At 41.7% G+C, this 144179-nt stretch overlaps 7 protein-coding genes, 1 long non-coding RNA gene and 1 pseudogene across 17 annotated transcripts; 5 read left to right on the top strand and 4 right to left on the bottom strand.

The window, feature by feature from the left end:
- Positions 1-27290: 27290 nt before the first annotated feature.
- LOC118493428 lies at positions 27291-30093 on the bottom strand. Its single transcript, XR_004895379.1, has 3 exons — positions 30034-30093; positions 27452-27522; positions 27291-27329 (listed from the first exon to the last, which is right to left on the bottom strand). It is a non-coding gene; the product is annotated as an uncharacterized LOC118493428 (long non-coding RNA).
- mfsd2ab (major facilitator superfamily domain containing 2ab) lies at positions 29287-45882 on the top strand. Its single transcript, XM_031287127.2, has 14 exons — positions 29287-29558; positions 32221-32346; positions 33536-33660; positions 38498-38621; positions 39218-39296; positions 39405-39580; positions 39726-39816; positions 40379-40497; positions 40691-40774; positions 42632-42715; positions 42833-42945; positions 43034-43177; positions 43579-43755; positions 43851-45882. Exons 1-14 carry the CDS (start codon positions 29469-29471, stop codon positions 43903-43905), a joined length of 1587 nt encoding a protein of 528 aa, XP_031142987.1. The 5' UTR covers positions 29287-29468; the 3' UTR covers positions 43906-45882.
- Positions 45883-46815: 933 nt separating this feature from the next.
- On the top strand, positions 46816-48340 carry LOC116041225 (SOSS complex subunit C-like). Its single transcript, XM_031287113.2, has one exon. It carries the CDS (start codon positions 47064-47066, stop codon positions 47373-47375), a length of 312 nt encoding a protein of 103 aa, XP_031142973.1. The 5' UTR covers positions 46816-47063; the 3' UTR covers positions 47376-48340.
- A 10-nt stretch (positions 48341-48350) lies between these two features.
- Positions 48351-56685, top strand: yars1 (tyrosyl-tRNA synthetase 1). Of its 3 annotated transcripts, none has more exons than XM_031287111.2 (14): positions 48351-48490; positions 49983-50052; positions 50145-50291; positions 50401-50576; positions 51205-51334; positions 53562-53642; positions 54561-54653; positions 54741-54876; positions 54985-55070; positions 55187-55322; positions 55477-55577; positions 55702-55895; positions 56002-56143; positions 56353-56685. In XM_031287111.2, the coding sequence occupies exons 2-14, from the start codon at positions 49996-49998 to the stop codon at positions 56461-56463; spliced, it is 1590 nt and encodes a 529-aa protein (XP_031142971.1). In that variant the 5' UTR covers positions 48351-48490; positions 49983-49995; the 3' UTR covers positions 56464-56685. The 3 variants fall into 3 exon arrangements, with proteins under 3 accessions (XP_031142971.1, XP_031142972.1, XP_035848783.1); XM_031287112.2 differs by having other exon boundaries at positions 48356-48490; positions 49986-50052; XM_035992890.1 differs by lacking the exon at positions 48351-48490 and having other exon boundaries at positions 49966-50052.
- An 877-nt stretch (positions 56686-57562) lies between these two features.
- Positions 57563-98785, bottom strand: kiaa1522 (KIAA1522 ortholog). 5 transcript variants are annotated; one of them, XM_035992888.1, is made up of 11 exons: positions 98021-98785; positions 97227-97328; positions 96926-97192; positions 65055-65213; positions 64456-64499; positions 64193-64331; positions 63424-63531; positions 63184-63344; positions 62907-63095; positions 59284-62791; positions 57563-58807 (listed from the first exon to the last, which is right to left on the bottom strand). In XM_035992888.1, the coding sequence occupies exons 3-11, from the start codon at positions 97155-97157 to the stop codon at positions 58767-58769; spliced, it is 4581 nt and encodes a 1526-aa protein (XP_035848781.1). In that variant the 5' UTR covers positions 97158-97192; positions 97227-97328; positions 98021-98785; the 3' UTR covers positions 57563-58766. The 5 variants fall into 5 exon arrangements, with proteins under 5 accessions (XP_035848781.1, XP_031142967.1, XP_035848782.1 ...); XM_031287107.2 differs by having other exon boundaries at positions 96926-97328; XM_035992889.1 differs by lacking the exon at positions 98021-98785 and adding an exon at positions 97603-97619 and having other exon boundaries at positions 96926-97328.
- A 6115-nt stretch (positions 98786-104900) lies between these two features.
- Positions 104901-125279, bottom strand: rbbp4 (retinoblastoma binding protein 4). 4 transcript variants are annotated; one of them, XM_031287160.2, is made up of 12 exons: positions 125011-125279; positions 124236-124386; positions 124001-124146; positions 123532-123705; positions 123222-123337; positions 122195-122355; positions 121947-122073; positions 121200-121277; positions 120848-120924; positions 120566-120623; positions 120079-120189; positions 104901-105488 (listed from the first exon to the last, which is right to left on the bottom strand). In XM_031287160.2, the coding sequence occupies exons 1-12, from the start codon at positions 125024-125026 to the stop codon at positions 105351-105353; spliced, it is 1353 nt and encodes a 450-aa protein (XP_031143020.1). In that variant the 5' UTR covers positions 125027-125279; the 3' UTR covers positions 104901-105350. The 4 variants fall into 4 exon arrangements, with proteins under 4 accessions (XP_031143020.1, XP_031143021.1, XP_031143022.1 ...); XM_031287161.2 differs by having other exon boundaries at positions 124236-124383; positions 125011-125264; XM_031287162.2 differs by lacking the exon at positions 104901-105488 and adding an exon at positions 118602-119424.
- On the top strand, positions 114043-118292 carry sync (syncoilin, intermediate filament protein). The gene is made up of 6 exons (XM_031287159.2): positions 114043-114212; positions 115349-116965; positions 117056-117270; positions 117453-117660; positions 117809-117933; positions 118014-118292. The coding sequence occupies exons 2-6, from the start codon at positions 115412-115414 to the stop codon at positions 118060-118062; spliced, it is 2151 nt and encodes a 716-aa protein (XP_031143019.1). The 5' UTR covers positions 114043-114212; positions 115349-115411; the 3' UTR covers positions 118063-118292.
- Positions 125280-127670: 2391 nt separating the features above from the next.
- Positions 127671-137535, top strand: tert (telomerase reverse transcriptase). Its single transcript, XM_031287194.2, has 17 exons — positions 127671-127985; positions 128637-129948; positions 130033-130222; positions 130311-130464; positions 130573-130740; positions 130958-131119; positions 131221-131322; positions 131410-131495; positions 131653-131769; positions 131912-131983; positions 133767-133955; positions 134350-134476; positions 134681-134742; positions 135175-135299; positions 135393-135530; positions 136859-137016; positions 137167-137535. The coding sequence occupies exons 1-16, from the start codon at positions 127770-127772 to the stop codon at positions 136960-136962; spliced, it is 3324 nt and encodes a 1107-aa protein (XP_031143054.1). The 5' UTR covers positions 127671-127769; the 3' UTR covers positions 136963-137016; positions 137167-137535.
- A 143-nt stretch (positions 137536-137678) lies between these two features.
- LOC116041298 overlaps positions 137679-144179 on the bottom strand; it is a 9601-nt pseudogene continuing 3100 nt past the window's right edge.

The following is a 144179-nucleotide window of genomic DNA, read 5'->3' as shown; positions in this document are numbered from 1 at the left end:
CACAATAAACTTTGGCACACTCCTTCCTGAAGATGGTGATTGAGAAACATCCTTCCCTATAACTGCTCCTCTCAAGCTCTGCGGCGAAGCAGACAGCGTGAAATCCTTGTCTGTCCACCTCATCTTCCCATCAAACTCAGACATCCACCCTCCTCCTCTTTCCCTCAAACCCCATCTTCTGTCACTCATCCTCTATTCTTCTATCCTCTTGCCTACTTTCCCCCCCTCCACTCTCCCAGCCCCCCTCTTGCGCTTTTATCCTCAGTCACCCTTGATCAAAAAGAGCTTGACCCTACATGAAACGTGGAGACTTTGGAGGGTTATATCCTCAGTTTCCCAGGAGAGAGCCTACAAAGACACTGAACTAACAGACTGGAGAAACAGAAGCGGCAAGCTTTCAATTTGCCCAATCTGTATCACTTTCTCTCTCATAGCTCGTCCTGCTCCTGAGCCCTCTTTCTATCTGCACTTTTATCTCCTTCCTCTCTGTCATCTGCCTTGTTACATACTTTGAAATGCTTAATCTGCCTCCCCGCTTTGAATTAATCATCAAAAGTAAATGGGTGCCAGGACCAAGCTTTTTCTAATGAAAAGAAAAGAAATGTCTTTTTAGATCAAATACTGAGTATTGAGTGAGTTCAGCTCTCATGAGTAGTCCCCACTCTTTACATCTTTTATATGTACAAAAAGGTGCGCTTTCCTCTTAAAAGTCAACAATTCATTGATATGTTAATGTGAATATGATTCTGGAAAATGTTTTTTCCAGGCAGATTCTGACATGGATGTGTTGTATTGGGACTCAGGTGGGAAATAGCTCATTTACGGTAATTCCCCTATGGATTAGTGAGCCTTGTTTGCATGAGAATAGGAGGGGTAACTTGTGATGTGAGCTCAACCTCTTCTCTAAAAAAAACACCCATGCATACATACAGTACAGACATGCCAGAGACAGTCTCATAGGATTAGCGAAACGTTATCAGTCATGAACACACCCAAACGGAATCTGTGGATATTTTTTTACAGTGTTCAGCAGTGATCCAGAATGAAAATCTGTAGAATTGAGTGTTTTTCTGCTTGGGGTGGATGTGTTAACATTTTGAGTTAAAAAAAATAATGATAATAATTTGTTCTAAAATTCCATTTAGTGTCTGTGTGGCCCTGCTTATGAGGTACCAATTAAGTGGTATCTGCTCCCAGAATAGAGGAGCGGATTGTGTTGATCTGCACTATGCATATTATTATACTGTAGTCTATAATATTATGGTGCAACATATAAGGTAAAAGTGTGCTGAGGCTAACACAAATCTCAATAACCTCGACATGATTCAACATTTTGAGAAATATGCATAGTTGCTTTCTTGCTGAGAGTTGAATGAGAAGATTTATAGCTATCACTCTCATGTCTGTCGGGTAAATATGAAGCTACAGCAGCCTGTTAGCTTAGCTTAGCACAAAGACAAACAGTGGCTCCGTCCAAAGAAATCTGGCTTCCATATCTTTCAAGCTAAAGTTAAATTAACAAGTTATATCTGGTTTGTTTAATCCGCAATAAAAACTGAAGAGTAAAAATGACAAGTTGAGGTTTTCCAGGACTTGTGGTGGTGTGCGGGACAGGTGTTTATCGGTGTTTTAAGCCCCCAACGTCTCCTTCCAGTCAGCGCTGCCTGGAAGACACTAGGATTAGGCAATGGTTATGGTTATGGTTAGGGTTAGGTTTGGGTTAAAACGCAACGCCCAGGATGGGCGCTGCGAGGGGCACGGGCACAAGGGGACCACTGGTGTGAATAAAACACTTAAAAACCTCCTTAAAAAGCCGGGTTCGGTTATATAAAAGCTGTTTAAAAGAAGGCCAGATATTAAAAGCAGGTTAAAAGAACCACTGGACAGGACGGACAGCGGGAGATTAAAACTTTAAATAAAAGGTCACCTCCACACCTGCCCTGGTCTCTCTTCTGGAGACAGGTTAAGGTTAGGGTTAGGTGCCTTGAAGTCAACGGTTGCAGCGCTGCCTGGAAGGAGACGTTGGGGGCTTAAAACACCATCGAGCGGGACAGGTGTAGTGACTAGAAATTGGTGGTAGTTTCCAGGCAACTAGCAGTACCTCCACAATGTCATTGCTCCCGGCCAAAACATAGTCCTGGACATAACCAGAGCATTTCCCCGTTTCCAGTCTTTATGCTAGCCAAGATAACCAGCTGCTAGCTGTAGCTTCATGTTTACCGTACACACATGGTAAGGAGAAAGGTATCAATCTTCTCATCTTACCATTATCAAGACTGCTTTGCTAAAAAAAAACCGCGTAGGCTTACAACTCCAAAACGTTACTTTTTAACATGAAGGCTGTAGTTCTCCTGTTCACCTCACAAATGTTGCAACAACAAATACTTTCCAGAGATGATTTTCGCCTGATAATTCACGGCTCTCTCACTCTAACTGGACTTCCTGGATTATATTTCATGTACTACCGGTTCTTGAAGCAACACACCTCCACCAGTTTTCAGTCTGAAAACTACTCTCGCAGAGAAAACACATACGTGTATTTCTTTAACAGACAGCAACTGTGATAAAGACTTCACATCATCGTCACGCATATTCATTCCCAGATATTCTTCAGGGAATTAGTAAGGGTTCAGCAGCTCAGTTTGTCAGTGAAAAGTTAGAGTCTGAAGATTTCTTCCCAAATCAAAGATTAAAACACTCACATACAGTACAACAGTTGCTGTTTTCCTTCCACACTTCCCCTGCAGCCTTTTTCACAACACACGGTGCATAAAAGGATGTTTCATTGTAATGCAACGTGGTGGCTCCCAATCATTAGATTAGATTACATTAAATGAAGCTGTAATGATCCCCATGGGGCTATCGCAGCAGCAGCAAAGTGCAGTTTATGATAAATTACTTTATGGTTCAGAATACTGCAGATGATAACAAAAATATAGTTTCTATGCAAAGAGAAAAGTAGTGCAAAAATATAAAGTTTGAATATTGAGTGGGTTGAATAAAGCTGTATGTGTGTGTGTGTGTGTGTGTGTGTGTGTGTGTGTGTGTGTGTGTGTGTACTGATCAGATTTACACACGGATCTTCAGAAATATTTGAGCATATTCAGATTACAAGTAGAGCATTGTGTAAATGCTTGCTTTGTTCACTGTCACCTTACTAAATATACAAATTGAAACATCTCCAGCTTCTTCAGATGACAGGTAACGTACTCACTGTGTGGAAAGAGATGATTTATTGCACTCAAGAAGGAAAGGAGGGAAGGAAGGAGCAAAAAGTGGCCCGGGAAGGTAGGTTCGAGAGAAGAGACGACAAAGGCCGACCCCCACCTCTTCCTGGGTCACCCTTCATGTCACTCTTGTCCCCCGCTCCACCCGACCCTGACCTTCAAAGAATCAATGAACACCTAGTCTGGGACCCACCCATCGGTGCGTCTAGGGTGTCTGGGCCGCCACTGGTTCACTTCATGTAATCTGGGAGAATGGAGAGGAAAAGAGACAGCTGCTACCCACTGGATGGTGCTGACCTCCTACTGACACACACACACACACACACACACACACACACACACACCAACACACGGTAAGGGAGAGGATTGCCTTTCAGTCCAGATGCTCATTACATCGAGCTGTTGCACACTGAGCTGCACACACACACACATGCAGTGCACACAATGTATGTTTCTCTGTCTAACCCTCCACCTCATTCCATGCTTATTTTTTGTTTTTTAAAGATTCACCCAAGATGCAAAAAAAAAAATCTTCTCACTTCCCTCTTGTGGTATAGCGATGGAGATAGTTTCGGTTTTATTTGTCCAAATTTTGAGATTGTCTCTCAGATTTCTGCTTCCACTCCAATGAAGGTGAATGAAAATGTGTTTGTGGTACTCTAAGCATTTAACAAAAAGAGTAACATTTTATAATAAGGATACAAATCATATACTTTAAGTAATACTTAAAATATGAAGCAATTATTCTATTCTAGTTCCTTCTCTTCTACTTTGTCAATTTGCACCTGCTAGACACATTTGCTTGTACTGCATCGTTCGCCGCTACAACAGTTATAAGAATCATGAAAAAAATTGAATAATAACATTTTAAAGTGTACAATAGGAATGTAAGACTGGAGTTTAATGGCAGTTTGCAGTTCATTCCATTTAAGAGGTATCCTGAAAAGCCAGACCCACATCAAGATGTTGGGTCTGGGAACTCACCATTGGCAGGGCTCAATCCGAGGGGCGGGATAAACGGTTGTCTTTCAAATTCCCTCTGCACGCAATAGGATAGAGCTACAACCAACCAGAGCAACGCTAGTTGATAGATTAAACTTTTGCCGTATCTGGTCGGCAAAACTCCAAACAAATCTTCCTTTTTTTAAGAATGACTTCAGTGCCGTTCTTTGTTCTTTTCTCAAAGAAAAACTTAACTCCAAGTCTCCCAGAGTCGCGGCCAATGCTGATTCGAAAGACCGCTGTTCGCCAGCAGCAGCAGCCACCAACTCTATACACGATGTGATTGGCCCGGCCAGAGTTTGGTTTTTCCAGCTCGCAAGCCAACGCAGAGTTGCTAGACCCCCTGGCTGCAAATTACATTTGCTGCCGCTAGGGTGCGTCTAGATTTCTAGGCTATTTAAAAGGTGCATAGTATCTGAAACCAGTTCTGCCAACATTAGTGTGTATACATGAGGGATGTCTAAGGTTAGGTAGGTACTGGAGAGTGTACTGTAGTTACTAGATTTAAATGGCAGTAGATTTTCAACAGTAGAGCTTTACAAATGAATAACATGAAATGGCTAGTTCTTCTTGACGGTAAGGAAGTCCAATGGTCCATCCAACCGTGTGACACAGAGAACAATGATTAATAAGAAATGTGTCATTTGTGATTAAGCAATACAGAATAGATCTATAGTCAAGTACAGACTTGAAGATGGACAGACACAGAAGGAGACAGACATCCTTTCATTCAGTACAAGAAGCCCAATTTGATAAAGTTAAAGTAAAATGTTACATATGAATTTTGAATGATATCTGCTGTCTCAGCTGGCTTCAGGTAAATATAATAATAAAACAATAACAACAAGAACTCATGTTCCACCCCCTAGGTTGTAAATGTGGCATGAATACAACAATATAACAAGGACGCTTGTTATGTTGTGTTGCCGTTCAAATGTTCAAATGTCTTGTGTAACAACCACAAATGAAATTCCATTTCATTCTGTTTTATTTGAGGTGAAGGCAGAAATTGCAGAAATGGATACCTCAAAACCTGGACAAATACTACAACCAAAACTATTTGGATTTGTTTGTAATTTGATTGGTTGAATTGAGGCCCTGAAAACCTGCTTTTTCAATCTCCTTCTTATGTGATGTGGTCCTACATGCACACACAAATGTCAGCCAAAGTTAGTTTTGAATATTTCACAGCTGGAAAAAGGGTAATGCCACACACTTCTCTGCACCAACGGAAGTTCAGAAACTTCTGAATCAAAATCTGATGACGATAAAGGGGTTCATGTTTATGTTCCCTGACCTGTCAATCAACTCTGATCAAACCACACCCACACAGTCCTGATGGAGTATTTGGCTTCCACAGAAGTTAGAGCAACTAGAGGGGGTAAAGGTAATAAGTGATGCACCGTAAAGGTAAAATGAAAAGCACCGTTATCTTGAATACAATGACAGACTTCTTTGAGTTTGAACACTGTTGGACACATTTAGGCTAACGTAAGAACACAACTCAACAAAATATATAAGACAGGTCTAGTCATTTTTAGACGATTTAATGGAGAAATGTTACATATTATGGTTTTATACTCTTACAACTGAATCATATCTAACAATGTCTTTTTACAACCTTTGGTGGTTGCTTATTTAATTATGAATCTTTAATATTAATAGGAAATATTTAGGATTTTTAGCCAAGCTATAAAACACTGTATATATGGCCTTCCACTAATGCATGGGAGAATATTCTCTATTTAACAAGAAAACCAAAGCAGGAAAAACAGCACACCATCCATGTTTACTCCCTCTGACTAATATGCTGTACATTTTTGGCTCTATAATCTGTGCAAATCATCCTGTGTCATGTTTCTGTACATAACCACATCTGTGCAAAAGCAACAGCTGTGTGTAATCAAACCAAAAATCGATTTGAATCAAACGGCAACAGAGCTAATGATTAGCTGTTATAAAAAAAGCATCAAAGTGGCAGGAAATCCATTCAGCCTGATGGGGATATGACTGAACACTGAATACCAAGAGTGAGCTCCCTCAATGGCTTTCACGTAATGAACACACCGTCTCTGTCATGTGTAGACGGGTTAACGTCAACTGTCTTTACCTTGCATGTGTGTGTGTGTGTGTGTGTGTGTGTGTGTGTGCGTCCGTGCGTGCGTGCATGCGTGAGTGCATCTGCACAGAACAGCCCAACCCAAATTACACACATACACACCCATCAGCAGCACTGATTGACAAGCTTTTTGTTACTCAGTTGCTCCTCTTCTTTCTTCTGTGACTTTTATTGCATTCTTGGTAGTTCCTCAATTCTGGAGAAGCAGGCTGTCAGCATAGACTGTACCCTGGAGAGACAAAGAGAGGGGAGAGAGAGAGAGAGAGAGAGAGAGAGAGAGAGAGAGAGGTAAAGAGAGAGGGTGTGAGTGTGAAAAAGAGAGGGGTATATGTGTGTGTCAGAAAGCAAGGGAATAGCAAGTGTCTGCAGGAGAAGGAGAGAAGGAGGAGGGGGAAATTGAGGATAAAGATGCTGTGCAAAATAATGAATTAGAGTGGGGTGTGAAGAATGTAGAGACGACTGGGGAAGGGAGGGAAAAGGTATTGTATATCAAGGGACTGAGAGGGAAAGAGGGAGAGAATGGTGGGGAGAAACAGCATGATGAAGATTTGGGGAGGTGAAGAGATAGCAGTTCACAGGAACAGACTTGAAGAAAATTATGCAATTACATAACTGATATTTGGCAGGGCAGGGTTATTGAGCATTCTTGAAGCATTGCACACTCTGACACACAGTGACATATATACACACAAACTCTCTCATACACACACACACGCACACACACACACACACACACACACACACACACACACACATTTTAACCATTTATTTATGTCCACGTGAAGAAAATGGTATAGGGACACAAATATTACGGATGCAGTATATGCAAACTCATAGACCAGTGGCATGCAGCAGGTCTTCACAATATCACTTAATAAGTACAATACTCAGTTCTTACGGGTATAAATAGCAACGTCTCCACCATATGTGGTGGCTACCAATAATAGCAGATATGGCACAGTATACTTTGCAAGCTGTTTAGCCCTGTTTGGCCATCCCAAGTTGTTGCAGCCCTCTTACTACCAACCTGTGTGTGTCCTAGGCTACCAAAAACAGAGTCCAGATAATCCCACATGTATGCATACAAACCATAGTAAATATACTGTATTCAAGCAAATAGTAGTCAGCTAACATTTCCTCTGATAAACTGCCTGCTGTTTTGCATTTACGTTACATAACGTAAATGCAAAATGTCTGGGAAACTATCAGTCTGTGTGTGTGTGTGTGTGTGTGTGTGTGCGTGTGCGTGTGCGTGTGCGTGTGCGTGTGCGTGTGCGTGTGCGTGTGCGTGTGTGTGTGTCATAACCGACTGAGCTGATTGTTTTGAACGGTAGGATGAATATCTGTCAATTCTCCAGGTACATACGAAGTCTTTATCTAATAAATGCCTCATTTTCTAAAATGTTACGTTAAACTGGGAGAAAAGTGTTTCCTTTTGGTCATCAGGACTTCAGGTATCCTGTAACCACGTAAAATGTGTGTTAAGCACATGTGGCCTCCCAAAACGTGAGGGTCAAAATCCTAAAAAATCAAGAAAACTGTTACTGAACTGTTACTGAACGTTACTAAATGCTTGTGTGTACACACAAGCATTCAGTAACGTTTTTTGTGACGGAACTGTTTCTGCCATGTTTGCTTGTACCAGTAGCCAAATGATGTGTTAAAGAAAAAATACTATAACATTTGCTCTTTAAAACATTTAAAGCTGCATTAAATCTTGTTATTGCCAAATGGAAGCAGCAAAAACAAGCTGACAACATTTACATAGTATCCTCTAAAAAAGTTGTTATGGTGGATTTGTGAATTGCACATTTACACATCCAGCAGACACAGTATAATTTTCAATTCATAAATCAAATGGTGGGTAAAGTGTTTTCATATTTACCCACCACTACATCCTTAAAACCAAATACAGCGTCTCCTGTGTCCCTGCTTAGCTTGTACGTACATTGCATGCAATTCTGCACACACTGTGTCCTCTCTGCAGCAGATCAGAACATTCTGTTCAGTGGTGAGACATCTAGTGGTGAGACCTCACTGATCCCTGACTGCATGACAAACCAGAAAGCAAACTCAACTGGCACACTTGCCTTGAAGCTAAAAATGCCCAGAGACAGCAGTTCTATTTTGCCTGCACTTTCTTCTTTTTTATTCATTCAATCAAATTCTATTGCTCTCTGTTTTGTACATAATATACAAAGTGTAGATGTAACACAAACCACACAAGTGCAAATAGTTGCCAGGGCAGCAACATATAACGTAATAATTCTCTATGCATTGGAGCGAGAGCGCTGTGCTAATTTAATCAAGAAATTACAGACAAAGACGTACAAAACATATCCTTGAATCTGCTCACTGCCTACTGACAGGAACAAAGACCTCACTTGGCTTTTGAACACAGTGAAGATGTAACCTTGACGAGCTGATACAGAAAGGTCTATACATGTGCAGATAACAACATCTTGACAAACACTTTGATGCAAAGCAATGCATGTCAAAACAAGAGCTTGCACCAAAAGAAACCCTCTAAAATAAAATGAACACCATAAAATGCCACAATTAAACCCCGTGTCTCCATAGACCTGCATGCCTTTTGGACTGCTAAAGAAAATACACTCAAAGCCCTAATGAAGTGACAGTGCTGAGCCACAGTTGTGCAGGTGACATCTTTAAAGCTGTATTAATCAATATTCTCATGTATAAAATGGGTCAAATGTCAACGTGTCATGTGAAAGGGGTTGCTCGTCGAGACAAAACTCAAAGAATGATCATCTGACTGTGCAGTTCATCTGCTCTATGTAGCATTTTAGCATCTTTAAGCACACTGTTTGGGTTTTAGAACGTTGCTGCTTTTGCGTGTCTCACCACTTTAGGTGTTGCTTTCAGCTGCAGCATGCATCTTTTTTTTTAACATACCTGGCCAGTGAGACAAAGTTGGCACTAGCTGGTGAACATAGTGGAACATTTAGCAACTAAAGTACCAGATATAATCCTCAGGAGTTGGTGGAGACCAACAGCATATTATTGGCGTATTGGACTTACATTTGAACACAGTGTTAAGTCAAAAAGTTGTATTCAATAGCTACATTTATTAGTTGAAGCTAATATGACTTGTTAAAGCTGGTGCATTGTACAGATGGTAAACAGGCTTGGTTAGACAAGATACAGGATGTCCCACTCGTTTACATAATTGACAACAAAAAATAATAGTGTCTAAGTCAATTTGGGCACATCTCAATCTTAGGATAATACCTTCTTCCTTTGTCACAGCTCAGCTCTACTTTCTGATTCAGGTTAATAAGACTGGTGTGGGTTTTTTATTCTTATAAAAAGCTCACCCCTTGCTGCTTTAAAGGAGGTGCGGGGGTGCTAAATGGGTGCAGTGGCTGCTGAATACTGGTCCTGAGCTGGTCTTGTAGCCTGGAGGCAAGAGAGGGATGTGTGGTAACCTACAGATGGGCGCTCAGACAAAGATGGGCGCATACATACACACACACACACACACACACACACACACACACACACACACACACACATACATGTGCACGCGCACACACACACATACATGTGCACGCGCGCACACACACACACACACACACATACATGTGCACGCACGCGCACACACACACACACACGTACACACACACGCAAACACATACATACACATACATGTGCACGCGCACGCACACACACACACACACACACACACACACACACACACACACTCAAAAGAGGGAGTGTGGCTTTGGCTTGTCAGCAGAGAAGACTGATAGACGGAGGCATCTGTGCTGGTTGAAAAGTCAAGGAAGTTGAGAGAGAAAGAGGAGATCTGTGCATTATCTTCCACATTAACATCACATTCACTTAATGCAAAATAATATCTGGATTTCCTAGAAAGTTGGGAAGGACTGATTCATTTAGCAGAGCTACAATGCATAACAGAATAAACTATCAGGACATCTGTTGTTTCCTATGTAAAGATTAAGTAAAACTGCTGGTTAACTTTCTCAGTGTGTTTTCAGTTCATGAATGATAATTCCAACGTTTTGGTCGCCTTAAAGTGTCTTGTTCAAGGTTCGGTTGTACTAAAAGACAATCTCAATCTCCACAAACACTGGATCCTTCATTTCCTTTAATGCCACTCAGTAGATTAATTGGTAATCTCCACACCCCATTTTGTAACTAAGGTAGTCTGGTATAAGCTATATGAGCTCAAGCCCAAGCTGAGATAACTCTGATGACATCAGTATGACATCATCAGGGTTACTTTTCACTTACAGTGGTTTTCATTATGTCCTCTTCACTGGTGGCACAAACATTCTACACAGTTTAAAGTTGAATCTGAATATGACACAATCCAGAGAGAAGTAAAAATGGAGAACACACTCATACATTAAGGATGATTATGCTCCGTGTAAATGATAACTCTGTTGTCAATGAGACTCAAGTATGCAAGTGAAGTATTATTAGGTGAAGACGGAAGACGGTAGACGACCTCCAATCACTGATCCAATCTCTTGTGCGGTGTGAGGGGAAATCCAATTTTCTGTTCTACATAATTGCACATGATCATTGAGAGAACTCTTAGCTCCCCAGTCTCCCAGAAAAAATAACTGCTGTGAGTATGATAATGCTCCCACAGTCATGTGCAGAAGGAGAGAACATTGTGATTTGCCTAAAATGTGGCTGAACTGGCAGGGATGGCCTAGAAAAATTGTGGGTGTTCCTCATCATTGTCCAGCATTTGACGTGAAATGTCTTCCAAGTGACACATTGTGAGTGTTCAGAGCCCACACACAATCTGCTGCTGAGGACCATATATTCATTGGGTCCTCACCTCGCTACAAAGACTTGCTTCTCTCCCGTCACTCCTCACAAACTCCTTACCTCCCCCCTCCACAACCTCAGAAACACCCAGCAATTGTCTCTCACCATCCCTGCTGAGGAAGACACAATAGTTAACTTTTAACAATACCTCCTCCAGCTCCTCCTCAAATGTAGCCAAACTGAGGCAGCTGTGTGCGTGTGAATGTGTGTGTATCTTCTCCTTATTGTCTGTGGAGCATATGGCCTTCTGACATCACAGGCAGAAGGTCACAGTCTAAAGGAATTCAAATCATTCTGGGAATCTTTCTGCCTCCTTTCCTCTTTAACTCAGTTACAAGGCAATCATGCTTGAAAGTGCACATTGACACACACACACACGCACGCACACGCACACGCACACGCACACACACACACACACACACACACACACACACACACACACACACACACACACACACAGCTTTGTGGCACTATCTTTGTGGGGACCCGTCGTTGATATAATGCATTCCCTAGCCCCTTACCCTAACCTTAACCATCACCACTAAATGCCTAACCTTAACCCTTACCCTCACCCTAACCATAACCTAATTCTAACCCTAATCATAAAACCAAGTCTTAACCCTCAAACAGCCCTTTAAAGTTGTGGGGTCCAGCATTTTGGCCCCACAAAGCTTTCCGGACCCCACAAGTATACTGGACTCCCGGTTTTTGGACCCCACGAATATAGTTATAGTTTTTTACAATCACTTTGCTACTAATTTCAGAACCTTGACGTCATTTTTAAAAACTCTAGACACAAAACTCACAACCAATGATCAAAATACAAAATTTTCAAAACTCTAACACTTTTTTCAATTGCTTGGATACAATACACATAAACCTAAGATCATTTGTTCATTTAACAAAGATCACCTGTTCAATATGACACAACTTAGCATCAAAGTACTACTATTTCAAAAAGCAATTCACACATTACATTTCAGATGATTGTCTATTCATTTCATTACAATGATCTAACTATAAATCAATACAACTACTCAAAATGATAAGTAACTGTTGCATTACTCTTAATGCATAGTTGTATGGAGACAAACAATATTCCATGTTTAGATCATGAAAGTTTCAATATAACGAGATTCATTATCACCAATTAGTGTGGAGCATGAACCAATTAGAACATGAACTACATTATCTTTGGATGTAATATTTCATCATCCTTCTTTACTGTAATGCATTACTGTTTACCAGACACTGTTTCTATGGTCCCATGTACCACCTTTGAGACTATTTACAGTATTGACAGTACTGCACTGTATGCATGCAGGCCCTTGGAATTGCTTGTCCAATTCTGCCAACTCGTTACTGATGATTGAGATATATACTTTATATATATATACTGTATATATACATATACATATATACTCGTACCACATTGTTCACCCTGCCCGAAGGTTTTTTCCAAAATGTTTGGCTAATTGCAATGTAGATGAGAACCTGCGGCCAAATCCACAAGACAGAGTTGATGAATATGTAGAAGTACAGTAATCACTTCTTTGTTTTGTTTTTTACAGAACAAGCAAGTTGAGGAACACTGCACTTGATGTTTTACAGTACTGTCTTTTCTTTTCTATTTTGTAGCTAATTATTTTACTGATTCAAATGAACCTATGTTGTGATCGTACAGTATTGTTTTTCATCAATACATTTCAGGTTTTGTTCAATGATTCCACTGTGTCTGTAGTATTCTCTCTACTACTGCAGTACTTTTACAGGGATGTATTTACATCTAGTACCATAATGAAACATGTATCACCTGTTTTGTACTACAATATTTAACGATTGTACGAACGATGACCCAGTGAAACTATGGGTAGCTTGTGTGTGGGTGATCTAAAGTAACGTTTCAATGGTATTTCACAATAAATTGTTTTTTTGAACCAATGATTGTGCAAGTGCAAGATTTATTTAAAGATATGAATGCACAATGCAATGTTTTGAACATTGGACAGCCTGTGTTACAAGTGATGATCGTTTTGTGTCTAGAGTTTTAAAAAATGATATCAAGGTTCTGAAATTAGTAGCAAAGTGATTGTAAAAAACTGTAAACATGCCCAGCCACACACACACACACACACACACACACACACACACACACACACACACACACACACACACACACACAGACAGACAGACAGACAGGCATCCACACACCTGCCCACACACCCACTGTATGAAACAAAACATTGATACAGGCCATTCAATTTGATACATGACCTGTTTCGGCTTGATACACCCCTGTGAACCTAATAATTGTAGCCTTCTAAACCTAATTACAGTCTATATACTGCCACTATATACTCATACCATTCATATGCAGCAGTGTAAAGTAACTAAATACTTCTACTCAAATACTGTACTTAAACCTGCATGCTGATTTTTTTGGGTCACTTTTAGGCAGTGCAGCAAGCTGTAAACACAACATTGAAAGAAAATTATGAAATACAATGCATTTTTATGTAATAAATTATGGAGCAGCTTTAACATTAAAATCTTTCTTACATGTTAATCCATCAGGGTTTTTAATCTAATGTATATTTTGCAATAATGTGACACTTGTACTTTTTACTTTTCCATTTAATAAATGTTGCTACTAATAGTTCTGTACTTAATTTAAGTTTGAATACAGAGGAGTTTTTTTTACTGATATTTTTACTTTTGTGTATGGTATCTAAATCCCTCGTCTAGCCTTAATATTGTGGCAAAAGCACTTAAAAAGCAACAGCTTGAGGACAATCCCATATCATTTAGATTTCCCATCAGGAACATTATGGTTTCCTTTTGCAATAAAGTTGAAGCGATACTGACATATTGCCTTTTGTCCTCTTCCCTTTTTATTGACCAAATGCAAATGTTTGCGCAGGATTTTAAAAACATATGGAAAGAAATATTGTCTTTTGTCTTCAGCACAGTACAAAAGGACATACAAAACTATGATTGCATGTCATTATACTCCTAACACGCACTCACGCTCGCACACACACACACACACACACACACACACACACACAATTTGCCAGATCTAATCAGGAGCAGATATCAATGAGGAGCATCTTGTTACATCTTAACAGTAGGGAGGGTGAGACACTCTGAATGATACACACTACCCCTGTTGTAATGCTACTACCTTGGGGGAAGGGGTTAGGGGTGAAAGGTGGGGGTGGGGTGAAGATAGAGAAATGCAAATGATTCTGTAATCTTGGCCTATTGTATGTCTAAGAAAACAAAAAGTAGGGGGTGAAGATATGACAAAGAGATAAAGAAAAATTCGGGCTAGAGCAGACATTGAGACCAAAAAAAGGGGGTTAAATATGGTGGTGAATCCATGGATGTATTATAAGATCTGGGATAGGACCTGGGTTTGGGTAAAGAGATGGTGTGGGTGAGGGTGTGGGGGAAGTGATCAGACCCCAGGGAGAAGCTCTGATGGTAAGCTGTGGTCTCTCAGGTGGCAGCCTCTGGCCTCGGGGGCTCTCCATGTGTCGGCTCTGGCTAGTGACAGATGTCTCTCTCTCTGAAACAGCAATAATTCACCCCTAATTAGCAGATGATACTGTAACAGGGGAGGAGGGGGGGGGTTACAAAGAGAAGTAAGAGAAGAAAGAGAGGATGGGCGAGGGAGTGGAGTTTGTGAATATTCATTTACTTTCCTTGAAAATATGTGATGCAGGACTTTTTCTGTGTACGGCCTTCTGAGTATCTGTGCACGTCTGCACTTGGCGCCATTAAATATAACATGGCACTCTGTATCTTAGTCCCTGAATCTGTTCTCTCTCTCTCTCCTCCACTCCCCTTCTCGCAAGATACAGTGACCATGATGAGAATGTGAATTGGATACGATTACAGGCTGTTGGGTGTGTGTGTGTGTGTGTGTGTGTGCGTGTGTGTGTGTGTGTATGTATGTATGTGAGTGCACGTGTGTGTATATATGTGTGCATGTGTGCGTGTGTGTGCGCGTGTGCATCTGTGTCCCAATCATGGCAGTAAATCCATCTATACTCAGGCTGTTATTATGCAACCTTTATCTGGGTGTATTTCTCCCATGCTGACACATGCTTCAAGTGTGGATGGGGGAGAAAAGCAGCATGTGTGACTTTTTGTGTGTGTGTGTGTGTGTGTGTGTGTGCCTGTGTCTGTGTCTGAAAGTGGGGATGTAGTATCCTCCAGGGATGTTGATCCTCAGATCAGGCCTGTAGATCATTGTGATTGATCAGTCTTCTGCTCCTCCCTCCCTCATTCCAATCCGATCCCCCTCGCCCTCTCCTCCCACTCCAAGCACCCTGGTGATTAATCACTCAGTCAGTCGGACAGGTAGCTGTGACATCATCCAATATCTCCCCCCCCCCACACACACACACACACACACACACACACACACATAAAGAGACATACTGAGAATTGGTGGTCAGCTATATAAGTGATCACCCACTGCGTCCCCAGCAATCCCTGAAGTAATCATATTCATTTATTCACATTCACTTGTGATACAGAGCAGTGAATGAAAAGGAGTTAATTTGTCTAGCATTACCAGTATTTAGGGAAAACACAATGGGCCACGCAAAACAATCACAGTTTCTTTAAAATCAATGTTGGCAGCAAATCCTCTATGTGTAGTTTAATAAAGGTAACTTTATTTGTATAGCACAATTCATACACTGGGGCAATTCAAAGGGCTTTACAGGGTCATAATACAGTAAAGATGAGGACAAAACCTCACCATCAGGTAAAATGAAGGCTAGTAGGCCAGCCCCAGATGTCCTAAGGGTCCTAGAAGATTTATATGGCACATCATGTAAGACATGTATCTGGGCCCAAAACCATGGACTGATTTGTAGACAAGATTTTGAAATCACTTCTAGTAACTGGTAGCCAGGAAGGATTTTAGAACTGGTGTAATGTGGTCAAACATCCTTTTCTGACTCCAGCCTAGAAGTTACCAAAGAGATTGTCCTCTGGCCAGGAGGTGGCGTTCTATCATTTAGTCCCATCATACTTACCATACCATCAAACATTGTCATGCTGTTCAACATTACATAATAACATACACTGAACACTGTGTGCATGTCCCAAGGTCCTCTGAAAAGAGAAGTTTGCTAATATAGTCACTGTACACAGAGACATTATTATTACTGACGTCTACCGATACTCAATGCCCACTGCTCTTGATTGTGTTATAATTGCTTTGTGCGTAAGTATATAAGTTATGTTTCTTCAGTAAAAGTCAGGGTCCCAGGGGCTCTGTCACCTTTCACCTGCTGCTTTCCATTAATACCTATTGGATCTGCTGACGTATGAGAGAAAATACCCTATATACAAAACACAGCTTGTGTAACCTGAAGAAGACACATTTCCTGGTAGGACTGCATTGCACATCAATGATCCCAACCCTGGTTACCATGGCATGAAAATGGACTTTTACTGCACCCTGCTGGGCATGTTGTTTTACTGCAAGCAAGATCAATTATCTCCACCCCCTTGCTAACATCTTGATCATTCAGTAAGGATTTTTGTTCCAAATCACAACATGAATTTCTTTGATATCACTTTAAAAAAAAAAAAAAACACTCACCCACTTCTCTTTACCAACAAGCAGCTCAGCACAACAGGTAATCATAAACATACATTTAATCCAAAATACATTTATACAACACAAACACTTCATGCACATCTCACGATAAACTCTTGTGTTAAAGGCTGACCACAAGAAAACCTATTTCAGACTTATTATATTATCTTTATTACTGTAATATAGAAGGGCACCTCTTTATAGTATGGGTTGTGTAACGTGAGGGTTCGGTATGTGGTGGTGGATCACTCTTTATGAGAATAAACAGCAGGATGGAGATAGATGACTTTCTCAAGCGGTACTTTATTGAACACCACTAATATCTTCACTCAAGCCACAATCTTCTGAACATAGCCATACTGAGTAAATACAGAGAGAGTTGTGTGGAGCTGATAGTCTTAATTAGCTTTGTAGCAACTCATTTGGCAATGGCTTGAATGTAACGGACGTCCATTAATGTCAAAAAGTTACGCACTAAAGCTTGAAGGGACGATAAAGATCTGAACTGAACTTTATATTTAGCTGATGTTAAACAGTAGCTAATGGCTTTTGGGAAGGTTAGGAGCCTTTACATTCAGATGAGTCCTATTTGAATGAATGAAACTGAAGATAATCTCATGAAATCGCCCTTGCTGCCACCATATTGTCCTTGGAGTCACTCCACGTGTATGGAGCTGCCCCAGCCTGCCAGGAAATACAAAAATAAAAGTTAAAAGCTTGCAGACCTTTTTTTAACCATCGCACAACTGACATCCCACACTTTAAAGATGCTCTCTTCAGAGGCACTATTTGAGAGCAGATAAGGTCAAAGAGAGCAGGAAACATTAACTGGAATATCTCTGAAGAGGTAATAAAGATAATGGCTAATGCTTTTAGATAATGGTTCACTCTTGGAGATAAGTAACTAAAGAGTGTGTTCATTGTTTTATTGTAGAATGTCAGAATGTGTGATTTAAACGTCAATTTGCCTTCTATTTCTACAAATAGACATACACTGCCTGTACTGTTTTATGTTACTGTAAACGTAACGAGACGTTGATGTCTATATAATCGAGAGGAATGCACATATCGGCATAAATAGTAGAAACACAGCAGGAGCAGCAGAGATGACGCAGATCGCAGAGTTTACGAGTCAACAGGCTGGCAGTGAACTTGCGAACTCCCAATTTCCTTTGACTGTCCTCGTCTATTTTCTCCCATGGGACAGAGGCAGACATTCCAGTGGGGTGGGTACACCACCCGCTCACAGTTTCCATTCTAAACATAAATAAACCCTCCCGGGAGCATAACCATACACAGTCAGCTGTATGGACACTGTCATGACACCCCAGCTGCTCTTGTCTACATGTACGGTGTCACATGAAGAGTGAGTGTGTTTGATATCAACACAACATCTGATGGATCACCAGAAACAATCCAAGCAACTCATTCCAGATATTGAGAGATATAACGTTGGCATCCATATGTTCTTTTGACCTGACCCGTAATGAGAGTCAAAATGACCTGTGGCAATCTGAGGCGACCTCTGGCTAAATCATTACACAGTCACACCACAGTGACCTCCAACGCGACACTGAGCGCATGACTCATCATGAAGACAGGGCAACCAAATCACACAGAGAGAGAGAGAGCTCACTCTGAAATATAATTTAGATGCTGTGGCATATGTTTATCAAATCTGTGTTTACGGTTGTTGACAAGGTTTCATTTTATTGCCGGTGATGACTGTAATAAAAGGTGAAGTGATAATGGACTTGGTTCATACATTGGATTGCAGGAGGAAACTACACCTTACTACTGGACTTTGGCTTATGCTTTTATGATGATATGAACTGAGTTTGTATTGGTTTCTCCTGCTGGTTTCAAAACGTGAATATGATGATGTAAGTATGTGTGTGTATGTGTATCATAGCTGCCCTTTACTCTACTTTGTATGTTTCCACATACCTGCTGCTGTCTACGTGGTTCACACACACTGTTCCACATGTACAGTCAGAACATACAGTACATTATTGATCTGGCCCATTTATCTTTTTTTAACTCTGCAAACAGTCTGCAGAAAATTGCTTTCAGTAAGAGGGCCGATCTCAACTATAGGTGCCAATGTCCAAAGACAAAGGCTAGCAGTTTCCCAAAAGTCTTTATGCTCAGTGCAAAGAGATTAACACATTTGTTCTGAGCTGAAACTGATGAATTGTTGGCTGATCTGCTCATATGGTAGGTTACGTTATACTGGCTTCTGGCTACAAACTTAAATTTGCAAAACACATTATTTTTCTCATACTGTCCGTCTGAATACACCTGTATCTGAAATGCTCAGTTTTTAGCCCCCCTCCCAAAAAAGCCCAGTCTGCTCTGATTGGTCAGTGTTTCCAGGTGTTCGTCATCTGCACTCTCTGCACCGTCATCACAGCCGGGGCATGACTGTAACAGCACTGTAGCGGTACTTTCTAACTATAGTATAATTGTGACAAGGCCTGACATCGCCAGGTCGGTTGTCGGTCGATTGGTTGGTCCATATGCTCATGTACGACCAAATTCTCTTTGGTTGGACAATCACTGGTGTTACTTTCATAAGGCAGCCTGTCCACCAAAGCATTTTTTTCTCAGCAAAAAAATGCAGGGCTCTCTTCAGAAAACACCTAGCTGAGTGTTTTTTTTTCAGCTGAGACACCTTTGTTGAGTGTGGTTGCTATGATACAGAATATCCACGGAAGTAAAAATGTTGGCGGTCAGTACCATACTGTATGGGTTGGGACAAGGTAGAGTACTTGCTTTGGCCTTGGCTCTGGCTGAAGGGAAGGCTGAAGCACGTAGGGAGAGGACAGATAAATACGGTCCAGCAGTATTCATTTCTCCTCAGTTGCTGTTCAGCACTTGTACATGTAGGATTTGTGATATTTTTACCCGCTCCTCCTCCAATGTGAATGGACAGCTGGGTAAAAAGTGACAGTGACAAGCACAGCTTTTTACCCAAACTTGAACATTCTTCAACTCTTAGTGACCAGAAAAAAAAAACCAAACATGCAGCGCTCAGCGCAGAATAGACGCTGCTGGTATTTGGAGCTTTGTGTGAATATGTGGCATTTCCATTTGCAAAGCATTAAAAACATATAGGGCCCTATCTTGCATCTGACGCAGCGCAGCGCAAAGCCAAGCCCGACGCAAGTGTCTTTGCTGGTTTAAGATCGACGCAGTTGTCAATTTCCCATCCACCCGTTTAAATAGCAAATGCACCTGCGCCCATCTTGGCGCTCATGGGCGTGTTGGTCTTACAGGGAGGTGTGTTGAATTCTGGGCGTATTGCTATCTTGAGGCAGCGGGAAGTGATCGCGCCATTGACCAATAAAAAACCTGGTCTATAACGCAGCATTTCATTGTTATTTTAACAGCGCATTAGTAAAATGTGCGCGTACACTATGCTTGTTACAAACACAGGGACGCGCAGCAGCACACAAACATGCAAAAGATTAAAAATAAAAAATATTACAATGTGAAATAGTATTATGGAGTTATGGTGGCATAGTTCTCGTGCCATATATGATGTGCTCGCGTGCTTTCACTTCACGCACAAGCAGATCAGTTTCTTCTCCTGAAAATCTCTCCTTCCTGCTTAGCAAATCCACCATCATAATAGCAGTGCACCAAGGTACAAACGTGCCTGGCTTTTAAAGGGAATGGGAGATGACACTCTGATTGGTTTATTGCATGTTATGCCCAAAACACACCTATGAATTAATGAAGACACTAAGTACAACCCTTTTGAACCATGCGCCTGGCGCACGGACCATTTTTGCCGCCGTTAAACTAGCAAAAGTGGATTCGTACACGCCCTTAACGCACCTGCGCCAGGCGCTTCACGCCATGCGCTTAGATCGTTAAAATAGGGCCCCTAGTTTCCTCAGGAAAAGACGCTATGATTGACACACGACAGTGCGACGAGTGCACTAAGTGTACTGTGGACGATTTAGTTAATATAGAGATAACGTGCAGATGTTTTTCCCCCATTGACCAATTGATCAGTTGAAGAGTAGGTAGAATTTCAGTCGACCAAGATTTTCTTTGGTTGGTTACAGCCCTAGTTGTGACATCACAACAACCGTACGGAAGTACTGACGGCTCTTTTAAAGTCACCGCTTCTGAATACGCGCTGTGTGCATTGCTCTGTGAATTGAGCGTTTTGATACTTTCACAGTACTTATATAGTACCTAGACCTGCTTTATAATCAATAAAGACATGGAAGTCTTACTTTTTACAATATGGGACCTTTAATATTTTTAACTTACTAGCTGTTATGTAAATGTGGGTTGTAAGGGGGCGCCCCACCCTCCCAAATTTCCCTTCCATCATCCCCAAATTGATTCATAGACCTTTTCATAATAAACTGATCAAACCTGTATGAGCCAGCTAGTTACCGACTGTAATTCTGATTGTGCCCTCCACTAGACAAACTTGAAATTCTATATGAGTTCAAGTAAAGTCATGTAAGAAGGGTGCAGTAACCAGGAATTTGCAGTTATATTTAATTGTCAAACCAGATTGAGCCGTGCATATCAACAGTTCTTGGGTACACTGTGCACATTTGTGTTGCCAATGTTTTCCACCTGCAGCACTTTTTTGTTTGTTTGCTGTGTCGAGTTTGTTATGTCTGTGCATTGCAACACTGTCTCCTTTTCTTTCTCACATTTCTCCTGTTCCCAGTATTTCCCTTCTGAGGGGCCTGGAAATCCCTGGAGCTTCTCTGATATCTGCATCATTTCATCCAAATATCGCCTGCAGACCCGCAGCACTGTTGACATTAAAACACACACTTTGTGCTCTAGGTATCGCTCAGTGTGAGGTTTTTATTATTACTCTATAGGCTTTTATAACATCTTCTTTTCCACGTTATGCACCGTGCTGTGCTGAGAACACAATAGAAAAGATATGAACTCTTCCCATCACCGCCCCCTGCTGTGAGATGAGACCCAAACCACCTTTCTTGACACTTTGACTCTACTCTGAAGTTTTCTCTGAATCTTTATGAGGCCCGGACAGTTAGCATTTAAAGCTGCAACATTTTATGTATTGGGCCGAAACAGTGAAACATGTCTCTTTCCCAGCTCTTAAGATCCTTTGTATTCCTCTTATTCACCACTTGAAGCTGCTCCAAGAGACAAATTCAGTTTATCAGCATGACATCATATGATTTCTAGGAACTGTGAAGCAGTTTGAGCCAACCACAGTACGACCTGGAGAATTCAAAGCAGACCGACCGACAACATAAACACGGGGACGTCACCAGTCTGGGTGAAATGTGTCCACTCCAGTGAGGTAAGTCCATCCTGATAACAGTCAGGTTCAATGTTCCGTCACTCTTAACAACACGGCTAAGAAATATGAACTTTGAAATAATCACCCCAGTTTCCTCAACATGGCGTAAACTTGCATTTTCACACCTTCCTCTCTGTGGGTTTCATTAGCAGGAGAGTAATATGGCCACAGTGATAGATCAAGTTTTCCAGTCAAGAAAAAGTGTAATTTACTAAAAACTAAATGTTGTGGCTGCAGAGCTTATTACAGTTTTTCTTGACTGCTTTGACACAGCAGTCAACTCAAACTCCACATTTTTCAAAACAGTTAACACACAGGCCGAAACAGTGGCACTCATGGTCAAAATGACATATTTTGTTTGCAAAAGGCTCTAACTGTGCCAAAACATTTAAAATATGAAGCAAAAGAAAATTTTGCATTCAAACAACACAACTTGCAAACAGGTGTATGAGCTCTTCCAATCAACCATTACACAGTGGACAACAAAATACAAAATACAGCACTCTTGTTTGTCATTGTAGCCTATTACTCTACGTAGCTTTCATGCCAGTGACATTTGTTGACAAATTTGACTTCTTGCAAAGAATTGGATCCAGAATCAGAAATGCTTTGATGCAAATTTTCTTGATTCCACTGATCCTTATTTTGAAACTGTGGCTGAAAATTGAAATACTGGAAATATTACACAAAATACATGTAAACCAAAATAAAATCTATTAGAGTATAAGAAATTAAGAAAATAAAAATAAAATCTATTACAGTAAAGTATAAACATCTATTACTGTAGAGTATAAGAAACAGCCACTATTGATACTCAGTCTCTTCTGTCTTAGACCTCTTCCATCCATGTTGGCAAAGAACAACACAGACGCTGCACCTTTAAGGCCTGCAGACTGACTGCTAATTGAAGATTTGTGTGAAGGAGTGTCAAACAGGTGCTTCAGTGATTTCATACTGATGGAGGTAGTTTCTAATAGTTAGGAACAGATGCTTTCTGTTTGGTTACCATAGCTAAAACAATGGAGTTTGGACTGCTTGAATGACATCCGTGTTAACTGTTCTTCAAAAGGGTGGGGAAAATGTCTCAATCCAATGAGAAAGGGTTAACACATTTGCAAGAGGTGTCTTCTGCTCTGCTGAGACAGTGATGATGAAAACCGAGTGGATCCCAGTTTCTTTAAACAGGTCAAAGCAATCAAGAAAAACTGTAAGACTCTTTCAAAGCCCCAACTCTGTGGACTACAAAATTTGTATCACACATGCATGCCGTTTAAACGAGTGCCTAGGCTATTGGCAGGACAGACAACAGTCTAATGTAGATTTAGGATGAGGCTTTTATGTTGAAACATACCCTGCAGATGAGTGCGCTGACATGCTAGAAGCATCCACAAAGTCTCAGTAAAATATGCAGTGACTGCTGCTGGTCTTACGTTTGTCCGTTAAATGACAAATGACAGTGAGCTTTAAATGAACACAGAAATGCTTTGCGAAAGAGTAAAGTTGCTTACTCAGTATGAAATGACTTGGCTTTCTGCATGTAATATGGGAAATGAACTCCACCCTCCATCATTAAACTTGTAAACATGTACACAAGTGAGTACTTTTAGTGTACATGAAGGAAGGACTCTGTATGCCTTGTCTGTGTTCACAAACAACAATGTCCTAATCCCTGAATTGTCAAATAGAATTTAACTGCAATATGTGTGCTAATGAAAGGGTGCAGCTTTTGTTGCAAGTCAGAACACTTGTGTTGAGTACACTTTAAACAAACTTTTGTGTCCTCAAGGCTGGGACCAGAGCCACATGCTGCCATGCCATGCTGGCTCATGTACATGGAAACCATGTACAGTAGGTCACATTTAAATTTAAACCTATGGGTTTGAATGTAGCTTTTTATTTTACAATTTTATCACACAGACATAACAAATATCGTCAGCTGGTTCAAACTTTTTTTGACACACAGTGACCCAGACAGGGAAGACCTGCTTCCCTGCTGATTGAGTGTCTTCTCTGAAACGCACTTTTTGGGAAAATACCTGCACTCAAGGACACAAGGCACATGACAACTCCCCCTTCATCTACAACTCCCCTCTCACCATTTCATGTGTTTGTGCCTTCATGCGTGTGCGTTAGTGTGCATCGCCCTCCCTCCTGACTTTCCATCCCACCTATACCCTGCCGCTTGGTTGACATGACGCACACATAGCTCGACCTATTGGACGGCCTCTGCATTCACCGCATTGCTCTCTCAGACTTTCACACGCTGTGTTTGGCAACAAATACACACAGTCATGAGACTCTGCTCACACACATATATACAATCACACATACACAATAAATATATCCCCTTGTACACACAACAGCTGTCAGAAGTGTGACTTTAACAGCACAAAGTACCCCCACACACACTGTGACCGCTCGCGCTCATTTAGTCACAGCGCCACAGGCCAAATACAAAACATTATTTCATCAATTTAAATATCTCTTCCAAGTTTCACCTGGGCTCACAGCTAGCTCCTTTGGGAATACACACCCAACTATTTCACATGCTTTTTTCAGTAGCGAAACTAAAAGAAATGGGACAGGTAAGGTGATCCATGAGAAAGTACCTTGTTGGATTCGGGTTAGGTCTCTCAGGGTGCAGAGTGCAGTGCATAGTCTTTGTCTTGTTGCAATAAAATGCAACAGAGTTTGGTTTCTAATCAGTTAGGACAAGTCCCCCTTGATTTACATGAACTTTGGGAGGAACAGCATATTCATTAGCCGTTAGCACACTGGGTGTATCTACTTACAAGCAATAAGATGCAGCTTGTTTCTGGCTGAGATGCTCAAAGAAATGCTTAAATGGTAAGCTGTGTGAAAATGGGGTGACAATTACAGGGCAAGGGTAAATGCCCCAATATAACAGTTGCACAAGTAAAGAAGTCACAAAGTCAGTCAACTGACTCAGTAAAGTTTGCTTTACAGCAATACTCATCTGAAGTTTGTCCAAAAGAGTTACCATTAGCTACTGGTCATACCGACCAAGATGGGCTGTAGCTGGTGTGTTGAACCAAGTGTGTTTCATTGCTGAATTTGACTTTTCATTTGTATAAGAAATATTTCTTTTTTTTAAACGTACGGTATTTGGGTGACCTTCACTGATATTAGGCAGTTTCTCTTTATTTATTATTACAAATTATGTTGTGATTTATGCATCAGTGTATCAGTGATGTTTCCCTCCTGTGACTTTATTTTTCAGCCTGGTCTCACAGAATTCTGTGAAATGATCACAAACTGTTGAGAGCGCATTACGTGGTGGTGGGACGGAATGTGTGAAAATTCCGTGTTGCCACCACGGAAAACAATGCCAAAGTAAAGGCAATGAGAAGATGACGTGGCATAAAGAGCGACTACGGTAGCGAGTAGTATGAAAGGCCGAAAATCCGCGTAAGGAGGTTGGTTGGGGTGGAGGATGGGTCAAACAACACAGGACTTTCACCCAGGAGACCGGGGATCGTGTCCCGCGTGTCAGGATTCTGAAACCCAACCGTCCCGTTGTTCTTTTCCTAAACTCAACCCGTCCGCTGTATACGGCCGTCCCGTTCCTCTTTTCCTAAACGCAAACCGTTGTTGTCCCGCCCACCCACAACCTTTTCCTTAACTTAAGGGGCTGTGTTAATTTCACGGAATTCTTCCATGGGCCCATCACGGAATTTTCAGCGATTCTGTGACACTGCCACAGATTTTGAGCTAAGTTCATTTCACGGAATTCTGTGAGATCAGGTTGTTATTTTTATTACACTATGCTGCCTTATTTCTTTATTCCTCCTGAAACTGGACATCAACCTCTGTCTGTCAGTCTTGCAACAGTCCTTCCTCCCGTACGAAATGAGCCTTATAGACAGACAATATTGCCATTGGCAGATAGTCATATTTCAACATGCACGCATACACTTTCCAACAGACCAGTAACTCTTTGCTCCGGAGACATTACAACACATCCTTTAAGTGTACTGAAATGAACTCAAAGTTGAGCAAAAAACAGTCAGAGTGTGGAGACAGAGATGAGTGAGTCTGAAGTAGTTGGACAGCATTTTGAAACATTTGTGTAACCGTTGCAGAGTAAAGCGGAAGAGACCTCCCCCCAAAAAGCTAAACATTGCATGCAAAGGTTATCTGCTTGGATGTAGTTTAAATTGTATAACTGTTTAATACACACGTTGGGCTATTTGTTTTCCACAGTGATACTGTCACCTAAATTTACCAACACAACTTCAGCTGGGCCATAACGTCTTATCTAATCTGCAGCATGTTGACACACATTGATTTGTCCGTACCATTACGGACACACACCACCTGTGCGTCTGGTCTGAACTTGAATGTACGGTTGGCAAGGTCAGGGTTCAACTATCACAAGTTCAATAATGCAGCTGGGAGAGATCCTTTAGATGTGTGTGTGTGTGTGTGTGTGTGTGTAAACAAATAGGTGCATACGCATTCAGCAGAGATAAAGCTGCATTGTTAATGTATGTTTAATCTAGGGGAGGCGGCAGGCGTGTGGGCTCCTACCTGTGTGAGGCCTGCTGAAGTGGGTGTGAGGGTGGAAAGACTGTGTGCATGCATAGCCATAGGTAAACATCGCAAATATCTATACATCTTCTGCAATCCAGAGGTTCCTTTCCTACCACCGGACACAAAGGTGAGTATTCAAACTAGTGGTGGTGTGTGTATACTGCATATGTATGCTGTTGGTATGTGTGCTCAGCTAAAATGGGAACATATATATGTACAGCCACTCGCCAGAGCAGTCGACAGTTTGCAAATAAAGACTGGAGAGTGTTAAACTTTTAGACAGCGAGCAGGCAACCTTTATCTAGCCGCATGAGATCAGTTGTTGTTTGTTCTGCCACACCTGAGGGCTCTTGCGCATCTGTTTATTTATCAGCCAAGCTATATTAAAAGATGTTAAAACGGTCTCTTTTGAACCGTCTTCATTGATGGTCAGTACAGAGGAAGGTGGCTACAGTATGAACTAGAGCATGACTGACCAGAGATAGCAGATGCACGCACGCACGCACGCACGCACGCACGCACACACACACACACACACACACACACACACACACACACACACACACACACACACACACACACAGAGGAGCCACTTATTTTCCAAAATACACAATTCATGCAAAAAAATTGTTTCTCCAGGTACAGTGAATCAGCATCTGGATGCTGGAAGTTGGAAAATAAAGACACCCAGGTGAACTCAGAGAAAGAGGGCCGTACAGATGGATCATTTCAACACATCGTCTGAAGAAATGCTACACTGATCAGGCATCGTCCTCACGTCCTACCTTCTCCACACTGATGATCTTGCCCACCCTGATGTCCACTCTGGAGGGGTCCAGCTCGTCATCCTCTCCTCCTGAACACACACACACACACACACACACACACACACACACACACAGAGGAGCCACTTATTTTCCAAAATACGCAATTCATGCAAAAAAAAGTGTTTGTAACATTTGTGCCCTGAATTGAATTGTAGGAAATTTAGGTCATAAATGTTGGTTACAATCTGAACATCTGCGAGTACAATCTGAACATCTGCAAGTATTTTCTAAATATCATTTTGCAACTCAGGAAAATATATTTTGGGCTATGTTTGTATAATTTAAACTTATCTCTGAAGCATAGTTTAGACTTTGTACTGTCTAGTTCAGTGGTTCCCAACCTGGGGTCCGGGCATCCCTCAGGGGGCGGCAAAGATCACAGGGGGGGCGCAAGTCTTTATCTGGTTTGAGGTTGAGGTAAAAAAAAAAAATATTTGCAAATTATGATAATACACTAGAATATATAATTTATACAAAAGTCTGTATAAAAACTATGTATTTTTGTTCTTGCTTAAACTTGTAGGCTGGCTACTTAGTAGGCCAAACCTCCGGGACCGCTTAACCTGTGGCCCTTGCTGTCATCAGGTCAGCTGCTAGCTGCTATCACCCTCGTTTTTCCTACCACCACGGCATCACTATTTTATGAATGATACATGGCGGAGAAAGGTAAAAGTGCTGATAACTCCTCTGTATCAAAAAAGAAAGTAAGGCTCTATCTTGAGAGTTACCTCCACTTCGGTTTCGGGAGGGGAGAGAGGAGCTCAGCTTTTCTTAGACATGAGTAGGGGGGGCGCCAAGGAAAAAAGGTTGGGAACCACTGGTCTAGTTTGTATTCCTAACAAGGACATTTAGTGCCAGCTGTGGTGAATATTGATTTTTGCAATATATTTACCATACAGCAGCAGGTGATCATTTTCCTAGGGACATTTCATTTTTTATTTCTTACCTTAAAATTATTTTTAGAATTACTTGAAATGTTTTTTGGTGAAAAATGCTTATAAATATACAGGGGAATATAGGAAAGATACAGAAGAATATATATTCACACTGATAAATACAGTATGATCTTTGTGTAACATGTTCACTTTTTGGATTTATTAATCAAAATGATAAATATGGATATCTAGGGATCCACTTTCAGGCCTCAATTGACCCTGTACACCAAAGATACAGGTTGAAGTTTGAAGATGTTTGTTGGAAACTGGGATGTTTCCAACAAACAAACGACACACTATAAACTATATCCTATTTTACACAGCCTATGTATAAAATAATAGCATGAAAGATGAGAGCAAGATAGGGGGAATTATATGGGAAATATATATATATATACATTAGGATATAAAAAATACGGTATCAACAAATGTGCCCAGGACCATATCCAAAATTGTAGAAATACAAAATAGCCTACTGATGCTATGCATTTTAAATATACTGAGCCTACAAAATAAAATCAGTCTACAAAACACCCACCATATATATGCATTCATGTAAAAGTAAGAGTTAGTGTAGCCTACGTTATAGGGATATTGGAACTGTATGTTTGTGTATAGATATGCAACATGTGACATTTTCACAGGAGATAAAGGCTACTTCTCATTTTGACCCTCAGGAACGTAAACAGTTGATATTAGTAAATTAATTACGAATTTCAGATGAAACAAATGTCTTCTGTGAGTTGATATCAGTGACTGTAAGAAGATCGCCTGACTATAGAGCGGACCCGCCTTCAGAGGGGCGGGGTGAAAGATGGGGTGAATGGCACGTTGAAAGAGGCGGGGAGCTCTAAAAATTACTACATCCACCCTTTCTGCCTTCACATCTTCTCAGTTTTCAAACAGATTGTAACGTTGGACCACGGCGATACCATTGGACGAGTTTCCTCAAAAATTATCGGAAGACCTGTTTGATATTTCTACATTTTTTTTCTGTCAAGTTCAACCAAGAAAACCAGCTATTCTGTTAAATTAACGTTATGGCAAAAGGAGAGGGAGGTGAACAATCCTCAAACGCCAGTTTATTGGAGAAACCGGTCAGCTCGGATGGTATCACGCTCGCCAAGAAGGTAAGTTTATTAGCTAGCTACTTAAATCAAAATTATGGTTTAACGACGGTTTCTTTTCTAAATCGCCTCACCAGACAGCACAAGACGAGAAAGTAGCTGTTCTTTACGGGAGTGTATCTTGAACATTTGATTGAATGGAGCACACCCCTGTAAAGTGACATTTCGAGGGACTGAGTCATGTAGCTAGGAGCGCATTATGACTCGTTGAATTATAAAGTGAATGAAATTATTATTAAACACATACATATTAAAAACATATAATATATTTTCAGTCAATAAATCAACACTACTTAATCTTCCAAACGTCAGGAAGCCCTTTAACCCTTCTCTGAGTAGCTATAACGTTATCAGGACACACAAAATTGCCTAAACCAAAGCTTTGGACGGTTAAATATAATAGTATGTTTAACACTAAGTCGTTATTTTGTTTGTAAGACTCTAATGAGAGATGTTTTCAGTGCACTCATTAACTTACCCCAGCCAGAGCTAAATTTAAATCCCAAAAACGTTAACGTTAGTCTTCTTTGGTAACGGCTGCCTTTCAGGTGTTCATGTTCATGGCATTTTATAGGCTATAAGCGTACGTTAGCTAGCTAGCTAAGTTAGCTCGTTAAATCAACCATATTTTGGAATTTCTCATTTGCATATGGTCTCATTGATAAACTGAAATTATTTACATGAACATTTGCAGCAACACTCTAAACTTCTCCAAAAACCACGGTATGGGTGTCGACAAATAACAATATGAGGTAACGTTCAAGGATGCATAGTTTATGTGTATTTAGTCAGTCGTCAAGGTTTATTGTGGTGCTGCGTTCAGGGGCTCATTGAATTAAAAAAAATCCCCGCTTAATTAGGTATTTCGAGTGCATTTTGGAGGATAATTTCCATATGTCCCACAGCGTTGAATGCAGCAGGAACACCTACCAAGGCGACGTGTCAGAGTCGGAGCAGGCAGAGGATCTAGTTCTATCATCTAGTTTTTTTCCCAGTTTTCGACATTTCCGTCATTGCTAGGACAATCTGTTTAGAGGTGTCAACATCTGTAATTTTAACGTTAATCAAAAACGGTTATGCTACCTTTCGAGTTTTTAATTTTTTTTTTTTTAAATATAATTAGGATGGGTAATGCAAAGAGTAGTGCTTTTAAAGTGGTTGGAAGCCGCTAGTGACATTAATACGCTGTCAATCGAACACATTTCTATGATAGTCTCATAATAACCCAATCACTAGTTTTAAAATGACACCGGCAAACGGCATTCACTGCAATGTCATTTTAAAACTAGTATGGGCACAGGGCAGAAGTAACAGATGCACACTGATAGAACAGGTGTAGGAGAAATTGTCCACAGTGAAAAAGAGTTGCACTCCTACACACTGTCAGGAAAATATGTCTTGATCATAGACCTTTTATCAGGCATAGACACATCTTTAGTTACCACACTACAGCGGTATAGTTTGAGGGGTAATGGTCATCACATGGTGGGGTCTATTTTGAACATTTACCTCCACGATCACTGTCACGGAGGCATAAATCACCAGGTGGTCCAACTGATGTTAATGCCAGCCATTGTGTTCAGTCACTAAAGTTTGAATAATTGCTTCTGTGTTTTGAGGACACAATGCTGGTTTCTCATTTCAGCCAGAGGCTAGGTTGGGTGTATCAACAACACAGAGGCAGGTTCATTCAGCAGCCACGGTAATGTTTTGTGTTGAGGTCTGATTTAAGATAAGGTCTGTCTCATGCATATCAGTGCCATGTACTAAGGAATGCTAACCCTGCAGTCCTTTTCACAAGCTGGTGATGCTCTCTTGAAACGTCTTTTCTCCTTTCTCTAGGCTATAACTTTCCCTCTTCCTCATTCAAAAACAGTGATGAAAATTTCCTTGACCAGCTGAACAGAGCACCAAACACAACCTTTTTATTGGTCAGGGAGGAGGGTGTGTTTTCCTCCCTCTGTGGGCAGGAGTGGTCAGAGCACTGGTCAAACTGGCAGGCACACATTGGCTATTAAGCCAGTTCAGGGCTGCTGCCAAAGTGCTGTCACTCTGTGTTTTGGTGAGTGTGACACCATGGTGTTGTCATCTGCACAGATCTGTGTTGCTATTAGAGGAGTTGTTTAGAGTCTGTCTGTTGAGGAAATTATAACGTCTACAGTGGAGCAAATGGAGAAGAATGAGCACTTGTTAGAAATCCAAGGGTTTCTTGTTTCCCAGTGGCTGTCTCTGACTTCTGCCAAATACGAGACATGATGGTTAGCTTCTTGCCAACTAAACTCTCACCTTCTAAGACTCTGGCGATTAAGAATTAAGGCCACATTCCTTATGAGGCACTATTGTTGTCTTAATCGGACTGGTGAGAAATCAGCGACACTGAAGATTAAATTGACCCCTCCTATAACTACAAGGGTAAGGCCATGTCAAAGCCTGAAAAGGTATGCGTGCAGCTGCAAATACTTTGCCTTTAAGACACTTTGTCCAAAAGTAGGTTGATGTTGAAAGAGTGATATACCTAAAGTTTCATTTCCATTCATTTCTTAGACATTACCTTCTCAGTAGAATTTCCATATCCTGGTTCCACTTTTAGAGTTACTGTAAATGCAAATTTTAATATGACTAACTGTGTTTCCCTCTTCTGTCCTTGTCCCCCCCCCCCCCCAAGCAGGAGCATAGGAACAGGTTGTCCGTCTGCAGCAAGATATGCTATGCCATCGGTGGAGCACCCTACCAGATCACAGGATGTGCCCTGGGATTTTTCCTGCAGATCTATCTGCTGGACGTAGCTCAGGTGAGTTGGTTGAGATTATTTCCATGATCACACTTGCCCAGACATTAGTGTCCCTTTCATACAGAACTAAATATAGCCCGCCCTGCTGCCCTTAAAGGACCAACTTACTGGGAATGGGAACACACATACTGATACATACATACTAACATACTGACGTACATACTAACAAAACGGTTCAGCCTGTTACCAAGACAGGCTCGGTAACAGGCTAAACTCTTTTGATTTGTATGCAAACCAGTTGAACCGGCATTGTCACTATCACACCTTCTGGCAGCCGACTTAAGCAACCTGTGCCAACTGCGTCATGGCACTAAATCCAACTTGTATTGCAAACAGTGTTGGGCGTTGCTAATTTAACTACTTTGTACTTACTACATGCTCTGTATGCAATACTGCGGGTGGCATTTACAGACTTGAGAACATGGAGTTGTACATGATCCTTCCTGTGCCCTTGATTCAACTCTCTTATAAGGGCACGTACAGGACTTTGTGACCGCCAAAGCTCGCCAACAAAGATGCGATTGTCCTGGAAAAATGAAGAGGCGGGAAACGCTTCTCTGTTGTTTCCATTATTGACTCCATGATGTGGCTTCGCTGTATCAAAACGCTTGTTCTGGAAAAATGTTGGGGAGGGGAAGGATGGTAGCACGATGAGGAGGGGCTCGCTTTAATGGGCTCTGACACTAATCTGAGGGTTAAGGCCAAAATGGCGTGTAAGTTAACTGGGCCTCCCAGGGTTTAGCTTTGTCCGGCTACCAAGATTGCTGATTAAGAGTCTATTGGGTGACACAGCATGGTGCAGATTGTACAGTCAGGAGTCAAGCATTCATCCTGGCTGGCTTCCAGTCAGGCTTGTCTCCCCTGCACAATAACCAGCAGACAGGCTGAGCTCCCAAGTGGCACCTTCACGATTTGACTTGATTCTTGTTGAGTGCTGTAAAGCTACACTGCTGACTCCTCCATCAAACAGTTTAAATTTGCAACCACAGGCTATGTATAGTTTGTCAGCTTGCTCATGACATTTAGCCTAGTATGGGTGGTGTAGTGGTGGACGTGTATGCCTGCTACTTTTGCTACTCTAAGGTAGCAAAGGGATTGAAAGTGTACCATCAATAAATTACCCACCATTGAAATTTGTGTGCTTTTAATGTCCCAGTTGCACTAATCTTTGTGTCTTCTCTTTTGGCAGCTGGATCCCTTCTATGCCTCCATCATCTTGTTTGTGGGCCGAGCATGGGACGCCATAACAGACCCCACGGTGGGCTTCCTGGTCTCCCGAAGCCCATGGACGCGCTTCGGACGCATGCTGCCCTGGTAAGTCTTACTCCCATGCTGGAACAAGCAAGCTACAGTCTGATACAGTTTGACTCGATGACAACGAGATCTACAGTAGACCATGGTCATTTTCTCCGGAGCAACTGCCTCCTCCAGCTGTAGTGTTGGAGTCTCTGCAAGACCATTTCCATTACCTTGTTGATGAAGCCCAGTTATGTCTCTAAAGCACTTATTGTTGTCGGAAACGCTTAAAGAGGGGCTGCCTATCAGCGTCATTGAGTCAGAGCTGTGAGTGGAAGTTACAGTGTTTGGTTGTGTTTGGGGGTGGGGCTATGGGAGGGAACTGAATTAACAGCGTCTTCTTTCAGGAGGGGTTACTTTAGGTCATGCTGATACATTACTGCTGCCACTTTGTCATAGCCCACACATCAGGCAACTGTGTGTATTCAAAAGCCCTCCCCCTTTCTTTCTCTCTCTCTCTCTCTCTCTCTCTCACACACGCACACACACAGGCTATAACTAAATCTCCTGAAAAATGCTTTTAGTTGGTTAAATGGTTAAGGCTGGACCCCTAAAGCCAAAAACAAAGACACTGAGCCTTTATTTTACCAGACAAATACGGGTAGTTCCTGCAGGTGCTAGTCACATTTCCCATAGCATGGCCTTTGGCAATCCATTGACAAATATAACTCCTGCCTGTTACCAAGACTACTGCTTACAGCAAGCACACCATGAAGACTTCCCATAGAGGTCTCGAAATCTCTGTATATTTGAATAGCGAGGTCATTTTCAGCTATTTGATATTTTGTATAATACTCTCATTTGTATAAATTGACCTTTTTGAGATTAACAACAAAACAACACCTTGTATTTTGTGTTGTTCCTTTCAGTTTGACCGGTACACTTTGCTTTGGCATCTTTTCTATGAAATCCCCTTGTGAAGAGCAAAATGAATGTTTAAATGTTGCGGTGGTGCATCATTGGCTGCGTGTGGCAGCTAGGCTGAGGGAGTGGGAGGCCTGTGGTGCTTCAGGCCTTTTTTTTTTTTTTTTTTATAGAAAGGTTACTGACCCCTTTTCTTTTCAGCTGTTTTCTCCCCCTCCTCCCCCCACCTCTACTTCTCAATCTCTGAGCAGCATACGTAGGTTTATGTCATACTGGGGGTCCCTGCATTGTCAAAATCTGCAGACGGTCCTGGAACTCTCGGTCCACTCATACTGTTATGTGAGAGAAGGACAGTGCGGTGTGTCAGTGGGAGCTGCTGGTTACGGAAGCCGCTGCCAGTCTCCTGTCAACGCAGAAGACATGTCAGAGCTGCTGTCCCTTGAGTGTTTCGGAACATGCAGTACCTCCATAATGTGATCAGACAAAAAGGTGACATCTTAAATGTCTGAGGGCATAGCAGGCTTTTTAAATGAGCACCACAGGGAGATGCACCACTCCCTCGCCTGCTTGATTAAAAACATCATCTCAATAATGTGTGTACCTTGTGTACGAAGGGGCACAACTGGGAGATGAACCCAGTCACTAAGGTCTCATGCGGCCCCCTCCTCCGTTCCCCGTTCCCCGAACACCTGCATAATTAATATAGACTACGAAGGAATGATCATCCTGTTCAGCTGTTGGGTAGCAGTTCTGTCAAGCTTTGGCAGGCACACGTGTGCAACATGTATTGAATGAAGTTCTTGATCTGACAGTTAAGATGGAGGTTTTATAACATGATGATCAAATGATCACCCCTCTGAAAAGTACAGTGCTGTAAATGATTTTTGCTATCAGGTGTACATAATTAACATTTTCAGCTTTTGCAACAGTTATTAATAAAAGCTATTAATGTCCACATAGTAGCCCCTGTGAACATTATAGTTAAGTCTTCTATGTTACGGGACCATATTGTGTCATCGATACACCTTAAATTACTTTTTATAATCAAAAAATAAATAATATCATGCATACTTTGAAAATTGTGTTAAAGAAAAAATATCTTGACTTAATGTTAATGCATACAGTTCCGTTGAATTAAGCTTAACAGAACTGTGCGGGAGGGGTAAGGTCAGTATATCATTCTTTAAATTTTTCTGCTAAAGCTAAGATGCAGGCGTTTGATCTCAAAAGTGGGTCATGATGGCGCTGCTTGTGCAAAGCGAGATGCACCTCGTCCAATTGTTGTCCGAGATCGGGTGTGGGTGGGTGGGGGGGGGGATTGTAGGAGCAACAAAGGATGGGGGAAATCATTGGAACGGTCAGTTTGGTTGTAAAGATGTGAGGAGATGGGTGCGGTGCAGGAGATCAGGGAGGAGGAGGCGGCAGTAGAAATGCAGCAGGAGTTGCTTCATCTTCATCAGGCTTCATGTGTAGGGAGTGGGGGAGGGGAGAGGAGTCAGGCTAGCTTGTCATTGGTCCAGCCCACAACACACCACACATGTGAGCCAATGAGGTCTCAGCTTTCAGCTGCGAATGGCCCTGGTAGGAGTTTTAAAGACTGGCTGAGGAAGTCTAAGAGTTAACTACAGTTCAAGTTGCGGAGCAGTAGTAGAACAAGTCGTACTGTTGCTGCAGAGCCACTGGAGTAGTCACTAGTGAAATTCTGCAGGCTTCCTGCTATTCCCTAAACACACATTTAAATGAATTTCTTTGGACATTGGCTGTTAAGTATCTAGAGTTTAGACTTTAACAAATACTGGCTTACGTACTTACTTACTTACTGACATACCGACTGCCTAATATGAATTTTAATATTGATTCAAAAGTGCTTAAGGTTAGGAAGTGGATGTTTTTACCTTAGCATTGATTTTAAGGTTTTGTTTCCCATACATTTCATGTACTGTAAAATCATGATTTAGTTTTAAAAATTTTCGGATTTCCTAAGTCTTCTCAGTGCATGTAAACATGACGTCAAGGCCTCAAAACCAGAATCAAATCTAGAGAATTGGCTTGTTTTATTACAGCTTAATGATTGAGAACGCTTTTGCACAGTTAATATAGGCACCAGACTAAAATCTGCCACCTGCTTAGTCAACTTGCTGAGATAAAATCACCCCTCCCTAGTCAGCACGGCTATTTCAGATGACATTTAATTCTAGGAGGGGACACAGCACTGTACGTGGATGGCATACTGTGTCACTGCACTGCTGCAAGCACAGTGCAAGTCTTGACTTGGCCTTTCTTTTGAGAACAGCATACACTGAAAAAAAGAAGCCGCAAAAGATGGCACTTGAAAGTCGATTTAAAAAAAATCTGATTCTGTCTTTTTATTTATTTTTTTTGCTACCACAGCTTGTTTCATCCATGTTGTAGGATGTCTGCATGGGGCTAAATAGTTCAAGTAAAGCTGTTTTTACTGATAGACACACTTCAGTTAGGTCAAATCAAGTCCCATTCCTAATTTGGTAGGTGTTTGTGCCATTTAGCACAGAGGAAATATGCTTAAAAACCCCATTCCCACGTGTTTTATAGGGATGGGAATCACCAGAGGCCTCACAGTAACTTATCACAATAGGATATTATTGCGATTTGAAACATATTGCAATTTATTACCTTTTTTCCAACTTTTTTTTTCCCAATTTCAAATGATGTCCCCAAAAGGAAACTTTGTCAACATCTGTTTTATCTAAAAAGATAAATATCTCTGTTTGTTCATCCCACTTCAGTTTTCTTTCTGCAAAATGGGATTGTCAAGCAGACAGACAGACCAACACATGTATAAAAAAAAGATCGATACTTGGCATCTGTGTATCGATACAGTATTGCCACGGAAAATATCGTACTATGCATATACTATGCTGTATCAATTCCCCCCCCCCCCCCCACACCCCTAGTGTTTTATCATCTCCAGACAAAATATCTGCTTTAACCTGCTGACCACTCTGGCCCACTCCCACAGTGACTTCAGGCGAGTGTACAGTTAATCGCATTACATGGGCGAGAGAGTCTGCTGAATGCTGCTCCTCTTGACTCTACTCTCTTTAAAGCACATACATTGTTCATCAAAGTTTGGCTGTAAAAAGTTGGATCGGTGGCGAGTCTGCAGTGAAGCTGTTCAGCCGCCGAGCACTTTGATTGGATATTAGCCCGTGCCATGGCGAGAAGTTAGGTCATTTTTATTTATATATACTATGACAACTGCTTTCTGTTTTGTTGTATCCCATAGTGACGTGTGACTTAATTGCCTGTCTGATGAGGATGAATCAACCGACACAGTAGTGATTTCCGTAGATTTCCACTAGCCAGACTCTTATTTCCAGAGGTGTGGCTGCTCTCAATATATCCTACTGGAGAGAGTCGATCTAACCATAGGGGGAAGGAAGTGACTAAACTTCCTCTTAAAATGATGTCATGGTGCGCATTTACGGGATGTCAGACGGAGATGGAGGAGGAAAGGATGACACAGATGTGGGTCATGATGGCGCTGCTTGTGCAAAGACTAAAATGACATGTTCTTATTTGTATGAACATTTTCACATCCGTAGAATTGCCTCATTGAACCATTTTTCATGTGACAAAGTGTTCAGTCATTTGCAAACGAAAAAAACAAGAGCAAGTTTAGTTTGGCAGCATTCCCCGGTGTTACATCCTCCCGTAACCCTCCAGCTCATCCACAAGCTCAACCTGTTCCATGCACATGAACACCAGGAATACTGCGTCCCTGTTAACCAAACACTGCTGACCTGAGGAAGGGTTGGCACTAGTTGAATGAAAGCCCCACTTAAATGGCAACACAACTTGTTATGTAATGAGTGTCCCCTCTCTTCATAAAGGCTGATAATTGGTTACAGAGTGAGAGCGTTTCACGCTCGAGTAGGATCACGTGTTCATCCACTGATGTTGTTGTCTCTTCTCCTTCCCCTCCCCTACTCTTCCTTTTGTCCATATGAAGGATCGTGCTCTCCACCCCTTTGGCTGTGATTTCCTATTTCCTCATATGGTACGTTCCTCCCTTTGAGAACGGCAAAGTCATCTGGTACCTTGTCTTCTACTGCATCTTCCAGACCCTTCAAACTGTGAGTACCAACACTCGTGTCCACGCAGACCCTCCCAGTGACTACTCAGTTGTTCCATATGTGCAATTACAGGGTCATATCATAGAAAACGGCTCTTGTGTTACAAAAACTGATGAGAAGAAACCCCCCCCCCCCCGAATGAATTATGAAATGAGTTTAATTAGTTAATTATGACATATTATTATGACAAAATGTTATGAAGGTTATTGTGGGGTCAGTTTAAAGTAACCTCACATGTTTTTTTTTTCAAACTGATTTGAGCAACGCAAAATGTAGCAATCTTTCCAAAATATATCTTTTTTTTTTTTTTTTTTTTTTTTTAAACCTAGCATTTTCTTTGTTAGGGAATATTCAAATTGTGCAATCATTTGAAAGGATTCACTTTCATTCAAGGAACAGTTTGCTCAAAATGTCAATCTGAGACTTGTATCAAACTCATCCAACTTTCTAGCAGAATGCGATGAAATACGTTTCCCAAAGTGGTGAACAATGACTTTAGCTTTCTTTACTTCTCTGCATTAACCAATAGTGAAATTAAGAGCTGCATTCATTTATTTTTTTTTCTCACCTTGTTACTCTTTTCTATTACAAATCAGTGCTTCCATGTGCCATACTCTGCACTCACCATGTTCATCAGCTCAGAGCAGAAGGACAGAGACTCGGCCACCGCGTACAGTGAGTATCCTAGTCAAATGATTAGTTTTTGAAACTAATCTCCTGACAGAAAAGACAAGTCTAGTGTGGCACCTCCTCAGTGACTAAACTAAACTTTCCTCCAATCAGGGATGACGGTGGAGGTTCTGGGGACTGTTCTCGGTACAGCTATCCAGGGCCAGATCGTGGGTATGGCGAACGCTCCCTGCCTCCCAGGACCGCACGACATTGTGACGAACCTGAGCAACTCCTCAGTGTCTTTCGGACTCAATAACTCCGAGCCTGTCATTTCCCTGGATCACACGGTAAACAAGCTTAGCTGTTAGTCATATGTTTGACAGTGAAGGCTAATAACAAACGTGTTCTGTTTACTGTTCAAACAACAAGAACTGATGGGAAGAACTAAAGTCAAAAGTGTCGTCCTTTCCTTCTCTTGTTCCTTCCTTACAGAAAACGGCCTACATGATTGCCTCTGGTGTCATCTGCATTATCTACGTCCTCTGTGCTATTGTGGTTTTCTTCGGTGTGAGAGAGCAAAAAGGTAAGGCATTAATCTCGCTATCAAACTGGCTCCGTCCTGCAATTTAGATGCCATTATCCACTCGTTTGATTGCCTCATCATTTTGACTTGCATTCAAAGCCAAAATGCATGCCTTTTAAGTTGCACTATATATATATATATATATATATATATATATATATATATATATATATATATATATATATATATATATATATATATATATATATATATATATATATATATATATATATATATAATAGGCCGATCCCATTTTGGTTTTGGGTAACTGTGAATCAATTCTTTTGTGTGAATCTTGTTTAGTTCGGTGAGCTCGAGTTCATGGCTTTCGGTCGCTATTTAAACATCCCAAAAACATCAGTTTCTCGGGTTTAACCTCCTGATTGGATGTACAGTACATACACTGTTTTGTGACAGAACTGTTATTGACATTTCCTCTCTAGTCCAATAGGGGCAGTTGTAGCTGTTTGCCCCAAAGGCCTCTCCTTGTGTAAAATGAACTGTAATTTGTGGATGTAATTTTGCATCTGTGCTCATCCTTTCCTATGTTTCCTCTTTCCAGAGTCTTGTCGTCCCAGGTCAGAGCCCATGGGTTTCTTCCAGGGGATTAAGCTGGTGATGGGACATGGACCGTACGCCAAACTGGTCATGGTCTTCCTCTTTACCTCGCTAGGTTTCATGGTGCGTATAAACACACACACACACACACACACACACACACACACACACACACACACACACACACACACACACACACACACATAATTTGACTATGAGGTTAGTTAGTATGTCTACAGTATGTTTGTGCTCCCAGCCAGAGTTTACGTGGCGCCTGTGAGTTACACTGAGTGACACTCTGTGCTTGGTCCCACAGCTCCTGGAGGGCAACTTTGCCCTGTTCTGCAGCTCCACACTGGGCTTCAGAAACGACTTTCAGAATATCCTGCTGGTCATCATGGTGAGTACACACACACACACACACACACACACACACACACACACACACACACACAGGTGGCATTTTCAAACATTCAGACAGATAGGCAGCTGTTCCCATCAACTGTTCTCCCAGCAATGACCACATTTCCTTCAGCTTATGAAACATTGAGCAGCCCATTTGTGTGGAATAAGTTAAGCTATACAACAGCTTCAGAGTGCAGACAAAAGCTTCCCTCCCAGGGTGAACACATAAATTGTCTTCAGTTACAAGGCTGGTCTGTACTTGGTCAGAAAGCAGTGTCTCCTGGCTGCCCATTTCCATGATGAGTGACCCCTCTGCCTGAATGCCATCCCATTCCCACAGACTGTAAAGGAGCCACATTTGATTATCCTCTCTCGTTTATCTCTCTTGACCTCACTTGAATTTTTTTTGTTTCTTTTATCAAAGAATGACTTCAGATCCTGACAGGCATTAAAGCCATTTAATCCATAGATTAAAGTGCCTTCTGTAGCACGCACAGCAGAAAGAAAGTACTGGTTAGAGAGGTTGAAAAGATTACGTTCTAGCTTTGATCCTTCACTTTATGGAAAGGATTATGGAGTCAAGGCAGTCACCTTTTGTTAAAGTACATCTATTCAGTGGAAATATTTTTCAGAGGCTTCAACAGTGTGAGCTTCTGACATAAACTGCTCCATAATCAGCACTAAGTGATCCTAATCCTCACCTTCAGTAATTTGGGAACTCAGCTCTTATGAGCACAAAGATACATCCAAACTAAACCAATCGCACTATAAGGACTCAAACTGGTTGTCAGTTACTGACTTGACACAGTAAAGGTCAAATGTAATGAAACGGAGAGTCGCTACAAACAAGAAGAGCCTTGTGTGTCCTCTTTTGTGAGGCACGTTGCAGAAAGCATGCTGTGTGGTACATTGTTCTGTAGCTTTGCAAATCAACTCACTTTCAAGGGCTGGACAGCGTTTGTTTAAGGAGTAGTCGTGTCGTGCTACTCCCTTCCATTTGGCAGGAATACACTGTATACACTGTGTAAAACGTTTAGAAGATAGCCAAATTGATAATTATGTTTGCTTTTTGAGGAAAAGGCTGATAAGGCTCATTGAGGAGAGGTCAGTGTCTGTGCAAGGAAGTGGCACGGACTGGCGGTTTTGAAGATGAAGTTCAGACTCCGTTTAAGTGCACACGTACTGCTGATGCAACAAAAAAAAAGAAAAAATAGGAAGGAAATAAAGCAGTTTACTCATAGTGAGAAACCACATTAAACAGCTTTGAAGACCACAAATGATATCACACCTAACGTGTGTAACACGTCTGTGCAGTGCAGCGAGATTTTCTGATGGTTATCACTCATAACCATAAGAAAAGGTGGGAAAATACTGTTGCACCACCGTTGTTATCTTGACCTTAGTCAAACACGGAGGGGTCGGAGGCCAAACTGATCTAAGCTTCCCCCCCCCCGTAGAGTCATAGGATGACCCCTGTGGAATTTTGCATCACATTGAGCTCAAATGTGTTTTGGGAAGAGCCATAGAAACCATATTGTCTTCCATCTTCACTGTTGTGTTGGGCAGGCATGAGAGGTCAAATGTGCTTCTGCATCAGCACGCTTCAAGTCATGGCCAAGCCAAACGGAAGCCGAAGCATTTCAGAAATGCATCCAAGTTCATGCGTCTTTACTCTTACGTTATGCTGCACAGAGGGTCTTCCCTTCTGCAAAACCATGTTAACCTGTAATATCCAGCCTCGAATGGAATTTACCTCAACATCCGAGAGCTTTGTCTATTTATGTGTCGAAACAAAAACAGCTGTTAAACCAGGCTTTAAATGTTTTTTTTTTTTTTTTTTTTCCCCTCTCAGCTCTCCGCTACTCTTGCCATCCCGTTCTGGCAGTGGTTCCTGACTCGCTTTGGAAAAAAGACAGCGGTTTTCACTGGCTCCTTGGTAAGGCCCAAACACCACTTAAGTGATATTCTAGGAGTTGCAGGAAAACAGCTCTGGTGTCATTAAGCGACTTGTTTTTAGGAAGTAAATCTCTGAATGTGTTTGTGTTCTTTATAGTCTGTGGTTCCCTTCATGATCCTGGTGGTGTGTGTTAAGAGTAACCTGATCGTCACCTACATTGTCTCCTTTGCTGCCGGGGTGGGAGTGGCTGCAGCCTTCCTGCTGCCCTGGTAAGACTCTTTTCATTTTTGGGGGGCTTTTTCATGTTTTCTTATATAAATAAAACCAATTGTGACTCTAACATTTCGTGTTTTTCAGGTCTATGCTGCCCGATGTTGTCGATGATTTCCAAGTGCAGAACCCTAACTCCACCGGCCACGAAGCTCTCTTTTATTCGTTCTACGTCTTCTTCACCAAGTTTGCCTCTGGAGTCTCCCTTGGCATTTCCACTCTCAGTTTAGAGTAAGTATTTACTTAAATATGCACACACACAACCTATATTCTGAATCAATTAAATGTGTTTTTTTTGATGTTGTTTAATTAGGTTTTTATCCAAAAAACTGGGACACAATGAAAAAAATTAAGTGAGGCTAAGCCAAATCTCACAGTACCCAAATCCCACATCAAAGCAAGGAATTCCTTTTGCTTTCATTAGATTAAGTACAGTTGTGTGTGTGTGTGTGTGTGTGGACTGACAGTGTTGTCTTTGATCAGCGATTTGGTGCAAATTTTGCCCTTACATCAAGATCTTGGCTTTATTTTAAAAATGGAATACTATAGCAGATGTGTGCCTCAGCATGAATGCTCTGCAATGCATGAAGATGTAAAATTCTTCTCTTTTTTTCATTCTGTTTCTTTTTCAGTTTTGCAGGCTACATCAGTAGAGGCTGCTCTCAACCAGAGGAAGTGGATATAACGTTGAAAGTGCTGGTCTCCGCCGCCCCCATAGCTCTCATCATGATCGGCCTGATCATATTGTACTCGTATCCAATCACTGAGGAGAGGAGGCAAGGCAATCGCAAACTGCTACAGGAACAGAGGTAAGACTTGTTGATTGAAATGCCTTTCTTGTGTTTGTGTGCGTGACGGTGAAGAAGCAAAACTCCAACTGAAGAGGCTCTTTATTTTCCTGCAGGGACAACGAGGCAGATTCAGACACGGACTCGACAGAAATGGCCAACGTGGTCTAGCACAGAGACCTGAGGACCATTCGGGTTATCGACTGGCACTTTGCACTGGGCGGGACCAACTTACCTGGGACCGTCGGATCATACAGACACTGCCTTGTCCAATCACGCTGCTGCTGTTCCACGTTGACAAAACCTTTGACTCAAAAGTGTCATTGCGTCAGGCCCGCTGAGGCCATTCTAAAAACAACTTACTCTTCTGTATTTTGTGACTTTTTCCCAGCAAAATTCACTCTCCTCTTTTGTTCAGTCAGATCTCAAAAGCCTTACTTTTTGTAAAACATAGGAGTACTGTGGAAAACTCTTTTTTTTTTTTTTTTTTTTTTATTTTATTTAAAGGTTGGCCTTGTTCTTCGTTGAAATTGCACAAAACTATGAACTGTAATGGGAGCCTGCTTTGTCAGTGCTGCCATTTATTGGTGCTGCTCGCTGGAGCTGAACAGTTTCCATCCTTGTACATCCCACATGGAGCATTAATGATCTTGAGCACTGCGCTAAAGACAACTTTATAACTCTGAGATGTGTCGTGAGAAACTTGAACAAACAGTGAGAACGCCTTAATATCAGCCCCGTTTTAGGGATAAAAATTCAAAACTTAAAAATAAACTGACACTTGCTCTTGAGTAATTTACTTGGTGCATATTCTGAACGTGTTTAAATGTGTTTTGGAATTTTATAATTAATCCTCAGTTTACTGAAACCAGTCAGCCAGTTTCCATCTCATTCCCAACCCACTGGCTTTTTGTCTTTTTTTTTTTTTTAATATATAAGAAGCTGTCATAATGTGATGTATGAACTGAACGAGTAGCTGGACAATTACAGCTTTGCTCTGAAAAGTTTGTTTTGGTTCCCCATCGTAGTACTGAAACCACTACAATATTAAAAACAGTTAGTTTGTAATTCAATTATCTACATGATCCTTTTATAGGACGGCTACTGAAAACGAGAAAAGCTTCTTTTTTTTCCCCTAAATGATTTCATTTTCTTAATACTGAGCAAAATTGACTACAGCCTATACTGATGGTAATAAGTGATAGTGATACCATTATTTATATATTTGTTAGTTTTGATTTTACTGCTTTTGAATTCATGTTTGCTGAAAAGTAATTCCTCTTGCAGTATTTAAATATATTTAAGGCCTTGTGAGGTTCCAACTGAATTACAAGTTTCAAAATGAGGAAACTGGGGTACGAGTCAAATTTTAAAACATTCATAAGCTTTTTAATGCATGCTGCCAACGCTACTATCTTTGCACCATATGCATTCGAAAAGGGAAGCACATAATTGTGGGGAAAGAGACTGGAAGATGGGGGAGTGAACTCGTTGTAGGTTTCCCTTGTGTGTTTTTGGAATGTTAATTCTTTGTATATACGTGTGTTTATTGAAGAAACAACCAGGATGCTTTGTGATCATCTCAATCCCTGTCACGAAAGTGTGGATTGACATATTTCATATCTAATGATATGGAAATGTGTACATACAGTGTCATATGTTATACATACTGTTACATATTTAACATGTTGTTCTGTGTTTGCCAATGTGAAAATGTTCATATTTCATTTAATTTTTGTTTTGTTTTTCTCTATAGAGGTCCTTAACATCTCTATTAGAGGATACTGTACATGCTAACACAGTGGAATTTTTCACCCACTAACCCTGTAATAATTGTACATCATGTAAATCTCATCCTGTTTTATTTTGCCAGTGTTTTGTCTTTTATGGCTCTGTCAGTGAACTTCCCTCATGACTCTTGAGGCTGTAGCCAAATGTGTGAGCTTTAATCTCACAGGGACACACAGAAGCCTTGTGTACATGCCTCCTGTGCATTTTGTATATATTGTATGTAAAACCTGTATATTTCTTTGATATTTGTGGCTGTGTAATGGACGTATGTACACTGTACTGTAGTTATTTAAGAAAAGAGTGTTAAGATTGAAAAAGATATTGTTAATAAATACTAATTGATAAGTGTACTGTGAACAAGCTGTCAACATTTCTTTACTTGAAACAACTATGTAACAAGCTTGAGCCAATTTAAACAAGAACAAACATGAAGAGATTTTCAATGTATAATTAGCCATAACCCAATGCATACTGAACAGAGAATAATATAATTCTTATGATTTTAGAAGCTTCTCGTATACTCTGTCTTCAAAACATTGGAAACTCTCATCAAAGGTAACGAGCAGGTTGTGAGAGCAGCAGCAATAATTATTAAATGATCTGGTTCAAAGACAATATAAACATTAAATTAAAGACCTACAAATGGGGCTAATGCACCTTTGAAAATGTGCAAAAATAATGAAAGAATACTCATTTAGGTAACTGCATTTTCCTAATTAAACACGGCCTGATGTAGAGAAATTATTAGCTTATTTTGATTTTTACAGAGTTAACAAAGGCTACACGCTTTCAGTAGCCTACAGTAGCTCCAGTTCCATTTACACATGGCACATTCATTCATGGTAAACTACTGCCATCTAGTGTCTGGATTTTGTCCCAATGTGATAAAATATTGCTTGAAGTTACAGTAAGTGTGGCAAATCAAACTACTCCCTATTACGTTGGTTCTTGTTTCATAGAAGCTATGTTTAATGCATTTATACACTCTATTAAAAATAAAAAATAAATGGAAAAAATGACCAATTATGACTAATTTGAGCCATAATTATTTTATCATTATCTTATATATTATCATTGTGTGATTTATTGGGCTGTGATTTTAGTGTAGCAATATTCTACACCAGATTCTGTGCAACAATTATAAATGATGACTTGTGAATTGATTTCCAGTTTCATACAGTCATTTATTTTAATCATCATTAACATAAAACATAAGTTTTTAGTTTTTTACCAATTAGATTCGATGACTACATAAAGGTAGACTTAACAGCTTTTTAGAAAGTATACGCTTTTATTTTGAAGGACGATCACTCAAGCCGGAAGTGTTTACATTCTGTTAGCGTTAAGAAGTTAGCATAAAACACCTAAACTTCAAAGCTAATTCTGGCTGCTTATGCTTCATTTATGTCTGTCATTAAGAAAAGGAAACTACAACGACGTCAGCTGGACAAGCACATAACGTAAAAAAAACATTCTCAGTTAACGGCTTCATGGACTTTTATTTCCTCCGCTAACTCCGCTAGCTAGCTAAACTTGTCATGGCTGCTAACCCTCCAGGACAAGGCTTTCAGAACAAGACCCGTGTGGCTATCCTGGCGGAGCTGGACAAGGAGAAAAGGCGGCTGATGCAGAGCCAGTCCACGAACAGCCCCGGAGCAAACATCCCTCTTTCGTCCAGACCCAGCCTGAAGGAGGCGAGGGACAGCGCGGAGCAGCAGCACATCGCCGCCCAGCAAAAGGCCGCCCTGCAACACGCTCACGTCCACTCTTCCGGTTTCTTCATCACTCAGGACTCCTCGTTTGGGAACCTCATCCTCCCGGTGCTCCCCCGACTGGAGCCCGATGTTTGACTCTGAACCTCCGAACAAATACCGACCAGTGCCCCGGCCCGGGGGAACAACTCACATGCGAATAATTCGCGTTCTTTGTCCTGTAATCAACCAAATGGTGATTTAGGCATCTAAACAACTTCACTGACAGAATAAAATATATTGAACGCAATCAGTGTTGATCTATTAGCAGGGATTTAGATAGGAATCCGGCCCCCTAGAAAGAACAGTGCTGTGTCAGCCCTCTTTTAAGTAATTAATACGTTCTGCTGTAATTATAAAAGCATTACGTTTCTCTTCACTTACGATGATACATGTAGATCTATGGAGAGCTATAACATATTAATAACACGCTTTGGTAACTTAAGGATTTTCTATGGAAGGTGCTGATGGAGATAGAAATGTCATATAGGGAAGGGAAAGCATTTGCTAGCCGAGAGTTGGAAAGGCACATTTTCATAAAGCATATTCGAGCCCAGGTGTACTGATTGATTTCTTGGTACCTGGGTGAATAAACTATTGTCTGTTGCATGCAATGTATGTAATAGGGACTTGGAGGTGATAGTTTATACAGGCCTATACATAATGCACACAGCACTATAGGTCTATAGGGGCCAAACAACTATTATTTGCCCAAGGGAATAATTGTTCTGCATTTTCTCTTTAGAAAAAGGAGGTAATAACACACTAATTGCACAATAACAAAGTTGTTTCAAACATCCACTATGTACCTGTAAATTCTATATTTTTATACACATTGTTTTTTTACATGTCAATATCATCACTGTCAATATGAATATATGCATTCTGTATATACTGCCAAATCCAACTACCTCATGTATATAAAGCAACCTGTTAACATTAGTAATTAATATTTATTCCAGCACCCTTTGCACTTTTATATCTGTACACATAGCAATCAAAACCGGAGTCTAATTCCTTGTTTGTGTACACACTTGGTCAATAAAGCTGATTCTGATTTTGTCTGCTCTGCAGTCAGCAGTCGATTGCTTTCCCCTGGAGTTTAATGTGAGTCGATAGCAGAGTTGACTCTAGCGCTGATGCAACACTGACAGGTCCACCCAACCGGCTTTAGCTACTTACCCCCGTCTCATTGTAAGAAGACAGGTTTTAAGGTGGGTTAGCAGGTTTTACAGTATTGCTTTATGGTAGACTGACATTGTTGTTAGATTAAGTGAAAATGTAGGTACTAAATTGGTTGTAGTTGTATTCCGAAACATGACCGGAGCTAGGTAACGTTAGCTGCACATGGGTTTGTTGCTAGCTAGCCAAATAGCCCTAGCTGGCTTGTTCATTCATTATCAGCGTGACGCTAAAGGTGAGCTGGCCAGTAGGGTAGCTAGTTATAGCATGTTATCTTAAAGTTGACTGAATGGCTTATTCTGACATATAACAAACTGAGGATTTTATGGTAAAAACATAGCTAACGTTAGCCAGTAGCTCCCCGTTTCGTGCTCTCAAACGTTAACGTTAACGTTACTTACGTTATAAGCGCAGTCTCAGTGGCTAACTTAACGTTATAAGATATCAAAAGAATATTGATAGAGATGCTCAATCCTTTTGCTAATATGGTCTTCTGGTAAATTTGGCATAGAGGAAATATGTAACGTTAAGCTGCAGTTTCTTTCAAAGTAAAGCAAAAAGACATTCGACACCCATCTTCTAACATTAATAATTCTGAGAAAGGTTAAGATAATATGGCTAGGGCTGGGCTGGGCGATATGGAGAAAATCAAATATGATATTTTTGACCAAATACCTCGATATCGATACCGCAACGATATTGTAGTTTTGACTATTGGTGCTTTCACAAAATATTTACACAATGAGATTTTTGATAAATAATCATCAGTAATGTGGATATAATGACTAAGTGGGTAAAGGCAAATAATAGAACAGCTAGAACATACCATATCCAAAATCTAAGACGATATCTAGTCTCATATCACGATATCAATATAATATCGATATATTGCCCAGCTATAAGATAAAATAGTTATCAATCGTCCTTAACGTTACACCACAGGACAAGAGTGGGCAATGATGCATTTAATCTGGTTTTATTTGCGCTGTGTTGACATACTTATATAAATGCCATCCACATTAAGTAAAATCTGTATTTCCCAGTGTCTCACACCGAGAAGGAAAAAAGCAAAATCCGAAATTGTCAATGATATACCTTAACTTTTCTCATTACGAGATCCTCACCTCTCGTCATTATGAGATAGTAACTCATAATTACCAGATAGGGTTTCTTTTTTTTCTTTTCTTTTTTAATGCAATGGACCTTTTTCACAGCAGACATTTTTGACTTGTCATAGTAGGAAAAGCACAGCTGAAATTGATAACCTTAACGATGGCTCAATTCCATCAAGTGTCCCAGTGAGCTATTTCAGTGAGTCAGCATGCACAATAGCAGGGCCTCTCCTAAGTGGAATGCAGCCATCATTAATGGTTTTGAATATATCTATGCTTTTCCTACTATGACATGTCAACATGTCTGCCGTGAAAAAGGTCTATGCGCTGCCGTACCTATGATCTAGAATAGGTGAAACGAAGCTGGTGCCACTGATTCATAACAACGCTTAAACTCCTATCTTTCTGTCAGGAGGCTCTGCGCCATGGCAGATCAGTTAAGTCCGGATGAGAAGTTCCACCTCATCACTAGGAACCTCCAGGTGGGACATACAAACAAACCAACGTATACCCACGGTGACCGACGTCCACCAGTAGCTTGGTCTCATTATTCTCGTGAATGCGTGTATTGCAGGAGGTACTTGGAGAGGAGAAGCTGAAGCAGATTCTTCAGGAGAGAGAGCTGAAGGTGTACTGGGGCACAGCGACCACTGGCAAACCCCACGTAGCTTACTTTGTCCCTATGTCCAAGATAGCAGACTTCCTTAAGGCTGGATGTGAGGTGGGTAGATCACACTGAGCATCTTGTTAACAAATTCAATTTAATCTGCACTCCCTGCTAAATCAGGGCTCATGTTTTTGCCTCTTCTTTTTTTTTTTTTCTCCCTCAGGTCACTATTCTGTTTGCAGACTTGCATGCCTTCCTAGACAACATGAAGGCCCCCTGGGAGCTGCTGGAGCTCAGGGTGAAATACTACGAACAGGTCATCAAGGCCATGTTGGAGAGCATTGGCGTGCCCCTGGACAAACTCAAGTTTGTCAAAGGAACTGACTTCCAGCTCAGCAGGTCAGTTGTGCTGACAGTACAGGAGACTGTGTTGATATGCATTTATTTAAAGTGCTCATATTCAGGTTCATAATTGTATTTAGAGGTTGTACCAGAATAGGTTTACATGGTCTAATTTTCAAAAAACACCATATTTTTGTTGTACTGCACATTGCTGCAGCTCCTCTTTTCACCCTGTGTGTTGAGCTCTCTGTTTTAGCTACAGAGTGAGGCATCGCTTCTGTTCCATCTTTTTTAGGAGTCGCGCAGTAGCTAGGTAAGGACTACCAGCCAGATAGAAGCAGAGTATGACGGCGTGCAACACTAACAGCTAGGCGAGCATTATAACGTGTGTTACAAAGTGACGCACGTTTGTCACAGAAGTAAAGGCTGGACTACAGTAGAGCTGTTTGGAGCAGTTTGTGAACAGTGTTTTCTGTTGGAGATGGTAAGTCCCTTTGGGGTGGACTTTGGGCTTTTTCACTTTGTAAACCTATAACGTGCGCAAAATATATATAACACAATAAAGGAAAGGGGAAAAAGCCAAAAAGCATAATATGAGCACTTTAAATGTACTTTCTCAGAAACAGACTTGGTAGCTGCAGCCTGAAACTAATGTTGAAGGTCTGTATTTCATGTATTTGGTCAGAGAGTACACTCTGGATGTGTACCGTCTGTCCTCCATGGTGACGGAGCATGATGCTAAGAAGGCTGGAGCTGAGGTGGTCAAGCAGGTGGAGCATCCCCTGCTCAGTGGCCTGCTCTACCCTGGACTGCAGGTAATGACACGCTTCTAGATGGAGTCGTAACTGCTGGACTCCAGGAGTGGTATAATATTATTTTGGGTCTCTTCATAACCCTAGTGATAAAATGAACTAGTTATACTGTAATTACAGCATATTGTCCACATATGGTGAGATACATCCATCCATACATATGGTGTCAGATACTGAACTCTAACTCTGCATCCCGGTGATAATTAACCGACCAAGCCCCCCCCCCCAATACTGTTCTATTTATTTATTTACAGATGTACATACTGCAATTACACCTATACATAGCCATATTCTAATGCACTTCATACTATTCATCCTGCACCTACACTTATTCTTACTATTCTTATGTTACCACACTGCACATAGCTGTACATGCTGTACATATCTGTCTATATCGTTCATTCAGTATATCCATATTTATTCAGTTTTTCTTATTATATATTCTGTTAATACAATGCATATATCCATTATTCTTACTACTAGTTTAATGTCACTGCTACTACATTGCACATATCTGTACATGTTGTTCATACATTGTTCATATTACATAGCCATATTTATTCTGCTCTTATAACACTGCAATATATTTCTTGTCCTGCCTATGCACCACCTGTCTATACTTGAATATCGCATTGCGCTTTTCTGCTTTTTTTTTTTGCACTTCTGGTTGTAAGCAAACTGCATTTCGCTGTCTTTGTACACTGCACAATGACAATAAAGTTGAATCTAATCTAATCTAAAATACATACTCCAAACAAGCTTTTGGATGTGATCCTGCGTGCCCCCCTCACATCTTGAACTCTTTAGAACTTGTTGTTTTTCCATGTTTGTTTGTTTTTTTTATTTGCTGTTATGGATGATGGGAGTAGTACATGGGATTTCTCAGTCTGTTCAAAAATTGAAAGTGCAATCACATTATGTATATATGTCAGTCCTTCCAGAAAAATGCGAAGTTTTTTTGTGATTGTTGCGGGCAAAAATCCTTGATTATGCGGCACGTTTTCTTAAAAAATGGGATGGAATATGCCGGATATTTATGTAATTTTATGCGATGAAATTGCGGGAACTTGCAAAAACTGCGGTTTCATCATGGCTTCATCGTGGGGTTTGCAGCTTTTCGATGATGTTCACATCGCGTAATTACGTCACTTCATAACGTTCCCATGGCAACAGGGGAAAATGGCTGCTCTTGTGTGACGTAAGCGCAACATTTTTCAACTTTCTGCTAACCGGCAATTTCCACTGGATGCGGAACGTCTGCGGAACGTATCCGGAACGTCGACGGAGTCATTAGGTTTCCATTAAAGTCAATGTGTGTATTTCCACTGACTGCAGAACGTCTGCGTCCCTACTCCGTCCCAGTTCCGTCAGTCCACAGCCCTCCGGAGCAGATACGCAGAGCTTCTATTTTTGACGGACGACGGAGAGCTCCGCAGCAATTCAGCACAATTCAGATTGTGCGGGACAGGAAGTCGAGCACAGAAACAAAATAAAACATCCGGATACTTTTCAAAATAAAATCCACCGTTCTCACGGCGGATCATATTTCCCTGCACTACACCTTGAAAACACAGCACAGAGTTGTTTCCCCTCTACTCCTCTGGATGGAACTGTTGTTGGTTTTGTGGTTCTGTTTATAGAAACTACATCCTGTTATATCGCGCGAACATACGTGAATTCGCGAGATCTCGTGGTCGGCTGGCCGCAGCCGTTACGCAACAAATCCGGACCTGGTGGGTATTGACGGACGGCGGAGCACGCAGCCGTTCCGCAGCGGAGCCGGTCCGCAGACGTTCCGCATCCTGTGGAAATCCACGGTAAGATATATGTGACTTTTTTGCAACGAAAATGCGGGAATTATGAAATCATGCAAGCCCCGCATATTTTGCGCGGAAATCAGCAATTTATGCGGCGAAAGTGCGGCGTATTTGAAAAAATGCGGCCCCCGCATAAATATGCGGACATTGGCTGATTATGCATTGAATTATGCAATCGCATAATCACGTTTTTCTGGAGGGACTGATATGTGCCAACTCATCGTGTTCATTTATCTTGTTATATTTTACTATTTGAAGTTTCTATTTTGTTATTTTATATTTTACTATTTCAATTTTGTATTTCTGTTTGTCTGTGATTTAACTGTTCCATTGAGAGCTGCTAAACTGCGTTTTGTCGTTGAAAACAATGACAATAAAGATCTATTCTATTCTATTGTGTTCTTTGCCCTCAGGCTCTGGATGAGGAGTACCTCAAGGTGGACGCCCAGTTTGGAGGAGTTGACCAGAGGAAGATTTTCACTCTGGCAGAGAAGGTGCCATCTCCCTCCATCTTTGCACATTCATTTCAGTCCTTCACAATCTCCCTTCCCTACGTACCTGACGTCTTCCCGCTTCTCTTTCATTAATCAACACATACCCCGCAGCTCCTGTGGATGATTAGTTTAGGAGGAAGGGTTGGCTGTCGTTTGGGTTTTTTCCGATACCGGTGCTGAAACGATACTTTTAAAACGGTGCCGGTGCCTAAACGGTGCCTGAACCGATACTTAAAAAAATAGGGGAATAGGGTATTTTACAGTAACTTTGAATGCACCACGAGGCTTACTAGTTTGAAGTGAACGCACCGTCTGTGTTGTTTTTCCAGCAGCTGCAACACTGCTTAACGTCCCGCTGTTGGAATCCTCTACAGTGACATACAGACACCCTTTACACCGTTTAGCTGTCAGCATTTTAACCATTACATCCATGATTTTAACCGTGTTTAATCCAGCTGCTAGCTAACGGTAGGCTAACGATACCTGCTGTCAGGTGAAGTGTTAACTAGCGCCACGTGCGGTGATGCTCCTGTTGCCTATAACGTCTGTTTCACAGCATCAGAGAGCAGCGCAAAAGGCATTTAATTGACACCGAAATGAGGCAATTCAGTCCCGTAGATAGCGGTCGTTTAGGCACCGGTGCCGTATTAGCACCGGGTTTCGGTACCCAACCCTATTAGGATCAGCTGTGAGTTTGTTGATAGCACGTGAATCATTTTGGACTTTTAAAAAATGAGTTCTGATTTATTTCCTCCATGTGCATTGAGTTTCAGGTCTCGACATCATAACTGATAACGAAGACGATTTCCAGAAATGAGGAACTATAAATGTCACAGCAGGGTGATCCCATGAAACGGTTTTCACAATAAGATCTCTATACAATGTAAAGAGTAACGGTGGCCTCTCATCTGTCTCCAGTACTTGCCTTCCCTTGGCTATGCCAAGCGCTCCCATCTAATGAACCCGATGGTGCCAGGACTGACGGGGGCCAAGATGAGCTCCTCAGAGGAAGTACGTCACAGTAGGAATAAATGGGTCAAGATTTGTACGAACATTTTCTTCTACTGCTTGTGGTCATTCCATCTCTTTCGGCTGCAGGAGTCAAAGATTGATCTGCTGGACTCTGCCGGAGACGTGAAGAAGAAGCTGAAGAAGGCTTTCTGTGAGCCAGGCAACATCCAGAACAACGGAGTCCTCTCCTTTGTCAAACATGTCGTCTTCCCTCTACGCGGAGGTAGAAAACTGCCCGTTGAGTCGCCTGCTGTTGTCTCAGCTTCAGACTTTTCCTCCACTCATATAAAGAGCACAACATGAGTTGATGATTGGGATTATTGTGTTTCAGAGTTCTGCGTCAAAAGAGACCCCAAGTGGGGTGGAGACAAAATCTACACCGCGTTTGAAGAGTTGGAGAAGGACTTTGCTGAGGAGGTAGCGTATAGACACACTGGCTTATTTGAAGAATAAAAGCCCTTCTTAAAGTATATCCCTGCTAAAATGCTTAATGTTCCACTTCTGGTCTGATCTAACCTTTGGCAATCTTTTAGCTGGTCCATCCAGGAGACCTGAAGGCCTCCGTGGAAGTAGCACTAAACCAACTGCTGGAGCCAATCAGAAAGAAGTTTGAGTCGCCTGAGCTCCGCAAACTTTCCAACACTGCCTACCCCAACCCCTCAAAGACGAGTCAGTGTTTTACCCATCATCCTCGCTGTCTTCCCTCTCCCCTTCCCTCTCTCACATCCTGTCCAAATATCCAAATATTTCCAATCCAAATATAGCGGTGTGACTAGTTGCAAACATTGGGATGTCAACTAGGTGTGTGTGTGTGTTCGTTCAGAAGGGGCTGCTAAGGGCGCCAAGGCAGGAGGAGGAGAGGATGACGAGCTGGACCCCTCCAGAGTGGACATCAGGGTGGGCAAGATCATCAGTGTGGAGAAGGTAGGACGTGAGGACGATGCCTGATCAGTGTAGCGTTTCTTCAGACGATGTGTTGAAATGATCCATCTGTACGGCCCCTCTTTCTCTGAGTTCACCTGGGTGGTCTTTCTTTTCCAACTTCCAGCATCCAGATGCTGATTCACTGTACCTGGAGAAGATCGATGTGGGGGAGCCGCAGCCAAGAACGGTAGTCAGCGGTCTGGTGGCTTATGTTTCCCAGGAGGACCTACAGGACCGACTGGTGTTGGTGCTGTGCAATCTGAAACCCCAGAAGATGCGAGGGATTGAGTCTCAAGCCATGCTGCTGTGTGCCTCTATGTGAGTGTTGTCTCCGCTTTGCACAAACCCACACGGTACATCCCTCAGCTTCATTTTTTTATTTTTTATTTTATTACTCTGCTCACTCTGATTGGTCGATTTTCAGTGAAGGGGAGCCCAGGAGGGTGGAGCCTCTGGACCCTCCAGAGGGGTCGTCGCCAGGAGAACGGGTCTTTGTCGAGGGATATGAAACAGGCAAACCAGACGACAAACTCAACCCAAAGAAGAAGGTGTGGGAGAAAGTACAGGTAGGTTTCAGTCAGATTGGACTGTTACCCTATTCATAAATTAAATTCCATGAATTGTTTTTTGCTTCAAAATCCATTTTTTTTCCCCCTTCAAATATGGACCAATGTTTTATATTCATCATAACATTTCTACAATGGAATAATGGCATATTGGAATGAAATGCGTCCTCTGCAGGGGATTGACTGTATGTCCATAATGATCTCCCCAGGTCGACCTGAAGATATCGGGCGAGTGTGTAGCTCAGTGGAAAGACAAGCAGCTGATGACTAAACTAGGACAGATCACATGTAAGACACTCAAAGGAGGCAACATCAGTTAGATACATCGCATTCACCACTGAAGCTGCTCCTGCCGCCCACATTAAATCAGGAACACTTTCATCAACAAATCGCCGTGGCAACAACGGTCCCAACTTCATCCGGATGTTTTCTCGGCGAACGATGGGACATTGATGCCAAAAGTCTCAGATGCTTTGGACTGGCTGGGACAAATTCTTTTACCTTGCTTTGACTTTATTAGAAAATGTAATTCCTAAAAGTGTCCAACCAAATTCTGTAACTAATCAACCTACGATTCATTACTCTTGTCTCTTTTTTCACCTGGTGTTGTATGGTGTTTCTAACACACTTTAAAGGTGCAGTAGGTAAGACTTCTAAAACTAACTTTCTGTCATATTTGCTGGAACTGATCCTATGTTCCAGTAGAACTACATCCAGCTCCTCTGGCACCACCTACAGCCTGTAGAGCTCCCTGTTCAGATGCACCAATCAGGGCCAGGGGGTTGTCTAAGTCATGTCAATCACTGCTCATGCATACGCATTCATTCTCCCTTGTGGGGGGAGGGGCTTAGGAGACCGTTTTGGGCTTTAGCAGAAAGGGGGGGAGGGACTGAGAAGTTGTCGATGTTCAAGTCCTGGATCTTCACAATCCTACCTACAGCACCTTTTAAATATACAAATACAATACAACAGTTTCTGCAAGAGAGACCTACTGCTACTCAGACAATGAAGAATTACTTTACTGAATGTTGCTGTACTAACTGCCTGTGCCTGGAAGTAGCTGATAAGGGATCTCAGGTGTTTTAAAAGGGGACTTAATGTTTCAGTACTTACCTGGGCCTTAATGGTAAATCACAGGGAAGTGTGGCCAATCTGCCAAACCTAATTAAACATGTTTTTTTTGGGTTTGAGACGTAAGATTATCTAGAAATAAATGCCATATATGCCATGTACTATAAGACATAGGACGGTTGCAATGGGGGTAGTGTACAGAAATCAATATCCGGACATTAACTGTCATATAATGAAATGATGCATCATCTCTAACATGAAATAAACGCTGGCTGAATTCTGTGGTCTGCAGAAATGAAATGCATCTTTGTCTGTACCACATCTTCAAAGAGAAAGAAAGCAGGGAACTGCATTTTCAATACACTTAAATTTTATTTATAGAAGTAATAACTGTACATAAAATCTTTATAATCATCAAGATGTCGATTTTCGACCCGTTACGAAGAGTCAGTTCACTCACCAATGAATGATTTTGCTGGGGGAAAGCATTTTTTGTGCAAATAGTGATGAGTTGGATTTTCCACCAAAAAGGCATAGGCCAAAGTTTTGGATACAGAACATTTAATAAAAACATTGACCTCTCACTAAGTCTACTCCAGTGTATCAATCATCCAGGGCCAATCGTTAGCATCCATAGCCCTAGGAGTGGTTTGCCAGATGAAATAGATTCTTAAAATATTTTAAATTTGGTAGGAAAAGTTGACAGACAGTGCTACAAGTGGAAACAACCACACATAAATAAATAGGATGCTTGTGTTACTGTTGTCCTCAAAGAGTTCCCAGATGTGATGACCTTTACTAAAAATTCGATCTAATTGACATTTTAGCAGTTGCTGTAATCGGACGCTTTTCTGTGATAAGTCTTAATGGTTTATCATCTGTAGCTTCACAAAGTGCCTCAGTCCTAATTGACAAAATATCTTCCTCTCATTCTTGTTGAGTATGCAGCATCCCTTTTTCTCAAATACTATTCCAGATATGTGTCCACACAGTGAAAAGCAGGACCAAAACTGAGTGTGACAATTAGTTTTTACTCCGATCTTTAAGCCAAGAAGGTGATAAAATGCTAATGTGTCTTGTTATGGATGCCATCGTCATCTTTTTCCTGACAACTGCTTAATTATGCATTATATTAACAACAGGCAAAAAAGACAGTAAACCTCTGTACAGGAATGCTTTGCCAAGACAAATCCTTTTTCTGAGTTGCAGTGGCCACTACCTAATTCTACCTCTGGGAGGCGATCTCACACAAGCCAAATATTTACAGTCCACACCATTTCATCCTGAGGTGCCTTAATAAGAGAAAAACTATAGCTTAGAAAAATACTCCAGAATAAAGCTATCATAAGAAATGGGGAGCTACACATTTTTTTGCATTAATATGTAAGAAGGCCATTACAGGCTAAGGCTTTGGGAGAAGACTTAACACACGCAACGCTCTGATAGTTGACTTGTACGTCTCTCAGTAATGTCAGTCCTTGCTGTGAGTTGTCCTTTTACTTGCTTGTAGTCGTTGCTTGTTTCTCTGGCATGAGCCTGGTTCAATGCTCTTTCAAAACAGTGTTTCAATTGTGTCCGCTGTCACTCTTGTAGCTGAAGAGGGAAGACAAGAGAAGGATAGACATGATGGCATCAGCATAATCAGCATAATACAGTTACAGGAACACATGTAATGAGTGTTCTGTCCTAATCTAATTCAGTCACTGAGACATGATCATGAGCTTCAGGTTAAGGCTGATTGAAGCACATGCTTGCACATTTGACTAGAAAAAGCTAAGGGCAAAGCCTGCAGCATTTGTATTGTGTTAGTGTAGAAGGGGGGGAGAACATATGCTGTTTAAGGCAATGTGAAACTGCTTAGCTGTTCAAGATCACGGAAATGCTTGAATTTGCATTCTGTGTCTTCATGACATGAGTGTGGCACGTTTGCTATTGATTTATGTTAGCAATGAATCAGCACAGTTTACACACTCAGCAGCAGTACACTGATGCACGCTGATGAAGGCAGTCTTTCATGACTTGCGCAAATGACAGAAAATCATGGTTACAAAGAATGTTGCTGCTCTTACCTGTTGTCTCAGAAGGTATTATTCCACTCATATGATGCACTCCTGCTATTGCTCCGTTTCCTTCAACACTGAAGTCCATCTTTGCTGAACAAGCAGGAAGATGCTGTGAAGCACTGATGCTCCCGTGGGCTGGTTTCTTTGCGACTGGAGGAGGAACTTTGTCCAACTTCCCCCCACCATTGGAGAAAGCGGGGGCCTTCGATTTGTCGGACACCTGCATGAGCTCGGCCGCCAAGCTTTGCTTCAGACTTGCCTGAGCTTCAGTGGAGGAGGCGGCTGGAGTCTTGTCTATGACAACCGTTTTTGTGCTCCTCGAGAAGATGAAGCTGGCGGTAGAGGCTGGGGACTTGTGCATGTCACATCCCTCAGGGGATTTCAGGGACAGAGCCCCTTGTTCACCGACAGAGCTGTAAGTGGACGGTCTCACACCCAGTCGGGATGGAAGACCATCTCTTGAAGACATGGCTGCCGTTTTCATACGTATGGCTTCCTGTAAGCGCATGGAAGGAGTGTTTATTACCACGGGGGATGTCTTTACTGTCTGCGGGGGAGATTTTAATGACAGGGACTTGCGGATGGGCTTCTGTGGAGTGTTTTGAGGTCCTGGGATTGAAACTGGGCAATTCTCCTGATCTGAAGCACCCTGGTTTGTTGACTTGTCCTCCGATGGAGCTTTCACCTGATCTTCAGTCATGTTGACTGATCTGAGACGAACCATCTGAAGCAGGGAGGGGGTGACTAGAGGTATGTTGGCATCCTCTTTGGGAATGGGTGCACCTTTGTGGCGGGAAAGGAGCTCCTTGCTCCTGGCCTCTCGGTTTTGCACACTGGGCTGCCTTCTGAAATGAACACCAGGAATTAAATTCTCTGCTGGTAAAGGGGGTGCTACTGGGACAGTAATTGGAGGTTGGGCACTGACGGGAAGCTCGGAGGGAGGCTGATCTTCAATTTTCAGAGAGTCTTGCTTCCGGAAACTGCTGGGAGGAACTAAAGCAGAGACTGATACTGGGTTCTCTGCTCCTGCAATGGGTGGCAAAGAGGGTGAATTCACTGGGGGAGGTGGGACACTGTCTGAAACAGCTAAACATTTTTGCACTGGTCTGCAAGAAATCTCATCAGCGGTGTTAGCTTTTGAAACTTGCACAGCAACCTCTGGTTTGGTGTCAGTAACCGTTTGTGGAACAGCAGGGGACACATCTGGAATTTGTCTATGTACAGATGTCCCAGCTTCGCTCGAATCCTCAATTGTCTCTCCGACTTCCTCTGTGGGTCTTCTTGGGACATCCAGCTCTGTGAGACAACTGTCCATCACATTTGCCACACTGTCTGTCACAAAGGGTGGAGGAGGTAGAGGAAAGTCAACCTCGTCTCCTCCAAACACCGAGTCCTCTTCCATAGGAGGCGGAGGAGGTGGCCAGCAAGACTCTGCGACATGGATCTCCTCCTGTAGCCTCTGTAATTCATCTGGTGGCGCAGACACTGATGAAGGAGGTGTCTTTCTTGGCAGAGGAGGTGTAGGGTGGTATGCCGGGGGAGGGGTAGGTGGTGGCGAGGCCTTACTAATTTTGGGGACCTCTACAGAAAGCGTCTGCATGGATGTGACCTCACTTTTGTCCATCTCGCGATCACTCTTATGAACTAAAATTACCACCCCGTGCTGTGAGAAGGCTGTATGGTTCTCAACAGGTAAATCTTCTTCTGTCGCGGCACTGCTACTCATTTTTATTTGCTGTATGTCCACTGAGTGTTCTGTTGACACCAGTTCCTTTCTGTGCAGTACTGCCATGGGTTTCTTCATGACAGGAGGAGGCTCTTTCTTTGGACTCTCAGGTTCCTTCACTAGAGGGCTACTACTCTGCTCTTGTTTCTGAACGTCTGCACTTGCTTCCACGCTCTCTCGTTCGGTACTTGGAAATTCCCTATTCTCCTTCTCCTTGTGAACGCCTTCAGGACCTGTTTCTAACAAAGTCTCAGGCTTTGCTTTGCTTTCTGACAATTCTAAGACAGGTTTGTCTATGGTTGATGGTTTTTCAACTAAAACGTGCATCTCCTTGATGGCTTCCGTCTGGGTTCCTGCTTGTTTCGTTGTGCTGTCTTGTATCTGTGCTGGTTTCTGGGTTACTGTGATGACATTAGGGCAAGGTCCACACAGGAGCTGAAAGGTGCGTTTGTTGTGAACCCATGTCTCCGGAGGAGGAGGACATGGCGCTTTGACTTTGGGAGGTGGTGGGATGTTCAACAGCTCTCTGACTTCAACCCCCAAAGTCAAAGAATTGTTATCCGGAGTGCGTTCTTTTGCAGCAACGGTGGGTGGAGATCCCTGCGGAGGCAGACTGGGGCTACATGTGGAGACATCTGGATTGACAGACTCAGATGTGCCAGATGATAGAGAGGTGAGCGAGGAGGAAGGGGAAGCTGCTGAGGATGAGGCTCGAGACACCGATCTCTCAGGTTTGACAGGTTTCTTCTTCTGCTTGTCAGGAGAGGTTGGGGAGATCCCTTTTGGGGAGAGTGTCGGAGTGCCACTCTGACTGGAGTAGCCACTGGAAGGGGACATGGTCCGTTCAAATTTCCCCCCTTCCGAGGGAGTTCTCTGTGGGGAGGAGCTGCTGGATTCTGCCTCTGTTGCTCCCACTCCTGCCTCAGTAGAAGACGACTGTGTGGGGCTCAAAGGACTGGAGGAAGCGTCTACACAGCTGGACCCCGTGGACTTTGATACAAATGTGGGGATCCTACTGGTATCTGCAGTAACTGATTTGATCTCATCCGTTGCTACAATATTTTCTGTGGCATTTGCCACATCTCCAGACACAGAGTCATCGATATCCACCAGAAGCCTGGAGTTGCTCCTGATCTTATTACTATGCAGAGAGTTGGTTCTCCGTGGAGGTGCCGGGGGTTGCTTGGTCTTCATAACCGACAGACTGCGTGTGAAATTCTGTCTGGTCTTTGCATCGTCGCCAGCAGCCACTGACCCTGAAACATCAGATTCACATTCTTGACCTGTAACAACATTTTCCCTTTTACTGTTGGAGCTGCTAATCATGCTAACTAAGCTACGGAGACTGACGAGGTCTTGGTCCCCACTAGACTGCTCTGTCTGGCTTTCCCGCCCATTCGGACCCACTCTCTGTGAGTTGCCACTACGTGTGCTACCCTTAGAGGATACCGGGGAGGAGTTTGAAATAATGGTCTTTGAAGACTGCGACTCGCTCCAGTTCGACCCCGAAGCCGATGTGGGCATCGGTGTGGAGTCGTTGTGGGAATTGTCAGTCTGGGAACCATCTCCATCTGATCTTCTGGACAAAAACGGGCTGACTGATGAGTCCCCGGATGCAAGGCTGCTTTTGCTTACAGTGCGAACACTACCGCCATGGTTTACACTGCTGCCACGCGTCCGACTGCTGCTGCGGTCGATTTCTATGACTTCAATCGAGGCCGGCAAGACAGCATTAGGGATGATTGTAGACAAGTAGGTGGCCTGAGGAGACATGGACATCACTGGACCCTACAAAAACAAACAAAAAACACAGAATTTCAGAGCTTTCCCAAATGCTCAACACAGAATAAGGTAAAATACAGATTACTGAATTGTATCCCTAACGTACTGATTTAATCCTTACCTGGGGTTCCTGGAGGAAGCTAAACACCGTTGAAGGACAGAAGGATGAGATAGTGGTCATGCCGGGTAGTGCAAGGGACTTGGGTCTCAGGGTTGAGGTGGGACAGGGATAGGAGGCAATGCCCTGGTGGTTGAAAGGCTGCTCGTCTTCATGGAGGTGTTTCCTCAGCAGCTGTTCATCCCTGGAGGCCTGTTCAGGAATGGAAAAAGGTAAAAAACCTGTAATGTGTATTAAAACTATTCTGAAAAAAGTGTATACTTTCTGGAGAACCCTTTACCTCCAGGTCTGAAAGGTGCACCCTTGCTCCCTCCTTATTCGCTACTGGAGACCCTCCATCAACCGTAGGAATGATAACAACACCTGATTGGCTGTTAGTGACATTTCCGTCGTGATTAGAGGAAGATACAAGCTGCTGGAAGGTTGAGTTTCTGTGCAATGCTGGGAAGAGGGCAGATCGCTGTCAATAACAAGTTTACCCCCAAGGATGCATGATGTCTACATGATGGTGTGGACATACCAAGCTCTTTTTGGACCTGGTTGGGAATACCCATGATGGTGGTCCTCCTGCTCCTCTTCCTGCTCGTATCTAGTCTTTTCACTGGATTCAGAGGCTTGAATGTAGAACCTGAGAGACAGAGTTCAACTACTGTAACTGAATTTGAGGAGGGTTATTCTGCAATGAAAAAGCTGTGCTCAGGACAGGAGAAGAACTTGGTGAAATAATGCAGGCAATGCACTATAATGCATCGAAACTCAGTAAAGGACATTGGGGACCTGGCTTTTCTAGAGGATTTTAAAAAGGAGGTTTGAAATATGGACCAGAATACCAATTACATTTTCTTTGTCCACACACACACACACACACACACACACACACACACACACACACACACACACACACTTTGCCTTATAGCTGTGCTGTCTTCAGATGCTTAGAACTTTTTGAGGAATCGGGAAAAAAAGCTCCAGCTGTGTGACCGTGTGTGTGTGTGTGTGTGTGTGTGTGTGTGTGTGTCAAGTTGCTTTTCCTTTGATTTCACGCCATAACTGCAGAGGCACCAAGCAGCTGGGAATGAGATGCTAAATAAGTACACGCTCATGACTCGCCATAAAGCAATAAACCCAGGAACAAAGCTGAAACTGCTTTCACAGGCACAAGAACTATGATTAGCTCCTATTTCCCTAAGATATAAGATATGGATGCTTCCTTTCAAAGTCTCTCTTTAAACACACACACACACACACACACACACACACACACACACACACACACAGCTGTGGTTTACCTTGGCGGGTGAGCACAGGCCTAGTCGACACAGCAGAAGTTACTGTGGTATCAGTACTCCCAGCGGTGGATCTCGACTCCGGAGAGCCACCTCTGTCCTTGGAGCTGATATCCTGCTCCGGACGCAGAGTGTCTGTGGACTGCAGGGGATACACACACACACACACACACACACACACATGCAGCAGTTTTTAGTTAGGTGGCATTCTTTGTGTGTAGGAAGTGAAGGAAAAAATGACACACAGAGCTTTTGGAGGCACTTACAGCAATGCTCTCATCGTTAGGAAAGTTCACTCCATTTGTGTGCTCTGTGTGAACCAAATAGACAAGGATCAAACACCGAAGCTGAATACACTCAAACTCCATCCATAATCATGTACAGTATCTATCATCAGTGATGTAATCGTAGATTAAAAAGGTGAATAAACATGAAGCTCCAGCTAGTAACTTTAATGTGACCCGAATAGAGAAAAGTGCCACTGACGAACACAAATCTGTTCTATTTAAAAATAATGTCTTTAATCAGTCTGATAGTACTTACTGTACTATACTATACTACACTATACTACAATGTGTTCTTAAATATTGTGGGTAAACTTTATTTAGATGGGTTTACATCTATTGTACATTATTTGAGTATAAAACGCTCGATGGTGTTTTAAGCCCCCAACGTCGACTTCAAGGCAGCGCTGAGACCGTTGACTTCAAGGCACCTAACCCTAACCATTGCCTAATCCTAGTGCCTTCCAGGCAGCGTTGCCTGGAAGACGATGTTGGGGGCTTAAAACACCAAACACCGTTTAAAACACAAATGTCTACGGTATGAACTAATATGTTTTCGTATTTATAGTCCTGTGTCTGACCTTCCTGCTGTAGTATCTTGAGCCCTTCCTGGGCCTCAGTGTGCAGGTCCTCCAGGTACTGTGGCCTGCTGCCCTCGATGAAAACATTCTCCTGGTAGTGCTGGGACGTCCTGTAGTGGACGGACAACCTCTTCTGGTCTTCATTCCCTTTCGGGCCAGCTGTTGGTATGGTGGAAAAAGAAAGGGTTGGGGAAAACAGAGAAGAAGACAAATGTAAAATTTTGATCTTGAATTGAACAGCAGCTTATTACACTTCTTCCTATTTACTGTGTATCTGCCATTTTGCTATTTTTTGATCTTCGGACCAAAAACACCACACTTTATTCTGAAACACACCAGCTTTCTACAAGCAATTTAAACCTTTGTCTTTCAGCAGGTACTGCCTTGTCCTCTTTGTCAATCATCAACCAAATGCAAACAGACTCAACAGGTGTCCACTTGCCAAAACATCTATCAGCTTTACAGTGAATCCTTTGCACCTCCACCTGTCGCGAGTGTGTGCTTATCGGTGCACGTTTGACACAGCACACTCTTCCAATCTCCTCAGCTGAGCAGTTTAGTTGGCAGATGTCCCAGTCTGACCAGGCTCTCAACAGTAAACTATTGCCTGGCTAATCTCCTGCAGTATCTATCATGGAGGATTAGATAATCTGGATTGTCCATATGTAAAGATGTCACTGGACCCCCTACTGGGGGACCTCCTGCATGGGAACTGGACCAGGCTCTCCCTTCAGGATGGCTTTACTCAATGTCAAAGGACAGCCAACAAAAGTGGAGACTGAACAGAAAATTAAGATTTAATAATAAAAAGTACTAGTCATACAGCAGTAAATACAGTATAGGCAACGGCCCAGCCAGCTGTAGTTTAGTTATACTAAACTTCAGTGATGATGATGATGATGAATAATTTTATTTCGGTTAACATACATGAAAGAAACAATTATTTCCCACAATTAGCCACTGTAGCCAACCTGAAAAAGGAATAGCCTGAAGCCAAGGCTTATTTTTGCTTATCCTATATGTTCAAGAGATGGTTAGCTTTATATTTTTTTTGCCTTGAGTATGTGCACACAAACAATAGTATTTGGGGAATTAGGAGGTGGAAGCCATCTAGTCTTAAATACTGTCACACATTCATATTTGATGTGACAACCAAAGACAGTTTGACTTTTGTGGCATGTGGTTTGCCTGTGAGGCACTTATTCTTTTCTAGAGGGCTTAAGTGCAAACTAGGCAGGGGAAGCTAAATGATTATGAGGAGAATGTGTGTAAATTAAAGGCAGGTCTCGAAAAATTATGAAAAAAAAAAAATTTGCAACAATATTTTTATTATAATTTTGTGGGCATTTTAGGCCTTTATTTATATAGGACAGATGAAGACATGAAAGGGGAGAGAGAGGGGGAATGACATGCAGCAAAGGGCCGCAGGGCAGAGTCGAACCTGCGGCCGCTGCGTCGATGAGTAAACCTCTATATATGGGCGCCTGCTCTACCAGGTGAGCTACCCAGGCGCCCATTATAATTTGTTTTGTCTATTATTTTTAGCTGTATGCTTGCCTCTGGCTGTGTGGGCTATGTCAGTTACATACATTGTACGTTGTCTGTTATTAGCTAATCAGAAGTCAACGCGAGGTGTCCGCTTTCCCTCCTTTGTCACTCTCAACACTGTGGCTCTCAGTCTCACCTGGTAAGGTAACACTGTGTGAGTGTGGATGTACATACTGTACATGTTTGTGTGTGTAAGGTAACAGACACTCCTACCCCTATCCCCTCTGCAATCACACAGGTGAGGCAGCCCAGACACAATGCCCGCCCCTGTGTGTGGCTGTGGGAAATCTCAGGTCATTGTGAACCTGGGACTGTCTGATACCATCCAAGAAACAGAGACAAAGTTCATTACAAAACAGCCATCGCCATCGCAGAGTGCATATTACTCGCATTTAAGGTGTTGTGCTCTAACTACTAGTTGTGATTTTTTTGGAAAAGCAGCCATTTGCGAGAATCTGCCAGACCCCTGCGATGCGGGAGGTTTAGGGCTTTTGGTCGATTAAGACGACCGCCAAAAAAGTCAGTTAAGCCCTTTATCTCATTAGAGAGAACCCCTAAATTGTCTTCAACACTAATTCTTGCATGGCAGTGTGTCTGTGTTTGTGAGACAGAGACAATGAGTTGCACACAAAATCAGCAATTATAGAAGCAAGTCTTTACACTGACTAACTAATTCATCACCTCATAACCTCAACCGTGCAACACAAACTTTTTAGGGCATATAATGTCTTGGAAAAAGGTCAGCTTAACTCTACAAACCTCAATCAAAGCAAAGTTAGAGTATTACTGTCCAAATCAGCGTTCATTTCTGTCAGCAGCCTAAAGTCAAAGCTACAGCCTGCCAACGACGTGCCATGTGAGTCAGCACTCACCCTTCTTCTTGAAGACAGACAGCAGAGAGTGGAGGCGCTTCCTCAAGTAGACCACCATGCCTACACCAGCGCCATAGCAGATACAAGGCAAATAAAGTCCAACAAGTCCCTTTTTTTGTGTCAATGGTGTAAAAAGTCAGTTTGTTTTACAAAGAAGATCCCGATGCTCTGAACTCTAAGGATAGAAAAACGATAAAAAAAAAAAATCTTTGACAGCCGTGTGTCTGTGAGTGGCTGTAGGTGGCCTGTTGTCAGAGTGAGAAGCTCTCTCCTCTTTCAGCAGAGTGTCTGAGTGACTCGGGACGGACGAGTACACAATAAGATCTGCTTCCAGCCAAGCAGCCTGTCCTAGCTGCATTATCCCTGAGTCTGATACCCTCCTCCCTTCCCCCCTCTGCTCTCTCTCTCTATATAGTTTGCTCTGTCGCTCACACTAGCTCCATTGCAATTCCCTCTCTATTGTCAAATAGAGAGGGAATTGCAAAACGGCTGTCAAAGTCTGGCTTTCAGGAGGCATCCACCCACACTTCACTCAATATAGAAGCACACGTGTGATTGTGTGTATGCACACATCACGCATGTGAATGCCAAGAGCCTGGAAAGATAAAACAATCTAAGAACAAAAGTGACAATTGGAGAACAATTTTAACAATCTTGTGACGCTTCAGATGTATCCTAAGACCCCCTGAGGGAGTCCGACCCACAGGTTGGGAACCACCTTTTTGAGGGTTTACATTGAGTCTGTACTGTTTGGTTTGTAATTTAAAAAAACAAATTCCCAGTATGTATTGGTGTGAAATACTACCTTGATAATTACTAACATTTTAACATATTGTAATGACTAATACAACTTAAAAGCCAAAGAAAGGATTATTAATCAAAATGCAAAATTTTTTTTTTGCAGTAAAATAAAACAGAAGTGTAATAATTTAGACAAAAAATATCAAAGTTGTTACTTTAAATGAACTGTATTCTCCAGCTTCTACCATGAAAATGTGTTTTTTTTAGGCAACTGTGCAGCACTGGAGGCTTTCCTCGTGTTTATTATCAATTTCAATTGTGGCTATAAGAAAAGCTAAAAGTACACCACTGGTATACTTTAAGGTTATATAGTTCTATTTGTCATTGTCCTTTCCCTAATGAAAGCCTTCAGCACCATGCAACTGTCTGACGCTCTGTCTCATTATCTAAGGGCTACAGGGGCTAGATTTGACAGTAGAGGTTGTGTCCTCAGTGAAAAGCTAAACAACTATTTCAACGTGCTGTAATGCCTAACCCTCTCCACTGCATCACTTTCTCCAGTGCCCTATCCCCCCTCTGTCTCTGCCGATCTCTCTTCCTTCACATCTTTCTTTTCTCTGCCTTTCTCTTCCTGTCTGCCCCTTTGCCTCATAGCCACAGAGGTCTAGTTTGAGTTATAAATAGCTGACACAGCCTTGGTTCATCATTGCAGCTCTCATTGCGCTGTGTGTGTGTGTGTGTGTGTGTGTGAGTTTCTACACGCCTACTAATGTTTCCTGACAAACTGCAGAGGGTATGAAATATAACATGGCTATGAAAAAAAAAAAAAAAACCTAAAAGCTGATTCTGTGCCAAACAAACAAGTAATGCTGTGTTCAAAAGGGTTACTTCCCCACTATAGAAGCAAGCACTTGATCCAGTTGCGCTCTGAATGGATGTCAATAAAGTGACATGGCAGGGGGCTACAGCTGGCCCATACACTCGGACCAGCTGGAGGGTAGTAGCACAATTACTTTCATCCATACACCCACCATCCCTCCTCACGCTGCACCCACACAGAACTCCTGGTACTGGAGAACGGGTGAGGATGCTGAGCTTCTCCAGTGAAGAAAGCTCCACCCCAGTGTCCAGGGTCAGACTGCCCAGCCTGGGGTGCTGCTGGCTGAGGTTCAGCCTCGGGTTGAGCTGGGGCTGGAATAAGCTGAGGCCTTCAGGAGAGCAGCTTTAGACATTGGAGTCATGCCAGAGGATTAACTCCGCCAGTGGCTTACCCTGTCCATCGCTTCACCTTACACTCCCTCGCCCCTGACATTTAGTTCTCCCTCTATCAGCACTTCTCATCTCAGTCTTTTGCTTAGAAATGTTTCTTTCATTTTACATTTTCACTCCCTTTTTTATTTAAACTTTACACCAAAGCATTATGTATCCTCTGGATGATGTCACTCAGGCGACTAAATGAAACTAATTAGCTCCTAATCCATATTTATTTGTGCAAGACAGATTGCCAATATGGGACATGTGGGAGCTTATGTACATAAGAAAACCGATTTGTTTCGCAGTGATGTGGCCCTTTTGGTTCCGATCCGAACCATGCCTTTTCTTATAAATCCCTTCCACACCCAGTCCTCTCAATCAGACCTTTACTATGTGCCAATTTTAGGGATCTCTGGCCCAGCCTGTGTACCCCCCTGTTGTTAACCAAGACCCCTCATATCAATATTCATTAGAAGGCCTAAAGAGACACCATCTGGTCTTGGGAGAGAGGGCAAAGGGGAGAGAGGGGCTTCAAATGCCTTTGATATAGCGCACACAACACACCATTCCACTGCATAAGCAAAAAAAACACGGTGCATTACAATAGAGGAAAGTTAACATTTTGCTAACTTCATGCTAATGTGGATTTCCCAAACTTCACATTTAAATTATAGAGAGTGATTGTAGAAAAACGACAAATATTCGATACAATTACAATAATACAATTTTAAATCAAGTGCTGTGGCTTTTTAAGGGCTACTCAGACGCTGCTTCACAGCCTTCTAACACTAAAGGAAATATTATAAATCAACTGAGCCTGACTGTTGCACTTGTTAGCAGGTCAAACTGCCTGTCGGAGGACAATCAGAGTTCAGGCAGCTGACAATACAGGCTTGTTCAAATGTCAAATGCCAAAAGACATGCACCTCTTTAGTAAGAGCAACATTCAAAATAATGATAATGATTTGACATGCCATTCTCTATCTCATGTTGTGAATTCCAGCCAGTAGAGCTGAAGCGAATAGTAAGGCAGTTATATAATAGTATATATAACAGTAGTCATTTTCAATTCAATCATTTCTGTCAGCCAAACATGATCTGGTTCCTGTATCAGTTTTCTAGGATGATAAAACATGAATACAATAACATAAAGTGTGCCTTTGAAACAAAGTGACCTGGGGTGCCTGGGTAGCTCACCTGGTAGAGCATGCGCTCCATGTACAAAGGCTCAGTCCTTGTTGCAGCGGCCGCAGGTTCGACTCTGACCTGTGGCCCTTTGCTGCATGTCATTCCCCCTCTTTCTCCCCCTTTCACATCTTCAGCTGTCCTATATAATACAGGCCTAAAATGCCCAAAGAATAATCTTTGAAAACAAAAACAAAGTGACCACCACATAACCACAGCGGGCAGATATCTGGGATATATACTGCTTACAAATGGAAAGAAAATCACTTGACATAACTGAATCATTTACAAAATAACCAGACAATAAGACCGACCTATTCAATAAAAGGCAAATACGTCAGTTTTACCAGAGCAGACACAAACCTCTTCTCTCTGAGGAGAGAACACATAGATAAGCCGCTCTACATCAACACTGTCATTTCTTATACACACATATAACTTCTTGCTCCACTAGAGAGTGCTGTATCAACTCTGACTCTGTCTGGGCTGCCAGCGATGAGACTGCAAAAACAGCAGGTCATTCGATGAGAACATTCATTGTAGATACACAGGGGCACTTTGTACTGATAATGGAAGAAAAAGCAGCTAAATGTAAAATATGGCTCCCAGTGGACTGACCAAGCCCAAACTCTAACACACACACGCACACACGCACACACACACACACGCACGCACGCACGCACGCACGCACACACACTTATTGGAAAATGTAATACTGTGACCACATGGTGAGTATTAGCTCATCTCATGTCCTTAGCTCAACCTCTCATTTGTTGCACAGGGGAGGAATTATGTAAACAGAGAAGCAGAGAGAGAGAGAGAGAGAGAGAGAGAGAATAAAATAGGGATAGCTGTTCTGCCTTTGTCATAACCTCAACATCAGTATCAGGTTAGCATTCAGGCCACTCGGCCATGACAAGTAGCAGGGTTTCCACTTCATGCCCGACTAAGCTTGAAAGCGGCCAATGTGTGTGTGTGTATTAATGGATGTGTGGTTCAGTGCGTCAATGCTGGATTCAAAAAAAGTGGCTGGGGGGGACATGGGGAGACAGGGAAAATGAGAACGAACACAACAAAGGTCAAATATTGATCGGTCACAATGTAGTCTGCATGGAGTGCTGATTAGGTGTGTAGTAGTCTATAGCCTTCGCGTTCCACTTCTGGGATTGCGCCGGTGTTGCAGGAAATTCCGCTGGATGCATGTATTTTCCGTTACCTTCCGCTTTCTTTGTGTTGGCATTTTAAACTCCGGTGGATTTATGAGGACTATGATTAACTGCTCCTCAGATCTCTGCAGGGTAAATCCAGACAGCTAGCTAGACTATCTGTCCAATCTGAGTTGTCTCTCACATGACTATTTTACAGCGGCTCCGTGCGGAGCTTAGCGCCGCCCATGATGATTGTGATTGGTTTAAAGAAATGCCAATAAACCAGAGCACGTTTTTCTCCCAACCTGGAATGCTGTGTGGACTAGCCAGACCCTCCTCCGCTCCGCAGCGACTAGTTTTTACTAGTGTAAAAAGGCTGAAGGAAACCGAGGTACTCAAGAGGGTAAAGTTTAAAAAGCCTTTAATATCTTTTTGGCTAAATCATTAAAACATGCCAAAATGTTGATCATTGTGCTTGCCAATTTGGAGCTGTGACCCTGGATTTCTCTTGCGTTTCTCTGTGTTTTTCCCCCTCCCTTTTGTGTTCCAGTCTGTGTCACTCTGCTCTCTCCTGGATCCTGATAGCTTTATCATCCACACCTGCCTTCCATCAAGTTCATCAAGCTCCAGTTAGTCTGGATCAAAGAGGGTCCATTTCCAGGATAATTGCCTGACATCCGATGTCCCTCCGCTGCCGCTCTCTGTGTGATGCCATTCTCAAACCCCGCTCGCTTTGGGAAATAACATTAAACTTTGACATAGCAAGTGATATGCTGAAAATGGCAAGTTTTGTCTGGAGCATAGCGCCCGCCAAGACAGTTTTAATATATATGGATATATGTGTGGAGCAGCCAGACTTTACTCCACAGCACTGTGAAGATAGGTCTGGCAATGCGAGACTAAGCTCCAGTATATATACAGTATATATATCTACCCCGGTCATTCAGCCACTCATCGCAAGATCGTTCCGTCAGCTACTGTGCTACCTTTCATGCCACTCTAGTAATCGTGTATAGTTGAATATCTCCTAGTGTGTTTTTGGCTTTGCCTAATCCTGTTTTTTTTCCCTCTGATTCAAGATCATCCTCGTCAGACTGCCACTTCATCTGCCTCCCTGCTCTCTCATCTGCATCTCCAGCCACAACTCCTCTCAACCAACACTCTGCCAGCAGCCTCATCGCTCATCCCACTTCATATCCCCTTTCTCCTCAAAGTAAATCTCTTTTCCTTCATCACTCCTGAGTCTGCGTCTGCGTTTGGGTCTCTCTGAGGAATAACAACAGGAGCAGTGTTTTAGGTCTCAGGTACACCTGCAGAATGGCTTCACCTTAACACAATGTCACAGCTGTGGAAAAACACGAGGACAACAGGCGCTTGTTCAGGACACACAAAGGCTTGGGATGTCCTCATCCTCTGTTGGTTTTCTTGATTTGGTTTTCCTGGGACATTTAGTGTAAAAATGCTGCGAATTATCTGCTGAAATGCCATGACTTGAGCACAATGCTCAACAAAATCCAAATCTGAGTGTAAATGTGTGAGGCTGAACAATGACAAAGACAAAAACAAACAACATGTTATTTCATCTTTCAATACTTTCCAACTGCACCTTGTCTGTGACTGTTAGGCTACGTCTAGACGGAAACGATCTGAAGATAAAACGCAAAAGTGGCGTTGCGTTCTCACTTTTTTGCGTTCTCACTTTTTTTTAAGATTTTCACTCTGGAGGGTGGTTTCATTTTTTTGCCTATTTAAGCCCCAAAAATGCCGTCGCCATCTAAACGAAAGGCACATCTGATAAAATATTTTGTCGATTTCACCCACGAGCGTATTCGCGTAAACAGGGCCTAAGCCCCACGACAAAAACCTTTAAAAACAAGTTACAAATCTAAACTTTAATAAAAAAAAAAATAATAAAAAAAAGGCTAAATAATTTCCTGAAACAGCTGGTTTGTTAGCAAATGTTACTCAAACAGGAGTCAACACATTTGTTGGAGACTATTTTCAGCTGCAGATGAATATACATTTGGTGCGCTAGTGAGTATTTACAGCAGCAGGGCGGGGCATGTGGGATTGTTAAAGATAAATCACAGTAGCCATGTTAATGGTAATAAAGGAACATGCCACCCAGTGCAACATAGTGTGATGTGGTTTCAGAATGTTTGGACACAGAGGAATGGTTTTTGCCTTTGATTTGTTGAAAGAAAAATAGAGAATATCACCAGCCTAACACTTTGAGATGTGTTACGCTAAACAGCATCTAGGGATATCGGTGCATATACAGTGGTGGCTTACAGTGGCTTACAGTCTCTGTCTGCTGACCACAATGATTGGTTGCAATGTCTTTCTCTCCCAGCTGCTCTTTCCATCCCTTTAGATAGAGGTAATGAAACTGCCAGAGTAAAGGAAGAGAGGGTTAAAATGTGACCAGCAATAAAGCTCGCCCCAACACACACACACACACACACACACACGCGCGCGCACACACAGGTGTAATTTTTCAGTTCGTTGCTGCCCCTGATATGGCTCCTGTGGTGGACTTGAGTTATGAGCTCCCCTTCATTGAGTGGTGTAGTATTAACCAGGGGGAGAGAGAGGCAGTCTAACCTCCATCCTCTCCTCCATGCACATATTTAGTGGAATATGTAATGTTTCATGTATCTTGGTATGATAATGTTCAGGTGGCCTGCACAGAATGCAATATTCACTGTGAGTTCAGACTCATTCGTTACTGTATCTGATGAGAGCTAATAGTCGTAGAGGGAGCATAAAAACAAAGACACAAAATGTAAAACTAAAGATGATGAGAAGATGACAACAGGAGTGGTGGGGACAGAAGGGCAGAGGCATGAGGAGGGAGACGGAGGGAAGGGCCGAGGAAATAGAAGAGGAAGGACATAAATCACTGAGTACAGTAACTGTCACTACCCATGAACCACCGCACCTGTGATTTCCTCTGGGTGGGTCACAGAGGGAGTGAGATAAAAAGGGAACAAGATAGAGAAGGGGTTGATTAGAAATGGTGAGGGGAACGAAGAGGGCAAAGGAAAAAAAGAGAGAGGGAAACGAGTCACTGTAGGATTGTGAGCAAAATCATAAAACTATAAGAGGTTTGCACACATTCTGAACCCCCTGTTATCTTGTGGGCACATATTGTGTGAATATTATGCTTCTCCACCATTAATTGGATTATGTAAAAATAAAAAAATAAAAGGGAGATGCCATTTTACCTCACATAAATATGTAAGGTAGCGGTTATAAGAAAAAGAGTTTTGAAAAAGTTTAGGTTTTACAATAGGCAGCTTAAACGTTGGTTATGATGAATACGTAAAACCAGGTCAATGCAAGAATCTAGTTATCGTATATATATTTTTTTCTAAAAAAATCCTAATTTCACTTACAATAAAAATATTATTTGCCTAAATTGAGAATTTAAATATCCACATCTATGTGTGTGTGTGTGTGTGACTAACATTTAAAATATTATTATATTTGTTATTAATTTATTTTTGTGGGTTTTTAAGGCGTTCAACCAACTACTGCTCCGCTACAAGATTTGGATAAATATAAGTATGAAAGTGAAATGAGGTTTCAGACACCTTAACGCCGTTTTATGGTTCTGCGGAGGCTTCACGCAGAGCTTTCGCCGTAGCCTACGTAAGTGGCCTGATGTTTATACTTGTGAGCTGGTGTGTGCGTCGAGCCAGCATGCGTGTGTGTGTGTGTGTGTGTGTGTGTGTGTGTGTGTGGGGAGTGTGTTAGAGCGAGGGAGAAGTGAGAGAGTGACGGCGATTAGCTTCGGAGCGAGTACGGACTCTATAGTCATAGTGAGAGAAACAAAGTGTCTCCCCTGTGTTTTCTGACCAAGGTGGAGCAGGAAAAGTTAACCCTCTCCTTGATTTCATGTTGTTTATGGAGAAGGAGAACCAGGAAATGAGTCGGGGGAAATGCAACGCTTCTGTCGGTACACGATCCGTTCTGCCTGCACGATCCGTTCTGCACATGCGCAAAATGTTCGCGCATGCGCGGTTGTACGAGGATTTACGACACTGCACGATCTGTTCCAGTTTACTTGTGCTCATTTAAAATACAATCACTCAATACTTGTCTTTATTGTTATTACTGTGAAGTCTTAATTTAGCTGTAGCCTGCTTTTCCCATTACGTTTGAGTTAACGTTATTTTAGACTGAATCTAGCTGTCAGCTAGCGGTTAGCCGAATTAGCTGTTAGCTAAACTAACGTTAGCTTCCCGGTGGAGGCTAGCCATAGGCTAGCGTGGAACAGATCGTGCAGGTCGTATGGATACGTAAAACAGTATTATCTTGCGCATGTGCAGAACGGATCGTGCAGGCAGAACGGATCGTGTACCGACAGCTTCCATGCAACGGCCGAGCAACACGTGTCGCTGCGACGTGTAGTTACGTTTTTCAAGAGGTGCATGTCAGGCTTCGGCGTAGGGTCCGTAGACGTAGAGGGGTCTGCGGGGGTACGCCATCGATTTGACGCAGAAGCATAAAACTAGCCAAACTGAGAGCTCTGCAAACACTGATACAAATGCCTCACAGTGGAGACACAGTTTATCCACTGTACGCTACATTCATCTACAGTCTTAACAAGATGATGAATCTATTTGTTGCCAGCTGGTGTGGGAGTGAGCATAGGAGTCTTCAGGGTGACCCTGGAAATTAGATGGCTGCAGGCAAAACCAACCTGAGAGATTTCAAGTGTAGTGCATTCTGTAAAAACAATCTGTCTTCACTTATTTTGTATGTCCAATGCAGTGTCATAGAGACAGAACTAGAAGCAAAGACCTTTATATCTAAATTAACTTGCTTAATTTACTTATGAAAGTAACACCAGCCAAGCAACAGCTGGAAAGAGAAAGAAAGGCACAGGTGCTGCAGGTTAGCAGAGGTTATGTCTCTCATTTAGTATGACAGATGAGTTAATGAGAGACCTGCAGCTTCCGCATAGACTCGGACAGGACAGGACAGAACTGGACAGGCTGGGACGGGGCGGGACTGGAATGGTCTGGACGGGACTGGACGGGACTGGACTGGACTGGACTGGACGGGACAGGACTGGATAGGACAGGCCTGACGCCGTAAAGTCTGACTCCTTTGTCAGACCTAAAATCCCTCATCAGAAAAGTCTGAATAGTCGATCGGCTTGTTTGAACTGAAACAAACTTCAAAAACACAGTCTTAGCAAAAAATAGTAAAAACTGTCTTGCCATATATAATCTTATATTTAAGTTTTGAATTTTGCAAGTCATAGCATGGACTGATATTACTTTAGTTAAAGGAGTAGTTTGACATTTTGGGATATTTGCGTATACACGGCCAAGTCAGGATTCATACTTGGAACAATTTGATATGTTTTAAAGAATCTAATTAAGCTGCTGGCAGAATGTTGTTGAACATGTCAGTACACTAAAATTGAAGCTGTTCCTTTTATAAAAGTTTTCTTTATGTGAGTTCATCCATGTCACTCTTGCCCATAATTTGAAGTACTTCCTCGTACTTGTACAAGGTTTCATGGATTTACTTATCCATCCTGTTATTGAAAAAATCTAATTTTTTCTAGACTTGACACAAGCCTCAGACTGATGGATGCCAAACCAAAAGATAGTGTATCTCTCCACTGTCCCAGTATAAAGACCTGCGAGGCCTGGTTTATCACCGTGAAATTCCACTGAGATAAAGACGTCTATTTAACACGAAAGAATTGTTACACATTTAGCAGCTGTTCAAACTCCCCACCTGCTTGACCTTTTCTCAATTGCTATAATGATACAAACTCCAAATGTCACAGTTGAGTTTGTCCCATTAGCAAATCATACATTTCACTTTTTAGTTTAACCAAAATGTAATTTACATCATTGCATTGCATGAGGATTGAGGAGCAGAGTTTAGATGGAAAAAAACATCTGCTGACGTCCTAAGCGTTGAGCTAAGAGGTACAAGTGACGTTAAGTTCATTTGACTCTGTCATCCGAATCACACTGAACACATTAGGCCTGAACAGATGCACCCTGTTTTCAATGCACCACACATGTAACACACACATAAATGCGCAGGCAGTGAAAGTACTAGTTTGTTCCTCAGCAATATAAGTGCTACAATGTGTGCATGTGAGCGAGAGATATGCAGACGTTGAGGGTTGTGTGTGCGCTTCCTGCCCACAGACAACAACATCTCATTCTGCCAATCCTGGGCTTTCAATAAAGTCGCAGAAACACACTCCCCCCTCATCACTCTTCCTCGGAAAAATCCCATTATGCACGGCAAATGAACTAAGCTTCGCTTTTGTAAACAAGTCGAAACAATTTTGACTCCATCAGTCTGAAAACACTTGTAAATCCGCTTGAAAAGACAACAGCGTGTTTGAGTAAACCGGCTGCCAAATGTTGAAGTACAAACAGTGGCCGAGGTTGGCGCTGGCACCACGGACACCATCTGCTTGGCACACACACACACACACACACACACACACACACACACACACACACACACACACCTCTTCGCCAACATGAGTCCAAGGTCTCAACTTAAGTTGTTGAGGTTAATTATAGCTTGTGTCAAGTTTTACACTGATTGACATTACATGCAGTATAGTATATACATACACAGTGTACCTTTAAGTTGGAAATACAAATGAAATACAGATTTTGTTCCTGTTTTTCTCTGTAAAAGCAGGGCCAAAATTCGTTCTTGTAGCTTAAATGTGTTTGTGCGCATTTGTGTGCATGTCATGGTTACTGTATACAGTCTTGTATAAAGTACTTGAAAGCAATACTTGAGTAAAAGCACAAGTATGTTACCAGAAAATGACTTTGATAGAAGTTAAAGTCACCTTTTAGAATATTACTTGAGTAAAAGTCTTAAAGTATCTGATATGTACTGTACTTATCAAAAGTAATTTTCTGATATTAAATGTACTTAACTTTTTGAAGCAAAAGTAAAGAAAAACGTTGTTTATGAACGTTATTGTGGCTTCCTTATAGTAAAGCATAACATTCAGGGTTTCCACACCTTCTTAAAAATCAAATTCAAAGTCTGACTTCAACAAAGAAGTTTTTGTTTATTTTGTGAGGAAGAATCTTTCACTCCAACGTACAAAAACATTTGTACAAGTAATGATTAACAAAGACGCTTAGGGGAAATGTAGTGAAGTAAAAGTATGCATTTTATTTAGGAAAAGTAGTGAAAATTTCCAGAAATATAAACAATGAAGTAAAGTACAGATACGTGAAAATTCTACTTAAGTACAATGACAAAGTATTTGTACTTTGTTACATTACAACACTGACTGTATATAATTTGTACAAAATTTCATCTAGACTTTTGGTCAGGTCAATCCAGTAATATTGATTTCAGTCTTGGTTTTCTAATCCGAGACAGAACATATGTAATCACTGCACTAATCTTATCAGTGTCAGGAAAAAAAACTCAAAATGAGCACTTTGACATGACCAGCAAAAGCCATTTTGATTGATGGATGACTTCATTTCAGCGAGGTTTAATCCTAGGTTTGATGTTGCTTTCTTCTCCATCAGCAGGGCAGGACATGCTAAGCTAAGACTGTCACAAGTTTCAAACTACAGCTTTGACACAGTGATGATGGAAAATGAAGCCTAAAGTGAGGATTTTGTTCTAGTTTCAAAATAATAACAACAAATCCAAGCAATAATAATAATCTTTGAATGGTAAGGTCACGCAAGGGCCTGTGTGTATGTGTGTGTGTGTGTGTGTGTGTGTGTGTGTGTGTGTGTGTGTGTGTGTGTGTGTGTGTGCGCTGTTTAATGGTATGGTCTGATGATTTAATTTAATTTAGGTGGCAATGCAGGAAGCCACTGGACTGAGCCCCATTACAGAGCAATGCAAACACTGAGTCCTTTTGTACAGGAGACAGAGATCACTCTGATTCACTGAAGCTGCGGGGGATTTGAGCAGCAACATGGCTTGTACGTGTTCATAAATGTTACTTTAACAAAGAAAAATTACTTTTCATGTCACCTCATCTATGTATAATTATAATTTTGAAAGTATTACCATTTCTTAAACTTAAAGCTGCATTCATTTATATATATATATATATATATATATATATTGAGCAGACACAGTGCAACATTAGCATTCATTTGATGTTGTGTTTATTACCACCTAATGAGCGCAAGTTAAATACAAACATCATAAACATCTGGGTCTTAAGCTGCTACTGTATATCCTCCACTATGTTCACCTGGTTGTCACTTGATGCTGAGCAGGTAGAGCATGGTGTTGTTGTCTATCAGAACTTTTTTTTACTGAAAACAGCTGCCTGGAAACATGGCTAATAATAGCTGAAAGATCCTAAAAGGCTCCATAGAGCTGAGGAGATCTGTTTGTTACTATGAGCGACCCCTTTCACGTTACACAAGTCCTTTCATCCGTTGTTTATAACATATTGTGACTAGTGCAGCTTTAATTAAGATGAAGATTGTAAAGGAAAATGTATGTAATAAGTGGTGTAATGTATTTCTGCCTTCAGGTAGCAACTATATAAGTTTTTTTAAATGAGTAATGAGCCCAACACTGCTCCCAACCATGGCTGAAATAACAGGATTTCTTTCTCAGTGGCAGCTTAAGTTAAATGTGGGTCAAATCTTCATATAGCAAACTTTCTTTTTTAAATGCATGAGACTTGCTAACGGCTTATGGGTCCTTCAGAAGGATTTATTCCATTCCTTACTTTTTTTGCTTTGGAGATGCTATCCAATGGCTAAAAAAATCCCATGCTACATTTAGGAGCAGAGTATGCAGACAAACCACAATTACATGCTGCCTAAAACATCCTTTCATTTAGAGAAAGAAAACAAAAGGTCCTACAAATGAAGGGCATGAGAGGACAGAATAGAGGAGGAAGGTAACGACCCCCCTCCATCTCGATCCCCTCCAGAACACTTTGGTGCAGGCCAGAACATGATGTTACAGGTGAAAAATTGATGACGACAACTACAACAGACATAGCCTTTTCACTGACTTTAAACAGACCTTACTTGGTCTAAAGCACAAACAGATCAGGAAGCTGTAGATGGAGAATAATGGGAAACATGAGAGAAGACAGAGGTTGGTTAAAAAAAATAACTATATATCAGTCTTACTATTGTTTTGCTCCTGTGGTTGGAAATACAGCTTAAAAAAAAAAAAAAAACGGAAAAGAAACTAAAAGAAGGGGAATGGAGTTCAAGATGCATCTGTGTGTGCAGGTATTGCTTGCCTGCATGAAAAGCAGAGGAGAGCAATGAGATGCACAGAGAAAAACAGCAACAGAACATGAAAGATCAGGGCTGGAAGACCAGATGGGGTGGTGCATAGAAGGGATAGATAGCAGAGACGAAAAGTCATCTTCTCTTTATCCAACTGTGTGTTGCCTAAGCTCTCTGCAGGGAGTCCCTGACTTTGACAGTAGCACACAGTAAATGGGATCTTCAAAGGAGGACCAAGAAGAGAGCGTCTTAGCCCAGCTTACAGAAATCAAAAGGCTTAGGCGAGCCTTACCCAGCAGGATAATGGAATATGGAATATCACAATCCGCACAAGACAGTCGTTATGAAAATGGCATGGAAATCTGCTGGCAGCCTTGTTCTCGAATTATACACAGCCCTATACAACGTGTTTCTCTCTTCTTCTCTACCCTCTAAATTCTCTAGATGAGAGCCACCTTCTTTCCGTTCTCCCTCCCTAATTCTGTCAACAGTTTTCACTTTACTTCACCTCTCAATCCTTCATTGTCCCAAAATCACAATTTTTCCGTTTCACAGTCAAAGGCGGGCAGTCAGTGTAAATCTTACGGTGGGTACATGCATATATCTCCCCTTTGGAATGCTGGAAGATAAATAACCAGCCAACAATCCAAGGTCAGGAAGATAACAGCATAAAGGTGAGGAAGCACATGGGGGGAATGTGAAGGAATAAGGTGAAAGTCAAAGGCAGAGATGGTGTGTGATTTCAACAATATGTCCTAATATTTCAAATGTTAAGTTTACAGTGACAATAGTTCATTAGATGGATCATTCTGACGTCTGATCTTAGAGCGGAGACACTCTACGTCACTGTTCTGTGGTGAAATCCAGCTGAGGTTCTCCCTACAGAGTGGACCAGTATGAGAAGGTAATGTCACACATGTAACATCTGGAGGCCCATCAGCTAAATCACATGAGTTTATGAAACCTTAAAAGGGCCCAAGAATGAAAGGATGACAGCGCAAAGAGAGTTTCTGTGTGTGTGTGTGTGTGTGTGTGTGTGTGTATGTGTGTGTGTCTGGCTCCCGCTGACCACCTGTGGATGCAGTAAAGTGAGCTCATAGTGAGCTAATCCTGTCGACTGCAGCCACTGTCCAGGCACTCGAGTCACTAGATGAATAGACATCTTTGTGACTTTGGAGCTCAGCTGGCAACATCTCATCTCTACACACCACGTTGTGTCTTTAAACAGCTTGTGTGCCGACACACCGTTATACAACAAGCAGATCCGAAGAGGCAATCTGATTGGTCAGCTAGACATTTAGAACGTGATCAAATCAGCATAACAGCACACTGTGCTCATCACTAAAAATAATACATTGTAACTTGTTGAATCAAAAACTGTTTTTGAAACATTTGTATTCATGAAAATAAATCACGAACCGTGTGGAACACATAGGAACTTGAACTTAACCACTGCATTTGGAGAAGCTCTACAACATATTAATATAAAGTGAGTCATCGGATTGAATGAGTTTGTCCTATTTTTACAATGCTCTGGAGTTATTGGAAATGTTTGGATCACATCAGCTGTGCCGGTGAGTTGGTGACATGGCACCTTTTTAAAAATAGCCTATGTGTGAAGTTTGTGGACATACTAGTTAAATCTGTCCACGGGAATTTTTGTATTTTTTTCAGCAGATATCTTATATCTTTGTGTTTATATGTGTGGTTTATTCAGTTGGGGAAATCCCATAATCTCTACAAAGCTAACATTAGCTCAAGTTAGCTGTCTGACTCAACATGGACTAAAAAAATCGTCTCTGTTGCCGTTTTTATTTTGAGAGTGAATTGCTCAACAATATGAATATAGTTTGATCATGTCTTTTATTTTTTTGGTAACCGCTGCATGTATAATTACAATATTATATGACAGGGTGTCGTTTAATGTCATTATTGGCACGACAGTAATGTGGCCGGGGCAGAGGCGCTTGCATCACTGAATGCACACCTTTTCGTGTAATATAGCCTAAATAACTAATACTTTGATGAGCTGATAGTGTGACTGTGCCAGGTGAAACAAAGTTCATATTACAAAGTTCTAATAATTGATAGTTGCAACCCGAACAGTAACTCTTCTTCAGCGCTTCCCTGGGTGTCCCTTAATTATGGAGACACAATGCTCGACTATCAATCTTGGAAATTATGACTGGTTTTCAGGATCACACCAAGTGACCACAATTGATGTTGAGCTCACACAGTTTGAGGTTTACTGTAAGGACCAAAGATTTGTGGCCGGTTAGCTCAGTTGGTAGAGCAGGCACACAAACGCAGAAGTTTATTCCTAGGTTCGAGTCCGACCTGTGACAGTTTCCTGCATGTCTTCCACTTCTCTCTCCCCTTTCATGTCTGACCTGTCCTATCCATTAAAGGACAATTCCGGCGCAAAATGAACCTAGGGGTTAATAACACATGGGTACCGAGTCGACCGTTCTCTGGGATATGTTTTCATGCTAATCGAATGTGACCGAATGTGAGACAGCTAATAACGCTAGTCGTCGCTGTGCAACCAGTAACCAGTGAGATAGCTCAAGCACAGCGTTCGTTGTTCGACTGATCGTGACTGTTTCCCCAAGATGGCGCCTGCCTGTATACGCGAACGGTACTGTCTTTATAAACTATCTTTTTAATAAACTGTCTGTACACTTACAAAGTTCTTAATGCTTTGGTTTCCATGTAGGGACCCTCATTATGCTACCGTGGAAGTGTGGTGCTATTTTGAGCCTTGTTAGTGGTATAGAAATAGCGATTTATTTTTACTTTCGGGTGGCCCCGATGACTAGCGTTATAAGCTAATTAGCGGTTTGCGCTAAAACTGGTCACATTCGATTAGCATGCATATCCCAGGGAATGGTCGACTCTGTACCCATGTGTTGAACCGGAATTGTCCTTTAAAGGCAGAAATGCCCAAAAAAAAACAATATTAAAAAAAGGACCAAAAGTTCAGAACATTATAATTTCTGTTTTAACATCCCAGATTAACATTAACATCCTCCTATAAAAAAATGATCTTGTAAGCAACTAAGAGAAAGCCTATGCAAAACACAGTTTGAAGAAAGAAATACACCGATGGATTAAAAAATAAAGACAATTGCACGTGCACCAATGTGTGGCATTCAGTCGTTTCCCAGTCAGTTAACTTGTGTGTTGTATTGTCCAGCATAAACAACCTCTAAGGTGTTGTGAAGGACACAGGCAGGGTGTCTGGTTTGGAACATGACCAGAACCACAGACATGACACATTTCAGGAGCACATGGTTAGGATGTCACTGAGTTCATCTCCTGCGTCACCGCGGCAAAGAGAGAGCATGCACTGTGTGCGTTTGCTGCGTTTACTGTGATTTTAATCCATTAGCTATGCTTTACTGTTACATAAATAAAGTCAACAACTTTAAGGAGCATTGCATCAAAACAGCTGCACATAAACACGCACAATGACAACTCTGTGTACTACAATGCACTCTTTCCTTCCTTCTCTTGCTCAAACTGCCTTCATTTTGGAGTATTGTGTAACAAAAAAGCAGCTGCAATCAACTCAAAAAACAGGAATGGAGCCTCATTTCCAGAAGTGGTGTGTTTGTGTGCTGGATGGGTGCTCATGCGTAAGAAATCAGGTGGAATGTAGGAATGCATTCACACCCTAAGTTTCTATATAAACTCCCTGTGAATGAGGCTGTGAATACAGAAGGCGACAATCGCACACACCCACATAGACATCGACCACCCTGACAGAAAATGAAATCAAGATGTGTTTGTATGCACACATATTCATTATCTAGAATGAGCGTAGTCCATCTTTTTTTTTTGTCCACACACTCAAACAAACGCCATCTTGATGTTTTGATAGGAGACTTAACTTCCCAGTCTTGTTTTACTGACAGCCGATGCATCGCCATACCTTTAACACACAGCGTTCAGTAGGGTCAGATGTTACCATGGAAACCGGTAGCACTGGGGACCAATTTCATATTAGTGAAACACAAGATGCGCTGAAGGCTGAATAGAACTCTCAAGACAATCAAGAATGAAACTTTAACTGTCTAACTGCAATAGAAAACACACCCACAAGAAAAATGAAAGTCTGTCAAGAATTGATTGGTCTTGGTCTGATTATTATTGCTGTTTGCCTCCAGCTAATGCTGATCATATTTCATGCTGTCTAATGACACAAGCAGATGCATTTGGTAATATTCTAATGCACCAACTCCAACTAATGGCCACATAACCATAACAGCTGTAAAACGAAAGAGGCAACACAGATCTATGTCAGGTTTGTGGTGGACAAATTGTTCCATCAGCGTCTGTTTATCAAAAGTCTTTACACCACTTTTGTTTCACAAATTACTTTTAAAGTATCAGCTTGAAGCAGACAGTGTTGCAACAGTGGACATATTTCATCAAAATGTTGCCACACTGACTTTTGGATTTGGGACATTATTGTTTGTACTTAGATAGAAACCAGTAGACTGATGTAAACAGTGTATAGGCTTGCATCAGTTTCAGTTGATGTAATTCAGTTCTGTGTTGTATTAAGTCTGTTGTTTGCTGTTTGTTACTGTATGTTGAGACTTTGATGCTGCTGCCTTGGCCAGGACTCCCTTGTAAAAGAGATTCTGAATCTCAATGGGATTATTTCCTGGTTAAATAAAGGTTACATTAAAAATTTAAAAAAAATAATTGTGCCTTAAAAATGGTTTCTTATGGGTGTAGGCCTACTGAGCCAGGTGCTAAGGTAATGAGCGCGCCGAAACATTATCAGCATGTTCAAATGCTTGCAGTAATGGTTTGTTTATGAAAGCAAAATAACAGTAGAGCCTAAAAAATTATACATTTAAACTGCATGGCTCCAAGCACCCTTTACTAAAGCAGCAATATTTGATTTTTTGGCAACTTTGTACAAGCTGTATACACAACGCTGACATATTATTACCTTATTAAGCTGATAGGTTTCTGGCCATTTGGCGGATGTAACGCCATAGACACTCAACATGTAGCTCTGTTTTGGTCTGTACTAACTCCTGAATGAAATATCTGGCTCTTTAGCTGCTGAATGCTTCACTTTGTTAACCAGCTAGTCGTTAAATGCCATTTGTTGCTGAGCATGTAGCGTACAGTGGATTTTTAAAGAGCTTTTTGATGAAAACAGTTGACTGTTGTGACTCTGTCTGTCTGTGTGTAGAACTGTGGGAAACTGCAGAGTCCAGGTAGCCTAGAAATCTAGACGCACCCTAGCGGCAGCAAATGTAATTTGCAGTCAGGGTCTGTCTAGCAACTCTGCGTTGGCTTGTGAGCTGGAAAAACCAAACTCTGGCCGGGCCAATCACATCGTGTATAGAGTCGGTGGGCGGGCTTATGGCTGCTGCTGCTGGGAACAGCAGTCTTTGGAATCGGCATTGGCCACGACTCTGGGAGACTTGGAGTTAAGCTTTTCTTTGAGAAAAGAACAAAGAACGGCATTCTTAAAAATGTGTTCGGAGTTTTGCCGACCAGATACGGCAAAAGTTTAATCTATCAACTAGCTCTGCTACCTTCTTCGTTGCTCTGCTTGGTTGTAGCGCTATCCTATTGTGTGCAGAGAGAATTTGAAAAACAACCATTTATCCCGCCCCTCGGATTGAGCCCTGTCAGTGGTGAGTTCCCAGACCCAACATCTTGATGTGGGTCTGGCTTGTCAGGCTAGAGTCCAGTGATAATTCTCTGTGGATTCGTCACAAAGAGCGAAGTTTCACATTACACATAGTAATTAGGTCCATTGTTCACATAAAAGTATGGATTATTGCAGCTTTAAGGCAAGAGTTGGTACAAGCGACCCTGTGTCCAGAAACTTAAAGTTCACTATTTTGTCAATACTAACAATAAAGAGGCGGAAGAGAGACAGGGTGGGATTATGTGACAAACACAGGTACTGTAGACTAAAAATAGTCCCTGGTGAGGACATAAAACTTTAAACAGCAAGCAACACCTGAGAAACAGAAAATGTAGCAGCTTTGTGATAACAAATCTCAGTGGCAGAGCATTATCTGACAATATGTCTGTGTCAGTGCGAGCTCGTGTTAAACCTGTTTGTCTGGTGGTTTTTGTTGCTTCAGGGACTGTTAACAGAGACAACGATTAGCATAGGACAGGCTAAGCTCTGTTTTCCACTGCAGGTATATACTGGTTTGGCAATAACAACTCACAGAATCATAAAATAATACCCACTCTGAGGCACAGGATCACATACACACACACACATTGACTGTGGCATTAAGTTGCATGGAGGTTTGGGGAAAAACTGCTGCTGCAAAAAAAAAGAGTCTCAGAGTCTGTCTTCAATTAAAATCCACTGTTACTACGAGGAAAAACAAATCAACGGAACCAAAAGAGAAAAAACACACACATCCTCTTCTGCCCACTTGTGCAATACGCAGGAAGCCTTGAAGCTGACTAAGGTAAAGTCAGCAAGGGAATATTGTCACTTTGCATCTAAAAAGCTTACTGTAGGAACTAATTCACAAGCACATGACCACACACCCACAGGCATACACAGCCAACTACATAAGTATCTCAAGTGGTCACATTCAAAACAAGTCCCATTTTACAAATGCGAATAAAGTGCTACTTTTCCAACAGTCAGTCTTCAAGAACAAGATTGTCACTGAATACTTGTGACGACTGATCTATCCACTCCAGACATCCTGCGTTGCTCTTACCTGTTTTCAGTTTGTCTCGATGTTCAAACAGCCAGAAACCTTTAGGTTTTTCCCGGTTGGGGATTGGCGACGGAGGTGCAGAAAAGTTTTTCTCCGTCTGAACCTTCTTCTTCCTCTGGACACTGTTCCCCATTTTGGGGCAGTCCTGAAGCCGCTAAAGGGCCTTTATCATCTTGTTGTCCTGTGACATTACATCTGTATTCCTTCTCTAAATACCTTCCAACAGTCCCTCGCTCTCCAGCATGAAAACACTCAATAATGCGCTCCTGATTCCCTTTAGTCAAATAATTCTTGCTGACACACATACATACCACGGTATAGTGAATGTGTGCTTAAGACCCACTGACACCATGCTATCACTCACACACACACACACACACACACACACACACACACACACACAGATCCAGCTTGCAAAAATACAACACAAACACACTCAAATCAGTCCTATTCCTCGAGCTGACACACTTCCAGTACCGTACATCCAGCTGCTGAAGCAGCGGCAGCATCCAATACTGCTCACTACCAAGTGTGTGTGATTGTGTGTGTGTGTGTGTGTGTGTGTGCCCCTCCCACTCTCTGCCTCTGAGATCGCTGAGCTCCCGAGCTAAGCATTCACACAGCTGAGCATTTTCAGTATTGGATAGGGGTGAAAACACAAACACAAATACACACACATAATACAAATCATCAAATGATACACACACCTTTCTCTCGTGGTTAATGCCCCTCCTCAGTTCAGTCTCCCCTAATTTCCTCTTTTAGCGAGCAGTGATCCCTTCGTCTTTATTTTAAACCATTATAAGCACAGCTGACAGATGCTGTCAACACAACGTGCTGATGGAGAAAACAAAGTCCTTTACGACACTCACACACACACACACACACACACACACACACACACACACACAGCTCAGTATCAGTGGTGTTTATGTAGGAATGAGTAACAAAAATAGGGAATAAATACTGAGATAAAGGAAAGAGTGGAAACTAACAACAGCAGAGGGATGCTCAATAATTCAAGTGATCTTCACAGGTTCAGCTCTCTTGTCTGACACCTTTTGAAATTCCTCACAACACACACATAAAGAGCAGGATATATACACCAGTCAACCGGTCAGACAGATCAAAGCTTGTTTTGAGATGAGAACATTCCTGCTATGCTTAGAGGTAATACAGATGCTGAGCCAGATGGGTGAGTTTCAGAAACAGGGATGATGAGGGATTCCAGAAAAGCAACGTTACCTAAATTCTTTTACGGTAAGTCATCATCTTCCTCATTCCTTATGCTCTGTTTCCCTCTGCCTGCTATCTTTAAAGGGAACATATTTACAACAGTGTTGAACAGTCCCTGAATTCCATGATGACTTGGCAAGGTATGTCCCACAATGATGAGGTCAGAGGGAGACAGATGGAAGAAGAGAACAATCATGAACACCATCCAGCATGTAGCACGGTGCTCATATCACGTGAAAATGAGATCCCTTGTAGGAACAAAATGGAGGAAGAAAGAGGGAGTGTGACGATGAAGAGCAAAAAAGTGAAACCACACACTCCTCAACATGGTCACCCTGATCGTGTTTCTTCCCATCCCTCCATCCCCCACCTGTCTGGTGTGTAGAGAGCTGCTGGAAGATGGCAGATTTACTGACTGGGGGGAGTCGTGAGGAAGGGGAGATGAGCTGGACCACTGAGCACTGACCTGATCCATTTTCTAAAACAGGAATCGATTTGGTGTCTAAAGGGCCGGAGGAGTTACGGTGAATTTCCAAATATGAATAAGAATGCTATGAGCGTGAATGTACTGCATGAGAGATGTGAGAGTATGATATCACTCAAGCTTCCCATTGCATTTACATTGAGTGTAAAATGATCTGCAATAAAACGCTCACAGAGAGCGATGCTGCCTCCTAATGCAGCCCCACCAAAACCACACCCAGTACATTTGTGCTGGCCGAGAACTCCGAGCTCACTATCTCAACTGTCGTAGAGCTATGAGAGTGCACTCAGTGTGTGTCTCTGTGTGTGTTAGATGCTCTGTACCCAGCCTTGCTGCAATACAACGTGCCAAACATGCCCTAGATACATTTAAATATGAGTGTGATCAAAGTGTGTGTCATTGTCAAGAGAGATTTTAGGATTTGACAGCTGCAGGGAACTCAAAGGAGAGCATTTCGAGCCAGGCTGTGTGTATGTGTGTGTGCACATACGCATGCGTAAATTAAAAGCCATTTATGTGGAGGAATGCCGTTGTCAGGGAATAGTCGTCAGGGAAAGTGGTTGTCAGGGTGACCATCACCAGGGCCTCTACCTTTCTAAATGTTCCTGTGTGTACTTTTTGAGACCAGGGGGGGTCTGAGGCTAGTGGCCTAAATTAGGACATTTTTTTTTTTTTTTTTTTTTAAAGTTGCAAAATAAAATACTGCCAGTCGTTATACATTGACCTATATGGCATTGATGTCATATATTCTCCTTAGTACAAATCTTTTCAGCTTAATTACCACATTGAGTGAATCTGCCAACATCCGCCCATCACTCCCATCTTGTGGCAAGACACTGCAATTACAACATAAACAGGCCTGCAAGAGCAACCGCTACAGACATGAACCTCCAGTTTTTTTTTTTAATCTAACCTGTGAAAGCGTTTTCCTTTTGTTGTAGCTGCTGTTACTAAGTTCTCATGAAAATCTTAACTGTAGATTTTTTCTCTCCATACAATTCGGGACGATACTTCATTAGAAGTGCTTGTCGGATGGTCGAACAGCTTTAGGTCCTCCCATAACTCCATTCACCAACAGGGGATACAGGCATTACAGTAAATGTAAAACCTCTATAACACTGCTTGTCTGCAGGTGAAGCAAATTAAAATGATTGCAGTTATTACTTTCTTTGTAGGAGATGACATTGACATGTACATATGCAGGTCTAATTTGCTGCTGCTACTGTTACTTTCAAACTTAGACTAAAATGACTGAACGGTTCTTGTAGAGAATCTTCAGCATGCTAAGTATAAATATGTGGCTTAATGCTTGTGAGGCCACAAGAGGCCAGTCGGATGATAAATCATTGTGGCACTGCAGCTAAAACCAGAAACAAACATTTTAGAGATAAGATAAAGTGGTCAGTGTTCCAAGATGTTTTACTCAGCCCAAGCCATCAGAACATACCATATACAGTATGTTCCCGAATGTCACTTTTACTCAAGACTGGTCTATTCTTCTCATCACATAAAAAAAATAATCAGAAAGAGAACGCGCAGTTGGATCAGGTAAACAGTGTTCAATAGGTGTATCTATTTAAACAAGTTACGTAACAGGAGCCACACACATAGTCTTAAGGGTAAATCAGTTGTATATCCCTGTGTATACAGACTCCCACACCCCCAGTCCCACACTGATGTCTTCCAGCTGCTTCACTGCCGCATCAAACACACTCCATGTCCTATAACACAACTCATTAGCTCTTATTCCATAAACAATACCTCTGGAAAACAGCTTTTGGATGTTGATTACCGGTCATTTTTAGTGAGCCCTTCCTATGTACATGTGAGTGTATCTATGTGTTATCTGCATGGGTTTTCATAAGAAGTACGTATATGTGTATATTTTTTCTCAAGAAATATGGTGAAAATATATTTTAAAATGTGTTTTGGTCTGCTTGTGTGTGTGAAATTAAATCTGATAAACAAAGGGTTGCGTGATCTCAATACTTATCATGCTTTCCCATTCTTTCTATGTTATCTCCACCCGCTCTTCATTCTCCCACTCTGCTGCAACACATCTCTGCATGCTACTCTACTGTATATCCTCACATTAAACAACCTGAAAGACGATTAATGTTTCACTCTGACATGGACCCTATTGTTGCCACACAGTATTGGTGCCTGCCACACTGTATACTGCCTTCTCAATGCCGTTGCCTGGGAGACGTTTACCTCACCGGCATGGCTTTAGGTCTACGGTGATGGATGAGGGCTGGAGGTATCTGCTTACTCAGGTGAAATTACCTCGCTCATCAAAGTGTGTGTGTGTGTGTGTGTGTGTGTGTGTGTGTGTGTGTGTGTGTGTGTGTGTGGGAGAGTGAGAGAGTGGTGAATTATGTTTGCAGGGAACATTGTGTGGTTGCATTAAACTTTCACAGTCCTCCCTTTCTGCCACATGCCTTTCTTTGCCCTCCACTTGCTGCCTTCATCCTGTCAAACTGTGTTAAAGTAGCCCTGAGCTGGGGCCTGTAATAGAGCTAAGGCTGTATACAATGTTCTCTATGTAATGAGATGTTTGCTCTTCAATTACTGTGCTAGGTCTGTAATCTGCATTATAGTTTGTGAATCTACACACCCTGACTGTGTTTTGTGATGTGGCATCCACACACACACACACACACACACACACACACACACACACACACACACACACACACACACACACACACACACACACAGACACAGACACATGCAGATAGAGAAAATCAAGCAAATAATGGGATCCATTACTAACAGATTTACAAGGCCTGCATTTGTGACACAATAAAGTATTCTCACACGTACACACACACACATGGCTTTACACTCGGACACACACGTGGAATCCCAGGGATTATACAAAATGACATCAGCGCTCTAACAGCCAGCAGCCGAAGATGGGCTGTGCTGGACAAAGCAGGTAGTTGTGGGGGTTGTATACGCCCTGTGTGTGTGTGTGTGTGTGTGTGTGTGTGTGTGTGTGTGTGTGTGTGTGTGTGTGTGTGTGTGTGTGTGTGTGTGTGTGTGTGTCTGTATATGTGTGTGGAGGTGATGTAATGAGTGTTGGTGCTGGGTTGGCGCCGCCCTAAGCCCAGCAATATGCTGCTGACACACAAACAGATAACCTCTGATACAGGGTAGCACTCGGTCACACACCCTCACTAGGCACTGTAGATGTCCACACACAACTTTAAACACGCTGACTACACAATAATAAGCAGTGAAGACCAACACACCCACAGCAGTGCTGAATAGAGGGTATTAAGCAATCTCAGAAGCAAATGAAAAACAGTAATATGCAGTAATGAATAGGCAAAGAGACTGAAAAATCAGAGAGAAAGAGAAATAGGTGTGTGTGTGTGTGTGTGTGTGTGTGTGTGTGTGTGTGTGTGTGTGTGTGTGTGTGTGTGTGTGTGTGTGCGCTGAGAAGTCGCTCTAATTAAAAAAGCATTGAGAGAGTGTTCCCTAAGAGTCCTCTCAAGGCTGAATGGGGCTTTGTGATTCGTTGTAATCTCTCCTCTCCATCGCATAACTCTAGGTCCAATCTGGCATCCAGGCTACCACGCACAAACACATGCACGCTAACACGCTAAGACCTTGACAGTGACACACACCCACACACACACACACACACACACACACACACACACACACACACACACACACACAAACCGCCCTGATGCACGGCTCTCAGGAATTCAGCACATGAAAGAGTGTTATTTATTTTTTTTATAGGACAGGAATCTCTATTTCAGCACTGGACTGCAGAGCTCTGGATCACAGACGAGCAGATCTGAGTCAGTCATGCAGGGATGACACAGCCAATGTAAACCCACCAACAAAGACCAAATACCAACATATTATACTGTAGTAAGAGTTACATGTCATTGCAACAGAAACAAGAAGGCGCAGTGGCTCACCAGAGGAGGACAGCGTCAGTGTATCTCTTTCTGGGGGAGAATTCACTGTGTTCTGTTGTCATTTGAACCATCGTGTCAAATGTCTATACACAAGAACAAACATGCATCTAAAGTTGTTTCCTGTGTTTTCCTATATTTCTTATGTTATTCACTTATGAAGCATTATCAATTTGCATCACTGTCGTAGAGTTTGCATAACTGTGATTAAGATCTGTTATCATTTGAGCAAAGGCAATACATTGTTTGATTTATTTTGCTCCTTGTGGGAATTTCTGAGGGCATTACATATTGCAGAAATGTTACTAAGTAGAAATTAGGGGGTACTTTTATGATGTTGCTTATGTCAACTGATTGAGTTGATTACTAGCCCGATTTTCATGAAACTTGGTGGAAGGGTGTAGCATTGGCCTAGGAAGAACTCATTATATTTTAGAGCGGATCCAAATCAGGGGGTGGACACACAAACTATTTTGCACTTTCGTTAACATTGTGAGATAAGGAATGGCCTTGGAGGAGATCTGCGCTCTCCGAGTGCCCTTCTAGTTTCTAAATGCAGTCACTGGTTCAGGAGATTTTGTTGAAAGAGTCAACAGCAGCTGAAACTAGTTGGACAATGACACTGGTATTACGATAGGACAGAACAGGTCACTGCTTAAACAGCTTGCGTCAAACAGAAACTTGTATTAGTAAGTGAATCCAGTTTCTTGGTTAATGTCAGAATTAACTAATAAAACGTATGGATTCCAAGTATTGTAGTACATCAGTAGTGAATAGACCAAGTGGCCTATGATGATGTGTGTGAGTATCTGTGTCTATGTGACAGTTGTCTTAGTTTGAAGAGTTTTATGCTTTGTCTTGTCAGGTTGGTAAAGTCACCCAGCGGGTTCAGGGAAAATGAACCGCAGCAAGAGAATAATAAAGATGCAATGCACCAATTATTTACTGGTGGGAAGACAGGCTTCCCTCACTCTCTCTCTGTAGGAGACAAAGTGCCAAAGAAAACAAGACAATGAAAACCTAACAATTTGTTCTCACACACACACACACACACACACACACACACACACACACACACACACACACACACACACACACACACACACACAGGTGAGACAGAATGTACCGGCTGTTCTTGCTGGTGATTTTAGGAACGGATCTTTCTGTCAAACGGCTACAGACCACCTGTGTATGTTGACGGCGAAGATTCACAGCTGCATTTTGGAATATTGTAGGAATTAGCACAAAACAACTTCCATTTTTTGCTTTTCAGATGTCACCGATTTTCTCTCCTAAATAAAACTTTCTAACTAATAGTTAAAGCGTCTGCGGTTACAGTTGGACCCTTGTCTGCGATCTGTTTCTTGGACATGCTTGACAGTGGTCCTCTTGAGTCTTATAATCAGAAAATCACTGAGACAAAATGCCAAAGAAATATGGTTCCCACAGATTCTTACCATCAGCCTTTGGCCACATCCTCTGCTGGGGAATTATTAGCCCTACTACTAGTTAATCTTTGGTTTCAAATGGAGTCACTGTCTGTTACCCTTCCAGTATTCATGGTTCTCCAAGGACCTTAGAAAACCACAATGTAAGGCACAATATGGGATCATGGAAGTACTTTTTAGGCGGAACGAGCACAAAAACCACAAAAGACCAAACAAGGACTGAAAGACTATGAATCTGGATTTCCAAGAGTTGTTGGATAGTAACTACAGTAACACACACACAATGACAGAAGAGCAAGGGATTGCTTTGGAAGTTGAACAAAAACAGGAAATGGGGACTGTGGGTAATCTCTGTGCTGCCGACCAAGCAAACGCATCAGTAAACAGAAAGGGGGATTAGCCCCTGTGTCAGTCTACGTGTATGTGCAGACTGATGTCCTGACGATAACAAAATCCCTATAACCTTTCCATCTTAATCCAAAAGTCAACACATTTCTCCTAAATGTCATCATGACCACACCGTCTGTGATCGTGGCATCGAGACAAAACAGGACAGAATTATACAGTAGAGTTGCCAAACAACGAAACCGTGGCTTAAAAACTCTGATCCGCATCTAAACTGAACCGTGACAAGGAATATCCATCCTGACAGAGACCTCGACGCACTAGAGACAGTGCATCGACTTCTCTTATTGTTATCATTGGTCATTTTACTGAAGAACAAAATACATTTCCTGGTTTGAAAAAAGTTTCTTTCACATCTTAAGTGGTTTTCTCCTAAACCTGCAATCGTTGATCTTTTTGGCTTTGTTGGGATAGCACAAAAAGCTGCAAACACAACACTGACATCATGTTTATGACCTTATACAGTAATGGCAAACATTAGCTAATACTTGTACATTTTAATTTACCAGCAGACGGGGGGCAACATAACCATTCAGCTGCTAAAAGTTTTATCAGAGTTGTTTTCTGAAAAAATGAGGTTCAATGAGAGCGGAGAGAGTGAACCAAAACAGTAAAGTTGCGGGCCATAAAACCAAAACAGTTAGCTGAAAGACGATAAAACGCTCAGTAGAGCTGGGAGAAACTGCAGAGTGGGGTGATAATTCTCTGTGGGTTCGTCACTAGGAGCGTCAGCTTTCACATTACACACGTCATTTGATCTATTGTTAAAGCTACACTGTGTAAGAATTTCTCCCATCTAGCGGTGAAATTGTATATGACAACCAACTGAACATTACTTTCTAGCCCCTCCTTCTACGGCGGCCGAACCGGAAATTAGCTCTCTCCATCGTTTACACGCAGCTGTTCTAGCCACTCTAATATTAACTTTTGTCTTCTTGCTTGCCTGTCGCGTTGTCATTTTAATTCTCTTTTTCGCTTCCCTGGCGAGTAATCTCCCCCTGGCATTCGTCACGGTGCCAATAGGTGTAAGAGGGCGAAATGCGGAGGTATGTCCCTCTTTGGCTAATGTATTTAAAAGATGGAGGCGCTACATGGCTGCTGTCATTGGAGAGACTCGCTCGTCATGTACTCTGAATGATTCCGAATGGCAGATTCTACGCTTACGAGAATACTTTGATTAGTTGGTGGAAGTAATTACACATGAATGAGCACATATTTGTAAAAGAGCAAAGGGGTTTTAGCTAAGAATCAACTCAAAAAATTACACAATGTAGGTTTAAAGTAAAAATATTGATTAGCGCAGCATTTGTGACATCACAGATTGATAACTGTACTAGTTCACATATAAAATGTGCTTTTTCCGGTTCATAAATACAGAATAAACTACAATGAGTGAATTCAATGTTGTGCTGAATTTTGTGAAAGAACACAAAGCCTCCTCTACTGGATTTTTTTCTTCAACTTAACTTAAACTTAATGAGCCTTTGATGGTCAAACAAAAGTCTTGATGTTTACTCGGGGGCCATTTTCAGTGATGTAGTAGGTAAATATGTCTTATGTATTGTAATTCTCTATAAAAGCACAAGCTATACACCTAAAATTAAAAAGGTTAAGTATAAAGTCTTGACCTACTCACCTATTGCAGGTTCATGATTCTGAAGTCCCAGTTTAGCGTCCGTTACACTAATACCAGTTTGGTTCAGCCTATTGCTGAGGCTTTTCTTCCTCCGGCTCCCCTTTAACCAGCTGAAGGCCTGCCCCAGGGAGCTACCCTGCTTCTTCTGCCCACGCTGAACCCTCGCCTCCCGGGCTAAGATCTCAGTGATGTCCCTGGGCACCAGGTCCCCTGTAGACCGCCTCCGGGACATCCTGGAGGTTGGTCCTGGGAGCTAAGGACTGGTACCTCCACCTGGATCAGTGCGTCTTCTATCAGGAACAGGTCACAGGATCTGAAACCTCCCTGCTCTCCAGGGTTTGATGAACCCCTCGGCCCCTCTTTGGCCTCACTCAGCGTCTTTGTTTTTCCTGTCTGTCACCACCTGGGACAACATTGAGATCAACAGAATGAGAGAGAGAGAGAGAGAGAGAGAGAGGGCGAGATGGAAAAACAGAAAAATCGGATTAAAAAATGAAACCCAGAGAGGGAGGACAGAGTGACGTGAGACAGCAAGAAAAAACACAAAAAAGAAGAGCAGATTTCCTTAGAATAGGGAGATTAAGGGAAATAAGTCAGTCTCAGATAGGGTTATTAACAAATAAAAAGGAAACAATTGAAATGAAAATAAAATCAGAGGTTAGAACGGGAAAATATACCAGCCTAACTGTTAACAATGTATCAAGAGCATTCCCACATTGTCCTACTTTCCCTCCACTCGTCCGCCCCCACTCCGCCTTTTTCTATTCTCTCATTTTTGTGTACGTAGAAGAGAAGCCCCAGGGAGAGTGTGTGTGTGTGTGTGTGTGTGTGTGTGTGTGTGTGTGTGCATGACATGTGGTTCATATCAGCAGAAAAGTGTATATGGGTGAGTCGGAGAAGAGAAAGAAGTTCAATTCAATAACACTAGCAGAGGAAAATTACTTGCATGAATGCATACTTTTAACTTCATAAAACACATTTAAAGAACGTAGATGAACACATGCACTTCATCTGCTTCCTCTGTGTCACATTAACAAACAATATGAAATATTGGCTGTAAAATGGTCAGACAGGACATTACTGTATACAACTTACTCAGAGAGCATGCAGTCCTCTCCTCCGCTCCCCTCTTTTCTCTCAGCCTGAGAACAGCTTTGCAGCGCATGTGTGTGTGTGTGTGTGTGTGTGTGTGTGTGTGTGTGTGTGTGATTTTAGCAGAGTGAATGAAGCTCCATGCTCTCTGAGTCCCTCCCTCTGTATGAGAACCAGCCTCTCCTCCCACCTCTCACAGTCGGGAGTTAGCCCCACCATTTCAGCACTAGTTGCTTCTCCTCACGTTCCAAACAGCTGGTAGTTAGCATCTTAGCTTCAGTATTGAGTCCTTCACTTAAGCTGCATACGTCATTAGCAGTTTATTATCCTGCTGTAGGCTTTTTCTTTTTGTCTTTTCTCCTAGCCTCCTTTCCAGGGATCAGGTGCAGTCATCCCAGTCTCCCTCAGGAGGGAAACCCCTGGGTCACGAAGCATCATAGCAGCTCAGAAAGAAAAATACACACCTCGGACCAGTGTGTCCACAGATAGATATATTACTCTATGATCCAAAACACAAGACAGAAAGCCTGGCTTTCACAGAAAGGACAAGTGTAAAGTTTTTCTCCTGAAGTTCAAAAATGATATTTAAAAGGATATAAGATGACAAAGTTCCCTAGGAAACTGCTGAGCAGTCCAGTGTTGGAAGGTGGCCCGGCAAAAGGTGAAGAGGTTCAGCAGTGTTTCTGCAGGTAAGAGGGAGTGGCTCTTTTTCTGTCACTGTGCAGACAGGTAAACCTGATACCCCCCCCCCCACACACACACACACACACACACACACACACACACACCCACACCCACACCCACACACACACACACACACACACACACACACACACACACACAAAATCAGCCAAACAGGTGAGTCACAAGGGGCCAGTCACCTTTAAGTATTGACCAGCTGTACTCATTCTCAACATACAAGCTCTACCACTGAACTCGGAAGTGAGTTTCAAATTGCACTGTGCGGGGATGAGACAAGCTGACATCACTGTATATGTGTGGGTGGGTGGGGGGAGACACTTGTCAGAACATAAGTGGGTGGAGTGGATATGTTTGTGTCACGGGACTGGCTCATCTGGTTTGAATGCAGAGGAGACCCACTGGGGTTAGGAAGGGGAGGCAGGAGTTGGAGGAGGAGGTGTCACAGCCTTGAGAGAACAAACTGAGACATGGCTGTGACTACAGTCTACAATACAATTTGTCAATTAACAACAAGAGCCTTCATTCAATGTAGAGTATAATCTATGTTAAGGGGACAGCACAGTATCTCCTTTTAGTATTGTAATATCTTTATCCAAGGACAGTAGACTGAACATGTATGCTATCCTGCTGCATGTTCACTTGTCTTGATCTATAATCAGGACTTAAAAGAGCACTAGCTGATCTGACATATGACTGCCATTAACCTCTTTCAGAAACCACAAAGAACTGACAAAACCCCCAGCCACCTCTCCTGTCCCTGTAACCAACACAAACAACCTACATCACAGGAGAAAACCGAACTACAGACTCTTAAATAGAGCAGTAAACTTAATTAGAGCAGAGATCCAGTAGAAATGTCTAAAGATGTAATACATAGCCATGCAAAGTACAAACATAATAATAATAATAATAATAATAATAATAATAATAATAATAATAATAATAATAATAATAATAATAATAATACTGCCCTGTCCTTTCCTTGGTTTTAGCTTCCATTAGCTACAATAAAAACCCTACAAAGCACCTGGGAACCTGGAGACAAGATTTTTTTTTACACTTAAATCAGTTTTCTAGCTGGTCCAAATATTTGCTTTTCTAACCTGTGAGCTAAAGCCACCATCTACTATTGATTACTGATGGGTTGAAAATAATTTTCAATTCAGATTTTCATTTGCATCTAGACTGAGTCTATCATGGAAAAATATGTGTATATTTGTGATATAATGTGTACTAAACATTGCCTAACAGATTCACAAGGTGTGCTTGACCCAATAACAGTGAGGTGTGGGTCACTGTCTTCATTTAGTTCCTGTGATGAGGCAGCTAAATTACCTGCCTGTTGAGATTCCTGGGCTAATTCTGGCACATGACCTAATGATATCACTGTCAGTATGGTTCGCATATGCTGCAACTTTAGTGGCCTTCATTCATCAAGTAGATCACATACAGTACTCTCAGAGCTAGTCGGCAGCCTCCTGCTGAATCTCATGAGCAAACGTTATGGAGAATTGTAAGAATCATCTTCAGCCAAGAGTGGATTCTTATATAGGGAGTAAATAGTGTGTCAAATTAAGATCATGTGGCAGAGTCCCTTTGTTAAAAATCATTTAAGGTTAATTTGCTTTTCCCCCCTGTGTGATGAGGTTTCTGTGTGTGTGAGTGTTAGGCGAATCCATATGATGTGTGTGTGTTTGTGTGTGTGTGTGTGTGCTGGTGTGTTGGGAGGGGTTAAAATGAGTCATAGTTTAGTTCACTCATGCTTAACAGCTTGAAATGTTTTAACGTTTCCATGGTGATACGTCGAAAACAACCACCCTCTGCATGTCTGCGGAGTGAGCTGCAGAGTGTCTGTACCTTTTCAGTAAGAGGTACAAAATCATTAACCACCAGAACACTCTAAACCTACTGGGGAATGTATCACTAATCCTCCCCTACTCTGTTTATCTCGGCGTCTTTTCTCTTCCATCTCTACTTTTCTAGCTCAACTGTTGCTGGCTATGTTTACATGCACACCCAAATTCCTTCATAGGCCATAGTCCTGCTAGACAAAAAAATGTATCTATCATGAAAATGCTAATACTTTTGTTTGGAAGACAGATGGTCATGGAAACATGGTTATTTCTGGAATAAGATATATATATATATATATATATATATATATATATATATATATATATATATATATATATATATATATATATATATATATATATAAGCAACAGGACTACTGCACAAGTTTTGGATCCAGCCTTTCTCTGTGTGCTTGCATCTAACTTAATTCTATATCATCTGTGGAAGAAAACAGACATGCAGTAGTTCTGTTTATTCACGAACACATAATTACAGAGACATACAGGACCTTGTTATGATGGATGATAAATATTGCAGAAAATAAGGCAGTATGTGAAATACTGAGTGCATATAAAACATAGCCACAACCCAAAACAAGCTTAAACAGCCTGAAGACAAGTCTAAAAACAATACACTAAACACAATGGTGCCTCACAAGTAGGAGTGGCAATATGGATAAAATTCTATATCACAAATAATTACATTTTATTTGTATATGTCATGATACTGTATAATACATTTTCTTGAAATTCAATTGTGGATAGATTAAAGATAAAATACCCATTGTCTTGACCCTTGTTCTGGCTGATCCAGTGATTAAAACTGACCAACACTGAGGTGATTGAAACCAGTCGAAACATTGAATAGAGCAGACCCAGTTTGCTCTGCTTGTTTATTTCTTTCTGTTTTCTGATAACTTTAGGTCCAGACGTCCGAGGACTAAAATCCTTCATCCAGTTAAAATATATAGTTGAAAACTACCAAAATCCAAAAAAAGTGTATCGTACAAATGGGAATTAAAACTGGATAAAAAGTAGAGCTGGGCGATATGGAGAAAATCAAATATCACTATATTGTTGACTAAACACATCAATATCAATATCGGGATGAATTGTAGAGTTGACAATTGGTGCTTCCACAAAATATTTACACAATGAGATTTTAGATAAATAATCATCATGTAGAATAGAGCCATACTATTCAGCAACCCTCCGCCCACTTTCGTGGCATGGGCTCATCCATTCTCACCTGACTTCATTCACTCCTAATCATGGTCCATACTCACCTGACTTCATTCACTCCTAATCACGGTCCATACTCACCTGACTTCATTCACTCCTAATCACGGTCCATACTCACCTGACTTCATTCACTCCTAATCATGGTCCATACTCACCTGGCTTCACTCACTCCTAATCACGGTCCATACTCACCTGACTTCATTCACTCCTAATCATCAGCAGCAACATGAAGCAGCATGTGAGGGCCCTCTGTCCCCACGATTCAGAGACAAAAGCCTACGGTTGTGCGTGATAAAGTGAGTTTACTGCGTTCTTCGTATGTTGTGTTACTTTAATGGTTATTTGTGAATTGGATGTGATTTAATGCTTGACCAGTATGTATTGGTAAATGCTATAACATGTCACCTTGCCTGTTTGCCTTGAGGCTACAGAAATAATATTGTGTATAAGTGTGCAGTGCACATGATTTGTTAAAGGCCCTGAACACCCACACAGGTGTTTTGAGTTTATCTGGCTGATTAGCTCTCTTCCCAGGACGGTGTGGGTGTGTATAGACTGAATGACTGACATCTTACTGAGTCTCCTGTTAGCTTTGTTGCATCTGTTAGGGCAGGACAAATGACAGCTTTATCATTCTTATTAGTAGAAAGGATTTGTGACCTAATGTATTCTCATCTAAGCTCTGGCCCACTTAAACCTGAGCAGAGGTCTAATCAGCCAGAATAACTGAAACCACCTGTGTGGGGGGTCAGAGGCTTTAATTGTAGCTTTTAAGGAAATATAAGTATCCTTATAATCTGATTTAGATTGTTCAAATTCTTATGTAATTGTCAAATGATTGTCAAATGATGTTTCTGTTATGTAGTACTCTACAATTTCAGCAGTGGTAGACCTACCCCCCACCCCCTTGGGTTAAAGTAATCATAAGTATTGTTTGTTAGGTACCTAATTGTTAAAGTGCCCATATTATGAGAAAAAAAAAATCACTTTTTCTGGGATTTGGGGTGTTATTTTGTGTCTCTAGTGCTTCCACACACATACAAACTTTGAAAAAAAACCCATCCATGCTGTTTTGAGTGAGATACGGTTTCTGAATGTGTCCTGCCTTCAGTCTCTGGGTGAGCTGGTCAAAATCTGCACGGCTTTCTACATCACTAGCCGAAACGAGCTGGCTAACCGCAACCGTTAGCATGCTAGCGCTAGCATGCTACCTCGTTCTCAATGGCAAAGCACCGCTACAACACACACAAGTTCATCATAATCTACAAAAGAACTACTTACATGTGTGCCCTTGTTTAGAATAAGTCTCCCAGCTAATCCTGCCTTGTAACTGACCGATGGAGAAACAGCTAGCTAACATGATCCTTACCTAGCTACTGTGCATGTGCGACTACAAACAAAGATAGTCCAGAAGAAGAGATGTCTCACTCTGTTCCTGAAACAGAGACCTGAACACAGAGTGAAAAGAGGAGCTGCAGCAGTGAGAGAGAGCTGTGCAGTACAACAAAAATATGTTTTTTGAAAATTAAACCATGTAAACCTATTCTGGTACAACCTTAAAATACAATTATGAACCTGAAAATGAGCATAATATGGGAGCTTTAAGTTTGTTATGTATTGATTAACTGTATTGTAATTTGTGTAATTTTCTGTTTATCATTTATAGAAAAACCATAAACGTCAATCCTCATCTGCTTTTGCCCTGAATATGTGCAAAGCAAAATAAATGGCTTGAACAGAAAAATCAGTTGTCCCTCCTACAGTCTTTCCAATGTACCATGGTGATGCTCAAACTCCTGTGAACCAATCCTGGAGATAGATTCTACACATCATGTTGTGGATATAATGACTAAGTGGGTTAAGGCAAATAAAAGAACAGCTAGAACAGTCTGGAAAGTTCAGAATATTGCATCCCTTTACTGTAATGTAACCTAACCAGGAAAAGACAACGCTTGTGTGATATTACAATATCCAAAACTTTAGATATCTATATATCGCTATAATATCGATTTATTGACCAGCCCTAATAAAAAGTAAATTTAGGACAACCACAACTCTGATGCATGACCAAAGGGGATATGAAATATGGACAGGCGACTGCGACCAAATGACAAGGACCAAGTCCTTGAATAAAATTACAGATTTCTCTGGGGTGGAACATTGTTGGACACATTTTGGATAATATATGTACACAACTCAACAAAATATGTAACATAGGTCTAGTTGTTTTTAGACATTTTAATGCGAAAATTCAACATTTATCTTTGCATATAAGTGTAAGAATACAGCTGTTATAAAACGCCCAAAGATAAAAAAATATACCGGAGCAGTTAGACACCTTGCCAGTAATAATGGCACCATGAACCTTCTAGTGCAGTGGTTCCCAACCTGGGGTCCGGGGACCCCTAAGGGGGGCAGCAAAGATCACAGGGGGGGCGCAACTCTTTATCTGGTTTGAGGTTGAGGTAAAAAAAAAAAATATTTGCACATGTTAAAGAAATTATGATAATACACTAGAATATATAATGTATACAAAAGTCTGTATAAAAACTATATATTTTTGTTCTTGCTTAAACTTGTAGGCAGGCTACTTAGTAGGCCAAACCTCCGGGACGTCTTAACCTGGGACCCCTGCTGTCATCAGGTCAGCTGCTAGCTGCTAGCATCCTCGTTTTTCCTGCCGCCATGGCATCACTATTTTATGAACGAAACATGGCGGAGAAACGTAAAAGTGCTGATAACTCCTCTGTATCAAAAAAGAAAGTAAGGGAAAGTTACCTCAACTTCGGTTTCGGAGGGGGGGCTCAGCTTTTCTTAGACATAAATAGGGGGGGCGCCAAGGAAAAAAGGTTGGGAACCACTGTTCTAGTGTATGTGATTGTGTTAGATATGACTGAAAGAAGGTTACAGGCAGGAAATCCATATGCCCGGTTGGGATAAGCCCAGCTCTCTCGGACCAGCATTATCATTCCCGACCTGCCTTTGTCCAGCCACAGACACATTCTTTCTGCACCGATTGGTTCTCTATGTCCATTCCTCTAACAACAGCATACAATACTGAAACTACTTTCTTTTTTTTTTTAAACCCACCAAAACAGGTCTCAACTACACTTATCTGTTGTTTAGTTTAGTTAACTTTTTAACAAGTGTGTGCATGTTTTATCCTCTAGTGCATCCTCAAATGCATTTCTGAGAACCAAAGAGTAATCGAAAGCGCTGAAAAAGAACAAAACTCTAAAGTTACATTCCACAGCCCACTATTTATAATGTCAAGGATGGGAGGGGTGGAAAGAGGTGAGAGAAATGAGGACAGACAGAGAAGCGAGGCATGTAATAATAGATAATAGTTTTAGAGAGAAGAGGGAGAGGTTCCAGGTTGATACTCAGCTGTGAAACACACAAAGAGGATTCCTCTGTGCAACAGAGACAGCTTTGTCTCACCAGCCTATGACTAGAATAGATGTTACAGTGTCTGCTGGCAGTGAGTTCTGGTTGAAAAAGAGGTATGAAAAGAGGAATAAACAAACCAAAGTAGTTCAAAAGTGAAAAGTAAAAGAGAAAGTAAATGCAATGCTCCGACCCCACTGCACTTCAGTTTTCCCTGTCCAGACATGTTGTTTTCCTCGGTGGTAGGGAAGGCCACTCACTGTCCCTACCACATTCCTCTGACCTGGCTACAATGGAGACTCAAAAATACTAGGTTATAAGGCTGTAAGAGCAGGATGGAGGTGTACATTTTATTGCCTTCACAAAAAAAGGGAGAAAGTAGAGGAAATATTGTTGAGTCATGTCTCTAGAGAGTATGAGATCAGGAGGACAGGAAAGTAAAAAAAATATGGGTTGAACCTGCTGAAAATGAAGCTTGGCTGTTGTCTGTTTTATGGTGCCTCTAGGGAACAATTCTGTCCAACAGCCAGACGACAGAGACAATTAGGCTAAAGGAGGGTCATTTTCTTACTAGCTGTTAAGTTCTACTGTGAAACAAAGCAATAGCCTTGAAACACTGCAGTATGTGACTATTAAAGTTACCACTCTGTCATTCCATACCTATAATCCAGAAACAATGCAGTGTACATTGCCATATTTTAAACTATATTTACTGCTGTCACTAAAGGCTCTCACAAACCAACCCGACAAGTCTCCCCGAGTTGGTCAAAAAAAGTGCCTCGGAACACACCGAAGCGACGCCGACTTGAGCGTACGTTCAGCGCGTGCACGAGGCGTAATACGTCTCCATAACAGCAGGCAGCGCTAATCTGTATTGTCGCCAAAAAAATGAAAACCGGCAGCTGATTGGACGAACGCGTCAAGTGGGTCTGGCTTCTCCCGAATTTCAAAACAGACCGTTATGGCGGCTCGTTCGGAATACGATCTCATATTTTATGAAAATAGTTCACCGAAACGTGTTTCTGAAAACATTTTAAGTGAGAAATAGGCCATGCAGTTGCTGAATCTGTCTTCATTTCAGATCGACAAAGGTCAGTTTGAAAGATTTTCGTCAGATTTTGAGAGGCGTTCGTCACGCTCATCCCGCTCGTCATTTCCGGTAATTGGTCATTGAGTCCGACTGCCCACTGGCCGATTCAACATGTCAAATCGGCCCAAATGAACACTGGCGGCTCCTCCGACTGACGACGGCAAGGAACACACCAAACAGACTCGGGTTACCGACCTCGCAAGACTGTCCGACGGCCGATAATCGGGTTGGTGTGTCACCGCCTTAATGAGTTGATAACTTGATAACTGCTGCTTTAAAAGGGCCTCTAAACACAATTTTAGTTTTAGCTCTAGTACTTTGAACTTAAAAGCTGTGATTTAACATTTTGATGTTGACCCTAGATTAGTGGTTCTATCTGTCTGATACTATCTAAAGGAGATGGGTGGGATATCCATGTGTGTGTAACCCTGTCATACATCAGCTTTGTGACGCTTAAGCCATCCATCAAAGTTTATTAGCCAATCAGTTTTTGCTTCTGCCTGGACAAGTTGAAGCTGGCCTGCTGATGTTTCTTGCTTTAAGTTGACCCTTCCTGGACATACATACACAGACATAAATTAAATAAAGGGTACAATAAATGTTATAAATGGTCCATGACCATTTACACTGGATCTTGTGTTTTTACAAAAAGTTTAAATAATAAAACAGAGTCAGAGCAAACATACAAAGCCCTATGTGTCCGATGTTCAGGGTGAAACTGTCTGCACAGTGGACAGTAAAGTATTTCTCAGAATCCAGGAGTGTTCAGAGCCAAAACACACTGGCTGTGTACAGAGCCATCTGGCCGACAATTCATATGCACATGAAGATACACACACAGACTTATACATACAATTTACTCAAATGAAAACCATGCAGAAATATCTAGGTAGAGATACAACATACTTGTGATTAAGAAGTCTGAAATTGTTTAATTTTCTTTTTAGCTATTCTGTCACTTTGATATGGAGAATACTTAGCCGAAGAGGCACTTTGACCTGGCAGCGTCTATCGTTTTTCCAACCTACTTTCGAAGAAATCACGCTCAATTCTGTATGACGGAAGCCTTGACTGCTACATTCCATCGCGGGAAAACTACTAATCAATGTGGGGCATTATTGTCGAATATTCGTTCATCTGGGATTTTACCATGGTGCAGTAATGAAGTAGTGGCAATGTACAATATATGGTTGTTCCATATAAATCCTTTTATGCATCAATGAGGCTTTTCAAGTAAGAAAGCATTGAACATGTAATGGTAAGGGTGAACTGCTCTTTTAAAAACATGACATGAAATATTTTTGCAGCAGGAATTCCTGAGAGGGTGTGGTTGCTGCTGGGTTGTTTGGGACTGGACAAAAACAGCCCACAAGTTTCCATCCATCCAGCCTTTCCACTTTCTTTCTTTCTTTGTCTCTCCCTCTCTCCTTTTGCAGAGGAACGATCTGCCTGTTTTCACTCTCTCCGGGGGGTCGTTTAAATGAGGCACTGACGTCACAGCCAGGAAACCTGAGGTGACCTCTGTCAAATTTTCTTTATTGAAATAACAGGATTGGCACTCACACAACGTCTAATTAAGAGAACTGAAAACAGAGTGGGGATTCTCTCTGGTGAAACAATTTCTGAAAACAACAGGGATTGAGAACATATTTTTGCAGCCTAACTTAAAGGCTTTTAGGAGTGTGCTAGAAACTATTTTTTTACTTTTGAAAAGTCATAAAAGATGTTTGATTATAGGAAGCAATCTTAATGTTTACTGTAGTACCTCAAACTAACATTTACATCACACCATTAATCATCTTAAAAGGACACATCAACACATACTGCACACACACTAGCCAATGACTCATAGCAGTAACAACATTAACTTTACATCTAAGCTTAATATGTTTGGGTTTAGAGCAAGCTTCAGGTGAACAGTGTCCTCTTGGAGCCTTTATGATAGATGATTGTGCTAAAAGTAGCACCAGCGAGAGCTGGGTGAGCCTCTACTGGAGAGAAATGAGTAAGACCAGAGGAATGCTACAATTTATACTGACTACTGTGGTGGATAATGTGTTGTACTTGTTGGAACCAACTTAGATCCACGTATAATAATGTTGAAACAAGACCATGAGTCTACAGCCATGCTAGCAGCTCTGTGAGGTTGTACTTTGGCAGAGTGCTTTGAGCTAACTGCTAACACATCTTAGTTTGGTTTGTCACCATGCTAACATTTGATGCAGTAAGTAGTGCTATAATCAGCTGAGGCTGATGGGAATGTCATTAGTTTTGCAGGTATTTGGTTAACACTGGACTTTTTAGTCTGATGATGGCGCTAGATGAGGAATTAAAGGATCATCAAAGTGATTACAATTTATGTAATCAGACATGAATGTCTGTACCATATGTCATGGCAACCCATTTAATAGTTGTGAAGACATTTCACTCGAAAACCACAAATGTCAACCTTATGGTGGCGATAAGTGAAAAACTTAACCTGTTACTGGCGCTACAGAATCAGCCAAGGGATCACCAAAGTCATAAGGATCTGTCCTCTGGGCACCATGGATATCTGTACTAAATGTCATCTTCATCCATCAAATAGTTGTTGAGGTATTTCAGTCAGGACCAAGCTGGTTGACAAGAGCAATGCTACCGCAAAAATATTCCTAAAACAAGTGAACAATACATCTGGCTTTTGCGACAATGCCTCTGCAGTCACTGAATCCTCCAACCACTACTGATACAAATCAATTCTTGAACTAGGAGTTATGGCTACACACACACACACACACACAAACAGCCTGTTAAACAAATAAATAAACTCCAATACACTGATTTAAACCGAGTCTGTACGGTTAAAGATTTCGTAACATTAAATATCTCCTAATGGTTTAATTGTTGACACTGTTCACTCTGTAGATAAAGTCTGTCACCCAAGACTGCACTCGCAGTATGATCCTCACTGACTAAAAGTGTGATCTCATCTCTCTATATCAGCTGCTTTCATTTGCAGTATTCCTTCACGGGAACTGGTTGTGGCTGTGTAAAGGTGATTCACTGAACAATAAACAATTACCAGAAAAGGTTGATACAATAGCCCTGTCCCAACACTGTAAAACGACAAAGACTACATTGTGATTTCAAAGAGAAGTAGCCTAGTTTGAAAAGAGTTTTGGATGAGATAAAAAAAAAAAGAAAAGCTAATCAAAGCGCTGTGGGAACAAGCTGTAGCTGCTCTGTGTCTTTTTAAGGGTAAGCGTGACTGTCATCTTTACATAGAGGACATTCTTAATCCAGAACAGTGGAAAAACACACTGAAGAAGGATATGGGGCCCCTACTTTATTATATTAAGTGATCCCTTAAGACCATGAAAAGCCAACTGGGTGGCTGATGACAGTAAGAAGATGGCTGCTGACAATGGTGTAGCAGAGGCACTCTCTTTAAAATAAACACCCGATAAGGTCACTGTCATTAAAACACACTTAGCCATAGTGCCAATGCTTTATAATGTAAGACATGACAGACAGCAGGGAACAACAGAGTGAGAGAACAAAGTTAGAGCTCGGAAAAGTGTTTGTTATCAGTTCAAAGCCCCCAGACCAACTGAGAAAATTGAAAGAGCAATAAACCACAATAAATAGTTGTTAAGGTGCCCTTCCTGTAAAGAAAATGTTTACCACTATCTGATCTGAAATGGTGTAACTGACAAACAAACTTGTCCTTCTTTGATTTTCCTGTATAGCACTGACTGTTTTGTGGGCCTGTTTTCAAAATCTATACAGATGTTGGTGTTCCCACTGATGCATAGCACATGTATGTATTGTTAAGTCTTGATACTTTTTCTTTCTGGCATTTTTGAATATTTCAGTTGGTTGTTTTTTCCATCAGTATGGATTACCATATGCAAACTTAAAGGAACACGCCGACTTATTGGGACTTTAGCTTATTCACCGTAACCCCCAGAGTTAGATAAGTCCATACATACCCTCCTCATCTCCGTGCGTCTTGTAAGGCCCCCAGCGCTAGCCTTGCTTAGCACAGATCCTGGAGGTAACAGGTTCCAACTAGCCTACTGCTCCCAATAAGTGACAAAATAACGCCAACATGTTCCTGTTTACATGTTGTGATTTAGTCACAGCGTGTACAAATAACAAGGTCACTATGCTTTTACTATCTAGTAATTGTTGACTCTATTACTCCAACTCTGAGTGAACTCCAGGCGAACTCTCTGCTCCTCACCACGGGGCTTCTCGTGTGCTGCTAGCAAATCACTCCGCCCAAGTAGCAGAAGTAGCAGTGCTTCGCCTTTCTAAGAATATAGTTCCCAGTATGTATACGGTTAGAAGATGGCTGTGTCTCATGTGACCTTATTATTTGTACACGCTGTGACTATACAAATCACAACATGTAAACAGGAACATGTTGCCGTTATTTTGTCACTTATTGGGAGCAGTAGGCTAGTTGGAGCCGGTTACCTCCAGGATCTGTTCTAAGCTAGACTAGCGGTGGGTGCGTCAGACAGTTACAACACGCACGGAGATGAGAAGGGTATGTATGGACTTATCTAACTCTGGGGGTTACGGTGAATAAGACAAAGTCCCAATAAGTCGTCATGTTCCTTTAATGTATCCATAAGAAACAATGCATGTTGGATGCAGTGGCTGCTACTATTTTTGGCTGTACATGCAGGCTGGTGGGTCATATTTTAGGTCATATATTAGTTGACCTACACATACATACAACATACTATACATATATATGTGTATACATACTATACACAACAAAAACTGTGACAGCTGGATTGTCTTCTAAGTCAAATCATCTCTCAATTAAACACTTGCTGTGCTACCAGTGTATCTACGATGGTTTGTTTGGGTGTTAGATGTGCGCTATTTCATTTTTTATTGCTACTATTTAGCAGCGATGTCTTAACCTTACTTCATTTCAAAATCAGACAAGGAAAAATCTTAAAATCCCTGAAGGCGGAATGTGGTGAGACCACCTGTATTGTATAAAACCATGAGTGCAACCAAAATGGAACCACCCATAGGAAACGCTTTCAGATGAAACGCAATGGTTCAGTTCCCCAAACTATTCTTGGAAAAACATTTTAAGAGCAAACAATAGACCAAATGCACATTTTGTACTATGAAGATGCACTTGACTTAATGTGTCCACCAGTCAAGTGTTGGAAAACACACTAAACAGATGATCCCAGAACAGATTTTAGTAAATAATACATTGCATGCTGTTCTGCATAGGTGGTTCTCCACCAAAGTCCAATTTTGAGCCAAGAAATAATAATGTGAAATACTGTGCTGCCAGCCCGAAATGGCAATAAAGGTTTACATTTAAACAATGTTAATGTAAGAGACCCTGTATGTTCCACATATCCACAATATACCAAAGGAAACTAGTGACCCAGGAAAAAATAAAAATAAAAATAAACATTGACAACCTAAGCGATCCGGGATGGAGAGAAGAGAAACAGGAGGACACACTGACAGGATGTCCTGGTGAGTTTGGACAGTACTGCAAATTTAAGCAGACACTAACAGACCAGTCCAAGTTAATGTCCAGCATGTGGTCTCAGTGGGACATTCAGTCCTCAACCACAACGCCCCCTTAAATATTTGGTTTCCCCCTTGTCCTACTCCACACACACACACACACACACACACACACACACACACACACACACACACACACTGCTGAACTCTCCATCCTCTATGAGGAAATGATAGAAAGAACTGAAAAGATTTTTATAGCAGGCAAGTGAGGTTGTGAGGCTGTGTGGGTGTGCATTAGCACAACAGAGTTGAACAGTGTGTTGAAACAGTTAATCCCTGGACATAACTTTATGTAAATTACCATCTCTCTCCCAAAAGCCTAGGCTTGCCAAAACACAGTCACAGTGGTCAACAAGGGGGAATTAGATAAACATGACATTTTTTCATGGAAACACGGAATCAGAATCTCAAAGGAATTACCGTCATTATTTTATAGGGTGTTAACTGCATATAAAGGTTTATTCCGTTAAAAGGGTCATGTAAGTACTCTAAAGTTGAATTTACAGTAAATTCATCTTAGATAGACAAAGGTGTTCACTTATCCACCGCATTAAGGTAATGTCTGTTATCTAGTCTTGTTAAAATATAAGTGCTACAATATTAGTGCTTTAATCTTGTATTTATAGTTTAATCATGACTATTTAATTCATTTCTGCATTCATAGAAAAGCCTACACAAAGAATGGGTTGAGAAGTTGAAACTAAACTGGCTGCTCAAAGTTAAAAACTCAACATTTCCCTTTAAGTTAACCTTAGGATGACTTGAGGTAAAATTAAACTGTGAGGCCATCTTGTGGCATTTGACTGTAATATGTCCCTATTTATTAAAGGTGCCCTGCCACACAAAACCGTTTTATCCTTGTATTTTTTGAAATGTGTTAGGTCCATATGTGTTATGAACTGCTACCTCCTCTGTCAGCTCTAAACACTGAAAAGAAATAAGCAGAGAAATCAGGCCAATTACAAAAGCTGGTCAGTCTTACATGGTGTTGCATGAGCTCATTACTATTCATGAGCTTGCCCAGTTGCGCTGGGTAAAGGATGCTGATAGCCAGGCTCTCATTGGCTAGCTGTTAGCCAATCAGAGTCTTCCTGCAGACTTTCTATACCACATAGAATGGCTTGAAACAAGGTAACCAAGGCATTTTTTCCACAAAAAAATGTCAAGTGCATGGTAGAACTTTAGGCATTACCACAAAGTAATGCAATACGTGTGGCAGGGCACCTTTAAGAAATATTCAAAAAGTGTTTAATGAAAGCTAGGAAATATGAAAATTAAGGCAAAAACGTGCCTAAAAAAGGTATGTTTTGGGAGTAAAAAAATATAATTTCTCTTAGCATTTCATCATCTCCATCATCTGCTCCTTTATTCCTTGAACATTATTCCTTTCTTCTACAGCTGCCACATCTTTTCATGTCTTTGACAGTCCTGTCTCATCCTCTCTGCCCTCTCCTCAGTCCTACAGAAGACCACCTGTGGTCCATTGTTGGGGTCACAAGTTTAGGGGAAAACCAATCCTCCCGTGGGAAGCGGACAGTAAAGTGAGGGGTGCTATTTAAAGACTTGATAATGAGGAGCCATGGGTGGAATCCTGGAGCCATGTTCTCTTTCATCATTAACACACACACACACACACACACACACACGCCTCTCAACAGCCATAATAAATGCATCCAGCTGTAACTCCACCAGTCACTCCGAGGTAGAACTAAGAGATGTCTGTGTGCTGCAAGTTCTGCTGATGCAAAAAGTAATGACCTTACTAAACCTTTCTTATAACTGATGAAACATTTACCCATGTATTTATTTGATTGTGCTTTCTATTGCAGTTACACCTTTAATTTAATCTGAAACTACTGTGACAAATTACTCCTTGTACATCAACAATGTCACACATGACTTGACTAGAGTCATGAAAATGCAAGTTTTCGGACAATAAAAACACTTTTCAGAGAGGTTGTTGTGAGGTCCTTTCATATCTTCCAACAAATATAAAATTAGACAAACTGGTTATAAACTACATAAGGCTACCAAGTGTTAAGTATAATTCTTAAAGGGGCCATTTTGGCAAATCCTTTATGCCTCTCGGGTTGATACTGCTGGCTGTGGCTCCTCTTTCGCCCAGCCCAGTGTTTATTAATAAACATAAACAGAACTGAGGTAGTCATGGTCACACATAGCAGCACACTGACTGAGAGAGAGAGGAGGCTGGGTCAACTGTCTTCACACCCCTTCATTTGCACACACTGCTCCCGCTCACTCTTTGCCGCTCACTTTGCTTTGTCGTTTGAACCGCAACTGATTTCTAATGAATTCATCCTGAGGATACTGCATAAAGGCAAAAGAAACAAGCATACACACAGACGTAAGTACTATTATATTTCATGTTTACATATGATGATTTGTGTAATTGATGTTGTTCAAATTTGAATGAAAGTCCCTGAAGAAAATCCCAAAACTAACCATTCCTGCTGCTCCCAACTTCCAAATAACTAACTCCGAACTAATTTAGTAGTTAAAAAAACAAAGTGTATCTCACACACACACACAAACACACACACACACACACACACACACACACACAAAAGACAAAAACTAAGTGTTTAGAATGCTCTCAGATATAGGCCAGTACTGTATTTGGGTGCTGGAGGTCTAAAGGAATGTGTCTTGTGCCCATGCCTGGCCTGCAGCAAGACAGCTGGTGACTATCATGTCTTCCCCAGGGCTTTAGTCAGTCATGCATAGCACAACACTGTCCAGTCTTGTAGACTTTAGGACTCATATTATTCGTATGATCTGACCTTGTTTAATACAAATGCTAAAGATGCGTTTCGAACTTTGGTCGAGGAGGTTTTGGACAGAAAACAGCAGGTATCAAATGAATGTCACAGTTGTCTTCAATGCCCTTTCTACATTACTTATCTCTGCCGGTAACAGTATTGGGTCAATTTGATCAATTTACACTCTGGGAGTCTCTGGCCAGTATTGGCAAACACCTCAAAGGGTGAAATTACAGCTACATTATTCACCAGGGGATAATGTATCATGCCCATCCATTAGCACAATGACATGTTATGATAATATGCTCTCTAATGTAATCTATGTAATGCCACTTGTTGGAGCTTCAGACGAAAGTCCTTTGTATATAGTTTATATAAGTAGTGTTGCAGTTTTCATGTGAATGCTTGTTTGAGGTGTGTGTCTGATCATTGCCAAGCAGTCAGTTGGTCCCTGGCGCGTGTAGCCTTGCAGGACAGCTGCTGGTAGCATACCATCTGCTAAAACTGCCCCCTTGCCCACCTCTACATGTCTACATGTGCTAATGACATCAGCATAACTTACACAGACGTCTGGCCAAAATATTAACCCAACTCCACTGCTGGCATGTCATCAGGGCAGGCCTTGTATTTGTGACATGCAAGACGACTGCCAGCAAATACAGCTATCATGCTTAATATGCATTAGCTAGGTTGTCTAACATATGCATGTGCTTTTGTCAAGGGATGAGACGGTTGTAAAGGAGACTTCTACATCGGAAGTGGCTACAAGAACTAGGCTAAACCAATGGAGGACGATAACATTTCATCTACTGGGTTCGAGCCTCTCTTCATTAAGGAAGAGGATGCGGATCCAGACAGAACCTTAATGGAACAAAGTGAATGCAACACGGCACAATCTGGACTCACTTTCACAGGAACACAACTGAATCAATCAGCTTTAATTAAGCCATACTTACAGGAGATGGATAACTTACTGACAAGCTGTGAGAAGCGCACTGGTATCCCCTTTGGTTCTCACTTCTCAGCAACTTACAATGAAACAAGCCTGACTGAATCAACTCATAGCCACACCAAAGAGGAAGACGCAATGGAGAGCTGTGGAGAAACAAGTATTTCTCCCCAAGCATATCTTTCCACAAGCTACATTGACGTACATATGGATGGAGCTGGAACAGAAAACCAGCCAACACAAGGCCAGTCTCAAGACTTGGGCCCCATCATTACCAGGTGTGGAGCCAGCACAGAAGCTTCTCATCAAAACACAATGCCTCTCACTTCAGCTGGAAACAAACTGAGTGACACCATGGTGGAGTATGAGGGTCAACTGTTGGGGATGTTGGCCATGCTGGAGAGCTGTATGGAAGAATCTGGGATGGACTTTGAGCCCCAAGGCTGGCCTACAGATGCAAGCCAAGAATATGTACACATCAGTAAGACTCCTCATCTTTATAGGGGTACAACACTGGTGCCCGTACAGCAAGGAAGGCCAATGAAGTTGGAGACCCAGCCGATGCAATTAGAATCCTGGGCTGGTCGACATGCAGGAGGAGAGGAAGTTCCCAAGGAAAGCAGAAATAAGGAAACACTGGGTTCAGCAACGAATGGAAGCCAGCAGAATCCTATGCCTAGCCTTGACAACATGGGTGGCTTCTCAATAAAAACACTGGAATCGCAAGACCAGGTGGGTCTTGATTCTGAGTTCAGGTTTCCAGGGCCATCAATGCCATTATATAGTACAGAAAATGATCCGATGTACTGTGAGGCGACAAAGACAAGATATATGTCTACTAATGAAGGTGCAAACACGAAGGATGACGTAACTAAGATTGAAATAGACAACACTGAATTGCCAGCCAAAGAGAGACAGGAGCTCAAGATGGAAACCATCGATCTGGGATCTTACATGAATGAACTAGGCGCACTAGGTTCTCATATGGAGGAGTGCATAGAGGAGGTAGAGCGGTTAGAAAAGAGGAGGAAGGAACTGCTGAAGGAGGTGCTGGAGTTGAGAGGGAATAAAGACAGAGAGGAGGCAGAGGGGAGCAATGAAGAGGAGACAGAAGAGCGAATTGATAGAAAAGTGGCAGAGCTGATGAGCGCACTGAAGAGGGAGGAAGAGGGGAGAAGAGAGGAGAGGAAGAAAGAGATTCAGAGCCTTAGGGAGGAGAGAGCAGAGGAGGAGAGGATGCTGTGGAAGGTAAACCTGGAGAGACAGGGCCTGCATGAGGAGCATAGAAAGCTGAAGAGGAGGCTGTTCGCCATGGCTAGGGACTGTGCTCACAACCAGGCCGCCCTGAACACCCAGCGCAGAGAGGTGGAGTTCCTAAAGAGAGAAGAGGTAAGAAACTCCTCAAAAAAAATCTTTATCTGTACATCCGATTTCAGAGGAAGACCTCGACGTAAACATCTCTTTCTTCCCATCTTCCAGGAGAAGCTGCAGTCACTGGTGCTCCAGCTGACAGAAGAGGGCTCCCAGCTCAGAGTGGCTCAACAACAACAGCTCTTAGCACTACAAGCAGAGCTTCATGCCCAGCGCTCCAGTCAGACCTCCAACACCCAGGATGAGCTGACCCAGTGCAGGAGGCACTCCTGTGGGGACATTCAGCAGTATCTGCAGGGTGGGCTGAAAGCACTGGAGGACAGGTGCTGACACTGTCTAGTACTGGTTTTCCCTGACTAAAAGTCATGTTTTTTTTAAAGTTTTAATGTGGTCACCATAATTATTCTGTTTTTTTTTTTACACTTTACATTGACCTTTATTGTCTAATTAAATAGTTCTTTTCATTAAATTAAATTCTCAAACTTGAAATGGTTGTCTTGGCCAGGTATGAACCCATTTTGCTCACATTGCTGAAGAGAAGGGAGGCAACAGCTGGAGCACTGGTGAAAGTCAAAGAGCAGGCCAAGGAGCTGAAGGCCCAACTGAGACCCCTAAAGGAGGAGATCCAAAAGCTGAATCTCCAGAGGGCTTGCTTGGAGGAGAAACTCAAACTCATTTGTCTACAGAGGAGAGAGGATGTGGGGCAGTACAAGGTACGCAACATGGCAGGGGTGAGGGGTGGGAGTAAAATGGGCAAGGAAGATGGAAAGAAAGACAGAAAATTTAAGAAAATGAACTGTGTATCAGACAAAGGCAGGGTCACCTGATACACAAAGCAATAAAGCTATGGCATTCTTACAGGAGACAGTGTACTGTCTGGAGGACAGAAGCAGAGAGCTGAAGACAGAGTTAAAGATCCAGAAGAGAAAAACCAAAGAGATAGAGGATCTGAGAGACAGCCTAACTGAACAACTACTCATTTTCAGGTAAAATTTGTTCATCTATACTGTAAATATTAAATTTTTTTTTTTAGGGAAAACCTCTAATTAAAGCATTTTTCTTACAGGGCTGCCATTAAGGACCATAACAGCTGTGGCAATGAGGAGAAAACATGATTGTATGTTCTTTAATTAAAAATAACTGAGTTCTGTGAGTTAATAACCAACTGACCGTTTTTATCTGCAACATAGTGAACTCCAAGTTTCAATGAATGCACTTTACACACATTAAGAGTCATGCTGTTGTTAAATTAAACAACTAAAATTGACTTATGTTTTTTTTTTTAACTAGACTGCAGCTTGTAGAAAGGTTTTTGTTATGAATAAAGGCTTTGTGTTGGTTGTAATCCAAGTGCGACTGACGAGTTAATGTCTCTGCATGAAGAGCTGAGAGGGGTTCATGTACTTATAAGGGCAACACGGCTGAAGAACTAAACAGTGGGACTAAGTAATAGGGTGAGAGTTAAGTTCGGCAGACAGGAAAGCACCGAGACGTCACGCCAGACACATGAAAGGTCTAAGCAAAGTGTCATGAGGAATAACCGACACTTCGCTAAAAGGATTATAGGGTTGTTTACTACCAAGGCACCAGTCCTATTGATACAATTTGTCAGTAACACATTCATATTGAGAAACGTTGACCCAGCAGACCCAAAGACCAATGAAACACATTTTATTAAGAATGCACTCACTGTACAAATACAAAATATTGAACATAGAAAAAGTTCAACCACTAATCTATATCACAACAACATTTAAATGATTAATGTATGACTAAGGTAAGGGGAGGTGGGAACTGATTTTATGTATTGTAAAGCTGGTGCGAAAATCAGCGTCCAGGACAATTAGGTTGACCTGACTAAAGCAGGGAAAATATGAGACTTTTTTTTTTTTTTTTAGGACCATAAGCTAGCCTGCAAACAACCTCTATCAAAGTCAGAGCAACTGTCACTATGTTAGGCATCTTGTCAAAAAGCTGAACTGCATTTTGCTTTTTATCCAACATGTGCAGAGGGAGGCTTGTTGTGGGCTTACAGTAAGATCACCATCTTAGGTTCTAGAAAATATTTTTTTTTTATTATTGAAAAAGCATTCGCTAAAACATTTCAGTGTTCAAGGGAGAGCCAATTTGATTACAAAAATATATCTTTTATACTCAGTGCGAAAAAAACAAAAAAGGTGAGATTCTTCTGGAAATAAGTTACTCAGTTTAAAGAGTTCTTCACTGCGAGTATTCAAAAAGAGATCACATGATTATTTCTCTTTCTTGTATTTACAGTGATTTACAGCATCATTGTCCCACGGTAGAGAAAGGAAGATTGGGGGGGGGGGGAGGAGTAGCTGCATGGAAGTACAGAGGTGGCAGTTTGGCAGTTTGTGATGAGGTTGTAGGTTAAGACACAGCAGGCGGAAGAGTTACGCTGTGGCTTCAGGGTCTGTCGAACCCTCTGGGTCTTCATCGTTGTAGATGTTCTCAGCCTAAAAAGAGAAGCAGTGTGTCATTCATTCCGCCACATACCGCCAGGTTGTTAAGATGTATTTACAAGTCAGTGGCATTTTTTTTTAGTACAGGACAACCAGAAAAAGATTAACTGTGGGGCTTTCAAAGAGCCACATTTTAGGAATTTTAAGTTTAAATTTTTAAAACTCTACTACATGCCTAACTGCTAGCTTTTCTGATATCTATCACAGTACAGTGTTACAGAAAAGACAGGTGTTTTAGTATAAAAAAAAGTATTACAAACTGAAGGAAGTAAACACTTACCATTCCTTCTTTTCTGTCTCCTCACTTTGCCCTCACTGAATCACTCCAAATGATCTATCAAAAATCAATCTTGACTGAGATTTTCTCTTTGCAGTCGCTAGATGAAATGCGTAGGAACTTCCTATCACACGACTTTTCCCTGAAAATTCATTGCTGCCTGCTTTGGATCCACATGTAGTAGGTTTGGTACGAGACATGGGATCCTGGGAGCAGAGCCGCCTGCTGTCTGTGACCTAAACATGTTGCTTCAAAATTCATTATATTCTATATTGTCTTTGAGGGAAAACGCTTCGCCCTTAGAAGGAATCATGCTCTCTGCCTGTCCGTGGTAAAAATGCGTTTATAACATGTGGCCTCAGCCGTCTTACCATTTGCCAGACTTGCATAATGTTGTCTTCAGACACCGAGCAGATGACCCAGGGCTCGTTGGGGTTCCAGGAGAAGTCGGAGATCTTGGCTGTGTGGCCTCCATGGATAAACTAGGAGATGGAAGAAAAAGCCATCATTTTCATTGTTATGATACAGTCAATCCCGATTTCCGCACAAAATATGCGGGGCTTGCAATGATTTCATAATCCCCGCATTTTCGATGCAAAAACGTCACATATATGTTATGCAAACTCCGCGATGAAGCCATGATGAATTGTTTCCGCAATTTCATCGCATAAAATTGCATAAATATCCCGCATATTCGATCGCATTTTTAAAGAAAACGTGCCGCATAATCAAGGAATTTTGCCCGCCACAATCACAAAAAAAGCCTCCGCATTTTTCTGGAAGGACTGTACAGTGCTGATGTTACCAATAATAGAGAATCTCAACTTCCAAAGTTCAGCAGGCTTCAATGAGACTCACCAGTAGCTCGGGTGGGCCATCCTCCGCATCTTCTGGTGACTGCTCTTCTCCGATTTTACTACACACAAAAAAAAAACGGGCACAGTTAAACTTGGTACCAAACAATGTTACAGTATGACTAACCCCACGACTACATTGGGGAGACGTTCTGTTCACAGGCTGGTGAACATGACCACATTGGCTAGAATGGTGGGGGAACATCTCTGATAACCGCTATGGAGCCTCAATGCGACACAGCCAAATTCGATAAGACATTTGGAGGTAAGATGTCAAGTTGTTTACCTGAGGTCCCAGACGTTGAGGCGACGGTCTGTTCCACTGGATGCCAGTATGGTCTCATTGTGAGGTGACCACTGAACCTGGAACAGCCAGACACAGAACTCAAATTAAATGACCTTGAACAGCAACGCAGACGTACACTACTGAAACTCTAACTAAAGATTCTTTCAGGAACGTGTATCTCAGCGTGCGCGTGTTTGCACAGGAACAGGAAACCGTTTTGATCTCAACTTTCAAATTGCATCATTGTGATCCAAATTCATCCATTGTCTTCTAACTGACTATACAGATTTAAAACACAAGACACCCTGCTATCCTTGTTTCAATAAGATGCCATGAGCAATAAGTATCCTACCTGGAAGATCTCATCCTTGTGCGACTCGAAGGAATGCAGCTTCAGTTTCAAGTTTCTCAAGTCCCAAAGAGCCACGGTCTGTGAGCGGGAGAGAGATATCACAAACACCTGCCAAATTTATCTTGATCTCTGCGTTTTCTAACACTGCCGTTACAAAACAGCAACAATACAACCAGTATTCATTTAGTCAAAGCGTTATTAAATGCACATGCTAGCACAGAGTTGAACCCCCATGCTGTAAATTTTACAGATGGTCCGATACCATTTTTTGCTTCCCGATACCAATTCTGAAACCTGAACTTGCATATCGGCCGATACCGAGTACTGATCCGATACCAGTGTGTCATATATTTTATATATATTTTATATATTACATTTTAACAACTGTATACTACTATCCCTGTATGGATGCGATATGATTTCTATCTTTGTTGTCGGTCTGGCTCAGGTTAAACTCTTTGTGAAACATGAACAAACACAAACAAGGAACGCCCCAGAACTTTCTTTTATTATGCAGTTTGACAGTCAGTTATAACGGAAAAAGAACATAAATAAACTACTTTAACGTAGATTTTCTTTAGGGCTTTATTACGTGGTATCGGATTGGTGCATAAACTCCAGTACTTCCCGATACCGATACCAGCGTTTTAGGCAGTATCGGAGCCAATACTGATACTGGTATCGGAACATCTCTAGTAAATTTAAACTAAATGATGACAATTAAGATGTGGTGGAATATTACATTACCTTGTCTGCAGAGCCAGAGGCAAGGATGAACTCGCTGTAAGGGTTGAATGACAAACAGTTGACCTCTGCTGTGTGGGCGTCTACTGCGTGGCTGGGTTTGGAGGTGTTGTTCGAACGAGTGTCCCAACTGAGGTGAAAAATGACAGAACACTCATGGACTGTGAAGATGCCAGATCACACAACGTTTCAGGTGAACCGTGTCATCTGTCTCATTCATGTCACATTTGACTTAATATCGAGCTTCTTACATCATGAGCTTCTGGTCGTCTGCTACAGATCCAAAGAGGGACTCGTGAAGCAAGTGCCAGGAGACGTCTTCCACCACGGCAGTGTGGCCAGTGAAAATCGTCTTCGCCTCTACTATCTTCCCCTCCTTTGGCACAGCACTTATGTCCCACAAACAGATTGTCTACAGATTAGAAAAAGATGACATTAAGGAACATGTAGATTTATTTATTTTTTGATTAGGACAATGCACATTAATCAACATTTCTGTAAATGCGCCAGTGTTAGCCAGTCGGCTAATTTTCAACTGTAGTCCTAGTTACCCAGCATGCATGTCTTTATGGCGGGAGCAAACCGGAGCACCCGGAGGAAACCAAGGGGGTAAGCATCTGTCAACAACCCGTAGATCCTATGGCGCTATTTTGATGCTAACAAGCACTCATCCCCCGTTAGCATTCCATTGACTGCCATTCATTTTGACATCACAGTGAATAACTTTACGTCTGAAGCGTTTAAAGACTTTATTTGTCCATTGTTTATTTCTAAAGAAACACGACAATGTATAAAAGGCTCCATTACCTTGTACCTCACGTTATGGCTCTGTAGCAGGCGTTTTTGTAAAAATAGGCTAACTATTGTGTCATAACCACGTGACTTACTGTCGCACAGTAGAGGAATTACCGTATAGTACAGGAGAAGCTCGCAGGCAGTTTTGACTTACATTAGCTGTTTAAGTTTAATTACTAATGTTAACTAGCATTTAGTTAGCAATAATTAGCCTGTGTCCATGTTATCTCCTTACATATACCTACGCTCTCCGTCTCTGCAAGATTGGGAATGATTGAGATTTCTCTTGGCACAGCTATCAGAAGACTTACAACTTTCAGACAGGTTCCTCACGTCACATTTACGTCTTCGAGCTCAGTTGGAGGCTGCGCAGTAACGCTCAGCGCTCACCGGAAAAGTGCTTCTAATATCCTTCACTCGCCAAATATGGAAAGATACTTGATAATACTTGAACACAGCAATGAAACCTGACTTTTCTCTTACATGGTCATCTGAAGCACTAAGGAGAGAGCCGGACAGATTTGGATTCCAGGAGAGACCGTAGCCTTCTTTCTGATGGCCTCTGAGACGCAGATCAGGGTGACACTCTCCAGAGGCATCTGTGGACAATACAAAATAAATGCACGTTGTCTATTTCTTTCACAGCATTAACAAAAGCAGGTACGCAGTGATGACGATGTGTTAAAACAAAAATACTTTCCAGTTAGTCAAACGGTACCAACTGGCCCACTTTACTTTCAAAACAACTTTCCACCTTTGGCAGTGCCTTGTGTCGTGTGTGTGATCCATGTACCTGGCTTGGAAGGGTGCTTGGTGTAGTCAAACACCAGCACTTCTGAGGTGGGGGTCTTGGTGGCGATGATGCAGGGGTTCTGGGGCATGTAGCGGGCACGGTTCACTTCTCCTTCGTGGTTGATCTTGATTTCTATCTCGATCTTGCCGCTTACTGAGCCGAAGCCTCCAAACTCTGCAAGGAAATACATTATGTTTACAGACATTATGTTTATATGAAGGTAATACATAATTTTCTGTCAAAGGGAAATTTATTCTAGAACAGTATGTTTAAAAAGGTATAAAGAATATAACTATGTATCCGTTTATTATTATTGTACCGTATTATTCAGGTTACAAAATTAGTCATGTCAGTCAGGCATGTTATCCGTCTCTTTACACATGGACCTACTACAAATATACAGTACATGAAAAGTCTGCCTGTCTGAACATTCACACTTATTTAGCATGTGACTGTACTGGTCTCCCACCTCCTTTTTCACTGTCATAATGTGAGGCTTCAAACTGGGCGTCATCGTTGGGTAGCTGAACGCTGGCAATGACCAGGTGATTTTGCTCATCAGACGTGTGGGTGCCCAACACCAGCCGGTGCACACTGTAATCCTTCCCCTCTGGCCTGGTAAAGGGAAAAAAATTATGTCATTCACACTTATTAAAAGAGTACACGTTGGTACTTACTGTGGACCAATGTGTAAAAGCATGTACCTTGAGACGTCAGGCAGCCATTGAGCAGTGAGGCTGGGCCACTCTAAAGCATGGGTCATAACCAGGTCGTAGAGGAATGGAGTGTTTTTCTTCCAGATCTTGTACTCCTCATTTATCACCCTCTCCTCCACCGCATCGTCAAATGCTCCTGCTGAGAGAGGAAACACAGTGAAGTAAGTGAAAACTAAAATTGTTGGGAGACAATCAATCAATGATCTAACTTAACACCTGAAAGATGGGTCTACAGCTTTCATTGACTGAGGGTGCCAGTTTATTAAGGAAACCAGTGTAACGTTATCTCAGCGATAGTCAATGCATTAATAGTTAATGTTATGGCACTTAATCAACAGCTGTTTAAGGTTGTCTACGCTCAAGGCCTGAGTAGTGTTCACTATGTAGCACTATAGGAGTTCTGTTTTCAGAAACACATCACCGTTAACGTTAGCTTACCAGGCTATCATGATTATGCTCTTGCTAGTGTGTTAACATAACGTAACGTTACGTACTTATTATAATCACTGTGTCGCGCTGCGGCCTCACTTGCAACTAGGGTATATAGTAGACAACGACAACTGGTTTGAAAACAAGAACTGCACACTGAAACGGAGATTGTTACATCTTACAAGATGAAAATGCAACCGGCTTTTGTTATGACTGATTACGATCAGCCCCGGCAGCTAACGTTAGCTGCTACCTAAGCTAGCCAAATAGCTAAAGCTAGCTAAGAGATGTCGGATAAAAACTGACCACAACAAAAGCTTTCGCATTAACTTACCTTCTTTGTCTGCCATTGCAGGTATCTTGAGTAACTGACAGCCCACAGATACTTTAGGACAATTAAGATTCGGAGCCAAAAAGCCTTGTCTCAGGTCCACCTCTGGTGTGCCAGCAGATCCCCGGTGCGTAAAGGCACAGAAAACGAGGCTAAGCTAACAGCTAACGTGAAGCAGCCGATTGTGAGAGACGTGGTGGGTGCATTCGCGCGCTCTGTCCAAGCGGGAGGGCCGTCCTCCCACAAATCAGAGCGCCGCAGCTGTGCTCGTACTGACCAGCAGAGGACAGCAGGAGGCCGTGTGATGTTGCCTTCAAGTGCCTAAATCAGACATTGGGACCATACCGTACTACTACATAATGCTTTTTCCCAAAGATTAAAACAAGACATTTTTAAATTAATTTTATCTTACATCAGTACTGACTTTCTGTCGGATCAGAAAGATCCAAAAAAAAGTACAAAATATCACATTTACAAATGTATAATTCATAAAAACGAAGCTATCGTTTATTAAATTTAAAAATGAATCAATACACTACATATTCAATTGTGACCTCCAATTCAAAACAGTAAATTATGTATTTCATTTAATTATAAAAATGTATATGTATAGTGTTAAACAGATCATTTAAACCTGCAAATATCTGTCAAATATACACTAACACTGTAAGCAACCTGTTTTATCAATAATTCTTTATGTATTCCAGCACTATTTGCACTTTTACATCTTACTGTTTATACTGTTTATATATATACTTTTGTGGGTGCGGTGGCCGACAGGGGCAATCGCCCTGCAACTTAAGAAAACACACGCAAATAGACAAAACACAAGCAAATTAAGAAAACAACTTCATTAATTTGACAACACATGTGCAGCATTCAGCAAACGCGCTGCAAATACCACAACACAACCAAATACATAAACGCACTGCAAATAAAAAATGATGCAAAAAAAAAAAAGCACGCAAACCCCGAAAAAAGAAGCGATGCAAAAAGAAAAACAACTTCATTAATTGTTATTACTTATTATTGTTATTATTTGTCGTTATTAACCGATATTAAATTCATATTATTATTATTAGTATTATTATTAGTATTAATAACATAATATATTATTAATATACAGTCTATGCTCCCGTCTCATGCCATCCCGGCTGGTGCCGTCCCCGAGATTCGGCTTTTCAAAATAAAAGCTCGCGTCTGGTCCGCTATGTGTTTGTACTTTGGTGTTTTGGATGTTTGTGAACCAAACAGTATGGCAATCATTCTAATGAATACAATAACTTTTTCAGCAGATGTCTTAGTTACAACACGTTGGAGTTAGCAAAGCAGTTTTGTGTTTATGTGCGGGCGGGATTTATTCAGTTTGATAAATCCCACGGTAAATTGGCTGGTTTACTAATAGGGAGGGACTATACATCCTGTCTGTTTTTTGTATTTCAAGAGCGAATTGCTCCACAATATGAATACAGATTGATCACTTATTTTGTTGGTAACCGTTGTTGTATAATCACAATATTACACTTGAGGAGGCCTATACTTCAGTAATTTCGGACATCGAAATTAAACCCTCTGATGTAATATGGCTTAAACAAACGTCAACGTTAAACACTGATGCAGTTTTAAATGTTTTATCACCACGAGTTTACAGACACGTCTCTGCTGATTGAGTATCACCTGTGACCTGAGCCGAGACACACCCACCAAACCAGAGAAAACATCTCAAACATAGATTTAATATTTACAGTCTATGCAGTTTCTCTCTCTCTCTCTCTCTCTCTCTCTCTCTCTCTCTCTCTCTCTCTCTCTCTCTCTCTCTCTCTCTCTCTCTCTCTCTCTCTCCCCCTCCCTCCCTCTCTCCCCGTGAGGTCGAAAATCCAGCTGTTCCACTAGCTGCTCCCTCTAGAGGTCTGGAGAACTTCCGTTGTGTAATCTGGATGCAGCGTTTTTTTGTTGCATTTGTTTTCTGGGTTTGTGTGCTTTTCTTTTTGCATCGTTTCATATTTGCAGCGCGTTTATCTATTTGGTTGTGTTGTGTGTATTTGCAGCGCGTTTATGTATTTGGTTGTGTTGTGATATTTGCAGCGCGTTTGCTGAATGCTGCGCATGTGTTGTCAAATTAATGAAGTTGTTTTTGTTTTTGCATCGCTTCTTTTTTCGGGGTTTGCGTGCTTTTCTTTTTGCATCATTTTTTATTTGCAGTGCGTTTATGTATTTGGTTGTGTTGTGGTATTTGCAGCGCGTTTGCTGAATACTGCACATGTGTTGTCAAATTAATGAAGTTGTTTTCTTAATTTGCTTGTGTTTTGTCTATTTGCGTGTGTTTTCTTAAGTTGCAGGGCGTTTGCCCCTGTCGGCCAACTTATATCTGTACATAGTAGTCAAAAGTTAGCAGTATTACTGTGTAGCCTACTTTGAGAGCAACAAAAAGCATAACATTTTTTATTAACTGTCAAAATGTTGGCACAAGAAAATGATTATCCTTTTTCAATTTGCACACGAAACTGTCAATTTTCACATCTATTAATGCAAAAGACAACATACCTTTTCTTGTTGGCTATTGGTCAACTGTAAATAGCGTGGGAGTACAGGGCTATCTGATTGGACACTTACAGTAAAGTAATCTCTCATTGGCTAAGGGTGACGCGGGCCCTTCAATGACAATTGCATGCTCGCAAACCACTGTTGTGTCTACCATGTCCTGACTAATAACCTACTATAGCTAATACATACATGCTTATAACACGGACATTTATGTCAGTATGTCTGCGACTGATATGAACCATACGCTCGACATTCTAAGGTCACTGTATCCGCACATACAGACACTGGAGGAGTTTGCGAACAGCATCGTGTTCAGAGAAGGACAGAGAGCAGTGCTCATTGAACAGTCCGACACAAACCGCTTCAAATCCTTCGTCAGGGGTGTTTTTGTATGCTTTGACAAGGAACTACAGCAAGTGCCAAGCTGCAACCAGGTATCTGTACCTTAAATTAAAAACTATTAAAAGCATGCCAGTTTCCTGTTGACCCGTAGCTTACACGACAGTAAAACCAGAGACTGTTTTGAGGATATTTGGTAAAACCTTGGTAGCTAACACTAGCTGTCGTGCTAACTGTTATTATCCTATGGCAGTGTTTTGGAGTAGTGTTCTACTTAAATATAACATACCATATAACACGCCATCCCTCAATTTTGGGTGTGAAAGAGTTGGGACCAATACATGTGCTTAGGGCTGAGGCAGGATATTTAAATGCAGTTCAACATTAAATGTAGCAGTAACTGTAAATGACGAGTACAGCTTATTACATGAAGGAAATCAATTTTATTGTGGAATTAAAAAAATATCGTAAATAAGAATTATAAGGGAGCAATCAATAGCTGTGTCGTGGATAATGTAACTAAGCATTGCATGCCAAATTTACATCAAAGTGTTGATAAGTCGTGATATATTATGGATGTCCAAACCACTAAGCTGCCAGGTTTATACAAGACTGAATTTGAGTTTATTAATGCAAAAATTGAAGGAACACGTCAGGACTTTAATGATATAACTCAAATGAGAGACACTTGTTATGTTGGCCAATAAAGCAGATTTTTGATGTTCTGTATTTTGTTTTCCCCACAGATCTGCACTCTACCTGAACTGCTGGCCTTTATCCTGAACACTCTAAAAAGAAAAAGAAAAAAAAACATCTTGGCACACGGCTACAAATTTCTGTCCCTAGCTCAGGAGGAGCGGGATGCAGACCACTTCAAATTCCAAGGAGATGTAACTCAAAGTGCTGCCTACATCCACGGCAGTGACATGTGGAAGAAAGTCACAATGCGCCTCGGCACAGACCTCACACGGTACCTGCTGGAGAGCTGCTCTGTGTTTGTGGCAGTCCCTCCTTCATGTGTTTTCCAGGTGTGCGGCGCTCCTGTCTATGACAGGATATCCATGACTACTTCCTCCACTGGGTTTTGTGTCCAGCCTCGGTCCAGGACACATAACGGTGCTCGGTTCGGAAGGAATCGAGGTGCAGTGACGTTGAAAAGGAGACAGGGAGTTGAGAATCCTACTGTCAGCAAGACAAGAAACAGAAGGGGTGTAAGAGTGAAGGAGCGGAAAAGGAAAAGAGAAATTGATCTGAAGGATGAGGAGGAAATGATGACTTGTTCAGGAAAGAGGAGACGGGTAGGACAGCAAGAGCCCACACACGAAATGCAACAGGTGTGCTGTGAAACAGCGGAGGAAGAGCAGCCCATGTCTGTGGAACAAACACTATCTACAAAGTCTTTGGAAAATGCCACTACTGGTTCCAAACAGCCTGTTGAAATGCAAACAACCATAATTCCCTTGGAGGGAGGACCCAGTTGGAGATCGGGGATTTTCCCCCCTTTGCCTCCCTCGCAATGCTTTATCCGCACACTGGGATTCCTGTATGGGGGAAGGGGCATGCGTGGCTTCCTTCTCAACAGGAAGAAAAAGAGTGCTGATGGATGCAGAAGGCTACAAGGGCAAGATTTGGTACGGACAGTCTTCTTTGAGGGATTGGCGTATCTAAACGGGCTGGAGAGGAAGCCAAAGAAACTCCCTCGGCGCTTCTTTAACATGGTCCCCCTGTTCAGTCAGCTGTTGCGTCAACACAGGAGATGTCCCTACAGCAAAATACTGCAGAGGATGTGCCCAGTGGGGCAGGAGAGAGATGCAGAACAAGGGGAACTAAGCTCCATCTCTCAACACTGTGCGCCTCACCGGGTCTACCTGTTCGTCAGGGAATGCCTCTCCACTGTGATCCCTCAGGAGCTATGGGGCTCCCACCACAACCGACTTCTTTTCTTTTTCAGGGTCAGGGGCTTCTTGCGCAGTGGCAAGTTTGAGAGGCTTTCACTGGCTGAACTGATGTGGAAGATAAAGGTGAATGACTGTGATTGGCTGAAGATCAGTAAAACAGGTAAGATTGTCATAGATGGTGAACTCATTTTCTCGTGCTTTTGTGTATTTTGGGCCGACTTCACCAAACCACTCTCATCTGCAGGCAGGTTCCCGCCCAGTGAGCTCTCATACCGGACACAGATCCTGGGTCAGTTCCTGGCTTGGCTTCTGGACGGCTATGTTGTAGGCCTGGTTCGAGCCTGTTTCTATGTCACTGAGAGTGTGGGCCAGAAGAACGTTGTCAGGTTCTACAGACAGGAAGTCTGGGCAAAACTGCAGGACATAGCCTTCAGGTTCACACATATACACACTCCTGCAAAGGTTTACACTCCTGCAGTCACGGGACACACAAGCTCACAAACCATTTTTTTTGTGATTTAGAGGTCACCTCTCCAAAGGCCAGATGGAGGAGTTGACTCCGGCTCAGGTGGCATCCCTTCCCAAAGCCACCGTCATCTCGCGCCTTCGCTTCATTCCCAAGACTGATAGCATGAGGCCTATCACACGCGTCATAGGGGCAGATCCCAAAACCAGGGTACATCTCGATAATGACGTTGGAAATTCATCCATACACATCCATTATTTGTGCTTCATTACATGTTGTGAAGCGTAGGCATTAAGGACATTTCTTTTCCCCCTGCAGCTCTACCGAGGGCGTGTCCGGGACTTGCTGGACATTCTGCGGGCCTGTGTGCGCTCCACTCCATCCCTCCTGGGCTCCACAGTGTGGGGGATGACAGATATCCACAAGGTGTTGCGCTCCCTAGCTCCAGCCCAGAAGGACCAGCTACAACCCCTCTACTTTGTCAAGGTTGGTTTTTGTCTCCCGGTTTGTTAATTGTACTGGCAGAGACTGACAAAATGTTAGTGATGTATTTAATGCGGTTATATGTATTCATTTTTATGATGATACTGCTACTAAAAGCGTTATCTTGTAGTTTTAGCATAATGTGAAAGTATGTTTCGGTCTTTTGTTAAATGCTGTTTTCCTCTTTCATTCATTCATTCATTATGTCTCTGCATTTAAGGTGGATGTGAGCGGAGCCTATGAGAGTCTGCCTCATGACAGACTCATTGAAGTGATTGGCCAGGCTCTGTCACCTGTCCAGGAAGAACTCTTTACCATCCGCCGCTATGCCAAGATCTGGGCTGATACCCACGAGGGCCTGAAAAAGTCCTTTTTGAGACAGGTACCGTCATGTGCACACATTGTGTGTGTGTGTGTGTGTGTGTGTGTGTGTGTGTGTGTGTGTGTGAGAGAGAGACGAGTTTCTCATGTTTTATAATACAGGCAGATTTACTGGAGGATAACATGGGATCCACCAACATGAAAGGCTTTGTGACGTCACTGCAGAAAAGGGGAAAAGTTCATCACGCCATACTGGTAGAGCAGGTGAGGGTGACACCCTTCAAATGTTTCTTAAGATAACGGAAGGTGTGATAATTCTTTCAACCTGTGCATTTCATTTCTTTCTTTCAGCATTTCTGCTCAGATCTTCATGGCAGAGAGGCGTTCCAGTTCTTCACCCAAATGCTCACTGGCAGCGTTGTTCAGTTTGGCAAGAAGTAAGCATCACCAAAATGAAATAGACCTATTTGTGATTAGCTTGTCATAGCTCATTTGGAAATGCGATCACATGCAAAGAACTTGGTACGGAAACACATTTCACACTTATTTTGCCCCGTTTTATTTACAATCTGATTTTGGCCCTTTGTTTTTCAGAACATACCGTCAGTGCCGAGGGATTCCTCAGGGATCGGTTGTGTCCAGTCTGCTCTGCTGTCTCTGCTACGGTCACATGGAGAATATCCTGTTCAGAGACATAACTGCAAAGAAAGGGTACAGCAGACGGCTGTGGATTTCAGTTCACTTCAACTTCTATAGATGTAATAACATGTCTGCAGCAGCAGAGGGCAGTGTTTCTGTATTGTAGCTCCTTTCTATTTATTCTATGTGTTATTTTCCTCTCTGTGTTCTGTAGATGTTTGATGAGACTGGTGGATGACTTCCTTCTGATCACCCCTGACTTACAGGAAGCACAACGCTTTCTCAAGTATGACACACACACACACCATATGTTTTAGACAAGAGGTGACGACAGTTGCATAAATGTAATCAGAATCAGAAGAGTTATTGTCATTGTACAAAATAAGCAACGACACTTTTAGCAGCAGTTCACCCAGTATTATAAATCTAAATCTAAAAGACAAGAAATAAATAGTAAAACAACAAATTAGAAAGAAATATACACACAAAATGTATATACACACAGAATTAGAAGAAATATATACACAAAAATAGAAAGAAATATACATATAGTTTAAACATCTGTAAGATTAATAATGATCTTTATTTGTAGAGTACTTTTCAAACCCCAGTTATGAAGTGCTTCAAACACAACAGCAAATTGAAATCAACACATTTTCCAAGCAAGTTATAAAATGTATTCAATTATGTAATAAGATAGATATACCAAATTCTAGAAATATAAGAAAAGAATAAAGAGACAATTCAAGACATTTAAAAAAAAAAAGTATATATGTTGATATATACTATATAAAAGTATGCATTAAGAAAATAATTAAAAGATGTTACTGATTTAGCAAGATAATTTACTTGGGTTGTTTCAGGGCCCTGACTGCAGATGCTCCATCCCCTTTAGATCAAAGCCAGGCCACTGAAACGGATAAAATACCTCTGCCTGAGGAAGGCAACAAAGAGCCTTAAAAGTAATCAATAAGATCATAAAATCATTCCTGAAACATCCTGGGAGCCAGCGTAAGCAGACTGAAACGGTAGTGATGTGATCATACCGCTTAGTTCTGGTTCAAAGCCTGGCAGCGGGGCTCTGTACAGTCTGTAGTCGAGTTAATAGATGTTTGTTTTGTCTTGCTATAATCAGCGTGTGAGGAGATAAAAACTAGAGATGGCCCGATACCATTTTTTGCTTCCCGATACCGATTCTGATACCTGAACTTGCGTATCTGCCGATACCGAGTACTGATCCGATACCAGTGTGTCATATATTTTATTATGTTTTAACAACTGTATACTACTATCTCTGTATGGATGTGATATGATTTCTATCTTTGTTGTCAGTCTGGCTCAGGTTAAACTCTTTGTGAAACATGAACAATGAATGCCACAGAACTTTCTTTTATTATCCAGTTTGACAGTCAGTTATAACGGAAAAAGAACATAAATAAACTACTTTAACGTAGATTTTCTTTAGGGCTTTATTACGTGGTATCGGATCGGTGCATTAACTCCAGTACTTCCCAATACAGATACCAGCGTTTTAGGCAGTATCGGAGCCGATACCGATACTGGTATCGGTATCGGAACATCTCTAACGCACAATTATTATGTCTTTAAAATGTCAAATAGAAAGTATTTAAAAAAAAAACAACTATTACTATTAAACAAAACACCAATGTTTCTTGCAACAGCTTGGATCTGTTCTAACAAGGAAAAGGTAGATGGCAGAATTTGTTTACAGATGTGCCCGGGACTCATTATCAAGCATATCTGTAATTTTCTGAAATTACCACCCCAATCTGACCTTTTAAACAGTATCATCATCACTGCTTCTCTGACACTGACATCTGTTGCTATGGAAAACAATAAACTATCAGAGAAACATACACATGATGTGTTTTTAGTTCCCAGTGTCCATGATTTCTTTAAAAGGAGGTAGTATCTGTATCAGCCAATCCATACAGGGCTCCACATTCTTTCTTTTTAATGGAAAAAGTCGGAGAGACAAATTTGACATACTGTAATATGATGCTGAATCTGTAATGTAGCGGTTGATGACACTTGCACGTTATGTGTAGGACCCTGCTGGCCGGGGTACCACAGTATGGTCTGGTGGTCAACCCGCAGAAGGTGGCGGTCAACTTTCAGGTGTCTGGAAACATGGGCTCCTGTCCCGGCATTCGAGTGCTGTCCCCTCACTGCCTCTTTCCCTGGTGTGGACTGTTGCTGGACACGCACTCACTGGACATCTACAAAGACTATTCTAGGTAAAGCATGCCTCCAGTTGTAATTATACTGTAGAAATATTGCCTCAAGTGTGCTTCTTGCGTAAATTATTGAACTTTTGGAGTCTTTATGGTTTCTTGTAAGCTGAGCGAAACCCCCTCTCTCCTGTACTTTGTACCTACCCATAAACATTCTTGGTGACAACTCCCAGTTGGATGATTAATTTTCCTGAGTCATTTCCATAACCTGCCTATATCTATTAGCAGTATTCTTTATGGCAGCTTCTCTTGCAATATTGTTTAATGGCTTAAAAGTTCTCTTGTAGTTTTTGCAGTTAGTCCGTGTTAAAGTTTGTGTGATTAATAACGTATCCGTATATCTATCTTTCCACACACACACACCCCCCCCCCCCCCCCTCCCCCCCATCTCTCAAAGCTACGCAGGCCTATCTTTGCGCTACAGCCTGACTTTGGGCTCGATCCACTCAGCTGGACGGCAAATGAGGAGGAAACTGATGGCTGTCCTCAGACTCAAGTGCCATGCCTTGTTCTTGGACCTGAAGGTCAGGGAAATTATGGTGCCTTCATTTGAGAAAAAAACCAAAACAACTTTAAATAAAGAGCTTGTCAAGTATCAGGCCCTCTACAAAGGTTTCGGTCTTCCACTCTAAAAGGCTCTTGACCCCACTATATGTTAAAATCAGCTGCAAGACAAACATACATACATCAGCTGTGTCACAGTTAAATGATTACCATGTACTTTTCAGACCAATTCTCTTGAGGCAGTCTACAAGAACATCTACAAGCTGGTGCTGCTTCATGCATGCAGGTAAAGACAGTCACCTGACTTTTGACTCTTTTTTTAAAAAAAACAAAAAAAAACAAAAAAAACAAATTCCAAACCTAAAATGCAATGTTAATTATGTACTGTCATTTTTACTGCCATCACATAATCTGCTAAGATACCACTGTTATTCAGATAAAATACATTCACTGGGCAATGCGAAAAATGTGTTTCCATTGCCTACCCAAAGTATTGAAATACAGTTCTGATAAACATAAATGTTCACTCTACTCACTTCCCCTTTCCAATGTGATCATTTTAATCTGCTATTAAAATAAACACAGGAACAGGTCAACGATCAATACCTGCACTGAGCTGAGAACTAATTGTACCGCTTTTTATCTCTGAATGTAAATATCTAAATGGGCAAGGCTCACCTCTGTTTTCATTTTTGTCTCCTTCTGTTTTTCTCTTTAGGTTCCACGTGTGTGCCCAGAGTTTGCCCTTTGGTCAGATAGTTGCTAAGAACCCTGTCTACTTTCTGCAGATGATATTGGATATGGCCGAATACGCCAATCAGCTCATCAGGCTCAGCAACAAAGGCAACATTTCCCCTTCGTACATCTGTAAAAAATATAATTTAAGTTATAAATGTATTTTCAGCATTTTCTTTTTATTTCTTCCCTTTTCTCCAGGACTGATTTTAGGCAATAAGGCCCAGACTGGCATTATGCAGTATGAAGCAGTGGAGCTGCTTTTCTGTCTTTCCTTCTTGCTAGTGCTGTCACAACACCGTCCTCTCTACAAGGATCTGCTCCCATACCTGCACAAACGTATGTACCCTCAGGAAACACATACACAACAATACCACACAGGAACCATGCCAGGGCATTTAACTTTGTGCAAAAGCTATTATCATGAGAAGAGGCCAAAGGTGAAGATGGATTTTTTTTTAATTAGCATGACTATCTAATCTAAACTAATCTGCACAATCAGTGTCAAAACGATTTCTGTTGGTGCAAGGTGTTAAAATCCTCCACGGTTAGATTTCTGTCACAACTGCAATGAAATGAAGAAAAAAAAAAAGATTTACAGACTCTTCCTGTCGCTGTCAGGAGATACTAATAATTAATGAGCCACTCGGGCATAAAATGTGCACATCCTCTCTCTCAAATCATATTCTTGCTGCCGTGTGATGGCTACAAATATTCAATCAACTGCACGGAAAAGATCCAACATTCTACAACTCACTGGTCAAACCGAATGGCAGTAGTGATGTCGCTGCAAAATGGTAAGTCCCTGGATTACTCTCATATCGATGGCTTTATTCCTCAGCCATTCTATTTCATACGTGCTTCGCTATTGGTTTACCCATTGAGGCTCCGCCTTGGCACCCTGAAACAGATATTTACACTCACCGCCCAATCAGGAGGTGACTACCCTGGGGTGACTACGACAAGGAGGGCAGTTTATAATGAGTAAGACCCAGCCACCCTCTTCAGAGACGAACCATCTTCACACCACTACCCCGCCGCCCCCCCATCCCTCCGAAGACCTGCCTGGCCTTTTTTCGCCTCTGCTGCAGGGGGGCGCACTCCACCAGGAGCATTGCCTCATCAGCCACACTGTTGAGGGGAATGACAGTGGAGGGCATCTGCCTGGCAGTGTCCTGGTCCTCTACATCCACTTTGGTGCCGCCATATCTCATGGACACCCTCTGGGTCTGGTTGATGCTCCTAGCTTGGAGCGTGGGATTAGGTTATGGAACCCCAAGGCGAGTGGTGTCAATGGCCTGACTTTTTAACTTTTTTCGCTCAGTCAGCAGTTAGTTCCAATATGTTGTGTTGGTTTTGAGCCCAGCTGGGAGTACATCACCTCCCTCTGGTGGTAACCAATAGCGAAGCCCGTTAGGGGGCGTAGCATGTATGAAATAGAAAAAGTAGTTACAGTAGGTAACTCCAGTTCTATGAATTCAAGCATAACCCTGCTGGCCTCTGTTGTATTTCCTTTGCTGAGTTTTTCCACAAGTGAGATGGGCAGCGGGCGGTTGCACTTCGATTTTACAGGTGCTGCAAATAGTTCAAGTGGATAGATTTTACAGTTCACCACCAAAGAGGTAAAAAAAAGCATCTTCCTGTCTTAGCTGTCATCTTCTTGACAGGGAAGCGCAGTCTGGAGAGACGTCTGGGGGATCTGAGGCTGGCCAGGGTTCGACAGGCCACTAACCCCAGGACACCAGTCGACTTCCTGGCCATCCAGATGTAGACTACCAGCTAGCCCCAATTAAAGCTCCCGAGACAACCATTAAACCCTCAACAGGTAAGTATTAATTCTAGCTTCTCTAAAATGTTTATGTTGTGAGTTTGGTCTATTTTTGTACTACTTGAAAATGTGGCCACATTTTACCAAATTTCTGTCAAAATTAAAGTACAAACTTTTTTTTTTTTTTTTTTCTTGTCTCATCCTCAGGTTTGAAATCAGTGATTTGGATTTATCTTATCTTCAGTGTGCCAAAAAAATGTAATGTATCCAAAAGAGGCTTTAGGAACGGAGAGGCGTAAAGATAAAGTCTTTAGACAGCTGATATAAAACACTTTAAACAGTGATTAATCTCAGTCATAAACAAAGAAGATATGACATTTATTCGTCACTTGTATGTAAATAAGTTCACCGAAATATTGTCAGCTATTAGTCAAATGACAGCTGGAAGTGGATGTTTTGTGACATGGCCGTGTTTCAATATGATGTGTTAGAATGAATGTTATTTCCATCATGTACACTACACAACACTATGTACAAAGGAAAGACTTTCAATGTTAAATAAATCCAGTTTTGTTATCGGGAAAACAAATGTGAGTTGTCAGGTCTTGATGAATTCTGATAAATGTAAACATTAAAAATCAGTAGGAAAGTCTATATAACAGTTCAGCATGACTAATTATAAGTCAGCTGTCTGGTGAATTAAGATGAGATTTCACAGAAGCACTGGTAAAGATCAGGATGTCCCTTTCTGTTCAGTAACTTTGTTACTTGCAACATTTTCTTAAGCTCTCTGGTTCTGCTGTTCCCGTGTTTCAACCTCAAAGCCGTCGTTGCAGTAGGGATTTAGGTCGGTGCGAGCAGAGGACTTCTTGATTCTACAGCAGATCAGTTTGTAGAGAGCCACCAGAGGGATGGAGATCACAGGTAGTACACAGAGGAGGATGATTATGGCAAACACCCAGTCTGGATAGGGCTTCACTTCAGTTTGGGGGAATAGTTCCTGAAGAAAAAGACAAAGCAGTATCAAATGTAATGTATAGAATATTGTAACAATATTACTTTTGAAAATGAAGTTGAACATAAGGCTGCACAATTAATCGCAATATTTGTTAAAGGCAAAATCAAACCATTCTGGATCACACATTGTGTTCTGCAGAGACAAATGTTATCCTAAGGACTAAAGAAAACATCTTTGATTGCTACAGATCCTCACAAAAATTGCACTATAATTTTAGTTGTGTTCATTTTAACATTTTTCAATAAAAATCTGAATAATGATACAAAAATAATCATTCCCTCCAATATCATAAATCGTATCGAAATCGAATATCAGTCAAAAATAATCGCAATTAGATATTCTCCTCATATCGTGCAGCCCTAGTTGAACAATAGACTCACATTTTGTGAGATTTTCCTTTTCTCTTTATTCTCTCTCTTTAAAATAGATATCACTCACAAAACTGTGCGCTAAGTATGAAGCTACCACCAGCGAGCGATTACATTAGCTTCGTGACTTAAAAGTCACTTTGTTGAACCAAGAAAAACTTCTAGCGTAACTGCCAATAAACTGCAACTCACTTTAATTTTTTAGTTGTAAACAAAGAAGATAAAACATGCTAATTGGTTAGCTGTAGAGGTGCTGGTATACTTATTTAGCTGTTTCACCCTCATCCATATAGCTTTATATTTAGCATACAGACATGAGAGTGCATCAATCTTCTCACCTAACTCTGCAAAAAGCAAATAAGTGTATTTCCAAAAATATCCAACTATTAATTTAAACCTGCAATAATGTATTTATTTTTGGCTGTTTGAGGTCCGTGCAAGACACTGTAACAGCCGCACTGACATATTATCATCATATAAGGTTATTATGGGGAACATTGGCAAATATATCCAGCAGACACAAAGCAAAATTTGCATTTATTTGGAATGGTGTTTTCACGCGAATATTCACTCTCTTTTAGCTCTGTTTTTGGTCTTCACCAACTCTTTGGGAAATGCCTGGTTTCTTAGCTGCTCACCTATGGTCACCAGCTAGTCGCTAACTTTTGTGTGCCGTTTAGTGCTGTGCAGGTAGTGTACAGATAGTTTAACAGGACTTTTCTTTCTAAAAAAAGAATAGTTCTTCTGAAGCGCTGATTATTGTAATGAGACTGAAGCAAAATGGTAAATTTGTGGGCATTAAAATCTAAACCAGAGAGTAATAGTGATCATTTTCTGTGGGTTTGTCTCACAACATTTTTTATTAACTTTTAGGATTTTTAGGGATTCACACAATATACTAAATTCTAAATATATACTAAAACATTCTTAATATTCTTAAACATCGTAACATCTCCATGTCAGTACCCTTTACTTGCTTACATAGGCTGGGTTCCATGTGGGATAAGATGGGGTTGTCTGTGCCTGGACGACCACGTAGGCAATCAACACCACCAGGAGCATTAAAGGACTGATCACCATCCAGCATGCCTTCCAGAAGATGTTAGGCCTATTCCCAGTCATGAAATAGATGTCTTCACTGAAACTGTCAGAAGTTATGGGAACAAGAGAAAAAGGTTAACACGTTGGGATCTAAATTGTCTTAAGCTCATAAGATGAAACAGAATCAAAGAACAGATGAACAAGTTACTTTTTCATTCCACAGGCATAAATGACTCCAGTAATCTCAAAGAATGAAACAATTAGCAGAGGTACAGAGCCCACGTAGCTGTTGAAGACCTCAAACCAGTAGTTCCCAGAACCCAGGGTGAAGATGAGAGCCGTCAAGAAGGCTACCGCAGATGATCGCTAAGGAAGTGAGAAAAAAAGCTCAAGGGGGAGTTCAAAGGGGAAAACATGTATCCCTCATAACTTTTAGAACAACTTAAGCTGATTTGCAGGCACCTGTTACGAGTTCTTTTGGGATCCACTTAGGCACTAGTTTGAGGTCGTTGATGGGCGTGAGGACTCCCTCTATGTTGCCAAACATGGAGGAGAGACCCAAGCTGAAGAGCATGACGAAGAACAGTATGGCCCATATCTGCGAGCCTGGCATCTCTATCACTGCTTCTGTGAACACAATAAAAGCCAGGCCGGTACCTGACGCGCTCTGTGGGAGAGAGGCAAGAAAGTAATGAGGAAGCATGAACTGACCGTACATATTTGAACGGTACATGATGTACTGTACTCCAGAGAAAGAAAGGGGAGGTGACAACCAGGATTTATGGGGAGAGGGAAATTAGAAAAATGAGACTCAGGCAAAAAGAATGCAATGTACAAGATTGGATGTGTTTTCAAAGTTACAATACCTGGTCAAGGAAGGTTTGCAGGTCACAGTGCGTCAGGTCCAGACTGGCCACCTCACCTGGAGATGTTTGATTTATATACTCGAGCCAGTGATCATAGTTCTCCACAGTTATGTTCTGGTCTGAAAACTCAAAGTAGTTGGTAAGAGCCAAGATGTTTCTGCAGATGAGATACAAAAAGAATCAGCCTCTTTGGTATCAGCAAGAAGCTTTGGAATTACATAAAGAATTACATAAAGGAATTACATAAAGTATGTGTGTGTACATACCCCTTAATACAGGAGTTGTAGGCGGTAGTGGCTTTAAATCCCAGGATGGCGAAGATGGGAATGGAGGCGTAAAGAGATGTGGCACTATTTATTACTCCTATTAGAACAGCATCCCTCTCACAGTTGTTTCTAATGGGCACAGAACAGGAAAAAGACATACACAAATCCTCCCAATTTTACTGAGGGTGTTAAGGAGTTTTAGTGCTTACCTCTCTTCGTTGTAGCTGGAGAAAGCTATGAGACCTCCAAAGGCTACAGAGAGAGAGAAGAAGATCTGGGTGGAAGCGTCCAGCCACACCTGAGGGTTCTTCAGTATCTCCCACTACAAGCGTGCGTAAACACAGCACATCAGGTCATTGTGTCTGGCATACAATCTTACATAAACCTGTATTGGCAACAAGTGACCAAACTCACATCAGGAGTGAAGAGGTACACCAGTCCATCAGTTGCTCCAGGCAGAGTGAGGGCACGGATCAGGAAAATAGTCAGCACCAGGTAAGGGAATGTGGCTGTCACATACACAGCCTGAAACATGCAAACATATGATATAGCATTATTTATTAACTCTTTCTTTCTACATCTTACTGTAGGGATGTATGGTACAGTGGTTGATTTTGAAATAGCACATTCTATTTTTTCCACCAGATAAACAGACCTTTCCCATGGACTCGATGCCTTTGATGAAGCAGATGTAGACCACACACCAGGCACTGGCCAGACAGATGACCAACCACCACTGCAGGGAGCCGCTGGTCTCGATGTCAGGTGTGATGTTCAGGGTCTCCCGGTACCAAAAGTAGTTCACTGGAGTGCTCTTCTCACACTCCACATTACAGCCTATTTGGATGCAGACACAAGCGAGAACGTGGCATCTATGGAATTCTATAAGGGCTTAATCATTTTAGTTAGTGTTTATTTTGGTTTAAACATGAGTTAACCTTCGTAACGCAGTTCATGTACTTTCAGAGTGCGAATTGTGCAAAGTATAAAAGTTTCTTTTGTATCCTATCAAGAGATGTTTTCCCGCATTGTTGCATTTAGTATTAGTAGTATAGTAAGTAATACTATTTTAAAAACAATGTATCACCATGAAATTGATTTAAATAGGATTGAATATGATTATGATTACTGAAAACAAATGAGACCATGATGATTTTTGCTCTTAGCATGTCACTAATTCCACTATCTGTCACTGAGCTTTAAGAGCATGATCTTTTGTGTTGTTGTGGTGCAGAATCCTTTTGTGTCAGGAAACAATAAAAATCCAATAGTTTTCCTGACCTGGATTGCAGCGTAAAGCCTGATAGTTAGGAGTCCTCTTCCATAGTGTACCTCGATTTCTCAAACTGAATTTGAATGAATGAATTAATCTGAATTTTACATATAGTGGCATAGGCAAAACTTCTGTCAGTGTGGCAGTAGCAAGCACAGTGTGACAGTAAAGGTATCAAGAGCAGCTAGAATGACTGGTGGGGTTTCTTGTTACCTGTGTGGTTATCATTGAGTGGACACTGGCTCCAAGGCAGGGGGTTTTGGAAAGAGTGAAATAAATACCACAGCACCCAGGCCAGGATGGTGTTGTAGAAAATGCCTACCAGGAATGACACCAACATGGAGGCAATTCCTACACACAGGAAATAAAGGACATTTCCAATACCACAAAGAGTTTCAGCTCTTGAAATAAAGAAGAATCTGACAAATAAAAATCCTAATAAATGTTACTAATAATTCTAGGTCACCCACCGACTCCACCCAGTAGTGGTGAGATGGAGTTCCAGACACCAATGCTGCCCATGCGGAGCCTCTGTCCTATAGCCAGCTCCAGGTAGAGCAGGGGGAGGCCCTCAAACACCAGCGCTATCAGGTAGGGGATGAGGAATGCACCTGAAGACATGAAGTTAACATTTACCTCATAGTTAAACATCAGCTAGATTAGTCCTCAGACCTTAGTATTCATCAACATACTTTGAAGAAAATGTGCTGTTTGAACCAATGTTAGTAAAACAAATGACAACTAGACATTGGTGCAAAACGAACCTAGGGGTTAATAACAGATGTGTACCCACTCGACCGTTCTCTGGGACATGTTTTCATGCTAATCGAATGTGTTTGTAGCTTGAAACAAGCTAGCGCGGACCACTGATTAGCTTACAACGCTAGTATTCGGGGCACAGGGAAAGCAAAAACAAATCGCTATTTTATACCACTAAAAAGGCTCAAAATATCACCAAACTTCAACGTTAGCATAATGAGGTTCCCTAAATGTTAACCGAAGCATTGAGAACTTTGTAAGTGTACAGACAGTTTATTAAAAAGATAGATTAGAAAGACAGTAGCTCCCAAGACGGCAGCCGCCTGTATACGAGAACGCAACTGTCTTTATTCTCATTGCTTCGGTTAACATTTAGGGAACCCCATTATGCTACCGTTGAAGTTTGGTGATATTTTGAGCCTTTTTAGTGGTATAAATAGCGATTTGTTTTTACTTTCCCTGTGCCCCGAATACTAGCGTTGTAAGCTAATCAGCGGCCCGTGCTAGCTTGTTTCAAGCTACAAACACATTCGATTAGCATGAAAACATGTCCCAGAGAACGATCGAGTGGGTACACATCTGTTATTAACCCCTAGGTTTGTTTTGCGCCGGAATTGTACTTTTAAGTGATCCCTGTAATTAATTGCAAGTAGCCAAAAACACAAATCCAGTCAGGCTAGTAGTAATGTAATATGATCAGGGCCAAATGCGGTTAAAAATTAACTTTGGTGGGTAACATTTTAAAGTTACTAGACAATTTGGCCAGTGATGAATGAAGCAAACAACACTGCGTCTGTTTGAACCGTCAGGCTGCAGAAATGTTTCCAGATTGGTCTGTTTTCCGCCAAGCAATTTGTGTTGCTGTGTGGGCAGTTTTGTGTGTGTTTGGCTTGGAAACCTACTCTTTTTCTGGCAACACTGCTTGTAGTACTAATCCTACATTTCCCATGAACACTATGTTGTGACATGTTGTACAACCGTTAGCACTTGCCTAGCGTGCATGGTATAGATTACGAGCTACGCTAAAACGGAGAAGACGAATGGAACAGCGCCAAACAAACCAGAGGAGCTGGATTTAAAGTAAAGTTAGTTAGGAAAAAAACAAAAGTGGCTAGTAGAAAGTCTGATTGGCTGGTAACTTTAAAAATCGACTAGCCGTGTTGGCTGGTAATCAAAAAAGTAAATTTAAAGCCCTGAATATGATAATGGCATCATATAATAGCATTACATTACATTACATTACATGTCATTTAGCTGACGCTTTTATCCAAAGCGACTTACAATTAAGTGCTTTCAACTGTGAAGGTTCAAACTCCAGACCACAAGTAGTAAGTGCAAATACAGTAGCTTTAAATAGGCAAAGCTACAAAGAGACAAATGAAAGTGCAGGTTCGAAAGTGCAAGTTCAAGAATTTTTTATTTTTTTTTTAATCCGAGGTGTAGTCGGAAGAGATGCGTTTTTAGCCTTTGGCGGAAGATGTGTAGGCTTTCGGCCATCCTGATATCGATGGGGAGCTCGTTCCACCATTTGGGAGCCAGGACAGTGAACAGTCGGGATTTCGTTGAGTGATTAGTTCTCCCTCGCTGTGAGGGGGCAGCCAGTAGTTTGGCTGATGCAGAACGAAGTGG

This window comes from Sander lucioperca, chromosome 16 (assembly GCF_008315115.2).
Source record: "Sander lucioperca isolate FBNREF2018 chromosome 16, SLUC_FBN_1.2, whole genome shotgun sequence".
Lineage (NCBI taxonomy): Eukaryota > Metazoa > Chordata > Actinopteri > Perciformes > Percidae > Sander > Sander lucioperca.
The sequence above is the reverse complement of the archived record's forward strand: the minus strand, read 5'-3'. Positions and strand labels throughout refer to the sequence as shown.

Excerpts from the sequence above, each read along its gene's own strand:
- mfsd2ab (XM_031287127.2), top strand. The coding sequence starts at position 29,469 with ATGGCAAAAGGAGAGGGAGGTGAACAATCCTCAAACGCCAGTTTATTG. Across the intron at positions 29,559-32,220 it reads GTATCACGCTCGCCAAGAAG|CAGGAGCATAGGAACAGGTT; the intron begins GTAAGTTTATTA and ends CCCCCCCCCAAG. Across the intron at positions 39,817-40,378 it reads CGGTGTGAGAGAGCAAAAAG|AGTCTTGTCGTCCCAGGTCA; the intron begins GTAAGGCATTAA and ends TCCTCTTTCCAG.
- LOC116041225 (XM_031287113.2), top strand. The coding sequence starts at position 47,064 with ATGGCTGCTAACCCTCCAGGACAAGGCTTTCAGAACAAGACCCGTGTG.
- yars1 (XM_031287111.2), top strand. The coding sequence starts at position 49,996 with ATGGCAGATCAGTTAAGTCCGGATGAGAAGTTCCACCTCATCACTAGG. Across the intron at positions 55,071-55,186 it reads AGAAGGACTTTGCTGAGGAG|CTGGTCCATCCAGGAGACCT; the intron begins GTAGCGTATAGA and ends GCAATCTTTTAG. Across the intron at positions 55,578-55,701 it reads AGATCATCAGTGTGGAGAAG|CATCCAGATGCTGATTCACT; the intron begins GTAGGACGTGAG and ends TCCAACTTCCAG.
- kiaa1522 (XM_031287107.2), bottom strand. The coding sequence starts at position 97,157 with ATGTCCCGGAGGCGGTCTACAGGGGACCTGGTGCCCAGGGACATCACT. Across the intron at positions 65,214-96,925 it reads GAATCATGAACCTGCAATAG|CTGGCCCGAAAGGGAATGAA; the intron begins GTGAGTAGGTCA and ends CCATACCAACAG. Across the intron at positions 63,532-64,192 it reads GCCTGTGCTCACCCGCCAAG|GTTCTACATTCAAGCCTCTG; the intron begins GTAAACCACAGC and ends TCTGTCTCTCAG.
- sync (XM_031287159.2), top strand. The coding sequence starts at position 115,412 with ATGGAGGACGATAACATTTCATCTACTGGGTTCGAGCCTCTCTTCATT. Across the intron at positions 117,271-117,452 it reads CTGAAAGCACTGGAGGACAG|GTATGAACCCATTTTGCTCA; the intron begins GTGCTGACACTG and ends TGTCTTGGCCAG. Across the intron at positions 117,661-117,808 it reads AGGATGTGGGGCAGTACAAG|GAGACAGTGTACTGTCTGGA; the intron begins GTACGCAACATG and ends GCATTCTTACAG.
- rbbp4 (XM_031287160.2), bottom strand. Across the intron at positions 123,706-124,000 it reads TTATGACAGTGAAAAAGGAG|AGTTTGGAGGCTTCGGCTCA; the intron begins GTGGGAGACCAG and ends ATTTCCTTGCAG. Across the intron at positions 105,489-120,078 it reads TTATGCAAGTCTGGCAAATG|CCAGGTCAGAGGAATGTGGT; the intron begins GTAAGACGGCTG and ends TCTCCATTGTAG.
- tert (XM_031287194.2), top strand. The coding sequence starts at position 127,770 with ATGTCTGCGACTGATATGAACCATACGCTCGACATTCTAAGGTCACTG. Across the intron at positions 127,986-128,636 it reads AAGTGCCAAGCTGCAACCAG|ATCTGCACTCTACCTGAACT; the intron begins GTATCTGTACCT and ends TTTTCCCCACAG. Across the intron at positions 130,223-130,310 it reads CTGCAGGACATAGCCTTCAG|AGGTCACCTCTCCAAAGGCC; the intron begins GTTCACACATAT and ends TTTGTGATTTAG.